Source organism: Dipodomys spectabilis, unplaced genomic scaffold (assembly GCF_019054845.1).
Source record: "Dipodomys spectabilis isolate Male_0828 unplaced genomic scaffold, ASM1905484v1 ptg000127l, whole genome shotgun sequence".
NCBI lineage: Eukaryota > Metazoa > Chordata > Mammalia > Rodentia > Heteromyidae > Dipodomys > Dipodomys spectabilis.
In genome coordinates, this window is record NW_024870804.1 from 3047936 (window position 1) to 3165505 (window position 117570).

The 117570-nt window shown below is 45.7% G+C and overlaps 2 protein-coding genes across 3 annotated transcripts; one reads left to right on the top strand and one right to left on the bottom strand.

The window, feature by feature from the left end:
- Window positions 1–37954: 37954 nt before the first annotated feature.
- Window positions 37955–103175, bottom strand: Usp31 (ubiquitin specific peptidase 31). 2 transcript variants are annotated; one of them, XR_006148906.1, is made up of 17 exons: window positions 102534–103175; window positions 70828–70965; window positions 69374–69462; window positions 69196–69288; window positions 68626–68761; window positions 65157–65301; window positions 63299–63479; window positions 60623–60734; window positions 60037–60131; window positions 58649–58726; window positions 57919–58048; window positions 54436–54555; window positions 52062–52287; window positions 47607–47765; window positions 46363–46515; window positions 42784–44456; window positions 37955–37995 (listed from the first exon to the last, which is right to left on the bottom strand). XR_006148906.1 is itself a non-coding variant. In XM_042689834.1 (16 exons), the coding sequence occupies exons 1-16, from the start codon at window positions 103173–103175 to the stop codon at window positions 42883–42885; spliced, it is 4071 nt and encodes a 1356-aa protein (XP_042545768.1). In that variant the 3' UTR covers window positions 42754–42882. The 2 variants fall into 2 exon arrangements, 1 of the variants encoding a protein (XP_042545768.1); XM_042689834.1 differs by lacking the exon at window positions 37955–37995 and having other exon boundaries at window positions 42754–44456.
- LOC122116182 (10 kDa heat shock protein, mitochondrial-like) lies at window positions 72862–73295 on the top strand. Its single transcript, XM_042689835.1, has one exon. It carries the CDS (start codon window positions 72914–72916, stop codon window positions 73220–73222), a length of 309 nt encoding a protein of 102 aa, XP_042545769.1. The 5' UTR covers window positions 72862–72913; the 3' UTR covers window positions 73223–73295.
- Window positions 103176–117570: the final 14395 nt, after the last annotated feature.

Sequence of the window (117570 nt, forward strand, 5' to 3'; positions counted from 1 at the left end):
CTGAGGGCTCCAAGGCAGGGCTCAGGAAAGTAGAAAGACAGGCACCTCTTCCAAGCAGAAGAATCTGGAAGCTGGTAGTTGGAAGAATCACAGAGGCTGCTATTTATGGCCTGCACCATCTGTGTAGATTGGGGAAATGGAGGCAGGCGCTCTCTCAGGCCACAGAGCTTGAAAGTAGCCGAGGCAGAAATTCAAACAAACCTGTTCAGATCCCTCCAGCATCAAGCATGATTTTTTTAAAGACAGACACGAGAGCATGCTGGACAAGTGTCACAGCCTGGGATAGGGAGGGAGGGAGGCAGCGTCGGGGCTCTGAGGTCAGCAAAAGATCTCAATGGTGCTCATCACTGAGTGCCTTCTGGAGACTAGGAGCAAATGAGAGAAACTGCTCCTAATAGCACCGTGCCAAGAGAGCAATGATGGAGTTTCCGTTCCTTCCTCCCAGGCCGTGCCTCTTCGCTGAACCCTCTATTTAGCAAGATCTGATTTTCTGGGCCAAGTTTGCAGATCAAGCTCTGAGATTCCAATCCCCAGCCCAGAACTGATGCTTACTGACACTGACTGCAAAGATCCAACCTGACCCTCAGAGAACACGCTGGCAGAGTTGGGGTAACAGCCACTGTGTCCATCCCACGGTGAGGACCAAGTCCACTGAGCAGGGTCTATCACAGTGCCCATCTGCAGCTGGGAGATCTGGGGCTCCTGAGAGTCAGAGGGGGCCCCCAAGGACACCCCAGACTTAGGCTCAGCTCTGCCCCTCTACCTGGGAGCTCCTTCTTCCAAGGCCCCGGGGCTCTCACAAGACCTCTCAAGCCTCTCTGGAGCGTACCCCCAATCCCTCCCCTCACCCCCAGCCCAGGAAATTGTAACTCCTTGTTCTGCTTTATTTTCTCCAGAACTTTCACCACTTCACACTATGTCTGACCCTTTACATGTCTGTTGATTGTCTTTTCAATGCTAGATAACAAACTCTACAGAGGCAGAGACAGCTGCCATTTTTGTTGTTGTTCTATTGTTCATTTGTTTGCCCCAGTACTGGGACTTGAACTAGGAGCCTCTGCATTCTTGCTTGGCTTTTTCACTCAGTGCTAGCACTCTACTATTTGAGACACCTCCACTTCTGGCTTTTTGCTGGTTCCTTGGAGATAATGAGTCTCACGGACTTTCCTGCCCAGGCTGGCTTTAAACCACTCTCCTGAGATCTCAGGCTCAGGATGGCAGGTGTGAGCCACAGAGCTCAGCTCAATGACTTTTCTTGTGAAGTGCTATTCTGAGCTCAACATTTGCTGCTTGGTTGAATGAATGAATGAGTGAATGAATGAATTAAACTACCAATGAATGAATGAGCCACCTAACTGACTGATTAGGAGAACAAGTACCATGAGACAGCAGCCAACTACTGACTTAGCCCCTCATTAAGACCAATTCTGTTTCAACAAGCAGATGCAACATTTCCCAATTAGCACTTGCAGAAGAAAGCCATCCTCTCATGCACACTTGGGTTTTATGCTCTATTATTTTTACTTTGAATTTATATTAACAGGTTCAAGAATACCCTAAACTTCCAATGCTCACGGCCTTAAATCCTACAGCCTTCTGTATCACCAGGTCTTATATGGGTAGCAGACAGGGAGAGTGGCCATTTCCATCTGCTGTAGAGATTCAACAGTCTCAGAATCTAAATCAGTTATCTCCCTGTGACCATGGCTGGTGAACGGCCTGGTAAAATGCAGGTTCCTGAGTCCAACAGATCTGAAATTTCCAGGCCACAGTCCTGCTGTAAATCTCAATCTGGACATGAGGCCTTTGTAGAGAGCCCACCTACAATGTTATTAGCAAAAAGCCCACAGCTATCCAAACCCCAAAGCAGGTGTTTAAAATGCTAACATGGAGCCAGGCACCAGCAGCTCATGCCTATGATCCTAGCTACTCAGGAGGCTGAGAGTTGAGGATTGTAGTTCAAAGTCAGCTTGGGCAGGAAAGTCTGTGAGACTCTTATCTCCAATAAGCCACTGCAAAGCTGGAAGTGGAGCTGTGGCTCATGTGGTAAAGAACTAGCCTGGAGCACAAAAGCTCAGGGACAGTACCTGGTACCAAATCCCAGGACTGGCATACACACATACACAAAGAAATAAAACAGTAAGCTGCATGTTTTGTGACAGCCAGCTGCATATTTAACATCTCTGAAACTCAGAACCAAAGTGATCTCAGAAAAATTCAAGGCAGTAGCCAAGTCACCAGCCATGCCATGCATGTAAGCACTTTTGGTTTTCCAGATGCTCCCATCTTCAGCTCACTGACTCTTCCCCACAAGCACCTGGGGCCCAGAGCTTTGGGGACCTGCACGAGGCCGTCTCACCCAGTGTGGCAGAACGCCGCCATGACTGTGGTGATCCCAGCTCAGAGGGAGCAGGATGGGTTTCCATGTATAACCTAAGCTCCAAGTGAGAAGTCTGGCAGAGAAAGGCAGGCCCAGGACTGGGTGGGCTGAGGGTCTTTTCCAACCCGCAGGAGGCACTGACGGACATGGGCTGGCTCCCCGGGATGAAGCTGAACAACATGTTGGCACCTGCTAAGTGAGGTGTGGCTTTTGTCTCACATCCAAGACAATCTGCTAGTCTTTTATTTGTGTGTGTGTGCACACGCGTGAGCGCGCGTGCACGCACGCACACACACACACACACACACACACACGCTGGTATTGGGGCTTGAACTTAGGGCTTCACGATCTCCCTTGACTTTTTCCCCTCAAGGCTGGAGCTCTATCACTTGAGCCATACTTCCACTTTTTTCTTGGATATAAGAGCCCCATAGGCTTTCCTGCCCAGGCTGATTTTGAACCACAATCCTTAGATCTTAGCCTCCTAGAATAACTAGGATTACAGGTGTGAGAAAACAGCGTCCAGCAACTCTCAATTTTGAAATGAAACACCCCTAACTTTTCAGTGATGACAATGAATTCTATTTTATTTAATTATGTGAAGTGGAGAAAACATATCCCCGGGCACCCGTTTGCTATTCCCACTGTGGAGGAAAGGCAGTAGGTGGCTGCAGGATGCTCAGGAGAGGGGCGGGAAGTGGGGAGAAGGCAGAACACAGCCCTGGTCCCATACCTGGGAGAGCCCAGAGAGCTCAGATCTCAGTGCAGGAACCCCTTAATTTGGTAGAAGCACCTCTGCTTCTCTTCCCTAAATTAGACTTGCCTCCTCTATCCTCGCTTGGTTTGTCTTGGGAGAGGGCTGGAGTGGCAAAGGAGAGCTCAGCCCAGCCTCAGTGAAGTGGGAGCACAGGAGTTCCATTATTCCAGCATCCTCCTCCTCTTCTTCTGCTCTGCAGGCACACCACCTTCCTGGGGGCCCCACTCCTCTGTCTATGAACTCTGAATGCTCCATTCAGAAAATGGATGAATCCATTTTCTTATGTCTTTCTTTTCTCTACCTTGATTGGCTCAGAGCTGAGCACAGCTCTGGCCAATCAGCAAACAGTTACTCTCCGACAATTAGGAGCCATGGGAATCAAATCTCAGTTCCACCCCAGTGGCTCATATTTGTAATCCTCCTTACTCAGGAGGCTGAAATTTGAGAATTTCAGTTTGAAGCCAGCCAGGAAAGGAAAGTTCATGAGACTCATCTCCAATTAACCACCAAAAATCCTGAAAGTGGAACTGTGGCTCAAGCCATAGAGTACGAGCTTTGAGCAAAGCTCAGGGACAGCTACCAGGCCCTGAGTTCAAGCTCTAGGACCAGAAAAAAAGGAAAGGAGGGAAGAAGGAAAGGAAGGAAGGGAAGAAGGAAAGAGTAAGAAAGGAGAGAGCGAAAGAGAGAGACAAAGAAGGAAAGAAAGCCCACATGTGGACAATGTAGATAGAAAGGTGGAAGGATGAAATACAACACTCAACAGCCACAGAGACCGATGCCCCTCTTGTGATTCTGTTCCACCTCCCACCTTGGCCTCTTGAGTTCCCTGGTTTACTTTATTCTCAGGTACAGTACCTTGACACTGGGGGGAAAGGACCATCTAAAATCTCACAACCCAAGGGTACAATTAGGATTTTTTTATTTTTTCCCATTCCCAGGGTTTGAACCTTGCACTCTCACTTGACTTGCTTCCTTGGGCTGGTGCTCTACCACTTGAGCCACACCTCCAGTCCTGCTTCTCATTGGTTCTTTTGGAGATGGAAGTCTCAACAGACTTTTTCAGCCTGAGCTGCCTTCTAACCTCAATCCTCCAGAAGTCAGCCTCCTAAGTAGTTGAGATTATAGGCGTGGGCTACTGTTGCCCAGGTAAGAGTCTTTCTTAATTAATGTCTGTGTCCATTCCTCTTTAATCTAAAAGGATTCTGTGTCCTGCTGGGCACCCCTCCAGCTTGTGGGACTGGTGGGCATGACACTCGGGCACTCACCCTGAGCGGGGTTGGGAGAGGCTGTGATCTTGGCTTCACGGTGTCCTAAAGACCACAGAACAAGAGTCGGGGAGTGGGGGATGAAAGGGGTAACTTCAAGAGAGCCGGATCTAAACTTCCATCAGGTGGGTGGAAGCAAGGACAGGAGTTTGAACCTGAGGCTCTGGAGTCCAGCTGGCCAGCATGAGGACCTGGACAAGGGCTACAACCTCCCCTTCTGCCCTCTCACAGATATTAAACACACACACACACACACACACACACACACACACACACCCCTTTGTAGTTTCACATTCAGCTTTAAGCAATGACAGTGACTAGCCAGGGGCTCACACTAGAATCGGCTTCTCAGGAGGCTGAGATCTCAGAATCAAGATTTCAAAGACAGCCTGGGTAGACAAATCCAAGAGACTTCATCTCCAGTGAACCAACAAAAAGCTGAAAGTGGAGCTGTGGCTCATGTGGTAAAGTACCATCCTTAAGCTAAAAGCCAAGCAAGAGTACCAAGTCCTGAGTTCCTCTGCTCTCCAACCTGCCTTCCGTCTTCTGTCTTCTAGCTCCTCAGTTTTTGTCATTTCAAGAATGTTGGATAAGTAGGATTACACAGCATGAAGCTTCTAGTGACTGACTCGGTTTCCCCAAGTCCATTAGACAGGCTGTATCTATACCTTATTCCGTTCCCTTGCTGCTAGAAATTAATCTTCTGATGTTATCCCATTGTTTACCACTCACCTGCTAAAGGATACTGGACCAGTTCCAGTTACTGGCTCTTATGAATAAAGCTGTTAGGAGCATTCATGCACAGGCTTCTGTATGAGCATTTCTATTTCTCAGCTGGGCGCTGGTGGCTCACACCTGTAATCCTAGCTACTCAGGAGTTCTGAGGATCACCGTTCAAAGTCAGCCCTGGCAGTCAAGTCCATGAAACTTTTATCTCCAATTAACCACCAGGAAACTGGAAATGGTATGGTGGCTCAAAGTGGTAGAGCACCAGCCTTGAACAGAAACAGTAAAAAGAACTCATCGCCCAGGCCCTGACTTCAAGACCCACAACCGACAAAAAAAGTTTTGTATATCTCTCTGGGCCACATGCCCAAGAGTACCACTGGCTTGTACAAAGTGAGTTTGATTTAGTAAGTAGCCAGCCAGAGATGACGGCCAGCCCAGCCCCACACCCCTCACCAGCACTGGCCTCAGGATTCGTTTTTAATTTAACCATGCCAATGGGTGCATAATAACATCTCACTGTGGTGTAATATGCATTTCCCCCATGGCTACTGAAAATCCACTTTCTCGCTGTGTATATGTGTATGTGTATTGGTACTGTGATGAACTCAGGGTCTGGGTGCTGTCCCTGAGTTCTTTTTGCAATTTCAGATCAAGGATGGCACTCTACCACTCTGAGCCACCACACCACTTCTAGCTTTTTGGTGATGAATTGGAGATAAGAGTTTCACAGCCTTTCCCGTCCAAACTGACTTGATGCTCAGATCTCAGCCTCCTGTGTAGCTGGGATTACAGATGTTAGCCACCAGTGCTAGGCTCTTCTTGATTTTTTTCTAAGGAGATTGATCTTGAGATTGATTTCTTACCTAAAAGTCTAGTATTTACCATGCAGACATGTGTAAACAGTATGTGTGTGTGTGTGTGTGTATGTGTTTTATGCTGGTAGTGGGACTTGAACTCAGAGCCTTGCATTCAAACTTGACTCATTTGCTCAAGGCTTGTGCTCTACCACTTGAGCCACACCTCCCCTTCCAGCTTTTTGATGGTTACTTTAGAGATAAGAGCCTCACACTTTGTTTTCCCAGGCTGGCTTCAAACCTCTATCTTCAGCCAGGTGCTGGTGGCTCATGCCTGTAATCTTAGCTACTCAGAAGGCTGAGATCTGAGGATCTCAGTTCAAAGCCAGCCTGGGCAGGAAAAGTCTTTGAGACTCTTACTCCATTGAATCACCAGAAAAAAGTGGTAATGTGGCTCAAGTGGTAGAGCACTCACTTTGAGCTGAAGAGCTCAGGGATAGTGCCCAAGCCCAGAGTTCAAGCCCCATGACCAACAAACAAAACAAAAAAAACATCAATCTTCAGATCTCAGCTTCCTGAGTAGCTAGGATTATAGGTGTGAGCCACTGGTGCCAGGCATCTGCCCAACTCTTGAGAGGAACCTACAGTAAAAGTGTTTAAGAAGCAGAAACTGCTCACTTCCCTACTCCTGTAAGAGACATTGCGGATATAATTCCTGCAAGATGGAAGTTGGACAGGAAGTCTGCCGAGTCTAACAGGGGCCCACATGACTATTGTTAAGAATTCTCTCCTTAAACCTCTATAAAATGGCGGGGGGGGGGAGGGGAAATAACATTACTGAATTACAGGCATGTCACGCAACTGAAATACGTAAGACACTCAGCGGTCTTACTCCAAAGCCCAGCAAGGATTTCGTTCTCTTTATCGGTCCACCATCGTACATTGCTGAAGCTGCTAATTAAGCCTGTCCGCTCTCCCTGCACTTGACCATTTCTGCCTCTCCACCACCATCTCCTAGCCATGAGGGTCACCCACTGGGACCCAAGTAGAAAATGCCAGCTACTGTTTCTCCATCTGGGTCCTTCACCGGTCCCCAGAGAAACAACAAAGGATTTGGCTGGGGAGTTGGGTGAGATCATATTTATGAAAACCAGATTTGTACTTACTGCATTTCACCTCTAAATTTGATTACATTTCTCTCCTGCTGTAAATCTGCCTTCCTTTCTGCCAACTTCTTATTAAAGCTGAGATGGAATTGGTGGTATGATATGTAAAATTTCCATCTGGGCTTTTGACATTCCAGGAAGTTACAAACCAATTACAGCTGCTGAGCCTGGGGCCCTGATAAATCCCAGAGCTCAGCGAGGGATGGGAAGCCCAGCCGGGGACTGCAGAGGGACAGCAAGGTGAGAATCAAAGGGTAATTTAAAGAAAACAGTCCATTTTCATCTGAATTCACATCCTTTTTCTACAAGTAAAAAGGTAAAGGATGTTATTCACTTGTATGGGTGTGCAGCATTGTTTTTTATTTTTGTTTTTTGGGGAGGGACAATGAAGGCTTTGCAAATGGCTGCAGATCCATAGATTTGCCATTTGAAATGTCCCAGAGAGAAATCATGCCATCTGCTGACCTGCCCAGGCATCAGCAGCCCCTGTGCCAGCCAGCCCTGGGCCCCCTGGGTTGGAGGCCAGCATTTCAGCTGTGTGAACAGCTACCTCTGTGTTTGATGCCTGATTGTATGAGCCACGATTCCCTCATCTGTCAGATGAGCAAAATAAATCTACCCCGGGGGCTGGGAAAGTGGCTCAGTGGTAGAGCGCTTGCCTTGCATGCATGAGGCCCTGAATTCGATTCCTCAGCACCATATAAGCAAAAAGAAAAAAGCCGGAAGTGGCGCTGTGGCTCAAGTGGTAGAGCACTAGCCTTGAGCTGAAGAGCCGAGGGACAGCGCCCAGGCCCAGAGTTCAGGCCCTACGACTGGACCCAAAATAAATAAATAAAAATTTTAAAAAATCTACCCATTTATTTATTTATTTATTTATTTTTGCCAGTCATGGTGCCTGAACTCTGGGCCTGGGCGCTGTCCCTCAGCTCTTCAGCTCAAGGCTAGTGCTCTACCACTTGAGCCACAGCACCACTTCCAGCTTTTTCTGCTTATGAGGTGCTGAGGAATCGAACCCAGGGCCTCATGCATGCAATACAAGCACTCTACCACTGAGCCACCTTTCCCATGCTGGTTATTTTAAAGAGTAAGAATGTAAGCTGGGCACTGGTGCCTCGTGTCTATAATTTCAGCTACTCAGGAGACTGAGATCAAAGCCAGCCTGGGCAGGAAACTGCAGGAGATCCTTATCTCCAGTGAACCAGCAAACAAAGCCAGAAGTGCAGCTGTGGCCCAAGTGCTGAGTGCTAGCCTTGAGTGAAAAAGCTAAGTGAGAATGTGAGGCCGAGTTCAAGCCCCAGTGCCAGCATTAGAAAAGAAGGAAAACAAAAAAAGTAGAGGAGGAGGAAAAGGAAGAGATGGAGGAAGAGGGGCAGGAGGAGAAAGAGGAGGAAGAGAAAGATGATGAAGAAGAAGAAGAAGAGGAGGAGGAGGAACAGAAGGAAGAGGAGGAGAAGGAAGAAGAGGAGGAGGAAGAGGAGAAAGAGGAAGAAGGGGAGGAAGAAGAGGAAGTGGAGAAGGAAGAGAAGAGGAAGGAGAAGAGGAGGCAGATGGAGGAAAAGGAGGAAGAGGAGGAGGAGGAAGGAGGAGGAAAGGGGAGGAAGAGGAGAAGGAGAAGCAAGAGGAGAAGAAGGAGGAGGAGAAGGAGGAAGAGAAGAAGAAGGAAAAGGAAGAAGGAAAGGAGAGGAGAAGAGGAGGGAGAGGAGAGGGAGAAGAAAATAGGAGGGTGTAATGATGGGGTCAAGCCCAGTGCCTTTCTCCTTGGCCAGGACTCCAATATCCAGATGTCTATCATACCTAGTTTGTTTAATAACTTCTTGACAGGGACTTAGGTTTCTTTGGTTGTGTGGTTACCATCCCAGGGTCAGTGGATTTAGCACCATGGACAGCAGAGCCACTGCTGGCCCAGGGCTGGCTGTGTTCTGACCCCTGACCTGCAGTGGCATCTGCTAGTCAGTTCATGGCTTCCAGATGTCCTGTGGCTATTCAGCACTGACCTTCCAAGTTCCTAGTTCTCTGCTCTAGCTCCAGTCAGGAATTCCTGAAGAAAAAAAAAAAAAATCACAGCCCTTTTCCTCTCCATTTACTCTGTCTGTGCAAGGCTGGAAGAGGAGGTTACTAGGGCAAAAGTAAGGGGAGAAACTCCTCATAGTAACCCGGGAAAGGACTTTGGGATGGAGAACTAATTTCCAAGGACAACAAGTTGGTATAAACTTGAAGGTGAGACAAGACAAATGGATTTTGACTAGCAAACTCAACAGCCAGAGACATCCAGAATGAAGCAAGATGAACTGAATCAATCAGTGAGGGCCAAGAGTAAAACTATGACTAGTCATCATGGCTCATTCCTGTAATCTTAGCTATTCAGGAGGCTGAGATCTGAGGATCGAGGTTCAAATCCAACCCAGGAAGGAGAGTCCGTGAGACTCTTATCTGCAATTAACCACCAGAAAACTGGCAGTAGCACCGTGGCTCAAGTGGTAGAGCACTAGCCTTGAGCAACAAAGCTCAGGGACAGTGCCCAGCCCTTGAGTTTAAGCCCCAGGCCTGGCGTGCGCTCATGCATACACACATACACACACACACACCATGAATAATGTGTGGATCCCAGAATGTCCTTCCCAGATGACACAGAGAACATGTAAGACAAGCTCTGTCATTTAAAAAGAGACGAAATGAGACCTCCTGAACAGGTGGCAAGACACAAAAATTGGCTTATCTAGGAAACAGCATCCAAAAACAGGGCAAGGTTCAGACTGGAAGCTGATCAACAGGGTGGCAAGAATAGCTTCTTTAACAACTTTTTGTTGTAATTTAGTTTGGTTTTGTGTTGCTACTGGGGCTTCTGAACTCAGGGCCTTGGGCACTGTCCCTTAGCTTTTTTTGCCCAAGGCTGGCAAAAATGATTTAAGTTGAACCACTTTCAGATTGAGAGGATGGGAGGGGTGAGGGGAGACCGAGGAGAACTATGAAAGAGGCGACACTGATCACGCATTGGACTGACACGTTCAATTGAAACCTCTTTGTACAAGTATTTAAAGATAACTAAGAAAGAATGGCTTCTTTTCTTTTCCCCTCCCCTCATCAATCTTATGTGAGAGAGGAAATTGAGAGGGGGAATTCTGGAAAAGGTGGTAGTGATGATGGAGACATGGAGGTTTCCAAGAGGGAGAAAAGAATAGGGTATTACTAGGCACCAAAGGCTCCCACTTGTAATCTTAGCTATTCAGGAGGCTGAGATCTGAGGATTGTGGTTCAAAGCCAGCCCAGGCAGGAAAGTCTGTGAGACTCTAATCTCCAATGAACCATCAGAAAACCAGAAGTGGAGCTGTGGCCTTGCACAAAAGAGCTTAGGGACAGAGTCCAGGCTCAGAGTTCAAGTCCCATGACCAACAAAATAAAAATAAAGTGTCTCCTTACTCCAGCCTCAGATTTCTCCTCTTACAGCCAGGGTTGTAGTGGGTAAAGATAGGACAAAACCATGTGCCAGGGGAAAACCCTAAAATGTAGCCACAGGATGCAGCTGGGCATGCAGATGCACTAGCTGAGGAGAGGAGGCTGGAGGAGAAATGGGTGGATAACAGAAGCCTCTGCCTGGCAACAAGCCACACCTGTGAAATCATTTGTAAGGCTTGTGGCTCCTCAAAACACCTGCTCCTGCAGGCCCCAAGCATCTGCTGTTGCCCTTGACGCCAGAACATCAGCCTCCAAGGAAGGGCAGGGATGGCCACAGACACAGCTGGTAGAGTCCCCAGCCGCCCCCCCCTCTGCCCAGCCCCGTGCCTTGCTGGAGAGGCCAATGCACCAGCTGCCTTTTCCCACCCACATCTGAGCCCCAGGGGAAGGGAGGTGCTTGCTGGGGAACACAGGCCTTATTTATTATTGTTGTTGTTGTTATAAAGTGATAGAGGGGTTACAGTTGCATAAGTCAGGTAAAGAGTACATTTCTTTTTGGACAGTGCTACCCCTTCTCTCACTCTCTCCCAGTTTTTCCTTCCCATCCCCACCCACGAGTTGCATAGTTCATTTTCCACAGTGTCTAGTGAGTACCACTGCTGCATTTGTTCACCCTCTGTCCATTTCTGTGCCCCCCTTATGCTTCCAAAGACAGATAAACAAACTAGACAAAAAGAAAATAAACACTGCAACAAAGGAGAAAAACCCTCGTTTCCATTTCCTGGGATTCATTTTGATAAATACTGTATTATATGATCAGATGCACATAAGTGTTCTGCCTTTGTGTTCCTCTCCTAAGAGTATCCTCCTTTGGTATGTGTGTGAATGCCTAGAGACCTGTATAATTTATCATGTTCCAGTGTATATTAGATTTCTCTTTATATAGAGATTTATTATATATCTCTACATATAAAGATAAATCATATATGGTGGTGGGGGGGGGGCTTGAAATGTCTGGGCCCAGACATTGTCCCTGAGCTCTTCAGCTCAAGGTGAGTGCTGTACCACTTAAGCCACAGTGCCACTTCTGGTTTTCTGGTGCTTAATTGGAGATAAGAGTCTCACAGACTTTCCTGCCCAGCTGGCTTTGAACAATGATCCTCTGATCTCAGCCTCCTGAGTAGCTAGGATTATAGGCATGAGACACTAGTGCTTGGCTCTTTTTTTTTTTTTTTTTTAAGTTGGTCCATGCTCTAAGTGATCAGAAGGGCACTCCAGGCCTGGATAAGAAAAATTATGAGTCATTCTTGTCCCTCTTCAGTCTTTTAACCTGTGTTGCTCCCAGATCTGAACCAGGTTACACTAGAAGGAAATAAAAAACAAAAAACAAGTCTTGGGCTGGGAAGGTGGCTCAGTGGTAGAGCGCTTGCCTTGCATGCATGAGGCCCTGGGTTCGATTCCTCAGCACCACATAAGCACAAAGAAAAAAGCCGGAAGTGGCGCTGTGGCTCAAGTGGTAGAGCGCTAGCCTTGAACTGAAGAGCTGAGGGACAGCGCCCAGGCCCAGAGTTCAGGCCCCACAACTGGACCCCCCCAAAAAAAGTCTTCTCCTACTCTCCATCAGTGTACATCAGAAGGTGGCCAGGAACCAGCAGCACACCCCTTGCCTCTTGGCTTATTGGAAGTGTTAATTCATCTTTTATAGCATCAGGACTGGAATCCAGGGCCTTGCAGTTGCTCGGCTTGCTTGCTTATTTTTGTGCTCCATCACTTGAGCCAGACCTTCAGCCTTGCTTTTGGCTGACTATTTTGGAGGTTGAATTTTCTGCCTGGGCTGCCTTCAACAGCAATGCTCCAGCTGTCAGCCTCCTGGAAAGCTAGAATGACAGGTGTGAGCCACCACACCCAGCCTAGAAGTGCAAATTCTTAGGCTCCATCCCAGACTTGCTATAATAGACACTGGAAATGAGGACTGGCCTCTGTACAAGGCCTCCAGGGATGTGGGTGTACATGAACCTCTGAGTCCCTCTTCTATTTACAGGAATAGCAGGAAGAAGATACATAAGTAACTGTTCTAGCTTCATCCAAGGAGTGGAGTCCTATATTACTTCCTTTTTAAAATTTATTTTTTATTTTTGTCAGCCCTGGGGCTTGAACTCAGGGCCTGGGCACTGTCCCTGAGCTTCTTTCGCTCAAGGCTAGTGCTCTACTATTTAAGCCACAAGCCACTTCTGGCTTTCTCTGTGTATATGGTATGGAGGAATCGAACCCAGGGCTTCATACATGCTAGGCAAGCACTCTACCACTGAGCCACATTCCCAGTCCACTTCCTTTTATAAAAAAATAATAATAATACAAAGTCTGTATTGAACATGCTGTCCTACATTTCCTCACAACCCACACAGCAATCTCCACAGGCTGTGTTCTCAGGAACCTGAGTGATTCACCCACACAGATAGTTAACAGACACACCACATGGACTCGTTCCTGTCCCAAAATAAAAGGTATAGGCTGGGGTTGAGAAGGTGGCTCAGTGGTAGCATGCTTGCCTTGCATGCATGAGGCCCTGGGTTTGATTCCTCAGCACCATATAAGCAGAAAAAGTAGGAAATGGTGCTATGGCTCAAGTGGTTCAGCCTTGAGCTGAAGAGCTGAGGGACAGCGCCCAGGCCCAGAGTTCAGGCCCCACGACTGACCAAAAAAAGAAAGGTATAGGCCTTCATCCACCATCCTTTCCCATCTAACCTAAGCTTCTTCTTCAACCTGAAAGGTGAAATCTGATCCTGTGTTTTGCTTTGCACTTGTTTTTTTGTTTGGGGGGGGAGGGTCTTTGTTTTTGGTGCCTCTCCTGGGGCTTGAATTCAGGACCTGGGCGCTGTCCCTAAGTTTTTGAATTTATCTGCTCAAGGCTAGTGCTCTACCACATGAGCCACAGCTCCACTCTGGCTTTTTTTTTTTTGTATTATAGGAAAGAGTCTCACAAACTTTCTTACTTTGAACTGTGATCCTCTGATCTCAGCCTCCTGAGTAGCAAGGATTACAGGCGTGAGCCACCAGTGCCTGGTTGCTTTGCACTTCTTGAAGAGTGAAATGGAGCACTGTGTCACATACTGAGGCTATTTCAATACGAGACTTTTAGATTAGTTCTAATTTCAGTAGCCAACAAGCTTCACTTGTATAATTTAGAAAAGACAGAGAAAGAATGAGAACTACTTGCTGTGGTCTTCTAGCCAGGTACTGCATAGCAAGTCAGCCATCAGCCTGTGTAGGGGTGGGGGGAGGCTTTGGGGTCCTGGACCCCAGTACAGAACTCTTTCTCCACCCTCCCACCACCTCCAGCTCTCAACAATGCACAGACAGTTGAGCAACATGGCTGGCCAATCTCTCCCAACAGACAAGACGTAATCCTAGTTCATCCCCTTGTCATACTGTCACTTGTCACAGAGTCTGGCCAGAAGTTACCTGGCACCAGTGGCTCACCTGTAATCCTAGCTACTCAGGAGGCTGAGATCTGAAGATCATTGTTCAAAGCCAGCCCAGGCAAGAAAGTCTGTAAGACTCTTATCTCCAATGAACCACCAGAAAACCAGAAGTGGAACTGTGGCTCAAAGTAGTTTAGCACTAGCCTTGAGCAAAAGAACTCAGGGACAGTGCCCAGGCCCTGAGTTCAAGCTCCATGACCAATAACTTTTCTTTCTCATCATCAAGTTTGCTATCTCAAAAATGGAAGCAATGCCACAGCAGACCGGCTGGCACATGAAGGGAGCATGAACAAGGGACAATGAAGACAGGTCGTTCTTTTTCTCAACGGCCACAAGAAGATGTGTCAACTGCTTTGGGACTCATGCACAGTGCTTACCAGGGGGTCTACAATCCAGTCTATTCTCCTCACCAAGCCATAGTCCTTGGTACAAGGCTGAACAGGAGGGGACATTTGTGACCCATACCAGAAGAAGCCATCCCCTTGCCAATGGGGAGCTCACATGGGCAGATTTCACAAACTCGCATAAAGGCACTGCAGTGACTTGTCTGCCCTGCCCTTGGGCTGTGCTGGCCTTTCTGGCCTCTCCCATGGGGTGCAGAGTGGGGTCCATAGGGATATCAGCTTGGGCCAGGCTGACCCTGACAGGTCATCTGACAACAGATCTTTCACTCATTATGCATCATAGACTTCAAAGCTGCTGCATGCTGGAGAGAGGCCTCTTCCGGCCTCTGTAAGCCATGGCGTAGGGCAGATAAAGTGCCCATGAAGACATTGGACCAGATGAATTCAGGAGAGCCCCCAAAATGCTGAGATTCTAAAGCCAGGTGCACAGTGGCCCATCCTTGTAATCCTAGCTACTCAACAGACTGAGATGTAAGTAAGGACCATGGTTTGAAACCAGCTCAGGCAGGTAAGTCCATGAGACTCTTATCTCCAATTAACCACCTGAAAACCAGAAGTGGAGCTGTGGCTCAAAGTGGTAGAGCACTAGCCTTGAGCAAAAGAGCTCAGAGACAGTGCTCAGGCCCTGAGTTCAAGCCCCAGGATCAGCACCAAAAAGGAAGTAAAGAAAAGAAAAAAAAAAACAAGCTCAGTTTCTGGCACTACAAGGGACTCTTGCCTGGTTCTTGACCAGTTCTAGCCTCGTGTGTTTAGACTGGCAGAATCCCAGATCTCCTGGCACCCAGCCCGATCACTTAGGGAAAGAATAAAAGATGTCTGCTAAATGGTTAATTTACTTCCATCCCTGCAAATACTCATCCTGAGAGGGTGATCGATACATTCTGCATGATTTAAATTCATTTAAAGTTATGTATGTATTTAGCATGATTTAAATTCATTTAAAGTTATGTATGTGTTTGTTTCATGCCCATGCTGGGGCTTGAACTCAGGGCCTCATGCTCTCCCTTAGCTCTTTCACTGAAGAACTGTGCTCTACCACTTGAGGCACAGCTCCACTTCCAACTCATTTAAGAGGAAAGAGAAAATCTGAAGGAATAAATTGAGCCACAAAGAGATTGGGGGGAGGGGGACAAAGGAGGATTAAAGATTCCACAGCTGGGTGCCAGTGGCTCATGCCTATAATCCTAGCTACCCAGGAGACTGAAATCTGAGAATCATGGTTTGAATCCATCCCAGCTAGAAAAGTCTGTGAGACTCATACCCCCAACTAACCATAAAAAGTCAGAAGTGGAGCTGTGGCTCAAGTGGTAGAGTGCTAGTCGTGGGCAAAAGAGCTCAGAGACAGTGCCCAGGCCTGAAGTTCAAGTCCTAGTATTAGGAGAAAAAAAGAAAAAAGATTCCACAGAACAAGCAAAAAATTGTGGCTCAGAAGAAAGAGGAAATAAGAAAAATAAAACTTGAAATCTGGCAACTCTACCAGTGTAGTTAAGCAACTCAACTGAGAGGCAAACCTTCTAACTTGGTACAAAAACGTAAGAGATTGTTAAATGACTGATCTCAGAGGAGGGGGGTGACTAAACATGCTGACAGAGACCTAGAAGGTTATACAAATCAAGTGCATTATTCTAACACTGCCCATACCTGTTCCTTACCCCAAATCCAAGGCCCACGCTCCTTGTTTCTCACATTCACAAACATGAATATTTCCTCTACTGTCCAACAACTGTTCTGATTTGAATCCAGAACTGTTCCCCAAAGCCTGGTTGCCAGTTGATGTACTTTTGAGAGTTGACTGTATCATGAGAACCCTTGCTCATCAATGGATTAACCAATGATGAAGTAACTCACGGCTGAGCGTGAGAGCAGAAAAAGAGTCTAGCTAGGCAATTGGGGAAAAGACTCCCCCCTACAAAGGTTCTGCATCCCTCACCATGGCCTTAAGCAATGTTGGGTGCAGATGCCAGGACATCACCTCACCATGGCTGTGGGCAGTGACACAAGCAACCCCTGGGCATCCCATCATAGTCCCTTGTCCCTGGAAGATTTGCAGGTGAACAGCAGATTGATTGGAGTCCAGAGGTGGCTGGAATAGACATCCAGTCATGGGGTTAAAGGATGCATAGGGTGCTCCTGCAGGATGCCGGAAAGGGAGCCTCTGATTGGAACTGGGAGGTCATACGGCCTGCAGGCTGTCAATATCTTAAGAGTCAGTAGCTCTCTCCTAGAGACATCTTATTCACCCCTGCACAATGCACACCAGATGGTGCCCTCCCTTGGGAACCCCTCCTGTCTAGCAGGAGCTGTTATCTCTTTCTTCCATAAATCTTTGCTATTTAACTTCTCCCTCTTATGTCCATGACTCATTCTCTGAGACCACAGAGCCAAAAGACCCAGTCTAGGTATTGCAGTTTTTCAGTATCAAATGGGATATTTATGAGGTAGGACCTAACAAAAAAAAATTACTCAGTAGGAGCATGCCTTTGAAGGTATATCTTCCCCCTAGACTCTCTCTCTCTCTCTGCTTCCTGGCCTCCATGGGGTGGGCAGATCTGCTCCTTGCAATGATGTTCTACCTTACCACAGGCTCAAAACACTGGGCCAGGCAACCATAGGCTGAAATCTTTGAAATCAGGGACCCAAATAAATGTCTCCTCTTTCTAAGTTGCCTATGTCAGATATTTTGTCACAGGAATGTAAAGTGACTAACATAAACACCCTCTACTCACCACGTAGGGTACTCCTCTAAAACAGTAAATTCCAAAGCAGGAGGAAGCAAGAGGCCACTGATGTCACAAGCAAGGGAAGCTGGCTAGAACTGCAAGCGAAGACTCGTCTCCTTCCAAATAGAGATGCTTCTGGGTGCCATTGTAATCCTAGCCACTGAGGTGGCTGAGATATGAGGATTGCAATCTGATGCCAGACCAGACAGGAAAGTCCTATGAAACTCTTATCCCCAATTAACCATCAAAAAGCCAGAAGTGGAGCTGTGGCTCAAGTGGTAGAGCACTAGCCTTGAGCACAAATGCTCAGGGACAAAGCTCAGACCCAGAGTTCAAGCCCCAGGGCCAGCAATGAGGAAGAAGGAAGAAGGAAGGAAGGAGAAAGAGAGAGAGGAAGGAGAGAAAGAAAGATGCTGCCAAAGATGAACATAATAAGAAAATTTAGAAATGGAATTTTTCAAGAGCACACCCATTATTAAAATATCATCATGAGCTGGGAAGGTGGCACAGTGGTAGAGTGCTTGCCTTGCGTATATACATGAGGCCCTGGTCGATTCCTCAGTACCATGCAATAAAAAAGAAAAAAGCTGGAAGTGGTGCTGTGGCTCATGTGGTAGAGAGCTGAGGGACAGCACCCAGGTCCAGAGTTCAGGCCCCACAACCAACAAAAACAAAACAAAACAAAACGTAAAAACACTATCATGCCGGGCACCCGTGGCTCATGCTTATAAGCCTAGCTACTTAGGAGGCTGAGATCTGAGGATTACGGTTCAAAGCCAGCCCGGGTAAGAAAGTCCGTGAAACTCTTATCTCCAATTAACCACCAGGAAACTGGGAGTGGAGCTGTGGCTCAAGGGGTAGAATGCTCACCTTGAGCTGAAGAGCTGAGGGACAGCGCTCAGGCCCAGAGTTCAGAATGCCCCCAGCTGACAAAAACAAACAAACAAAACCCATCACATGCATAAGCCTTTTCACATTTTATAGGATTTGAGCATCCAACAGATGAGTGGACAAAGGAAATGAGGTTGAAATACAGAGTGGAATGCTATTTTGCCATATGCTATCATTTGGACCCATATCCTCCCAAGGTCCAATCTCTGGCACTGCTGGGATGTGGTAGAACCTTTAGGGAGCAGGATCAAATAAAAGGGGGAAGTTAGATCATTGGAAGAAGACCCTAAAAGAGATATTGGGATCCTAGCCCCTTCCTGGCTTCCTTTCACTTCCTGGCTGCCATGAGGAGGTGAGCAATTGACTTCCTCACATGCTCCCACTATGATGTCCTGCCTCACTACAGTCCCCAGAGCAACAGGCCAACCAGCCAGAACCCAGAACTCTGAAACCGTGAGGCAATATAAACCTTTCTTCTTTATAAGTTGCCTCAGGTATTTTGTCACAGGGATGGAACGCTCACTAACATCCCTGCTTCTCTAGTAGCACAAATGGGAACTGGAGATCACTATATGACATGAAATAGTAACTCAGGTGAAGGAAGACAAATAACACATCCTCTCACTCAAGTAGAACCTGAACAAGTTAATCTCATAGAAGTTGCAAGCAGGATGGTTATTAGAAGCTGGGAAGAGTGAAGAGGAAGAGAAGGGCTGGATGATTGGCACTGAGTTACAAGTAGATGGCAGGAAAAAACTCTGGAATGACATTGCACAGGAAGACAAATAGAAATCATGAGACTGTACTATTTTAAAAGCCAGAAGGTACTTTGCGTGTGTGTGTGTGTGTGTGTGTGTGCGCGCGCGCGCGTGCGTGCGTTTGTGTGCACACGTGCACACAGGTCCTGGGGCTTGCACTCAGGACCCGGACACTGTCCCTGAGCTTCTTTTCCTCAATGCTAGTGCTCTACCACTGGAGCCATACCTCCTATTTCTGGCTTCCTAGTATTTCATTGAAGAGTCTCATACCTTTCCTGCCCTGACTGGCTTCACATCTTGATTCTCAGATCTCAGCCTCTTGAATAGCTAGGATTAAAGGCATGAACTAGGGGCACCTGGCTGCCAGAAGGTATTTTGAATGTAATCATGACAAAGAAATGACACATGTTTGAGGAGATAGGCTTACCCTGACTTGAGTATTACATTTCTGTCAAAACATCACAGAGCACTCCATAAATATGTATCATAATTATGTATTAATTTAACGAGATAACTAACATTTTTTAATGTGGTTGTAATGCAGAAAGGCTTTGCTTGACAAGGCCAGAAAGGTGCTATACAGGGAAGCTTCCTGAATTCCAGAAAGCCTACTAGGGTGGCCATGGCCTTGGTGAGTCCATGGGGGTTGAGCAGGATGCCGTGTGGCCCTGACTGCAACCATGGACTGATTTCTCACCTGAGCTGGTAATTAAAGCTCGAACTCCAGGGATCACTTACAGTGTGAGGTGGTAGTTTACTCAGCACTTTCTCAGCTATAGGGTAAACCACGTGGAAAGTCTGATTATAATCAGAAGTTTGCTGATTAAAAAATAAAACTGTAAATAGTTGGACTGGCTTCAAATATGGCAGCCATGATGAGGGGGGGTGGGCCAGGACTCAGGGCCTCTGTGTTGTTTTTTTGTTTTTTTGAGGTTTAATTTTTCATCAGTACTGGGGCCTGGGTACTGTCCCTGAGCTCTTCAGCTCAAGGCTAGCGCTCTACCACTTGAGCCACAGCTTCACTTCCAGCTTTTGATGTTTATGTGGTGCTGAAGAATCGAACCCAGGTCTTCATGCATGCTCAGCAAGCACTCTACCACTGAGCTACCTTCCCAGCCCGACCTCAGTGTTTTTATTTAACTACTGCATGTTACTATCAACTCAGGAGTTGAAAGAATGCTCTGGACAAAAATCCCACTATCTTGTTTGTTTCATTGAAAGGTTTAGTCCCAAATCTATACTTTTGGACCCATATGGGGTAAGGCAAGCTCTACTGCAAAGCAAATGAGACTTCCTCCCGGCCTTTCCTCTGTGTTTGCTCCTTGTTCCCCAAGTCTACAGTAAGGAGTGAATGAACACACTGCCAGGTAGCAAGGTCTGATAACAGCCTGCCTCTGGCAGCAACTCCACGGACCTCGGCTACTGGATAAAAGTCACTGTCCCTTTGGACTTTGGGTGACCTACAGTGGCCATGTCTGTCCCATGTATGATTTCTCCAGAGTCCCAATGAACTGGCAGAGACCCTGTGAGATACACAATACAGTCTCACGACTCGGCCAGCCCTAGCCTGTCAGCTCCCATTTTTCTTTTCAAGGATATTATTCTTTCCTAAAACATTTGTAATGCCTAGTCTGCCACAGAGGCCATCATTTTGGGATTCATCCTGGCCAGAAGGGAGAGCTTGAGATGATCCTGACACTGAGGTAGGCAGAACGGAGGGCCTGGGGCCATCACTTGAACACCTGGGTCTAGTTGTCCCTAGTCAATGAAGGCCTGGACTCTGCAGTTACATGAACCAAGGGATTTTCTATTCTGCTTCAGCTGAGCTTTCTGTCACGTGCAACCCCCAAAGTCCTGCCTTGCACTGGGACCTCAGCCAGCTCTAGCCCCAAGACCCCTTGGCTGCTCCAGACAGGAAATAGGGTTGTGGATGTGGAGGGCCGGGTAAGGTGCTGATGGGGGCAAGGAAGAGCAGACTCAGGTGTGCAGCTGTGTGTCCCCAGGGGCAAGAGGAAAGTCCCAGATGCAGAGTCAGTGATAGGAGAAATCTGCATTCTGGAACTCTGCATAGCTGGGGCTCAAGTGGGTGCTTTTCCAGGTGCAATGAAGCAGCGCCTTCCCCCAAACAGTAGGATTTCTAAATCCTCCAAATCCTCTCTCTCTCTCTCTCTCTCTCTCTATCTATCTATCTATCTATCTATCATCTGTAAATCAATTATTACTGAGGTTTGAATTCGGCTTAGTGGTAGAGTGCTTGCCTAGCATGCATGAAGCCCTAGGTTCAATTCCTCAGTATCACATCAACAGAAAAAGCCAGAAGTGGCACTGTGGCTCAAGTGGTTCAGTGCTAGCCTTGAGCAAAAGCAGCTCAGGAACAGTGCCCAGGCCCTGAGTTCAAGCTACAGAACTGGCAAAAAAAAAAAAAAAAAAGATAATCCACATACCATGTAACTCTACTTAAAATTTACTAGTGAGCTGGGTGCCACGCCCAGGTAAGAGAGTCTGTGTCACTCTTATCTCCAATTAACCATGCCCTCAAAAAGAAAATCAAAGGCCCAAAGTAGAGCTACGGCTCAAATGATAAAATGCTAGCTTTGAGCAAAGCTCAGGGAGAGAGCACAAGCTCTAACTTGGTACCCAAAGACCAGCACTAAAAATCGTTACAATTGGATAGTTTTTCTTACAGTGTATTTATACAGCTGGGCTACCATTATTGCAATCTACTTTAGAATATTTTCATCACCCCCCCCAACCAGAAACCCTGTGCTCATTAGAAGTATGCCCCACCCCTGCCCACACTCATCTATGTTGTCTTTTTCTTCTGTTGCTTATGTTTTTGGTGTTATTAACTTTTAAAAAAATGTGCTAAAGTCACAAAGACATATAACTATTTTGTTGAATATTGACCTCTCATGTATTAATTCAAATAGTGGATTCATTAGGCCTTTCTATGTATAAGGTATCTAAGCCAGGCACCAGTGGCTCATGCCTGTAATCCTAGCTACTCAGGAGGTTGAGCTCTAAGCATTATGGTTCAAAGCCAGCCTGGACAGAGACATCCATGAAATTCTTACCTTCAATTAATCAGTTAAAAAAACAAGTGGAGGCATAACACAAATGGTAGAGCACCAGCCTTCAGTGAAAAAGCCAAATGTGAGAAGCCCTGAGTTCAAGCCCTGGTACACACACACACACACGCACGCACGCACGCACGCACGCACGCACGCACGCACGCACGCACGATATCCTCTGCCAATCTGGATGCCCTTTATTTCATTTTCTAGTCACATTGCTCTGAGTAAACCCTTCAGCAGTGTTAAATCAAATCTCAGACATCTATCTTCTTCCTGGTCTTAATGAAAATCAGTCTTTCACTGTTATATATAATGTTAGCTATAACTTTTTAACTGTTATCTTCTCAGACTGAGGATATCCACTTCTTTTCTTAGATATATCATGACGGGGTACTGAACATTTTCAAACATCTATAAAATGATCATGTGTTTTGTTTTTTGTCTTCCATTTATATGTGACATTTTATGTTAAGTGAAACTTGCTTGCCTGGGGTAAGTCCCAGAAATCCATTCATAAGTGATGTTGGTCTGTCACTTCCTTCCTTGGGATGCCTCTACCTTGTTTTGGTACAGAGAATGAGATAGTGTCTCATTGAAGAGTTTGCAAAGTGTGTTATAATGTCTGGCAGAATTCACTAATGAAACCGTCTAGACCTGAGTTTTTCTTTGTATTTCTCCTTTGTGTGCAAATTAATCTTGACTTGTCTATTCAATATTCTACTTCTGTCAGTTTTGGTAATGTGTGTCTTTGTGGTTATTTGCCCAATTATACAATTTATTACTATATTCTTTTATGATCCTTTTTCCTTCTGTAAGATCAATAGTAATATCTTTTCTTTGACTTCTGGCCAGTAATTTGAGTCTTCTTTCTTTCTTGTAGTTGAAGATTTGGGTTTTGGTGAACTTTCAGCAAATTTTATTCTGGGGGTTTTTCCTTTATTGTCTTCCTGTTCTTTGTTTCAGTGATCCACGCTGTCCACACTGGAGCTAGAACTCAGGAACCTCAGCCTTATTTGGCTTGCTTGCTAATGGCTGGCACTTGACTACTTAAGCTATGCCTCATTGCTGGCCAATTAGAAAGAGTCTAACAGACTTTTCTGCTCCAGCTGGCTTCAAATTTTGATCCTCCATTTCAGACTTGTGAGCAGGGAAGACAACTGTGAGCCACTGGTGTCTAGCCTATTTTACTGATTTTTTAAAAAATTTTAATTTTTTTTGCCAGTCATGGGGCCAGAATCTGGGCCTGGGAGCTGTCCCTCAGGTCTTCAAGGCTAGTGCTCTACCACTTGAGCCACACTGCCACTTCCGGCTTTTTCTGCTACGTGGTGCTGAGGAATTGAACCTAGGGTCCCACGCGTGCAAGGCAAGCACTCTACCTTCCCAGCCCCTAGCCTATTTTACTGATTGCAAATCTAGTCTCTATTATTTCCTCTCACTTGCTTTGGACGTTTTTTTTCCTATGTTTTAAGGTGGAAGATTGTTTTTTATGTAAGATTTTATGTAGGTGGTTATAAGCTATAAATTTTCAGCTGTTATAGCAGCATTTCCTCTTTTGGTGTGTGGCATCTACCTTTTCATTTATCTCAAGTTATTCTGTAACTTTCCTCTGACTTCTTTTACTTGCTCATTATTTGGGAGTGTGCTTTTCCACTTCCTCGTAGGTGTAAATTCTCCAAATTCTGGGGGAGGAATTATTCCATCTTCACAATCCTCCTGCTCCAATCTTTGAGTGTTGGGATTACAAGTGTACACATCTGGTTAGTAATGACTTCTAATTTACCTCATTGTGATAATATATTATTTAAATCCCTTTAAGTGTATTAAGATTTATGTCATATGGTCAACCTTGAAGGAAGTCCCATATATGAACTCAAGAAGCATGTGTATCTGGTGTTTGGAATATTTTATAGAAGTATACTAGTAGATTAGAGCTAAATGTAATAGACTGCATCTATAGAGCTATTCAGTATTGTGTCTCCTTGTCAATCATGATGTAGTGATTACCCTGATTTAGGCAGTGCACATTTCTCAAAATATCACAATAGAGTACACAAAAATGAACAATTACATTGAGGACCAATCAAAAAGGAACTTCTTAAAGGTGGAGTATTGAAATCATGAACTATTTTTGTTCAATTACCTACTCTATCCTTAATGTTAGGCATTTTTTCTTGAACTCTGCATCTCTGATGTGAGGCAAACATATTTATATTTGGTGTATCTCTCTGATTCATCAATCTTTAACATTAAACAACATTCCTCCAAGATCTGTTTTTGTCTGAAAATCTATTTCATCAGCTGTTGGTCTAGTTACTACAACTTTCCTATTGCTGTTATTTGTCCATTCCTTCTTTCTTTCTGTTTGGTTTTTTTTTGGGTCCAGTCATGGGGCCTGAACTCTGGGCCTGGGCGCTGTCCCTCAGCTCAAGGCTAGCGCTCTACCACTTGAGCCACAGTGCCACTTCCGGCTTTTTTCTTATGTGGTGCTGAGGAATCGAACCCAGGGCCTTGAGCATGCAAGGCAAGCGCTCTAACACTGAGCCACCTTCCCAGCCCTCCATTCCCTCTTTCTACCCCTTACTTCCAACCTATTTCTCTCTGTGGGGATCAAAGTCTACCTCTAGACACAGGACATAATAGCTTTCACTACAGTCTGACAATCTGGATTACATCGTTTTTTACTGTTTAATCTATTTATGTTTACAGTCATTATGGACATGAAGGGTAGACCTGATCCTCAAAGTTCCTCTTGTCTCAAAGCTTATTTTGGTTGGAGTTGCCTCAAGTAAATCATACTGTATCTCAAGTAAATATGTGGGTGCTATCTCTTAGGAGTTCTTAAATATTGAGAAAAAAGCCAACTTTCATCCTTATGCAAAAACACCACCTGGGAGGTACAGAACTCCAAGATCATAGCCCTTCTTCCAGAGAAGCCTTCCAGCCTTTCCTCTGCTGGTGGCACAGTACTGAAGGGGTAATAAAGCACATGCCTACCTGTTACCCACTATAAGATCTAATGGCTGCACTAACATTACCTAGCCAGCTACCTACTGTGAGACCTAAGTCTGCACTAGCATTACCTAGCCAGCTACCCACTATGAGACCTAGCCAGCTTGAATGTTCTGTACGGTTTACTGCCGTTCACCCGCTTTGAATAGCTTCCCTTTGTGTTTAGAATATACATGAATCTATAAAGTATGTCCACACAGACCTCCTTTCCAGGACTCCTGAACACAAATCAGAGAGCACTTCTAAATGTATACAGATTTGTGGATTCCCATTAGGAAATTTTACTTCTTTTCCTTGATGACTTCCCCTCCTCCCTCGTTCTGAAACTTCCATAACATAAAAGTTGAATCATTCAATCTAGTCTCCTGTCTTGCTTTAGGTTCCCTGGGGAAGTCTTTGAATTCAGTAAGTTTGTGGTGCTTTGCATTTCTGTCCAATCGCATTCTGCACCCCTAGAACTTCTCATTTCTCTGCAACACCTTCCGCAGCACCCCACCCCACCCCACCCCACTCATGCTGTCCCCTCACCCTCTCAGACGTCACTGCAGTACCTGGTGTCACAAATGTGTTCCTTGTTCTCCATCCTCACAAGACGTCCCCTGCTTCGTGTTTCTTTTCTTTCTGGGGATTTGTACAGAAATAAGGTCCAGAAAGTTCAATGTCAGTAACTGAGGGAGCTTGGTAAACAATCCCTCATGTTGGCAGAGTGTGAGACTAAGAGGGAAGGGAATCCTTTGTTTAGGATTGTTAGACTGTTTATCTCCCTGACCTCGGTAGTAGAAAGCAGAAGTAAACATACCATTTGGAACACAGCATATTCACCCCTTCAGTGAAAAAACCACTTTCTTTGTTGTTTGTCTTTCCTTCCCCCTAATTAACCACCTCTTCTTCAGCGGGGTATCTGGAAGGACTTCTCAGAAGGTGCCCACTCACTACCCTTCCAGCAGCTTAGGAGTGGAGACATTTGAGAAGCCTCCATGCTGGAACTCAAGATGTGATTGTAACTGCCCTGCACTCAGCGTGCTCATCCCCAAGGCTTCACAGACTAACCGGTGCAATAGGGTCTAGAGACAATGGAATTAAGAGAACGTTTTCTTCACATTTGGGGGGATCATCTCTTGAAGCAATAAGTTGCCTCCCCAACTCAGCTTTCTTTCCCAATGGGATATGAGGTCTTGGGTGTGGAAGGGCTCCACCTCTGCTGCTAGTGGTTGCTTAGCACCTCGCTTCTCAAGCTATGGGATATGGGAAGAGAGAAAGAACCAGACATGAGGCTTTAAAACTGGCATCTGGCCTGTAAACTCCTTTCCTCTGGCTTATTTCCTTGCTGTCCTACAGTGGGGAAAGTCTAAACCCTAAAAGTCAAAAAGACACAAGAGTTCTTCCCCATGTCAAAACAGGAGTTACTGAAGGTGACAGTCTCTCATTTTCCTAGCAGGTCTAAACAGAGAAAAATGAATACTACTTCTGTAAGGAACATGAACTCAATGAATGACTCAGTTTCTTTCTCTCCACTTGACTACCAGCTACAAAGGCATTGAGTGTGTTAGCTTTTATTCCTGGCGACTAGCACAAGATCAGTGACACAAAGTGGGTCTTCAGTCCATGCCTGCTGAGTGAATGAGAACACATAGGGCGGGCAAGTGGCACCCACAGCACAATGCTGGACCCCAGCGGTGGGCACTGCACTTCTGAATTCCGAGTGGGGAGAAGACATGACACCACTGCAGATCACCTTCCCTAACAGAACAGAGTAATGTCCTACTCTTCACACTCCTAGTGGCCTTCAACACTCGTCACGCCTGAGCCAGTTCAAAGTGCACAAAAGTGAATGGTGTGCATAAATACAGCTGGGATAAATGTTCCAAGTCGTGTAGCATGGAGTTCAGGAGGCTGCCATGTGGCTGGGAAGGAGGGTCAAACTGGTCACAGAATCAAGAAGACTTTTATAAGACTTGACATGAATCCTGATCATATCTAGTAGGTGACAGACATCCTCCTCCGCACCCCCTGTCCGCTCTCTTTCCTCCTCTCTACCCCTATCTGCCCTCTTCCTGGGATTCCAGAAGAGACCAAAATGGATGCCAAATGAGGCCCTAATCCACAAGGTACAGGCTGTGCTACTGAAACAGAGCCCAATAATATGGTAACTTAAGTAAAAGACTTGGCTTTCACTTTCCCTCACATATCCAGAGATGAGCAATTCCCAAGGCTGCACAATAGCTTTGCCTGTCCTGACATATACCTCGCATCTCTAGGTCCAGGGAAGACGCTCCAGGCATTGCCAATTTCCAGCTGGTAAAAAGAAGGGAGAGGCAGTGATGGGCAAGCTGCTTCCATTGGAAAGGTGTGATCTGGAAGTTGAATATGGTTCTTCCTCTTATACCCTGCTGGGCAGAATTTACTCACGTGATCATACCAACCTACAGGGAGTCTACATAAGAGAAAGATGGGTTGTGGAGGACAAAGAAGAGGAAGTCCATTCGTCTCGCAATGTGTCCCAACACTTGCTATGAACTGATGGAAGTTCCTATTTCATGGAGCCGAGCAGGAAACCGGATGACCCATCCAGCCCCAAACTCCCACCATTCTGAACCATCTGTCCCATATTTATCATCCAAGTCCCATGCAAAATCATGCATGATCCTACTAGCAGGGTTGTTTAGGCTCTTCCTGATCCTAAGACCCCTATGTCTTCTGCAGATCCTTCTGACTCGCTCACACATCCTTCCTTAACAGAGAAATGTATTCCAAAATGAAATAGTGTGGTTGTCAGGGTAAACCAGATTCCCAGCCCTGGTGGGGCATCCAGACCACCTAGGTGACCACTGATTTTCCAGGCTTCACCTGAGAATACGTGCCTCAGAATCTCCAGGAGAGGATTCTGTAATCTTTTATATTCCACGATGAATTTGTAAGGTGTATAATTTACAGGGAAAAGAGATCCTGTGCCTTCACATTAAAACTGACAACTAAATTTCCACAAAGGCCAGGAAGGACCATTTCTTTCGACTTCATGAGAGCTCCTAGCCTGACTCAGTAGGACTGGGGAGGGGGGGCGGGCAAGAGGAAAGGGAAGGTCGCCTCACAAATGTAACATCATTTTTATGTCCATCCTTGCTTATGGAGACAAGTGATTTTGTTTTCTTCAGTGGGTCAATAAGTCAGAAGGGAATGTCAATTTTTCCCAAGGCCACACAGCATATCAACAAGCCCCTAACTCATCCAAAGCTCCCACATGACTTTTTCAATATGGTGCAGATCTAGCTCACTGTGTTCCATGCCTTTCTTCATTCACTCTACTAGGTTGAAAACCAGGGAAATAATAATCACTAACTTTATTAATACTAAGTGCCAAACATCCAAGTGCTCTAACCTATATGAAATACAGACACTGATTTGATCAGTAACTTGCTCCAGGTCACAAAGTGGTACGACTGGATTTGAATCCAGTCAGTCTGGCTCCAGCACCCATGCCTTTAACCACTACACCAAAGCATTGCTGCTACAGTAGGAAGAAGATGGCTCTCCCCACTTCTGTCACTCTAGATCAGCAAGAAGACAGTATTAGACGAGATGGGAGAAGGATTTGTGGGACAACAAATGTCCTGGGAAACTTTGATTCTGCCTCCTAAGGTCTAAAGTCACAGTGTTCAAATCCTCCTGGGCCTCATGCACCTGTCCTCCTGGCCCCCAATAATCTCTGGAGGCCCTAGAACATCTCTGCCCTGCCCTAGCTGCCTGACTTCCTTCTGGTCTCTGCCCAGGATGGCTCAGTAATCACAGGTCATCCAACTCTGATCACAAGGACTTCTGCCCTCACTGGGGAGGGGTAAGCAAGCAAGCGCCTGAGTCACAGCCTGAGCTGCTACTCAAGAGACAAGCTGTGCCCTCAGCCAGGGAGAGGCTCAGGAGACACAAGGGAAGCTGTTAAGGAGACAGCACCACGCATGGTCAATCTTTGTTATCCCTCCCTGTCCTCTGACAAGCTCAGCCTGACACCGGGGCATTCATTTTTCATGCCACCTTGCTGCAGACACACAGATTGGTTTGCAGCAGAGCTAGACGAAATGCAAATGTGGCTTGGGGCCCAGTCTAGAGACAACAGCGGTCAAATCAGTGCTCCTGTCTCATCCTCCTGCCCCTGCCACGTGGCCAGCCACCACTTTTACAGCAGCCTCCGCGGCTCTAGGAAGCAAGAGGTGACTGCCGAGAAAAGGGGATAAGTGTTCTCAGCTGCTAGCAGGAAAATTGATTAAGAAAAATTCACTCCCTCCACTTGCTTTCTGACCCCTTGTTTGTCTTCATTTGAGCCATCCTGGGTAGATGGGTTTTAATTGTCAGCCTCTTCCATTCTTTTTCTCGAAGCAGACAGGGCATATATTATAAAATAAATAAATGATTAAGAAACATCTAATTATTGTTATTAGTTTTTTACTTGAAGGTACTTCCAAGCTGGCTCTTATTAAAGCCATTCATCAAGGAGCTACCATGCCCTTTCCAGAAGCACTGCTCCCAGGACCGACGCGGGAATCTAGTCTCCCCACAGCACGCGGTACTTAATAAACATGGGCAATATTGATGGCTGCGAATTCTTCCCTCAGCCTAAACTCCAGCATGATGGATTGATACTTCCTAAACATGGAGAATATTTCTCCGGCCATTCATCAGCCCTACCACAAATACAGGTGTCAGCCCGAGCCAACTTCAGACTCTAACTGCCTCCTCTGGAGCAGACGTGGGGAGAAGCCTGCATTTCCCATGCAGGGACCTCATCAAGTTTTTATATGCTGCAGTCCCTTGACTGATTAAATATTTACAGCAATGTCATTATTTACCAAACAAGCTGCCAGGCTGTGCCAGAGCCCCTGAGCAGGATGCATGAGGGCAGAACCTTGTCTCTCCAGCCTCCTCCTTTGGTGAGCCATTGGGCCCAACCACGCAGCTCCAAGGCTTCCATTTCAGGCACCAGAAGTCAAGGGTGTGGCTGAGTTGGGGACTGTCCCACCTGGGACCCAGCCTGGCCACCTGGGTGGTCACCATCCCCCCCTCTTCTTGCCAGGAGGTCTGGTGCTCCCAGGATATGGAAGATGTTAAAGGCTTTAGGCAACTAGAAACCTCATTCTCTCCACAAAAGATCTGCTAAGAGTCCGGCACTAGTGGTTCATGCCTATAATCCTGGCTGCTCAGGAATCTGAGATCTGAGGCTCAGAGTTTAAAGCCAGCTGAGGCAGAAAAGTCTGTTAAGACTCTTATCTCCAATTGAGCACCCAAAGAAAAGTCAGAATGGAGCTGTGGCTCAAGTGATAGAGAGCTAGCCTTGAGCAAAAAAGCACAGGCCCTGAATTCAAGTTCCAAGACCAGCACATTCTCTCTCTCTCTCTCTCTCTCACACACACACACACACACACACACATTCTGAACCCTTGCAGTACAAGACAGGGCACTAAGCTGAGACAATGGGATGAGACAAACAGTGCGTTGCCTGCCTTCTCAGCACCCACTCTCCCAAGCCAGGCCAGGGCAGGCACACTCTACCCCAGCCAAGAATGTCAAGACTTCCTTACAATTTGGCAATGGGATCAAGACTTGGGCCCTGCTCAGTGAGACTGGAGGACTGGTGTTTTTAGAGAACAGAGATTTGCTCTCAGGAATATTCTGCTTCCTAGATTGAAGACCCAGGTAGAGAAACATCCCCATCTTCTCCAGCCATGTGTGGTCCCACTGACAGAACGGTGGCAGGCACAGAAGGGCAAATCCAAGGACAAAGGCTAGCCATGTACTGAGGACAGCGGAGAGAAGGATGCAGGCTTGCGTCCTTGATGAAATACTGCCATGGTGCAGCCAAGCCTGCATCTGCCCTGCTCTGGACTTCTCCTAAGTGAGGTTTTTGTGTCTGCCCTTCACCATTAGAATGCCATAATAATAAGTACTATAAGCAAGACTTACACTGATGGATGCTAAATTTAGGGGCCCAGCGTCTGAGGAGAAAGAGGATATTTGCATGGCCTAAGCAAAGTACCTCCGCCAAGATCCACAATAATAAAAGGGTACGGTAATTTTGCAGTGGTGAAATCCACCTCAACCAAGCAATCAAGGTTAATATCAGTGGCAAGAAGACTTTATCGATGTTCTCTGTAACCCCTAGGAAGCATGGAGAAGGGCACATTGCTTTTGTGGTGTTTCCTGCCCCCCAAATGCAAAACCTCAATCGATACACTAAAGTACATGAGACAAACCCCAAGCTGAAGGGCATCCAATGGAACAGCATCAAGGTTAGAAAGGACCGACAAGCAGACATGAGAAATAAATGAAATGGGAATGAGACGCTGAGCTAGAAAGAAGACAGAAGTAGAAAAACAAATGGGTGGAATCCAGATAAACGCTGTGATGCTCCCCATGTTAATTTTTGGTTGTGATCACTGTGCCTTTTGCAAGCAGTTATTAGAGGAAGCTGCGGGAAGGACATATGGGGATTTACTGAACTACTCTTGCAACTTTTCCGTCTCAAATTTTAAGGTAAAATAAATGTTTAAAAAATAAAACAAGGAATCCCTCTAAACTTTCTTACCAAAAAAAAAAAAAAAGGAATTTCATCACTTGCTGAAGGATCCTATCTAATTCCCTCTAGTAACTATGTTGTTAGTAATTCTATAAAAGGGAATTCTAGCAACGATAGTACTAAATGCAGTTGTAACTGTTCCTTATCAAGCTAGCCTACTGCATATAGTGCAGGGTGATTACAGTAACAAGAAAAAAAAAAGAGCGTGTGTGTGTGTGTACTGGGGCTTACTCAGGGTATGAGTGCTATCCCTGAGCTTTTTCACTCAAGGCTGGTGCTCTACTACTTGAGCCACAGCTCTACTTCTGGCCTTTTGCTGGTTCATTGGAGTTAAGTGTCTCATGGACTTTCCTGCCTGGGCTGAATTCAAACCACAGTCCTCAGATCTCAACCTCCTGAGTAGCTGGATTAAAGAGTAAATATAATGTGATGTAACTACATCATTTTTCCCACTGGAAAAGACAGGAGGTGACTTTCAACAATTGAGAAATACTATTCAATAGGTAATGAGTTAAAGAGGGAGTACAGTGAGAAGCCAAGTTAGATCAGCGCTCTAAGCCTATCTGGACATCTCTTGACATCAGATGGAACTCATACTATGCATCTGAGACCAGCATTCCTGGTGGAAAAAAACACCAAGGCCATTGCAGGTGGATCCTGTGCCTCAAGTGGACAAGGAATGACTGAAGGTGGTGCTATGGTCTGAATGTTCCTGCAGTTGTAGTGCAAGTGACAGAGAGCCAGTCTTGAGCAAGAAAGCTAAGGGATAGTGGCCAGGTCCTGGAGTTCAAGCCCCCACCCCCCCAAAAAAAAAGAAAGGCAAGGAGAAAAGTTTAAAGCCAAAAGATGAATGTCAAAGCAGAGAGGCCGCAGAAAAACTAAACACACTGGCAGTTTCACTAAGTGCCAATTAAACCCCAATGAAGCCATGCAATTGCAGGTGGGGTAACCAGCCAGCAAATGGCCACTGTAGGGTTCCCGTGGGCAGCCTTTGCAGGCCTCTCCCTCTGTCCATCCTTAGGAGCCTGCAACACGCTCCAACTCTCCAGCACAGCCACACTGTTGTCATAGTGACCGCATGAAGGCACAAACTGGATGCCATCTCTCCTCTAAATTAAAATGTTTCTGCCTAGGTTGTCATTTATTTCAGAACAAAAGCAGCAGGTCAAAAAAAAAAAGATCTCCTTTGACGGCCTCCTCTCCTTCTGCCAGGAGTTCCTGCCCTGTACCCCGGGAAGACAGGATCCCTAGGGTTTCCAGAAAAAAATACAAGGAACAGTGAGCAGTCCCATTTCCCTTCTGCTGACCCAGGGAGGGTTAGCTCCTCCCCCCCCCGTTGCCATGGAAACCATACAAGGTTGATGGAGCCCTTTCTCTGTGCCCAGCCCCGTGCTGAAGCATGGTTTCCAAGCAGGCTTTACAACTCTGCCTACTCTCCAATTTCTAGACGGGAGAGTTGACACAGCAGATTACCAGGTGAATCAGTCGTTCAGTGAGGAAACAAAGTCCTCACCAAAGGCCTGGCACTCTCAGAGGTGCCTAGAAAGGAACAACCTCCCTGCTCTCGCGAGAGCTCGCCCAAGAACTCACAAATACACTGTGCAGGCTGGTCACCAGTGATGTGCAGAGAACAGGGTGGGGGTAGGATGACTCTTGCAGGCTTCTGTGGTTGCAAGAGGGTCAGGGAAAGTCTCCATGAGAAGGCGAGAGTTGAGTGAAGACACAAGAGAAGAGAGACTGAGCCATCTGGGCATTTCAGGGGGCAGCATGCTAGGCAGAATGCCTGGAGGAGAGAGCCAGAGTGAACCATTATGTTAAGCCCAGGGACCCTGCTGGAGCCCACAGGCTCCTGAAGTGAGCTTCCACCCCTGGCCCTGGGTCCACAGGAGGCTCTATACAAAGGACCAGGATTCACTGTGACAATAAACTGGCACTTTTTCCCAGGGTCTTGTAGACCTGGAACCCTGAAGTTGGCTCAGTGCATTCTCAGGCTCCCCCACATCTTCCATCATACCCCCCGCCCCGCCTCTGCCCCACCTACTACTCTTGTCCAAGTCCCTGGAACTGGATGCTTACCACTGGAAGGGGACGTCACATGCCCAAGAACTTGCCAATAGAAAGGAGGACCAACGTCCACTTCATGCTATGTACTCATATCACCGTGCTGCTACAAACGCAAAGCTTGAGCCCAAGGAGTGCCATGCTCAAGAGCTCTGAGAAGCAGGGGACAAGGCCGCTGAATTACAGATGCGGAAATGTATCGCTATGTGAGAAGTACCTGGTCCTCTGTGGAGCACATGCTAGCAGGGAAAGAAAACATAAAAGGCCGAAGCCAGAGCAAATGAAGACTAAATGTCAAAGCACTTACTGTGAGGCAAAGCTAACCCACCCGAAGAGGTGAAGCACCAGATGCCCCACTCAGAGATGCTGGAAGACAGGCACGAAAGGAAGCTAAGACATCCACTTGGAGAACTCAGGAGGCCGACTGTCAAGTTCAGGCTTCTAGTCATTTCCTGCTAAGTCGATGGCTTGCCACATTAGCACACGGGCATTCTAGTCCAGGAAAACCAACAGGATTTCCCTTCAGAAAGACTTAAAGATCATGCAAATATTTGAAAACAGTCCTCCAAATTCTAAGGAGACAGATCCTGCAATATTTGCGGAACTATTAAACCTATGTTATTTTATGACAGGAACTTTCCGACACAAAAGGAAGCCTCTTTAACAGTCCATGTATCCTATATATAGTTAAACTCTCCAGGAGAAGCTACAACAGAATTTTGCCACTTAAAACTAGGGTGGTTACAACTGCAGTACCATGGGTTATGGCATTTGGTCCATACCGATCCTTGGATAGGAATACGGCTCCTCTGTCTCAACCGTAACCCTGCTGCTATGCATTAGGCTCGCCAGACTCCGGGAACAAATGCTGGCTAGGGGCATTAACATGCATGGAAAGTCCCACTTACTGACCCTGTCCTCAGATCAAACTAAATAAGCATTTAACATGACAGAGAACCTAAGGACCTGAAGACTGGACTTTTAGCAATAGCGATCTCTACTGCCCCCAAGTGGTCATGAGTGGTGTGACACCCTCCACAAGGAGTGTCCTGAAGCATGAAAATAGCCTATCAGTAAGGTTTAAAAGTCAAGGGATCAAGAAAATGTGGTATATATACAATGGAATTCTATGCCTCCATCAGAAAGAATGACATTGCCCCATTTGTTAGGAAATAGAAAGACTTGGAAAAAATTCTATTAAGTGAAGTAAGCCAGGCCCAAAGAAACATAAATCCCATTGTTTCCCTTATTTGCAATAACTAGTATATGTCTGAGACAAGTAGAAACAGTCAGACAAGTCGATGTTAGTGAAATGAACCCCAAGATAAGGACTCAAATATTTTTTCTTACTGTTTCTAACATATTTATAAGATGATTTCTTTGTGGCTTTGTATGTCCCTCTCCCACAGTATAAACCCTGTTTTCACTGTATTTGATGTTGGTATAATTGTGGAGAGGAAGGGGAAAAACAAGTTGTTTAAATAGGGATACAGGTGGACCCATTGCAACAATGAGATGTACAAGACTTTATGTCGAAAAACGAACTTTACAACTTTGGGGGGGAGGGGTAAGGGACAGTAAGGGGAAACAAAAAAAGAGGCAACAATGCTTGATAAGAAATGTACTCATTACCTTGCCCATGTAATTGTAATCCCTCTGTACAGTATTTTCACAATAAAAAATAAATTAAAAAAAAGTCAAGGGATCTGGGCTGGGATGTAGCTCAGTGGCAAAGCACTTGTCTAGCAAGTACAATGTCCTAGATTCAATCCTCGGTCCCAAAAAGAGAAGACAAAAAAATACAGTTAAAACCAAAAAAAGTCAAGGAATATGAGAGAAGGAGGCTAAGGAGAGAATGAACTGTTTCACATCAGCTCCTTCCCATCATAAAAGTTTGGTGGGGAAGGAAAAACAGAGTTGAAAGTCTGCATGCAAAGTAAATGTTTCTGTAGACCACTCCATGGCCCAGGACAAATCACCTCTGAATAGACACATAATCACAGACAGTAAAAACCGTAAGCATACATGTAATCTTCATTTTAACTTTTTACATGAAGATCTTCTGTTGGTACCCTGTAACTTGCTTTCATATTTAACACTGCCATTATAAAGCACTGTATACAGAGATAGTACAAAAATTAGTCAACACCAAAAAGATACCAGATGGGGCAAGGGAGACAAAGGAGGAAATAATTTGAAGAGGGCATCATGTAATAAATTTATTATATTTTGTTACATTTTCCACTTTTCTCTTAATTCCAACTGTATACTATATCATCAACTGCTGTTCTGGAAATAAAACATTTTAAACATAAAAATATAAATTCTGCTTCTTAAAAGTGCATACAACCTTGAATAATAAAACATACAAATAAATAATAGAAGTCAGTGACACACCCCATGCGCCTGTTGGAGAAGAAACTGAAAATGAGAAATATATACTTGGCATCTGGCCTCTAGGAAAGAGATTGGGCCTTCCATCTTTCCGTGTAACTGAAGAGGAAAATCGCATGAGCTAGCAGCCCGCGGAGGAGGGGCTGAAGCAAGGTGTTCAAAAGACAGGACATGCAGCCTTAAGGAACACTAGAGAAAAGCTAGCACAAATATGGAAGGGTTTGATCACAAGGTGATTTTTGTAATGGGGCTTGAATTCAATTTTAACCAGTGGTGAGAGGCACAGTTGGTGTGCAAAATCTCGAACTTTGTTGTCCGACAGGGTGGCTGCCTTTCCACTCAGTAAATAGCACCTAGGAAGGTCATACTGCATTGATCACCATTCAGTGGGCTTCACTACCTTGGGAGGCCTTGGTAAGGAAGCATTCCCAACTTGGATTGTTTTCCTTCTAGCTCTTATCCCTTAATATCTAGAAAGTATTAGATAAATTGTGTTTTATTTTCTTTTTGTAGGCAGCAAAATGCTCAACAGAATGAAACCAATTGAATACAACAGATTATTTTTTAAGATGTTACGTGTACCCAGATCACCACAGATTAAAACTAAATTACATTTGCCTCCTGGGGTAACATATACTGCCAAATGTTTGGATAAATTACTTTTTAAAAAATTACATGAAAAACAGTATTGAGGGTTACCACACACACACACACACACACACACACACACACACACACACACACACACTCCCAAGTAAAATGTTTCCCATTCATTTCTCAAATTAAAAAGATTTCTTGAAACTACATTTGGGAATGAACTACAGTAGAGAATGAACTAAGAAGGTCCCTCAGCTAGGGTTAGCTATTTTAATTACTCCAAAATGGCAATATGATAGTATGAAAAGCAGGGTCAGCTTGTTTGTTCAGGGCTGCGATTTTCTGGTTTCATCTTCCCTCCTCCCCGTCAGTGCCACCGTGGAATCTGGAAGAAAACCTCTGGGGCAGGACCCACACCCTTCAGACTCTCAGTCTGCATCAGCAATTAAGACTACCAATTCCTACCTGACTAGCAGATGCAACACTCCAAAGTCAAGCTTGCGATCACAAGGCCCCTTAGTTGAAGAAGGAGGCAGACACCAGTACTTCTCTTAAATCTTCCTAACCCAACTGAGCAACTAGAGCTGCTCCTGACTTGTGGCAGTAACTCTCTACAAAGGGGGTCTGACTGCAAATCTGAAACAGCTAGGTAGTTCCTGGGACCTGCCCCTCTACTAATTAGATCAACAGCTGGGAGGGGGATGGGAATTCTAGGTACTGCTGAGGATCACTCAGTCATTCACTAAAAGAAGCCTGGGGAGAGCCACGTGTGGGATTTGAAAAGTTCCTCAAGTCTGCTAGGAGCCCTGGGAAACACTGGCTGTAAATGCATGCGACCCGAATGTAGCCTAAGACCACCACACAATAGCAGCTCTGAGTGGAAAGCACCAACTCTTTCTTATACTGCCCAATATACTAAATTTCTGCACTATTTGAAGCCACATTCTTTCCTTAGGACAGCGGTAGAACCCTAGAAGTTATAAAAAATGAAAATCTATTAAAAAATGGCAGGTTATTTTTAGAATACTTCAGCAAAGTCTCCAGGCTATATACACCAGTCCAGGTTCACCATATCCAACTCCATTCTCACCTGCCAAACGCTGAGTATTTTACAAGCACTCTCACCAATGATCCACAAACACCCCAGACACACATGCAAGGCAAATGGAAAACTCACATTCATGCTTATGCTTGCTCATCTTTACTGATTAAGCCATACTGTAAAAAATTACAAATTCAAAAATAGAGAGCTCCAGCCTGCCACCAGTGGCTCACACCTGTAATCCTAGCTACTCAAGGAGGCTGAGATCTGAGGATCACAGTTCAAAGCCAGCCCAGGCAGGAAAGTCTGTAAGACTTTTATCTCCAATTAACTAGCAGAAAGCCAGAAGTGGAGCTGTGGCTCAAGTGGTAAAGCACCAGCCCTGAGCAAAAATGCTAAGGGACAGTGCCAAGGCCCTGAGTTCAAGCCCCAGTACACACACACACACACACACACACACACACACACACACACACACACACACACACACACACACACACACACACACACACACACACTCCAAAATCTGAGTTGCTTTATTACTTTTTGGTCGCATGTGGCCTTGATTTATTGGTTGCTTGCATAGGTAGTAAGAGCATGCTTTCTGGGCGAGATGGAAGTCATGCAAAAGTGTCACCACTTGGGGGGATGGTCACACTCACAGTGCACTGCACACACACACTACAATGGTGTTCGCGTGCCCCATGGGCAGCTAATGGCAAGGAGGACAGCTTCACATTCAGGGAAGTCTTGTGTTTATGACAGGTACTAGGTTTGTCAGCAAAATGTGCCCCTTCTCAACTCCCAAGAAATGAACGCTTCAACATCCCCCCAAGGTATGTTTTCTTGAAACGGTGCCAATGATTCTCTCACTAGCTCAAAAACCCGGGCCAGATATACTAATTCACTTCGTGTCCAATAATGGCAACTACTCAGGAAAGAAACACTGGAGCTGTTCAGGAAATTTGTCAGGATGAATGTCCATCCATTTCAAACAACACTTATTTGGCCTAAGTGAGCTTTCCTCATACCTCTTCTTCATCTTTCCCACAGCTGCTACTCCTGTTCCCTTTACATGGTGTCCCTGTGACTTTGATGAGTTCCTGTAGAATAATGACAATTCTTACTCCACCCCACACAAAAGAACCCCACATGCACCTTGTACAAACACAGACCAACAAAATCCAACGCGAAGGATGCTCAAGCCCTAAGCAGCAGAGGCTAGAAGAGGGCGATGTCTGCAGAGAGGAGAAAGGGCTCATTGGCATGCTCAAGAAGAACACTTCACTTCTCTGTGGCAAGGACTGTCACTCACCTAGGACATCATGAGCATTCCCTGGTGCCCAGCTGTGCTCCTAGGGCTCTGGCAGCTTTCAGCTTCCTTGCTATACAAAGCAGACCCTGAATGAGCAGGAGGTGGCAGAGAATCTAAAATGACAAGAAGCTGGGCTGGGTAGTTCACATCTAGAATCCTAGCTCCCTGGGAGACTAAGCTCAGGGCAAGGGAGATAAATGTTTGAGGCCAGTCCAGGTAAAAAGGTGTGACACCTCCATCTCAACAACAACTGGGTACAGTGGGGTTTTCCTCTGATCCCAACTATGCAGATAATATAAAAACAGAAAGATCACCATCTAGGCCAGCCCAAGAAACAGCAAGTTACTCAAAAAAAAAAAAAATTTTTTAAAGCAAAAAGGCTGAAGGCATGGCTCAAAGGGTAGAGTGCTTACTTAGCAAGCATGAGGCCCTGAGTTCAAACCCCGCAAGAATAAATAAAGGTAAGAAAATGTAACAACAGGAGTATAAATTTCTCTGGGCTTCCATGTTACCAAAGGCAAGATGGGGGATGACTTAAGGAATGCTGGAGTGTCAGTGTACTAGTATTTTACAGAAAAAGAAATCAAGAAGAAAAAAGTTCATTTTAAAGCAGACAAACATTATAAATGCAATACTAGTGTTGGTGAGTGTGTGGTGCTCTGATAAGCCCATCTCAGGGCCAACAAGAAACCAGGTCTACTACCCTCGGACATGATTTCAGCGAAAGCACACACGTGCTTTCTGTGCCAAATACTACTAGAAAAAATATTAAAAAAATAAATAAATCCCACCAAGTCTTTAGCCTACCACGAACTGAATAAAACCAAGAAACAATGGTCCTATAAGATGTCATATGCTTCAAAGAGCACTTCAAACTTCTGGGGAAAATATCTCTTCTATGTCTTAAAGCCATATCAAATAATCAGGAATAATATCATTTCCACTGTTTACCAAGCACAGAAATAGCTTAATGCCGAGACAATGCCATAATACTTCCTTGTGCTTTCTATTTAATTAAATGTGAAATGAGGACTACTAAACTCTAAAGGCATACAGCTTATGGATTTTTATTATTAAAATTTTATTTCTTATATTCCCATGAAAAATTCAAAGACACAGAGTGTTAAAAAAAAAAAACTATACATAATGGAAAATCCATACTCATAGGACTCAAGAATAAAACCACCTACCATTCATTTCTACAAATTTATTTTTATAAATGCTTAAGTGATTATGTCGAAAAAAAGGACATGTTATTAAAACCCTCTGTCCAAGCAAACTATGATTCTATGGCCTGTTTCAGCACTTCAGACAGATTCTGAATGGGGTTTACCTACTGCACAAAGACAGGAAGTTTAAAATCAGATCCTATCCGATTCCTGATACTGATGACCTCGGGTTCAGTACACCTTCCTCAGGAAGCAAAAGCGAGATGGGAATGTGAGAGTGGGGTACACACTACCTGGATGTTCCTCAACTGTTACAACGACAGAAACAAGGGCAGCCAGGCATCTGAGTCACAGCAAGGCAGAGGGCAGGGCTGCTTTGCGAAGTCATGAGATCTACACAGTAAAACGAGGATACCTATGGTAGTGGGCAGTGAGCACACATGCAATGAACTGCATGCAGCTCTATGGTACCATGCCCCAGGCTGCATATGTAAGCCTTAAATGTTGCCAGGGCAAGCCGGGCGCTGGTGGCTCATGCCTGTAAGCCTAGCTACTCAGGAGGCTGAGATCTGAGGATCGTGGTTCAAAGCCAGCCAGGGCAGGAAAGTGTCCGTGAGACTCTAATCTCCAAATAACCACCAAAAAAACCGGAAGTGACGCTGTGGCTCAAGTGGGAGAGTGCTCGCCTTGAGCAGAAGAGCTGAGCAGAGCCCAGGCCCAGAGTTCAAGCCCAGAGTTTCAAGGGCGAAACATTCTAGCTACCTCAACTAAGAGGGCCTCCAGCCCTGTGAATTACCAGCTAATGATCGAATTAGCAGCAAATTTAAGTAACCTGGTAGAGATATTTCCCAAGAGGTATTCATGGGGAGGAAAAAAAGGAAAAATAAAAGGCAGTGCAGAATTGCCAGTTATGCATGTGTATGTGCTAAAGTTACTTTATACACAGCAAGACTGAAAAGAGGGATTATGTATGGACCCACATGTGCACCAAAAGCCCACAGAGAACTCCAATAGAGAACTACAACCAAGAAAAAGTTAGCATTAAAAAGCACATGAACGTATGCCAGGTGCCGGTGGCTCATTCCTAGCTATTCAGGAGGTTGAGATCTGAGGATCATGGTTCAAAGCCAGACAGGGGTAGGAAAGTCCATGAGACTTTTGTCTCCAATTAACCACCCCCAAAAAGCAAGAAATACAGGTGTGGCTCACATGGTAGAGTGCCAGCCTTGAGCAAAAAAAGCTTAAGAACAGCACCTAGGCCCTGAGTTCAAGCCCCAGTACCAGCACGTGCACACACACATACATATACATACATACACATACACACACACACACAAAAGCACATAACAGCAAATAACAGCATGCTCTAGTTTATGGCAAAGTGACAAATGCTATTCAAGGGAGACTCAGGACCACAATTCCCTTAATATTTTTAAAAACTAGAAAAAGTGAAAAGTTAAAAACTGAGCTGCAAGGTATTGCCAGGAGAATTATAAAACTGAAAAAAGTAAACACTCTGTTTGTCTGTGAGATTTCTGTGGTTTCCCTTCTATGATCTGTGCCAACATACTCCAAATTCCACTCCAAAATTCATCTTTAGCACAAAGACGATAAGGCTGGGCCTGAAGTACATCCATAACATTGTGCCACACATAGCAGGAGCCACTTCCTTCCTTTGCAGCTGGACAGGACACGAGTTTACACATGAGGACAGCAGGGAGCAACCCTCTCTAACAGAACAAAGCACCCCCACAGGAGGAAATGGTTGCAATCCATGCCACCATCGTTAAAGCTGGGCTTTGCTAGGGAATCTTTCAGAAGGGCTAATTACTCTCTAGTATAGTTCAAAATCCCAGTGGGGGCTGGGAATGTGGCTTAGTGGTAGAGTGCTTGCCTAGCATGCATGAAGTCCCAGGTTCAATTCCTCAGCACCACATAAACAGAAAAAGCCCGAAGTGGCACTGTGGCTCAAGTGGTAGAGCGCTAGCCTTGAGCAAAAGAAGCTCAGGGACAGAGCCAGGCCCTGACTTCAAGCCCCAGGACTGGCAAAACAAAAAACAAAAAACAAAACAAAACAACAACAACAACAAAAAAACAGTGGCCATATTTAGAAAACTGGTACCTGGATCTCTGGCCAAGCAATCTGGTATCCCAAGAGCCACCTCTGCAGCTCTGAAAGCAGCAAAAGACTTCTGTCTCCCTCTAAAACATCTGGGTGTGGCAGCAGAAGTGACAGTCACTCACGCCACCTTCCTCTTGAATGCTATTCACCGATGTCCATCATCCTAGTCTAGCCGAGTCACATACCTGAGAACATTAGTGAGGAAAGCTCGACCTTCACAAAGACAAAAGATGGGCTCAGAGCGCGGAGAGCAACGGCTGCCCTCCACTCATTTCCCTGCTGGTATCACAGGTTCAGAGCTCCTGGTGCCACTGGCAACTCACGAGGACAGGTCCTGCTCAGATTAAAGACAAGTCAGATAACTTCCTCTCCTATACACTCACCATGGCTCAACTAGCTCGCATGTTTCAAAACAAACCCGAGTATCCAACAAGTCATCCACGTTCTCTAGAAAGACGTAGCACAGTTTTTGAAGGGACTGTCAGGGTGCAGTCTACAATGACACCAGTCAGCTTGCTAACAATGCTTTGCCTATGGCTGTTATTTGGTTCAGTGACATAATAAGGTGACATTTCAGCAATCTGATTGAATTCTACACACACACAGAGGCGAGCGCACACACGCGCGCGCACACACACACACGCACACACGCACACTCGCACGCACGCACGCACGCACGCATACACAGAGGCACATGACCCAAAAAATACAAAACAAAAGCAGAGAGGGCTTTAGTGGGAGAGAGGGTTCTAAATAAATAAACATCTTTACAGATAAAACACTTGGGGTGCAGAAACGTCACTGAGGTTTCTGAGAAGGCCGTGCAGAGCTTTGCATGCTGGAAGCTAACTTTTTGGAGGCTTTCTCTGAGGCCTGCCTGCCACTGGGAGACGAGGGGACTCCAGAATCCAGCTGGGAAGACTTGGGTTTGCGGGAGGACAGCAGGGAACGCTTAGCAGAAGCAGCGTCCTTAGAGGTGAGGTCTTTACCGACCACATTCCCGCTTGGCTGCTGGGAGCCTGGAGGCTGGTCTTTCTCAGCCTTGTCATCTGGGGTATTCTTACCCACTGACTTGACAGAGCCCCCAGCAGCCTTTTTGGCGAGCAGTGTGGTCTTGCCCAGATCAGTGGACCGCCGAGTCTCCTTCTGTCTCAAGGCCGACTTGAAGAAGGACAGTCCCTTGTCCTCAGACTTGCTGTCCCTCTTCAGGCCGGAGCGCACGCTGGCACTGGGCGAGCGCAGGCTGGCCATGGAGGAGCTTCGCACGTGCTTGCCATCACTTCTGCCCTCGCCTGCTCTGGCCTGGCTCACCCGAGGGGAGGTGGGTTTGGAGGTGGAGATGACACTGGCTCTGTCGGAGCCCAGGCTGTGGCGGGAGCCCTCTCTGCTTAAGCTCCGATCTGAAGTCCTGCTCTTTCCAGGAGGGACGGTGCCCCTGGGGGCAGGGCCCGAAGTTTTTTTGGCAGCTGTGGAAGCTGCAGAGTGAGCGAGGGCAGAGGAAGGCTTCTGCTTCTGCGCGCAAGGGGAAGACACGGAGTCCTGGGACTTGGAGGATGACTCCTTTCTGGGCTGGGCCGGCGCAGGGGCTGAGTGCCTTCCACTGGCCCTAGCAGCAGAGTCTGCTTTGCTGCGAGAACGGGAGGGCTTCAGAGAAGCCTTCACAGGGACGGGCGAGGAGGGGGACGTACTTGAGAGAGATGAGTCCTGGCTCGCCAGGGCCGGCCGCCCCTTGCGCACACCCCTCTCTGGCTCAGGGGCACCTCTGCCACTCGAGGGCCTCCTAGCTGTGCTCTCAGGCTTCTTTGTGAAGGAGCTTGGGGGGCCTGGGGGCTTCACCTCTTTGACGGGAGAGCTGTCCACGGAATCACTCTGGTCTACATAGGCAATCTGGTTGTTGTTGTCAAATGGATCAGATGGGGGGCAGATGGGGGACAGGCGATCCCCTTGTGCTAAGTTTTTGTTCTGTGCATCTAAAACACTAGAGTTCAATTTGCGGGCATCTGACTCGTCTTTGAACACACCTTCCATGACAGCCAGCGGGGCCCGGCCTGCAACCTTGTGCTCACGGCGACCATGACTGTCACTTGGCTCCTGGTAGCTGCTGGACAGGTTCCGTAAGCTACCGAAGCAAGAGATGGAGACCTTGTCGTCCCCGGCTTCCCCAATCCTTTCCAGGGTAGAGGCAGAGCCGTGAATCGGGGAGTCCCCTGAGAACCGGGAAGGAGAACTGGAGCGCATCTGTAGCTTGGCAGACAGGGACCACGAGGGTCTCATGCAGTTTTCGTTGACAGCCAAGGGGCTGGTGACGGAAGATCTGGATGACAAGCTCTGACGCTGGACGCTTCTCACGAATGGTCTAGTTGAAAAGCCTCCTGAACACAGCACAGAGAATTCTGTTACAACAACAACAGCATTCCAGTAAGGTCTTAAGACAATGAGAGAGAATGCAGGCAAGCCACACAGAATAAAGGAGGATGACCTTCAGAGCCAGCCTGTCTGGGACCAAAGACAGCCACATGGCTTCCACCTCTTGGAGTCCAGTTCCCTCATCAACACAACAGGTCATTCTAACTCAGGAACCAGCAAGCCACTCTGTGCCACCTGGCCCACTTCTCCCGGAGAGGCCCTGGTAACCAAGGAACCACTCAACTCTGCCACCACAGCACACAAACAAGCACCACTGGGTGCTAAAGTGTTCTTGTGGTAAAAGCAGCAGGCCACATGTGGCCTGTGGCTTGTAGGTGGCTGGCTGACAGTATGTCTCATGTGAGAATTCAAGAAAATCTGACAAATATGTGGACAACAGGGAACCTGGAGTTGCAAGATGCTCACTAAACATGAGCTGTTAATCCAGCCACTAACTAGGTCCTCTGGAAGGGTATCTGGGCCCCAGAGAATGAATTTCTGGCCAAGATGACACAAAAAAAAAAAAAATGAAAGGCAGAGCTAACACCCAAACCTATCACAGCAGGTAACTTAGTTATTACTGAAGTGCATCAGTGGAAAGAACCAGAGTGTTGGGTGTAATTAATAAACACTTTCCTGAGTGGTCCAAAGCCTCAAAGGGGAAAAAACCTGACTACAACAATATACTTGTACTTGCAATGACTTTAAATTTCTGAAGAAAATCCTTTAAGTTGAATTCTATCTAACACATTTGCTACTGAGACTGTGGCATTGAAAGAAACAGTCTAAAATCCTAAGATATGCTCTGGCCTGTGTACCACCCAGCATCATTAAATGATGGTAAAGTGTAAGAGGACATTGATTTCCCCAGCTACACTAGCTTAAAAAATGGGTCAGAGGGTAGGAAGGTGGCCCAGTGGTAGAGTGCTTGCCTTGCATGCATGAGGCCCTGGGTTCAATTCCTCAGCACCACATAAGCAGAAAAAGCCGGAAGTGGAGCTGTGGCTCAAGTAGTAGGGTGCTAGCTCTTCAGCTACACTTGAGCTGAAGAGCTGAGGGACAGCGCCCAGGCCCAGAGTTCAGGCCCCAAAACTGACCAAAAAAAAAAAGAGGTAAAAACTGGGTCAGGGCAAACCATCCTGGACTTACTGTTTAAACAACAGTAAACTCAAGCTTTATAGGCAGGATACAAATAACCTCTTCCTATGCAGACCTGAGTTCACTAGTTGGCCTCGTGAGATATCAGGAGCTAGATGCAGCTTAGCAATGCAGTCTTGTGCTCTCATTTTACAAATAAAGTAACAAGCCAGAAGAGGAGGCAGACCGGTCTGTCTTCTTCCCCTGACCTCCCACCCCATGTGGTGGTCATTTCATTTCCTCAGCATCATGCATTACACCAGGAGCAAATCAGAGCGATCGAAACACTGGCCACAGAGTGAGCATCCCTGGACAATGACTCGTTGTGCTCCTTCTGCAAGCTGAGCTCACCTGTCTTCCTCCTAGCTCTTGAGACCAGGGATGCCCAATCCCCACCGCTGCTTCTGGTACTCTCTGTCAGAACTACTATCCTGCTGTTACTCAAGTTATAACCAAGTAAAAGTTACAATCAATTAAATTCCATTTTCTCAATTTCTACTGTGACTGAAGCTAAACTGAGCAACTCCACACCAGGTGGCCCTGGGCAAGGCCCAGCCGGAGTCTGTACAGCCACTCTGAGGACTGAGTACTCTCCAGAATCCAAGCTCCAGCCTGCATGTTAGAATGTGTAAGTGGAGATAATGAGTAGAAAGAGAAAGGGTCCTGTCGTTAAACATTAGTTCTTATGGTCCCAGCCCACAGCTCCATCAAATCTCACACAGACCCCTCACCCACCGTCATCTTCGCTCCTCTCCCCGGTCATCTCCACAGACTCAGAGAGCGAGGCTAGGGAAGTGCGTCTGGAGGAGGCCGCAGAGGTCACGCTGGCTGGCTTGCTCCCCGGAAGTCGGCTCACCCAGTGCTCGCACAGGGAGGAACTTGTGGAACCTGTGGGAAAGGGGGTGGGACTGAGGTGGGCCTGGCCAGTGTCCAGCCAGCGCTGCCCACCCTCATGCAGGCGCTGCCAGCTGCGCTGAGCAACTACCATCCTCGTGTTGAGGTGAGACAAAACTCCAGAGCAAACTACTGAGAAAGGATGAAGAACAAATGGCCTGGCGGCTCCTGCTGCCAGATTTATGGTAAGCAACTGACTAATGAAGCAGCATAGCTACCTCAGGTAGACCTCCAAAATGTGTCCTACCTGCGCCCCACTCAGACCTTGAAAAGCTCTGAGGAAAGGCTATACTGAGTGGACTTCACACTGCCTGCAGTCAGCAGGCAGCTGTGCAGGGTGGGGCGTGGCTCTGTTGCATGACGCTCCCTTTCTCCTCACAAGCTGTGAGAGGGATATGGGGTACCATTCCCCACCCTGGCCTGTTGACACACTACCATGTTCCTCCTCTGCCATGCTTCCTTCAAGTTCACACTCTGTGGTGGGTGGTACGCATCCCTTGTTCAGATCATGTGTGAATGCATAACAAGTCGTGTGCAGACACATGTTCCTCCACTCCTAAGACAACAGGCTAGGTCCCATCCCGTAAACCAAACCGCCTAATACTACCACAGCTATCTCCTTCCCCTGACAGAAGGGGGAAAGAACTCTTTCAAATGGCCCCTGACCCTTTTATAAAGCACTTTCCCACACTGTTACCTCATTTTAGCAACTCCCACGAGGTAGGTGCCATGATCATGGCTATATTAAATACGTGTGTGGTTCTGCTGGGACAATGCTCCAAGACAGCACCAGGAGGAGGCTCAGAGCAACATGACAGGGCTGCTATCCAGCTCGACCTCAGACACGGTGCGTGGGGTGAGCCTGGCTCTGCATGCCACTGCATGAATTCTGCTGCCCTGCAGCAGCTCTCCGAAGCTATCCTCACTTCCTTGACTGAAACCACAGTTCCCAGACTAAATAAGAATGTGAGACCGTATCTGATCCAAGTGGTCATTATGAAGACTTCTAGATATTCTGTCCTCTGGACCATCGATTACCACCTCTAGCTCTAGAAGCAACTATCAGAAACCAGAGGCAATCTTACCTGCCACCGAGCTGTTGGCTGACCATGAGGGGATGGCAGTCCGCCTCTGGTAAAAGAGGATATAGGCCGTCTGCGTGCACACTTCATCTTCTGACAGCTGTTGCACTTCGCTATCGTCAAAGCAGTACCAGAGGCCATCCACAGAGTTCTTACAGTACGCTGCCAAAAAAAAGCCCACCGTCAGCACCCACAAGGCTGCGTCAGCCACTGCATTCTGCCCTCACACCATCCTTCTCACGTAAATCATCAAGAACTTTTTTTTTTTTTGGGGGGGGGGGGGGTCGGGTCAGTCGTGGAGGCTTGAACTCTGGGCCTGGGCACTGTCCCTGAGCTCTTAGCTCAAGGCAAGCACTCTACCACTTAAGCCACAGTGCCACTTCTGGTTTTCTGGTGGTTTATTTGAGATAAGAGTCTTACAGACTTTTCCTGCCCAGGCTGGCTCTGAACCACGATCCTCAGATCTCAGCCTCCTGGGTAGCTAGGATTATAGGCGTGAGCTACTGGTGCCTGGCTACTTCAAGAACTTTTTTTTGGGGGGGGGGGGGGGGAGGGGGGGGGCGCGGTCCGGTCGTGGGGCCTGAACTCTGGGCCTGGGCGCTGTCCCTCAGCTCTTCAGGTCAAGGCTAGCACTCTACCACTTGAGCCACAGCACCACTTCCGGCTTTTTTCTTTTTGCTTATGTGGGGCTGAAGAATCGAACCCAGGGCCTCAGGCATGCAAGGCAAGCGCTCTACCACTGAGCCACCTTCCCAGCCCCACTTCAAGAACTTTTTAAGGCTACACATAGGAATGAAGGGATATTAAGGGAAAAAATCCAAATTCCATATCACATTCAAAAACAAAAAAAGTGCCAAGAAATTTCAAACTATTATAAGAACCTAAGAGTTCTAGTTCATCTTAGAAAACACAATATACTTCCACTGGGTCTCAACCAGAGACAATTTTTCCCTACAAGAGACACTTAGCAGTGAGTAGAAACATACTGATTGTCACTACTGGGGAAGGGCCTGTCCCAGCATCTAGGAGATAATAGAGGCCAGCTATGTCCACAAACACAAGCTAGTATCAGAGAATGATGTGGGAGGGGGACAAGGAGATAGAAAGTGAGAGAAGGGACCCAGATAAGGAGGCGAGACCAGACAGGTTCCCCAACAAGCAGAGATACTAAGAAAAACAACAGTGGGGAGAGTAGTCACTCTCAGCTGAGGACTTGCCAGACCAGGGAAAGGAGGGGGGAAGGAAAGAGAGAGGCCACACCTGCTTGGCCAGGGGGATCAGGCCACGCAGATACATGAAGGAGCCAGTGGGTGAAGTGACTGCTGCTCTGGAGTGCTGATGGGGGAGGAGCTATAAGGGACACACCCAAGAGAAGGGGACAGAATAACCGTGCTCTATTTGTCTGTTTCCCTTCAGTCACCATGCGCAAACAAGCCACAGAATAACTCACTAATATGCACTTCAGCTCAACTTGCTCTTCTTCCCCACCACTGTCTTTTAAAGCTTTTTCTAAGCCAGAGTCACTCAAACTGCGGTTTGGAGACCAGTGCCTTTCTACAACAGAAGCACCAAAATAGAGGTAGGCACTGGAAAATGCTCAGCGCCATCTGATCTGCTGTGGTGTCTTTATTGTATTTATACTGAAGTGTAAACTCTTGGAGAGCTGGGTGTTTGAAAACACAGATGAGTTCTTCATCCTAGAAGGCGTGAATAGCAGCTAAAATCTTCCCAACCCTGTGGTTCACCATGCATAAACCATGTTATACACAAACTAGCGCAAAATGGAGAACATGCCCAGGTAGCCCAAAGGAAAACTTAACTGCATCTTTCATCCAATAGTGCTTGACGCTTTTAAAATGGCCCGTAAACTAAGACTAACCACTTTACATAATACCAGACAAGCAGCACCATGGCTTAAGCATGGGAAAGAGGAAAATAATACCAGTGAAGCAGGCATGCTCCCTTCCAGATCACCTGTGTGGTTCCTGAGCAAAGTAAAGTTACCTGGCCAAGACCACTGAGCTGGGACGACAGGCCTGGGTTCTCACCCAAGCCCGTTTCGCTAAATTATACTAAACTCTGGGGGTGCCAAGCCTTGTCCAAAGTCTGTTCTATATAGAAAGCAGCAGGATTCCAGCACTGCCCTAGCTCCCCTGACTTCTTGCTAGAAAGCACGTAACAAACCAGTCCACACTTTCCTGATGGCTTGTCCACCAAAGCTGAGGCTGGATGAGTACTAATGAGCAACACGGGCAAAAGTGCTACTGCACAAGTTGCTGGTGAAACTAAATAAGCACTAAGTCCATTTCCAGTCTAAGAGTCCATGACTTACTATCCAACAACACAGCAATGGCTTTCAGAAAATATAAACAAAGTATGTCAAGTGCCAAATACTATATCGTAACTTCGACCATAACACCAACTGGGTACACAAGGTAGAAAGTATATTCAAGCACTCAATTTAACTTTCATCTCCTATGAAGTGAGAACATGTGAGGGAGCCTCTCTCTCTCCTATAAGTGCTTCCCCAGGCAAGCTGAGGCAATCCAAACCACTCCATTATGAGACACTCAGAGGCTGAGACAATTCCTTTCTCCAACAATCGCTGATAGCAACATTTAAATATTTAAAAGAACTGGTACTAAAAAGATTTCAAGAATATAAGATTGCATCTAGTCATCCTCCTGACCTCTCGCCCCCAAAACCCAGGAGGAAAAAAAAAAAATAGCAAGTTGAAAAAGGGTACTGGCAAAGCTGAGCAGGCTGGCAGTACTCCTTGACCTTGCTAAGGGGCAGGGAGGCTCGCAGCTCACTGCTAAGGATGTTTACCAAAAGTGGCAAAGCCCAGCCCTCCTTCATGTCTACCTCCACCTTTATGAAGCACTAATGTTAAGGAAACCACTACGCTGAGGAAGAAAAGGAAGTCCCTGAGAAGTACAAACATGAAGTATATCGAATACAAAGGACGAAGAAATCTGAGTCCTCATCACCTGCACAGATAAACCAACTTAACACACCCACCCTTACGTGAAACACATGCCCAAGCAAGAAACCCTACAACCTGCCATGTCTCCCGAGAGTCCATATGCATACCCAACAATTCCATCTCCAATGCCATTTCATCTCAATGGAAGGTAGGATTAAAACACAGAAAAGTGAATATGAACAAAGAAGCTCATTCGTACTTTGAGTTAAAACCAGAAACAATAAAGGTGTTCGGCAATGTACAGCCTGTCTAAGACAAGCAATGTCAGGCCACTTCATCACCCAAACACAGGAATGACTCCAGCATCACCAGGCAGCTAGCACCTCACCAGTTCAATGAGTGGAGCCACTACCTCTGCCAGCCCCTGAGGGAGCAAGGTGCAAGCAGCAGATTACTAATCTCAGTGGGTTCTCCTAGCCCTCAGCACACCCAGCCACATACTCCTCTGGTACCTACCTCCCCTACCTCACTACTACTTTCCTACATTTTATTTGTATCTATGTCTCCCCCTTATTTGATTACATCCTGGAAACTAGAGGCTAGATCTATTTGCCTCTGATGTGGCAGAGTCCACGGCAAGCTAACTATAAGGTGCCTAATAAATGTTCACTTGGAACAGAATACACTAGAATCATCATAATAGTAGAAAATAACAGCCAAGAAGTTAGGGGAAAACACTGGACATTTATCAAACTTTTACAAACATATGACAAGACCTTGTCTGGCCTTCAAAAGGAAATTCTGATGCATGCTATAACACAGACAGCCCTTAACACATTACACTGAACAGAATAAGCCAGCCACAAAAGAATAAACATGGTGGGATTCCAGTGATCAGAGGTACCTAGAAGCGTCAAATCCACAGAGACAGAAAATGGCACAGAGTTACTGCTTGGGAAGATGAGAGAAATTCTGGAGATGAATTGTGGTGGTGACTGACAATGTCACCAAATTATAAACTTCAATGTGACCAAAATGGTAACAATTTTGGTGGCATGTGTCCTATCACAAGGGTTTAGGATATGAGCTGTGGTTATTTTGAGTAACAAGCCCACTCTGGCATTCATCATTCTCTTTTCCCTCACTCCCTATAGTCTATAAGCTTCTTAAGAAACTAGAGTTGCTTTTACAAGTGGAAAACTAAATGAAGTGAAACAAGTGAAAACAAAACCAAATCAGCACTATAAAAGTGGTTCACAATCATCTGGATTAAAGAGATGCCAAAACCCTCAAGCAACCAGAGAGCAAAGCCTCAAGTGAGCAGCCTGCTGGGAAACACAGAGCATCCTCAGGGAGCAGAACACGCTGTCTGTGCACACGTTCTCATATGGGGAGAAGCAGGAAGACTTGCCAGCACAGGCACTGGAGAGAAAGAAGCTTCAAAGCCAGGTGCCCCCCGCCCCCCCCACCACCACAAAGCAGACAGCCTGAAGGGAGCAGCGCATAAACACGCAGCCTCTTGAATTGCAGACCTGTGTAGTGCCCCCCTTGCATGGTGCCATGGTGGTTGCACACAGCATACAGGTCATAGATGGAGTCCTCAGGGTCCCTCCCGAGTCCATAGGGCCGTCTCCACGGGGACCAATGGGATGGCAAGCTCCAGCTGCTCTGGCTTCTCTTAACCACATGAGGTGTCATGTCCAGGCCAGTCAAGGGGAACTTGACCATGTTCTGAAGTTTCATACGCCTGTCTCCTTCCTGTTGCAAGAAGAAAAACAAGTTCTGATGACATTTTAATGTAAGCAGATGGCAGATGAGTTTACGTGTGGAATGTGGACGCTATCAGCTAAAGCAGTTTGAGACACTTATCTGATGTTTCCCAAGACAAATCAAACAGGGAAAGAAACGAAGTTTCAACTGGCCGAAGGAACAAGTTTCAGCACAAAACTTTAGGAACCAGAAAGGATCTACAAATAGGGGATAAATAAGCCCATCTGCATTTTCCATTTCCTTATCATTAAAGGTTTTTGGGATTAAAGATAATTCCAGGTGGCTCATCGTGACACCTCTGTCAACAAGGCAGGAGAACGACAGAGTGACAGCTGCATCAAAGGCAAACCCCAGCACCCAGCACACAAGAGTCAGGCAGCTCCTCCCTGCACAAGTTCATTAGAAGTTCTCACGGACAGGCTGGGCAGCGGTGCTGGCTCATACCTGGAACTCTAGGCACTCAGGAGGCTGAGATCCAGAAGATCCTGGTTTGAAGCCAGCTGGGCAGAAAAGTCCACAAGATCCCACCACCAAAATAACCAGCAAAAAGCCAGGATGTGTGGCTCAAGTGTTAAAGTGCCAGCTGAGCAAACCAAGCCACACAAACACAAGACCCTGAGTTCAAATCCCCAATAACAGTGCAAAAACAAAGGTTCACAATGATTCAGCTGATACAGTCACTGAGCTAGCAACCTGGGCAATCTGTAATTTCCATGAAGCCCAGAGGAGAATCTCTTGAAAGCCAAACATTAGTTGAATAGATATGACTGCATATTCCTGTGTTCACAGGACATTTACAACAATAAATCAGAGATGTGCCACCCAAAAGAGTATTCAGGAGAGGAAGGCACAACTGGCCCTCAACAGGCTCACTCAGGAGCCAAGGGGTACACTGAGGCTTTCAGCCGACTCATGGCTGCAGTGCATAAAATATGTTAGGGGAGGACTCAGTCACAGAGGCTAAGAAATCCAGCAGAAGATGTCAAGTAAGAAGGAGGAAGAGGGGCTGGGAAGGTGGCTCAGTGGTAGAGTGCTTGCCTTGCATGCATGAGGCCCTGGGTTCGATTGCTCAGCACCACATAAGCAGAAAAAGCCAGAAGTGGTGCTGTGGCTCAAGTAGTAGAGTGCTAGCCTTGAGCTGAAGAGCTGAGGGACAGCACCCAGGCCCAGAGTTCAGGCCCCACAACTGGACCCAAAAAAAAAAAAAGGAGGAAGAGAGACAGAAGGAAAAGAGACACACAGGAGTCAACAGAAAGGCTCAGCCAGGCTGCAGAAGGGCCTGCCCCCAGAACAGCAATGGAGAGAAGTCACAGACGCACTGCAGCTTTGAGTTTGGGGCTCTGGAAGGAGATGACGGATCATCAGAAGAAACAGCAAGTATAAGGAACCGGTCTGTGTAAGAGGAAAGAAACCCAAATGGCTGGCATTTGAACCCTCAGCCGGCTGTCCACCTGCAAAGCCCAGCAGAGCAAATGCCCAAGTGTCACTCTGTGGGCCACCTCTGCTGCCTCCTCCCAAGCCATTCCCATCCATCTATCCATCGCCACGACAGAGATATGGCCCAAGCCATCAGCAGTCCTCTCCAGATGCACGAAGGCTCCTCCAACTCTCCCTCTAGCTTCTTCTGCTCTGTATGTAGCCATCAGAAATATCTTTCTAAGATCCCGACATGGCAGTGCTGTGTCACTGCTAAAGTGCCCCCACAGAATCCTACACACCCAGAGTCTGCCTGGACCACCACCCTCCACCACCCCTCTCTCTCCAATGTGCCACCTGAGTGCAGTCCCGCTGGCTTGTTTGTAGTCCAGGCAAGGCCCTTATCTACACTGTCCACTCCACGACTGTGTGTGCACCTGGCTTCCATCTTCCCTAGAAACACTTGTATCTTTCACACACAAACCTTCTTACACAGCCAGGCCACAGGAACTCCATGAATGCCTAACACAAACCCTCAAGCATGAAGTAATAAAACATCTGCAGTATGAACTGCAACATTCAGGATGTAAAGGGTGAGAACACAACATGGCCCCAGGTGGAGACACCTGTGTCTGCACATATCTAGCCGGGTCCAACAGTGATGGGAAGGAAGCCAAGGGAAGCGGGGATGGCGGGAGCCAGGACAGCACATGTTCTTACCTGGCGAAACCTCTTGAGGTGGATGATGAGGACGTCGGGCAGCGTCCACAGGCTCAGCGTGATGCTCCCCTGCTGCAGCTGTTTACAGTGCGGACAGCGCCAGGCATCGTCCGGGGCAAGCTGGAAGCAAGCAATGAAGCTGGGGTTAGGTTCCACTTAACAGACGGGAGACTGTCACAGCAACAATGTCCTCCACTCAGTCCCTCTGGGCTGCACAAGGAGAGCAATGCAACATCACCACAACAGGCCCTGGCCAGCATCAGCACCTGATACCTGCTGACCAGACGTCCCACAAAGAGAACAACTACCAAGGAGAATGTTAGATGTCACACAAGTACCCCCAAGCCTAGCACACCCCCACACCCGACTCAGCATCTTCCAACCAACATGAACCCTTCTTTTAAACACCTGTATGTCCTCTTGCAGCAAACCCAACCGCTGCCCTCTAAAGGTGAAAACATGGGGTTACCCAAACCCTCAAATCCTTCTAGCTTCGTCTCACTCCACATCCACCCAAATTCTCTCCCTGCCAATTCTCAGCCTGTCTGCTCTCCTCCATACCATCCCCACTGCACATCTGTCACCTCATGACGACCTCTCCCTCCTGCTGTCAGATCCATTTGTCATCTCTTCAAGATGGTGGTACACTACTTCAAGGTATGAACCTGTGAGATTCGTACATTCCTCCATGTTCAGAAGCTACATCAGATGTAAGGAGGAAAGGAAAGCCCTGTGATAGAAGACATTCCCATCGGGAAAGAAGAGAAAGGAGCCAAGGACAGAATCTTGGACAAAGTTTATGGTCATTTCACTAAAAGGGACCAAGGAGTGTTTTCCTGATAAGGGGACCCAGTGTGTAGGGGGAGAGGGAAGCACGAAATCAGACTAGAAGGGGATCAAACTATCACTGGCAAGCTCATGTCTCTGTGTGATGTATTAATGTTTCCCAACCACCCTGGTGCTTGTAGTAAAGGCATGTTTCTGTTTGTTTAAACACCAATGTATTTTAAAGACACAGTAGGAGTGTTGCAAGTGTCTCTTTGCTTTGCTTTCTATTCTGACCTGTACAGTTACTGAAAATGCCTAGGCTGAAAAGCAGTCCACACTCCAAGCCTCCCTTGGTCTGGTTGCCCCTACCTGGCAATAAAGGGCCCAGAGATCAGCAGTCTGCTATGGAGGTGTTCCTCATATGAATACAAGATCACTCATTCCCAGTCTTTATCCTGTGCTTTTCATATAAAGTAAAGGCCAACCCCTTATCCACACAAATCTTCCATGAGCCTGAAAGACATCAGATTCTTTACAGGCTTCCTCAGTCACAATACACTTGCCAAGGTCATGACTCCCAGGCACAATCCATTTCCTCTGCTCTATCTGGCTCTGTCCCCGTTTGCCATCCTAACCTGACCACAGAAAGCCATGAAAACAGGGTGTGTTTCTAAAGCTTCCATCAGCCAGCATGACAGTGTCTCATGCCTTTGTGGCCCTGCTGACCAAAACACTGAGCTTGCAGATAGCTAGACCCAGAGCCCAACCGCACAGCTCATTGCTAAAGCCACACGCACCTCTTGGAACTCCTACTGCTGTTTTTGGCCCAATGCTCATGAACTTCCCACAGACTGCTCACATAGTCCAGCACACAGTTACTGCACACTTTCCAGGGTGCCAAGTACTGTTCAAGAACCTACGATATCTACTGAGATAGTGAATGAGCCAGCCACACTGGTCTTATTTCTGTTTTTCAGCTATGCCAGGCTTCATCCTACCCCAAGACCTTCTTCTCCTCTTCATTAACCTTTCATGGTCTGTGAGCCATTCATGGACAGAAGTATTGTCTTATCATTACTCCTGTGTATTCTAGTGTACCAGGGACTACCTGGCACACAGTAGGTACTCTGTGTTGACTCCTGTGTATCCCAATACATCATTCATTACCCAGCACACAATAAGTACATTTGTCTGTCTTGACTCTAAGTCTAACACAGAGTAGGCATGGTGTCTGTCTTGATCCCTGTGTATCCCAGTGCACTGGCTACTCAGGTAGTAGCACATAGTAGGTATTTGTTAAACATCTAAATGTTTAAGCCACCATTGAAATCCATCTTTCTAGCATGAACTAATTACTGTAGGCTGTGAGAGATCTTCCATGGATACCAATGGTGTCCAGTAGATCTGCTCCCTCTTGAGCTCGATGGCATTCTCAAACATCTATCAGGTCAATTTTTTTATAAGAGCTAAAAGGGACAGGATATATGCATGCCACAGTCTGCAATCAGCCAGTTTCAAAGCCAACTATTTTAGCCCAGAACTGAACAGGAATTAAAAAAATAAAATTAAGAAAAAGTATTGTTAAGCCGGGGGCTAGTGGCTCACACCAATAATCCTAGCTACTCAGGAGGCTGATTTCTGAGGATTGCTGTTCAAAGCCAGCCTGGGCAAGAAAGTCTGTGAGAGGGGCTGGGAAGTTGGCTCAGTGGTAGAGCGCTCGCCTTGCATGCATGAGGCCCTGGGTTCAATTCCTCAGCACCACAAAAGCAAAAAGAAAAAACCCGGAAGTAGCACTGTGACTCAAATGGTAGAGCGCTAGCCTTGAGCTGAAGAGCTGAGGGACAGTGCCCAGGCCCAGAGTTCAGGCCCCACGACCGAACCCAAAAGAAAAAAAAAAAGAAAGTCTGTGAGACGTTTATCTCCACTAAACCACCAGAAAACCAGAAGTGGCACTGTGGCTCAAATGGTAGAGCACTTGCCTTGAGCTGAAGAGCTGAGCGACAGCGCCCAGGCCCAGAGTTCAAGCCCTATGTCTAACATAAAGAGAGAAAGAGAAAGAGAAAAAGGGAGGGAGGGAGGGAGGGAGGGAGGGAGGGAGGGAGGGAGGGAGGGAGGGAGGGAGGGAGGAAGGAAGGAAGGAAGGAAGGAAGGAAGGAAGGAAGGAAGGAAGGAAGGAAGGAAGGAAGGAAGGTAGGAAGGAAGGAAGGGTATTGTTAAAGGAACTAGCTGGCAACAGCTTTAGGGAGAAAACTCAGTGAGAATACAGAAACCCTTTACAAGTATTGCAAGATGTGTGCTTTTGTTAGAGTACTAGATCCAAGTTCAAGTTATAGGGGCAGAGTGAGGAAGGTGGGGAAGCAAGGGGGAATGATAGCTGACACCTGTATTCTTAGTACAAAAGTGCTAGGTTCAGAAGCATTGTTTTCATTACTAAAGAAAATAAAATTTCTAACCTTAAGCAAATTAACAAAAACAAATACTACTCATGACTAGCTAATAGAAAAATGCAGAATTTACAAGTTTAGCTTCTAGAGTACTATACTTCATCAGAAGTTTGAAGTACTTCTGGTTGAAGTCCTAAAAGGAACCACATTGGCTATAGCATATGCAAAGATGCCACTCCTGCGCACTGTCTGGGGCAGAATCGCTGGCTCTGGTCATCATCCAGCCTCGCACGGTGTGGGTGGGGTGTTTGCCCGTACTCTCGCCTCTCACCCGCTCCTCTTTGGTGTAGAGCTGGAAACACTGGGATAAAGTGCAGGTCTGAGGCTGCTGGTGGTGCTCCCTCTGCAGACGGACGCTCTCCGCGTCAGGGATATACTCATCTTCTGTGTTTATGAACAAGCTGCAAACAGCGGGAGCAGTTAACAGAGAGCATCTTGCAAAACAGACAAAAAAAAATATAACTGTAGCTATACAAAGTGGCTATGACCTCATAACAAAAAAGGTCAATGTGGAAGACAGCCATCCAGCTTCCATGTACCATAATATTCTGGAAAAGCTCTCCATTTGCAATGCTATTTTATAAACTTGGTAGTTGGTTTTTCTGGCAATGTCTATGAACTGTACTGGATTAAATCATATGTTTCTTGTCCTTTGTATCTTAGAGCATATGTTCGACATAGCTTACTAAAATTGATGGGCCTGTAACAAAACTGAAGTAATACTTAATGAATTCAGCTTCCCTCTCAGCAGAAAATAAGTGTTGTAAGGTTCTAGGACTAGGAAGAATGTGTAGGAAAAGCAATAATAAACCTCTTAATGAATTAACAACAGATTTAGATACTTAGCTAAAAATAAGACAGACTTGTTAAAGAAAAAAAGAGCTATGTTTCAGCAAATTTGACAGCTCAAAGGTGCATAGCCAAAATGATCATAAAACAATGAATCTGAATACTAAGTATTCATATACATATATATATAATATAAATATAGATATACTCACAAATCTTTTGTCTCCTTGTCCCATTCTACTACTAACTTCACATGAGCTGTGCCGCCTGGTCCACAAGACTTTAATGCCCTACAGAAACAGGAGGAAAAGTCACATATTATTTTCTAAAAGCAAGTTTTTACTGAAATGTGAATATGTTCTCTAACTGGAATCAGGTGATTGTGGAAAATCTTCTATTCCTCATCAGAACAAGTTCATAGATGATAACTTCAGATTTAATACCTAGTTAACAAGTAAACTGAAAAAATACATAAATTAAAAGGTACAGTATGCAAATGAAGAGACAAAAGAAAATTCAGTATGGTAGTGTAAGGCATCTAGTCACTGGCATATTCTCTATCACCTTTCCAACTTTTCTCAGTTTCTCCCCAACCTAAAGACAGAGTCAAGATTCTGGTCAATCATCTGCCCTCACATCCCTCCCCTGACACATGCCTAGTTGCTTGTGCCCATGCCAAACACTCCATGCCCTCCTCCTCCTGCATGCTTCACAAGGCTACGCCATCTGATGACTAGTCCTCACCATTTGCTGGAAAACTAAGCACGCACACAGCTCATTTTTATCATCTCATCATTTTTTTATGCCATGCAGTATTTTGGATTATTTCCTCATCTATTAACTTTCATGTCTAAACCCAAATAGGGAGCTTTGAAACAAAACTATGTCAGTCCTGAAATGTAGGCAGGCACCAATGTCTGTTGGGGAAAACCTCTGTAAGAAGACCAATGTGAGTTTTCATACTTCCCCATGCACCTACGTGTACACGAATCACATGCATACACCCTCTATCACCTTATATCAGACTAGTGTGAACATCATGGAAGTGTATAGGAGGCACAGATGCAGCAGAGTGTGGGGAAGAGGGGTTCCTGGCAGAGGTAGGTGCACAGGTACATGGTTAAAGCTGTCACATACGCAAACAACCATGAGTTCTGATGTGAGGCAGGCTTAGGGCAGGGGGGAGAGGAAAGCAAGGTTGGCCAGAGAGAAGCATGGAGTTACAGAGGACACTTTCCTCTGCTGTGGAACTTGTGCTTTGCCTTTGAGGCCACCAGACACCAAGTAAGGGTTTCAAGGAGGATGGAGGCCTGATAGAATGCTACTCCGCAAACTTTCCATCATGGTGACTATGACAGCATAATTTATCTGTAGATCTATTACATACATGATTTTCCTAATGTGAGTAAACTGTGGCTTTTCTGATTTCAAGAAAAATCATTAAACACTTCCCACTCAATATGAACCAAAACTGAAGTATTTAATGTGCAAATGAACTTACAGAAACAAATACCATTACATAGGAAAAACAGCAGATATCACTCTTGATTAAATACATGTGCAAAGTCCATAAGTAGTTCTGGTTTGCCTCACTGCTTACCTTTCAACTGTTGGGTGGCACAGGGGCTGCTCTTCCTGGGGCAGCAAGTACGTTATGCCCACAACACTGACCACACGCAAACTGAATGGACACACCTGCAACAAGCATCCAATGAGAATTAGGCTGGGTTCCTCACCAAGGGCATTTCCAAACAGACCAAAAGTGGCAAATGGCTCATGCTCAAAATGTTCCTCTTCAATGTTCTGCTATATGGCTGAGTCACTCTGTAATAACCACATATGATCGCTCAAATTCAATTACATATCAAATGTTATGTAGATCTAAAAATATATTGCTTTACTGAATATTCACATGATATAGTCTTCTGTGGACACCTAAACCCAGTAATAATATGTATAAAACACCAACATAGAGATTCGAAAACTTCTCCAAGTTGATTCTGTACCAAACACTATTAAATAAACACTATAAAAGATTATATAGCCCTTAAGGAAACCTTATGGTGGTCAGCTCCTTCCATAAAAGGAGGGATATTTGAGAATTTGAACCAAATAGATTTCTCACAGTGAGTATTTCTTCACTGGGGTGCTTGCATGCTCTATTGGAATATCAGCACACTACAAACCTGAATGCAAACTGAGGGCCTCAAGAAATACTTCATCTTCTCCAGGATTTCCTTCTGCAAAAGGTCCCATGCCACTGTCTTCTCCAAGTGCAGGACGAAAGGCAGTCCAAACCTACCACACACCAACACACAGTCATTACCTTCCAAGAATTCAAGCCCTTCAAGGCTGTCATGTCACATTCAATGGAATCACACTATGACTGGTTTTAGGGCAGTCTCTAAACAGGAAGACCACAACAGCTAGACTTCTAAACAAAACCATGTAGCTCCTACCCCCAGGGCCTGGAGAGGAGCAGGTGCTAGACAGCAAGCGCAGGGTCAGCAGAGCCAGCAAGAGGGTGGCATGTGCAGGGGGCTGACACAGAAGATACCAGGTAAGGCTGGACGTGGTTGGAGGCCCCACAGGCTGGTAGACATACAAGGGAGGCACTAGCAAACAAGTGACTGAGAGCTGCTCTAGAACTAAAGCTCTCTCTGGGGTTCCCATGTCCCAGAGCCTCAGAGGCAGTTGTGAGGTGTTCAGCTTCTGTTGCACATTATCATTTACACAGGAGCACTGAAAACTGATGCCCAAATCCAGCCTCAAAGGTTCTGATGAAATCAGTGTGGAATGTAGCCCAGCACCGAGACCTCTCAGGAGCTAGCCAGTGATCTAACCTACAGATGAAGGCAAGGACCACTGGCCTGGCCTCCACTTCCATCCATGCTTGCATTACTGAAACCAGCATGCTGATCCTCAATGTCTTCCTCCCCCACCCAGGTTCCAGGCAGGCTGATGCCACCTGCCTTCCTCCTGGCTCTGTATTGCAGTGATGGTCCCTTCTCCATTGGAGAAGGGATCATCAGTCATCCTGTGAACTACAGTACCAATGACCCCAGGTGGATAATCTGCCTTACCACTCACATGCTACATGAGAATAAAACTGCCATCTGTTTACCCTGGTAGCCCAGTCAGCCCTTGTGTAGAAAACAGCAGATGCTCAATGAATGCATGCATGATCTAGCAGACGAGCTGACTCAGGCCCAGGCTGAAACAGAGGCATGAGAACACCAAGAAACCTGCTCCTAAAAGCACCTAGCTCTTCACTCAGAAGAACTTTACCTCCTGAAAACCTGGGTGATATGAAGTGAATTCCATGTACCCGACCATACATTCATAAGACATTAACTCTAAAGAGACTTGTGCCATAACAGCAATTCCACAGGTCTCCTTCACTTCATGTGGGACAGCAAGCTGCCTGCCATGTGCCTTAACCATGCCAAGCTCCTTCGGCCTCAGTGTCTAAGCTGTGTTTCCCAGATGTTCATGTGGCTCACTCCTTTTCACAGGACTGCCTGCGTTGGCTGTAGCCTCCAGCCTCCCTCTGGGAGGAAGCCTTTCCAACCTCCTCCATTGCAACCTCCTCCAGTACAGACCCACAGCCTCTCCTCATTCACACCCTACCTGTCTGGTCTGTGTTGATACTGTCAACACAGTAAGTGAGGTATGCTCACTTGTCCAAGGTCAGCCTGTCCTGACTAGGAGGCTGGCCATCTAGAGCAAGGCCCTAGCTATCTTCCTCGCTGCTCTATCACCTGTGCTCAGAACAGTGCCTGGTAACAATTTTGTTCATAAATACCATAAATAATCACATCAACAATTTTACAATTACATTACTGACCACCCAAGGGACTTATCTCGAAAATTTAGAAAGCTCACTTTTATACAGACTATCCTTCCTGACAAATATTAGAAAATGATATCCTTTCTCCCTGAAATAACACAGGTGACACTACTGTGATAAAAATTACTTTGCAAAATAGTCTGAGCTCCATGCTGGTGGCTCACACCTAGCTGCTTAAGAGGCCCAGATCTGAGGATTGTGGTTCGAAGCTAGCCCAAACAGGAAAGGTCCTGAGACTCTTTATCTCTAATTAATCACAGAAAAGGCCAGAGCGGCACTCCAGCTCAAGTGGTATACCACTAACCTTGAACAAAAGGAGCTCAGGGATGGCGCCCAGGCTAAGTTCAAGCCCCAGAACAGGCAAAAAAAAAAAAACAAAACGGTAAGTCTGAAATGCCAATAAATTCTCAGGGAAGGCAACTGGGAGACTGGAGAGATTTCTGAATAGTGGTGTCAAGGGCCAAGACAGGAAACCTAGAGGGCCCGTTTCACAGGAGAAGAAAGAGAGTCCAGCCTGGGGCATGACACTGAGAAGTGTACCATCCAAGTAGATATGTTAAGAACTGGAGAGGGGTGAGAAGATAGTGGGGTTTGAACTTGGGGCCTTATGGCTGCTAGCCTGGCACTCTACCACTCTAGCTACAGCTACAGCCCAAGAATTGTTTTTTGAGCTGTTAAGAAAGTAACTCATTCAAGTTTAAATAGTTAAGGCCTCAAGAGTGCTTTAACTAAATCAGACATGAGATTAGCCTTCAAAAGTACAAAAGCTTTAATAGCCACTTCTGACTCAGATTCTCAGTCCACTTATGTGGAGGACTCATTCATAGGTTCCTCTAAGTCTCAGAATCAAAAATTAACTATTACTAGGCAGTAGGTGAAGGCAAGAGGATCAGAAGTTCAAGGTCAGCCTCAGCTATATGAGACCCTGCCTTCAATACATAAATTCAGCTAGGAAAAGTACGTATTTTCACCCCTGTGTCTTGGAGCAACTGGGAAACAGGCTAGTTCTCACCTCTTCCCTTGCTGTCCCGTGCACACTCGGTTGCACACCAGCAGGACAATCTTGTCACCTCCTGTTCGGGAGCTGGGCAAGTCCATCCTCCCCTGCTTGGCTGCTGCTTGTAGTGGGGAAGATAATCTATGATGATCCAGGCCAAATTTCAAGTGGTTTAGATTATTGTTTAAGTGAATGCCTGGAAAAGATTAAAAACAACTCACATTATCTCCTTGAAATTCCTTTCATTCATTCATTACAAAGAAACTGACCTAATGGAAAAAATAAGAAATTGTCATTATATAAACTACAATCAAAAATAGGCACAAATACTCCAGCATGAGACTGATTACTCATCAAGCTAGTAAGACAGGTTACAGCATCCATTATTTCCTTCAAATTAGTCTCACCTATCTCACACCTGAAAACCAAAAATCTCTACTTCAATAAACATTAGGCAAGTTTTAGAAGGGTAAGTTATGGAGTTGATCTGCAATAGAGTTTAAAGTAAGACCCAGTAGTAGCCCATGAAATGGATTTTAAAAAGAAACAATAAAAACAAGAATATCTGGAATGATCTACAGTGTTCCAAGAGCAGGTTTTTGTCCCTGAAACAAAAGATAAAACTCCCCTTCCTAGACAAAGCCATTATGAGAACATGACTAGCCAAATGGACCAACCCACATTGAAGTGAACAAGACCCAAGTTTCATAGGCAGAGACTGGACTTCAGAGTCTCCTATAGTCAATCACATTACTCAATCAGCACACAGCACAGGGCAGGCAACTAGTCAATGCCTGACTGAATATCCATTTACGTTTTTTATCTTCTGGAAGGAGGCAGCTAATGAAATAATACTCCAGCTGAAGGACAAAAGAAGCCCCTTTCTATCAATATCATAATAACTCCAAAAAAGAGACTAAAGTAAAAATGGCTTCCAAAAAAGTATACATTAGCAGAGTTCTATGAATAAATAAGTAACATAAAAATCAAGCAACATATGATTTGTTATTAATATATATCAACACAACCCAGCACTGGTGGCTCACAACCATAATCCTACCTACTAGAAAGCTAAGATCTAAGAATTGTGGTTTGAAGTCAGCCCAGACAGAAAAGTCCCTGAGACTCTTTTTTTTCCTTTTTTTTTTGGTTGGTCCTGGGGCTTGAACTTTAGGCTTGGGCGCTGACCCTCAGCTCTTTAGCTCAAGGTGAGTGCTCTACCGCTTAAGCTACAGTGCCACTTCCAGTTTTCTAGTGGTTTATTGGAGGCTGGCTTTGAACCATGATCCTCAGAGCTCAGCCTCCTGAGTAGCTAGGATTACAGGTGTGAGCTACCAGCGCCCGGCTTCCCTGAACCTCTTCTCTCAAGTAACCACCAAAAAGCCCAAAGTGTAGCTGTGGGTCAACTGGTAGAATGCTAGCCTGGAGCAAAACACAAAAAAAGCTCAAGGCATAGCACTCAGGCCCTGAGTTCAAGCCCCAGGACCAGCACATGCACATACAGGCACACACACATATGCACACACATGCACATGTAGCTACAAAAAAGCGCAGATAAGGAGAGACAGATAGCACCTTTATGCAATATCAAAATGTGTGAAAATTATACAATGAACAGTTGAAGGGTCAGATGTTCAATACAGAGGAGTCAGGTTTGGAGTCCAAAAAGATCACCACTGGCTACAAGAGAAATAGGGATTTGACTGGACACAAGAAAACTGACAGACATAAGGAAATGAAAATGGAAAAGACAGCAGTATGTACCTTTACTATAATCCTGAAAAAGAACTGCACTGTCACAGAATACTTGAAGGGATAAACAGTGGTCAGCTCTGCACACTCGGGTGCATTATGGAAACAAGTGTGCCTTTACCTCTTTGACTGAGAATTCCTTCAGGCCTAAATATTTCTGGAGTCTCAAAGGCAAAAATGCAGTCACTTTCATGGACAGTCTCCAGGTCGTCTGTATCACAAAAGGAACGATGGAACCCATCATAGTACATTTCTGTTAACACAATCTAGAAAAACGGGGAAAATGTCAACAGTTGCATAAAACTGGAGCTTCGACATGCAATGATCTCCCAATTGTACCATGAAACTTCTCAGGAGTTGGTAGTGCTCTCAGAGTGCTATGAAATGATTATACTTGCCTTTAGTGAGAGAATCTTAGGACAATATCTGGCCTAATTCTGTAACTTACTACACTCTGATTTCAGAACTCCACAGCACTAAATGCATAACTGCTTTAAGCTGGAATAAAAAACAGAGCAAGAAGCAGCACCTAACCCCCTTGCCTTTACAGCAGGGAGAGAAAGAAAGTCTCAAGACTCACACTATTCAGGCCCCATGGAGAGAGGAGAATCCACATCTGACGTTCTTTATATATCATTACATTTTCCTCTTCTCAAGTTAAAAATGCCAAACAAATATGGACATCCATATTAGAGAAAAAAATGAAATCAAGTCATATGACCAGCAATAAGAATAATTAGTACACTAAAGACCTACTAATACTATGAAACTCTTAAAGAGAATGAGCTAGATATATTTGCACTAGCAAGAGGCAATCGAAGTAAACACCCATGAAGGTAAAGAACAATCTAAACAAGTAATTCCACCTTTAGAAACTAATGGTAGTTACTACTAAGCTAACTAGTATTTTCACAGAGGAAAATCTGAATGAACACTAGTGTTAAAGCTTGCAGTCCTGAGTACTGAGTGCCTTTCCCTTTCCTGGCTGTACATGTGAAATGGGAACAATGACTTCTAGGCACTTTACAGATTGCAGAGAAAGCGGAGCTGGGGCAGAACACTGCAGACATCTAGAGCCTCATTTCCCACCCAGCAGCAGTGACCAGGGGAAAAGCACTGTGATAGATAAGGAGGTTCCCAGTCGTGGTCAGCCACCAACCAGCCCTGCAGCCCTGAACCAGGCACATGGCTTCTATGGGCCTCCTTCAACAATAAGGAGGGGAAGACTGTCCTGCACTTCTAAGGTTCCCCACCAGTACTAGCATTCTGGAAGACTATGAGCTGAAAAGGGCTGGTGACATAGACGAGGAAAAATGTTCCAGGAAAATGTTCCCTTCTAATTAATTTAATGGCTATGATCTTTTTCTGCTGGTAAACTTGCAAGTACAATTCATTGTCCAGCAAACTGAGGTCAAAAGCAAAGCTATACTTATTCCACCCATTTAAAGCCAGCAGCAAAACTTTAGACATATATCTTATCTGTCTTGGACATTACCACAGCCTGCCTCCTCTATCTTGCCTCATCCTGGAGGGAAGAGGAGTCAAGGGGCTCTTCAGAGCAGGAAGAATGTGAACACTATCAATGTGCCAGTACCTGGCCTGTGAAAACATGACAGATTTGCTGTATTAGGGTAACACTGCTGACCGTATTTGTTTTACCTTCCCAAATTGAGGTCATAGGAGGCCAAAGTACAAAACACCTTTATCATGCAATCATGCAAGTGTACATAGTAGCTTCCAGAAGCTATATAGGGAAAAACTATTTAGGCTCTAAGTTATCTTTTACTTGGTAAATCCAAAATAAGAAATGTCTTTCCCCAAGTGGCTCATGCCTATAATCCTAGCTATTCAGAAGGCTGAAATCTTAAGGATCATGGTTCAAATCTAGCCTGTAGAGGAAAGTCCATGAGATTCTTATCTCCAAATAATTACCAAAAAAGCTGAAGTGGAGCTATGGCTCAAATGGTAGAGCATTAACCTTGAGCACAAAAGCTCAAGGAAAGTGCCCAGACCCTGTATCAGGCCCTGAGTTCAAGCCTCAGGACTGGACTGGAAAAAAAGAAAAAGAAAAAGGAAAAGGAAAAGGAAAAGGAAAAGGGAAGGAAGGAAGGAAGGAAGGAAGGAAGGAAGGAAGGAAGGAAGGAAGGAAGGAAGGAAGGAAGGAAGGAAGGAAGGAAGGAAGGAAGGAAGGAAAAAGAAAGAAAGGAAGGAAGGAAGGAAGGAAGGAAGGAAGGAAGGAAGGAAGGAAGGAAGGAAGGAAGGAAGGAAGGAAGGAAGGAAGGAAGGTCTTTCAGATAAAAATCATAATAGTGTGGGAGCTGGGAAGGTGGCTCAGTGGTAGAGCGCTTGCCTTGCATGCATGAGGCCCTGGGTTCGATTCCTCAGCACCACATAAGCAAAAAGAAAAAAGCCGGAAGTGGCACTATGGCTCAAGTGGTAGAGCGCTAGCCTTGAGCTGAAGAGCTGAGGGACGGCGCCCAGGCCCAGAGTTCAGGCCCCATGCAGACCAAAAAAATAATAATAATAATAAAAATCATAATAGTGTATTGAGTAAGAACTGTATATAATAATGTCGTCATAAACATGACAAAAGTATTTTGAATTTAAATATAAACCACTTACCAAAAGTGCCCCATCTCTAACAAAGAAGGGAGATACAACTTTCCCTTATTTAAACAAGATCAGAGACGCTGGTCTAGTTCCTCTAAGACATGGAACAGGGTATAGCCCAGTGGTAGAGCACTTACACAACATGCAGCAGGTCCTGGGTTCAACCCAAGCACCACAGATGGACATGCACTGCACACAGAACTGGCAAGATGTCCACTGCCAATACTGCAATGGAAAAGAGGCTTTACAGTCACTGCTTCCTAAGCCTCTCTATCAATCACCACAGGATGCTCCTTCCATTGGCCATAGACTCATCCTCAGAAGTGACTTGCAAAGGGTTCAGTCATCATACACTGAGAAAAGCTCCAAGGTCTCCATGTAAGGCCACAGCTTTTCCTTCCTCAAACATATCTCCATGTCTTGAGATGACAGCTGGCCCACTCTACAGTAACTGCTCACCCTGAAAACTCAGACCAGAGTTTAAAGGTTGTTTAAAAAAACTTGTGCTAGGGCTGGGAAGGTGGTTCAGTGGTAGAGCACTTGCCTTGCATGCCTGAGGCCCAGGGTTCAATTCCTCAGAACCACATAAGCAAAAAGAAAAAAGCCGGAAGTGGTGCTGTGGCTCAAGTGGTAGAGTGCTAGCCTTGAGCTCAAGAGCTGAGGGACAGTGCCCAGGCCCAGAGTTCAGGCCCCATGACCGGACCCAAAGCAAAACCAAACAACAACAATAACAAAAAAAACCTGTGCTCAAGTTACTGGGTATGTTTGTGTCTGTGTGTATAGACAATGAAAGGAAACATAAAAAATCTTTTCTACATATTTTACTCTCTTGGGTCTTGATTTTTTTTTTTTACCCTCAACACTAAATGCAAATGGTTTTCAATCTCAAATATATTTGGCAGAGATTTGTAAGAAATCCCAGAAAATCAGAAAGTAGCACTTCTGAAGCTTGAGTGAAGCTGTCTCAGCAGGGTAATTACCTGATCAGTGGGGATCTTTGTCTCCACAGATACTGCTTCCCGAAGTCTAGCGACAGTCCCAGACAGAGGTACAGCCACACCAATCCTCATGCAGTGGGAGCATTTCCCTTGATACACTACGGTGACATAGAGAGGCCTGTACAGATCAAATCAGATCTTCTCATTAGTCACTAAAATATACAAGAAGTGAAACAAATCTGACCTGAAACCCACACAAACACCTAAGCTAACCAATACCTTTATTTGGAAGACATGGAAACATTCACTTGGATTTGAGAACTATCCAACAGTAATCAAGAGATCTTTAGAAAAGGAAATCTTCATAAAACAAAAATCTAACATAGTCATAGTTCTGTCCTGTAAATGTTCCTTAAAACAGCCTAATTCATGGAAATTTTGAGAAACAATAGAAATAAATCAACTAGAAGTACCACGTAAAGTCTCTATCCCCTAGATGTGTGAACTTTAACAATGTCTGTGTTCAAATTAGCATCAAACCTATTAGATATCTAAATAAGCCAGCCAATCTACAGGAGCCTACCGAGGAAACTTTACTAAGTCTGTTCTTACCTTGTGTGGGGCAGAGGAATTGGCAAAGAAATGCAGAGGAAAGGGTCAAAAGTGTTGCTCTGCTTCTGACAGTGAGGACATGTCAAAGAAGATCTTTGAAAATAAAAATTTAATAAGACACATTAAAATCATATGTGAAACAGAAAAAAAAACAAGAAAACATTTTATTTGCTCATACCTGTACTGGGCTTGAAAAAGTTCTTGTACAAAAGTGCTACACACAGGAAAAGATGGTCCCTCGGGCATCATATCTGTCTCTGATGGAGGCTATAAAAAAGAAGTAGCAATTCTTGTTGAAGATGAGCCTAAAGAGACTTCCCTAGCAAGCTGTATTTGGAGGAGGTGCTTCGGTGCAGACACCTGCTGCTACAGGAACTAGAGAACAGCAACAGCCTGTGGGCTACCTCCAGAGACTCTGCCGCTAACCCTGTTCATCCACCTCTAATCCAGGCAGCTCTCCTGCCCCAGCAGGCCCCTCAAAGCCCCACTGTAACCTTGCCACGACATAATTCCAACCACTCTGGAAGTCCCAACCTGTCCCCATGTCTAAATTCTCCAGCACCTATTAGCTGTGCTGTTCATTCTGACACCTAATCATACTCTGCCTCACATGAGATTCAACTTTTCATGTCCTTTTACTTCACGAGTTATGAGCACCTGCTGCCACATGCAGAGGGCAGTGTACAAGACATCCGGATACAAGAGAAGCGATGCTTGGGGCCTGGCGTTGAGGATGTCTCACCGTGGCTGGCATCAGCCGCAGACATATAATCATGACAGTGTGGTACTCAGCACAAAAGGATCTTGAACCAGAATAATTTAGCAACTTAGCAAAACTAGAAATTTAAAGTGTGAAGCACAGAGGAGAATCAAAACCTTTATAACCTAAGTAACTTTTTTTTGTTTTGTTTTGGGGTTTTTTTGTTGTTTTTGTTTTTGTGGTCGTGGGTCTTGAACTCTGGGCCTGGGCACTGTCCCTCAGCTCTTCAGCTCAAGGCGAGCGCTCTACCACTTGAGCCACAGCGCCACTTCCTGTTTTCTGGTGGTTAATTGGAGATATAGAATCTCATGGACTTTCTTGCCCAGGCTGGCTTTGAACCACAATCCTCAGAAATCGGCCTCCTGACTAGCTAGGGTTATAGGTATAAGCCACCGGCACCTGGCTAAGTAACTCTTTAGTCTCAATTTTTTTCCCACTATATAAACCACTTTGGCCATCACAGTAAGGGCTACATGAACAGAATCTGAGTATGAATCATTATAGTTCTAGTAAGGACATTAGGAGGTTTAAGTTTCTATGCTCAAAGCCAATTCTACCAGCAGAGACAACCATAATTCCCCTTTTGATTGTGTATGTGTATGTGTTTCAATGTATCTTACTAGAATACAAAGCAAATGGTTCCCCCTCAGCCAACTCTGTCTGAGTTCCTCAAGGACAGTATCTTAATGTACCTTAATGGAAGTACATGGTACACAAGGTGGAATGTCCCTGTACGTATCACCAAGAGCTTAGTGTATGTCACCCTATTAACTAAGTGCAGCAAGTAGGGCTTGGGAGGGGACTTTCCACTCCTCTTCCTGGGTTCCCAGCTGCTCCCTGCTCTGCGTGCCCTAGGCAGCACGCATCCTCACCTTCAGAGGAGGCTGGCCACTCTCCTTTATGGCATGATTGAGGTCTTCGTGAACTCGGTCCAAAAGCCACAGCAGAAACTCCTGGGCGTCATGCTGGGAATTTCCACGATACTGCAGTGCATTCTTTGACACAATACTCTATGCAAATAAATAAGTCTGCATGAGTTCCTGGCTGTGAGAGAAAACTACTTCTCATAATCCCTATAAAGACATACACGATCTCCAAGGTATTGGAGAGTACGTCCCAGAATAATAGCAGTGTAAAAACAGATGTTTAATGTAGACACATGTACTGAAAACCTTCAAGTGCTCTCAACTGGTCACCCTACTTTCTAGAGTATATTTGAAGGAAACCATTAGAACAGAATGCCAAGGCTCCTAAGAAAACAGTCACCAGGTTTGTAACAGCAACACATCAAGAATAAGATAGCATCTGAGATTACAGCACAACTATAGGACATAATCATAATCTAAACAATACACCTGTATTGTGAAAAAAGCTGGAAACAGTTAAGGTATGGGTGTTTAAAACTATGAACACAGACCCATACATACAGAGAAAAAGTTTTAAAAATGAAACATACTAGGATATCCAGTTTCATCTCTGGGAGAGAATTACAAGTGCTCGTCTTACTTTTCATATTTTCTATGATGATATATATTACATAATAAAGTAGTTAACTTTTTCGTGTGCCGGTACTGAGGCTTGAACTCAAAACTTCACTCTTAATTGGCTTTTTCTCTCAAGGTTGATGCTCTACCACTTGAGCCATACTTCCACTTCTGGCTATTTGCTACTTAATTGGAGTTAAGAGTCTCACAGACTTTTCTACTTTTCTACCTTTGTCCAGGCTAGCTTTGAATTGAAATCTCAAATCACAGCCTCTTGAGTAGCTATGATTACAGGTATGAGCCACTAGCCCCCAGCAAATAGTTAACAATTTTGTCTCAAACTTTACAGTACGGTTTACACTAATTTTCTTTATATATCTTGTTTTGGGAGACAGGCTCTTACTATGCATCCCAGGTAAGACTCAAACTCTCAATCCTTCTACTTGAACCTCATGAGGGCTGGTATTACAAATGTGTGCCATTAGAGCCAACTTTATTTTTCTGGGTTTAAACTAATTTTGTTAAAATGCTAAATTTTTATGTAAGCTGCAAGACATCTTCTGGATTCATTATCTGTTTAAGAAAGAGGTAATAGAAGCCCTGATGAGAGAGATAGGGTAGAGTTGAAAATTCAAGAATAGCAGGATGGACATAATGTGGTAGGAGGCACATTTCTCACAGTGAGTGCAAAGCTATCCACAAACAGGAAGAGAAGGCTCTAGTATGAACTCATGTTTAGTTTATATGCATAAAGACAGGTTAAGTAACTACCTTTACACACTTGGGTTTGTACTTGTGCATCTTTCTCAGTTGTTTATGGAAAGGCACAGAAGCACGGATACCATCCATCCTATCAAGCAGCAGACACAGCCCATGGTTCTTGTTCTCCAGGACCACAACCATTACCCAGAAACAGCATTTCCTAAGGAAATGGCTGATTCTAGGACAAGGAGTCTGCCTGTGAAGAGAGCCAGGAACCAACTAAAGGCTCCCAATAACCAAAGCTAGAACACTTGTAGCAATGAAAGAAATAACATGGATTAGAATCCACCATGTAAAATCAATGCATCTATCGTGACATTAACTAAATGTCTGAATGACCAAAACAGGTAACAGAAAAATCTTCCCTACAGCAGAATCCAAACTATGGTATACTGCTAATCACCCGCTCCAGAAGGTGCCATTTATTGCCCCATAGTGACGATGGACTATAATTGACTTGCTTCCAAAGAGCAAATACAGAAAGCCAGCAAGATACTCCAAGAAAATCAGGAGAATGAAGTCCCAAGAGTTAAGTGAAGAGTTTCACAGAATAGAGAAAGATCACTGGCATTAGAAGCAAAGAAAGATAAAGCAAGCCAAAAACTAAAAGCTGTCTATGGTGTTTCCCAGTAAGATGATAATAACAGAGATGAAGGTCTCTCCTTGCAGCGTCGGCGTGAGAGCAGAGTCCGAGTGGCGACCGCGGAGAGTCATGGCCGGACAAGCATTTAGGAAGTTCATTCCTCTGTTTGACCGAGTGCTGGTCGAAAGGAGTGCAGCTGAAACTGTGACCAAAGGAGGCATTATGCTTCCAGAAAAGTCTCAAGGAAAAGTATTGCAAGCCACCGTAGTGGCTGTGGGATCGGGCTCTAAAGGAAAGGGTGGAGAGATTCAGCCAGTTAGTGTGAAAGTGGGTGATAAAGTTCTTCTCCCAGAAAATGGAGGCACCAAAGTAGTTCTAGATGACAAGGATTATTTCTTATTTAGGGATGGTGACATTCTTGGGAAGTATGTAGAGTGAATACATCACTAAAATGGCATCCTGTGAAGCTGCCCATTCCATGGAAGTTCTGAGGTCTTTCATCATGCAAATAATTTCCATATCTCCCTTTTATAATAAACTGATGGTAACTAAGCTAATGGAAAAAAAAAATAACAGAGATGAAAAAGGCACAGATTTTCAACTTAATTTGAACTATCATACTTGATCGGTTAGATCTTGAATCACAAGAAGTTGATATAAAAGCCATCTGGATATGTTTTCTAAGACTTGAGACTCAGACTGAGGTGGAATCAAAGAATGTCAGTGGACACAGTGAAGGAGGGAAGGGTTATCAGTGACTAGGAAGAAGGCACAGGCGCCACCTCACGAACAGGCCCACAGAGGAGGCAGCAAGGTGCAGGGAAAGCCTTCACCATATACACTTCCACCACACAGAGGCCACCAGTCACCCACATCGCCAAATCCAGCTTCTTCCGTGCCCCCAACTCAGTCTCTCAGAAGCACTTGGACACCTTTCTCCATTGTGAATGGGTGGCTTGTGGCCTGATATCCCCTCATTTAGCAGACTCAAAACCAAAGCCAATAAAAGAATGTGAGCTAGACAAAAAGAGAAGATGACCTCATTTTTTTTAACTAGACCACTTTTTTTTAAGACATCATTAACACTAGTAGTTACACCTGTGGCTGACTCAGGCTGGGAGAGAAATGGGTGTCTGGTAACCCCAGACTGAGAGCACTAGACAGAAAGCCAGGGATCAAACCAGGTTTTCAGTGTCTAGCTTAGGAGGCTAATAAAATAAGGAACAGAGGAAGAAATTGGGGGCTACAGAGTTTTGAATAGGGCTGAGTCTACGACACCCATTCCCATCATCCCACACAAGGCTAAGGTTAGGTCTGGTGTTCAGGAAAGCAATCCAAGTGGGCAACTTAAATGAGGAGAGCACAGAACCATCATTTGAGAATAGCGGGCACCATCTAGTAAGAAAGGGCATGCCATAGGAAAGGAGCATCCCATTACCAGGCAGCAGGGGCTCACACCTGTTATCTCTTCTAGTCAAGAGGCTGAAATCTGGAGTACTGCAGTTCAAATCCAGCCCAGGCAGGAAAAAAAAAATCTGTAAGACTCCATTTGCATGTAACCAATAAAATTCAGACTGGAGGGTTGGGTCAAGTGGTAGGGCACCAGCCAGGAGTAACAAAGCTGAGAACACAAGGCACCAAGTTCAAGCCTTGAAATGTCCTCCCCCATGAAAACAGAGGCATGTGTAGCATCTACAAGTAAGAGGGGAGACCTCCAAGAAGATGGAAGCCATGTGCAAACCACTGTGGGAAAGCAATGGGACATGTCCTTTGGGGCAAATGAGAGGGCTTGCTTTGTGTCATCTTGAGCAAGCTGAGTTGGAATCAAAAGGGCTACAAGAGAAGGGACAACTAACAGGGACGACTGTCCACTACACAAAGCTGAGTTAAAAGGAGAAAAAAAAAAAAAGATGCTACCGGGATCTGACAATGAAAGCCACAGCTGATGGAAAGAAGAAACCTCGGAATTCTTCCATTCAGGGAAGGGGGGCTTCAAAAACAGGCAGAGGAATTTGCCTTCAAGAGAAAATAGGGAGACAGGAGACAAGCAGGCAAGGACCTATCTTAGTCCTAGTCTTAATAGAGAGATAATGACAGGCCTCAGAGGATAGAGTTGGGTCATACTAACCACCAGAAGCACAACAAACCTCTCTTCTAAAAGCTCTAATTTTTTTTTGAAATAGGAAAAAAAAAATGAGAGCAAACAGTTAACAGCCTATGCATCTACCCCCCCACAAAAAAACAAATTAGCTGAAATCAAACTCCTCATTGTGCATCAAAGTCAATGTTTTATACGCAGTGTCCATTCCAGGAGGGACCTGGCATTCTTCATCAGGTCTGAACTAAATTTAGTTATGCCTCTTGCCACTGCCCCCTCCACTCCTGTGGAATCCTCACCAATCTCTGGGACTAAGGCACTGCACTAGTTGCTGTGCTAGGCTGCTGAATAAGACTTCTACTGGGCAAGACTAAACAGGCCCCTGGACTTCCTCAACCCTCCTAAGTAGGCACAACGCTGCCAGCCCAAATCTTCACCCAAACTCTATCTAGTGGGCAGTTTGGTTTATGTCTGAGTCACATCTGATGTGGCTTTGATTTGCTGTCTATGATTTTTTTTTTTTTACTTACTAAAGCTTCTTACTGCAGCTTTTCTAAAGTTGATCATCACTGCCATCTATAAAAAGCAGCTTTGCTACTCTAATATTGAAATTATTCAAGTATGTGGTTTCCATGAAAAATGAAATGTAGGCCTTCTTCAAATTAGTCCTATATATTTGAGTCTGCTTTACAAAATTTGGGTATAGTGTTTCCATTTGGAAAAATATTAAACTGTCTATTGGCTTAAATCTTGTATGTATTACTATGTATAAATGTAACCACTGCTCCAATCTTCTTCTCAGTAATGGCTCTAAATACCAAAATACTTGCAGGGTTTTATAATTTCAAAACGTTTTTTTCAATCCTTCAAAGAGATAACATTTTTATCTTAAATACAAACAGTGGGTTAGAATCACAGCTCAGGAAAGATGGCGGTTGTAAAATCTACACAGCTGGAGCTATGTAACTGGACCTGAGGTCCTTTCTTCCCACAGAGCCCCAGGCAAGAGAAAGCAGCACTCAGGGTTCTAGAGAAGGCACTGGCTGCTCCCAGACACCCCTCACTATCACCCGACCTGGGGGAAGACAACTCAACAGTGCTTTGGTGATTTCCTCTCACAGGAATCTGTTACGACTGACTGGGAGCTGGACTACACTTTGGGGGAGAAGGCAGCTTTTAAGACTCACCAAGCTACATTTAACAACTGGTTATTAGATTATTCTGTGTCTGTTTAGTATCCCCAGACAAAACAATTGTCCACTGGGTGTTGAAGTGAAAAGAAATCACCATTGTGAGGGTAAGAGAGTCAGTAAAGAAGAGCTTTGGGTATATGTGTGCATTGAGATTTCTCTTCCTTACATTCCTTCAGCTGGTGATGTGCTTCCCAAACGGTTGACACAGAAAGGGTTGTGCCTACTTAGGAGGGTTGAGGAAGTCCAGGGGCCTAGTTAGTCTTGCCCAGTAGAAGTCTTATTCAGCAGCTTAGCACAGCAACTAGTGCAGTGCCTTAGTCCCAGAGATTGGGGGGGATTCCACAGGAGTGGAGGGGGCAGTGGCAAGAGACATAACTGAATTTAGTTCAGCTCTGATGAAGAATGCCAGGTCCCTCCTGGAATGGACACTGCGTATAAAACATTTGCTTTGATGCACAATAAGAAGGTTTGATTTCAGTTAATTTGTTGTCTGTTTTTTGGGGGGTGGATGCATATGCTGTTAGCTGTTTTCTCTCATGTTTTTCCCATTAGAAATAAACAAGAAAGGCTTCAGAAAAGAGGTTTGTTGTGCTTCTGGTGGTTAGTATGACTCAACTATATTCTCTGAGAAAACTATAAAAACCACACTTTTCTCAATCTTTACCTTTTCAGTCTTATAAAATGCATTTATATGATGGCATTGCTTCATATTTTAATGATTTGTCTGATTCATCATCACTAATCATGTATATTAAAAATACATGGAAGCCAGGTGCAGGTGGCTCATGCCTGTAAGTCTAGCTACTCGGGAGGCTGAGACCTAAGGATCACAGTTCAAAGCCAGCCCAGACAGGAAAGTCCATGAGACTGTGATCTTCAATTAACCACCAGAAAACTGGAAGTGGCTCTGTGGCTCAAGTGGTAGAGCGCTTGCCTTGAGCTGATGAGCCCAGGGACAGCACCCAGGCCCACAGAGTTCAAGCCCCACAACCAACAACAACAACCAAAAAACAAACAAACAAACAAAAACATGGAAGTGGACAGCCAATGGCTGACACCTACAAAGAAGGTTGAAATCTAGGATCACAATTCAAAGCCAGCCGGGGCAGGAGAGTCATTGAGACTCTTACCTTCTATGAACCACCAAAAAGCCAGAAGTAGAGCTGTGGCTCGAGGGGTAAAGCACTATCCTTGAGCAAAAGATGTTCAAAGGACAGCACTGGGTCCCTGAGTTCAAGTCCCAGGCCCAGCCAAAAATAAAAAATTACAATATAAAGGATGGGATTTGGAGAATGGGTGACTATGGCACAAGACTTGCCACATGAAAAGCAGCACCAGAGGTGAAGTGGCCATGTGAACGGCACATGTGCTTCCTCCCAGTCTTCAGCTCGGAGGGGAGGCTGTTGGCTTCTAAGCACAAAGTCTAATGAGAAGTCACCAGACAGCGCACCCACTAGAGGAGGGGAAAGATGCACTAGGGACACTAAGCCTGGAATAGCCTCCACCCCACCCAACCCATCCTCTGCAGAGGAATGGTACTGGAGGAAAAGGAAAGATGAGAAAAGGGAGTAAGCTCCCATCTAGGATGAAAAGACAGCTCATGACAGCCACGCAACACTGCACTGGTATGTGGTCACAGGGAAAAGCATGCCACTCTAGATTCAGAGCCCCTTTACCCAGGCCTAACACAGGGCAGATCAAGTCTAAAGGTCCCTCATTCTCAAGTTCTGAGGAATGGCCTAGATTCAGATGACAGTGCTCTAAGGTAACTTCAGATTGCCAGTGAACCCATGTACTACAAGCACTTGGTGACAGGGACTGATTCTGAATAAAGATAAGAAAGGAAGGGGCCACTCCTAACCTAAAAGAAGTAGCTATAAGAAAGGGTTTACTACATTGCAACAAGTTATAACCAGTGTGTCAAAGCACAAAACTAAGGGTGGCAATATGGTCACGAGCCAGGACAAATAGAGGATACCCCTCCAGCCACAGCTCAGAAAGCTACATGGGTAGAGCCTCCCAAGTATTTAAAGGTGGTTGAACCTTTCCATGGAAAGGTGGCAGAAAGCAAATGGCTTGAGAGGCGGAGCCTTGGTCCACATCCCCTGGATGCATTTCATTGAGCTTCAACTACCTTTTCTGCAAGATAGGGATGATTTTTTTTTAGAAGGATGACTGTGAGACTTTAGTAAGGTCACAGATGCACTTTATAAACTCTAACTCTCTGTACAGATGTTATTAGTTAAGTTTGTAAAGCCAAGAAAAGAGAAAGGAAGGGGTTGGGAAGGTGGCTCAGTGGTAGAGCGCTTGCCTTGCATGCCTGAGGCCCTGGGTTCAATTCCTCAGCACCACATAAGCAGAAAAAGCCAGAAGTGGTGCTGTGGCTCAAGTGGTAGAGCGCTAGCCTTGAGCTGAAGAGCTGAGGACAGCGCCCAGGCCCAGAGTTCAGGCCCCAAAACCGGACCCAAAAAAAAAAAAAACAAGAGAAAGGAATCACCCTATGCTATCACATAATCCTAAAAACATCAAAGAGAACGACAAAAGGAGACAATCTCTAATCCACCATTCTCAATCCTGGCTGCCCCTCCAAATCACCTGGGAAACTTAAGAGAAATAAACAAAGAAAATCACCATGTCCTCACAGCAGTCCAAAGTACTGACTTAGCTGTGGTGCTGCTTGAGCATTGCTAGTTTATTCTCCAAGGATGACTGGGTTTTTTTTTCTTTAATTTACTGTGAAGGTGATGAATGGAGGGGTTGGGGGAAGGGTTACAATTACATAAGGTAATGAGCACATTCATTTTTAAACACTGTTACCCCCTCCTTCATTTTCTCCTGCTTACCCCTCCCCACTCAATGACTGTTTTCAAGATGCTATTCTCCTCAGGTGACAAGACAGACTGAGAACAATATGGCACACTGAGAAAGTTCTGGTGTTTCTCCTCCCAGAGCACCAGAACACCGAATGGCTCCCCAGACACAACTACATTCTACCACTTACCTCAAAGCAACAATAGTAAGTTATATCCACTGAGCACTGTCACTGTAGCAAACATGATACTGTTTACAGGTATGATTTCCTATCAAAATTCATCCCTAGGCAACTCATCATGCTACATGATTGCTTACAGATGAAAAAACTTGGCTTCAGACAAGTAACATGTCCAACGTCACCTCCACTCTTTGACTATTCACTCTTCAGTGTCATCTGACTTGATGTTCTTGAGCATAGTCCTTCTTCCATAAATAAAGGGGCTTTCCATGACTTGTTCCCCATTACCGTTCTGGGGCCATGCAAGGCTTAGGGGCTGTCATTCAGAATTCAAGTCTCTGCAGACAGGAAATCATGTGTTGGAGACTAAACTACAGCTGCATCCATCCTGAGGCTTCTGGGAGTTCGTTTTTAAATAAATCTCTGTTAATTAGTTTTATTAATTTGTTTTGTTTTTTTTTTTCCTATGACAGAAATGTGGTCCAGATAGCAGGGCACTGGAATTTCATGCCTGTAAATCTTAGCTACACAGGAGGTTGAGATCTAAGGTTCATGGTTCGGAGCCAGCCCAGGCAGGGAAGTCGATGAGACTCTCCAATTAACCACCAAAAAGCCAGAAGTGGAGCTGTGGCTCAGGTGGTAGAGTGCTAGCCTTTAGCAAAAATGCTAAGGCACTACACCCTGGTCCTGAGTTCAAGCCCTAACTCCAACAAAAGAAGGGAGAAACGGGAAGGAAGGGAGAAAGGAGGGGGTGGGTGGGGAGGGGAGAGGAATTTAACCCAGAAACAGAAATGTAGTTGGTCTACTAGAGATGTCATTACTTGATGAACAGGCAGAATGCACACTATGTGAGAAGATCAAGTCATAGCTTGTAAAAGCTCTCTCCTACCCCCACCCACCCCAGGAGCACAAGAGAGAGGAACTCAGGCCTTCCACAGTACCATCTGGCTTCCAGCAAATGCAAAGCAACCTCCTCACCTCACAACGCCCACAATTCTGCCAGTTCTTGCAACATACTCTGAGGGGCCAAGATTAGAGGGCTCCCAAGTGAAAGTGTGTTTATGTAACCAACTAAGCAGCCTAAGAAACTCAAAAGTGTCTTCTTGTTGGTCTCCTTCTTGTTTCTAATATAATATACAATTCTTCCCATAAAGAAAGCGCTCGCTCAGTCTTTTGAAAGAGACAGAGAAAGAGAGAGAGAGAGAAGCCAGGCACTGATATCTCACATCTATAATCTTAGCTACTCAAGAGGCTGAGAGATCTGAAGATCAGGGTTCAAAGCCAGCCAGGGCAGAAAAGTCCCCATGAAACTCTTAGCTCCAATTAACCATTCCAAAGCCAGAAATGTCACTGTGGCTCAAGTGGTAGAGAGAGCAGTAGCCTAGAGCACAAAGAGGCTCAGAGAACAGTGTCCAGGCCCTGAATTCAAGCTCCACAACCAACAACAACGCCCCCCCCCAAAAAAAAAAAACCCACCAAGGTGGGAAATTTTGGCTTACAATCAAAAAGCAAACAGCCAAGCCTTAGACAAGAGAAGGGAAGTATAATAATCTGAAACAGAAGTTGAAACATAAAAATGGAAAAATCCATCTAAATAGCTAGGAAATCATTATATACTTCTACCATGGAACATTACAAATGTTTTTAAAGTATCAAATCATATACCTTAAAAAATATACCATTTTAAAACTTCAATGTTGATAAAGCAAAAACCTGACAGATCTATCTACACAGTCCTAAACCAAAGTGTTCTGCCTTATAGTAATACTAAAGTAATGCTAAACTCAAAGCCCAAACCAACCTCTGGGAAAAACTGACAGCTGCCAACATCACAGAAACATGTGTTAAGGAGAAAGAAGAGCCACCCTTCCTTCCTTCCTTCCTTCTCCCAGGGATCTCTGCAGGCCATTCTGGCTGGCCAGGGGCTGGGAGGTGAAGAAAGGCTTTGCCCTAGGAAGAATGACACTAGCACTGGATTGTCCATTTCCTGAAAGTGGAAATAAAGGAAGATGGCTTGGACCAGGAACTCAGCACAGAGTCCAGTGGTACGCCTGGCAGTGGCATTTCTCTCTGTGGTAAAGTGGCTGTTAATCTTGGGAGTGGAAGAAGGGGGAAGGGGGAGGAGACAAGGAAGGGGAGGAGTAAGGGGGAGGAGGACAGAGGGAGAGGGAAGAGAGGAACATACACAGAGAACACCCTCTGGAGACTGTTTCCACAACCCTGCAGATACCACAATCTCAGATGCTCAGATCACTTATATAAGACAGCAATTTGCATATAACCATAAATTATCTCTAGGTTACTTACGATAATACAACACACTGTCAATAGCTAATATACTACTGTGTTTAGAGAATAGTTAACGGGAAACAAGGTCACACATGCTCAGTACAGATGTAACTGTTTCCCTAGGCAGAACCCAGATTAATAGACGATGTACTAGATTACTTTGTGTGCACACACACACACACACAGTGTATACCCTCTTGACTTTGAATATGATACCTTACAGCAGACCTACAATGTTTTTGACTAGATTTTATGAGGGGATCCAAACTATTCTAGAAATACTCTTTCTTTTGAAGCATTATTCCACTGTTGCATTTTTGTAACTGAAACCTGTATCAGTAGTAACCCAGAGCTATTCAAAAGCAGCTGCAGCGAGTTCCACTAGACAACATGCTGATCATTACCCATAAACAGGGTGCTCCTAGGGAATCTTAATTCACAGAAGATGCTCTCAGACCTGAGCTGCTGCTCCCTCCCTTCCACACCAAACACAGCACACCTGTTCTTTCAACTACACCACAAGTATCTGATGGCACAAAAAGCCCAAATGAAGACCTCTAGCTTACTAGCTCATCTTTTTCTAGTACGGTACAATTTAGAATTTTCCCAGCCCTGGCTTGGTCTGGCTTGGCATGACCTGACCCAATCTTGACCCTCTAGTCAGTTCAGGCCGTGGTCTTCTGCCTCAAAATGAGGTGCTAAATGAAAGGGCGTGTCTTGTGAAATGGGAACACAGTAATACCCTAGTGTGAAAACCTTACTATCTTATAGGTAAGTCCACTCTAAAAGAAGACAAAAGATTAACTTGAGCTGAGGAGGAACTCACACATAGCTGGTAGAAAAGAAAAAAGTGCCGCCATGTTGGAAAGGAGTCTTCTGAGAACACCTCGACTGAACAGTCGCCACAGGACACAGCAATTCAGTTCTATTCTGCTCTAGCAGATACTCAAGGGAAGTGAAAACATACCAGCATACCTACAAAAATTTGTTTGCAAATACACAGAGCAGAGCATCATTATTCCAAACAGCATTTAACTCATAATAGAGTTCAAGAACAGATTAATTTGACCAATAGTGTTAGAGGCCATGAAAGCAGCTGCTTTTGGGGAGGAGGGAGAAGATGGAACAGAGCAGTGATGACTTCTACTTTTTGCCTGGGTGACAAATGATCACTTCAAGAAAATTCATCAAGCTATATACTAGATTTGTGTACTCTGGATGTACACCAGCCTTTAAAGGTTTAAAAGAAGTATGTTGGTTTAGAGCCAATGCTGTCTGTCTCTATCCAGCTACTTAGGGGAAAAGTGCAGAGGTGAGCAAGTGGGAGGGAGACTCCAGAGGCGGGATAAGCATGAGCACACTAAGCAAGGCAGCCCAGGGAGGTTGGGAGGAGATGGGGAACGAGGAATGGGGAGCAAGAGGCAGGAGAGTCCACAACCATCTCCTGCCTCCACAGTCCACTGGCCCTAGAGGGAAACTCCTTATGGCAGGCGGGGAGCTCTGCAGAGGGCGCGCACATTGGAGACCTTAACCAAGGACAGAGCAAAGTACATCTAGGACCTTTTCCCTGGGAAAGTCGTATGTACTGCATGAGATACAGCCATCTATTCCATTTAAAAAGAAAAAGAAAAGGCTGAAATGTTAAATAAAGATAGTCCATGTTCAAATAAATAATTAGCTGGAAAGCTGCCATGTAAAAAGTTACTGCTGGGTTTTTTAAAAAAAAAAGATCCCAGACAATACAGTAAGCAGTAAGTGGTATTCATATCACACTAAGAACCACGGTACTGGGGGACAGTCACCTCAGCAAGTCACCCAGCATTTTACACTGGAGAAAAAGATACCATCCCTTCAAAAGAAAAATCACCAGTTCCAAACCCAAAACACATGATGTGCCTGATCAAAGAGAAGCCACCAACCAATGATGACTACAAGGCTGGACCAGGAGAAAATATATGAAGTACTTTTCTCTTCAGTATCTAACTGTAATGGCCTTTTGCAGGATCTTCCATAGCTTTGTACAACTAGGGTCATTTTCCTGCTAAAATGTTTCCATCACTCAGGTGCAAAGGGACCACTAAATGTCACCCTCTGAAAGGCTGGAACCTCCAAACAGCAATGGAAAGGAAAATAAAGAAACAGGTTCAGTGCCTTGGTCAAGATCTCAGTGCACCAGCATTCTGACCAAATTCAAAATGCATGGGGCTCACAGATGAACCCAAGGGGAGAAGACCACCCCCACCCCTGCACCCACTCCCTAGCCATTCTCCTGTGCCAATGACCAAAGCTGAGAATCCTGAATCCAGGAAGGGGTAGGAATAACAAGAGCCTAAACAGATGCCTGCACCACAATAAGAGCCTGAAGAGGACCTAACCCCTCTTTCCGTGAGCTAGAAAGCTGCCAAGTCTTCTCTTTTCTCTCTTCCTGTCAAATTCAAAATTCTGAAATTATTAACTAGTGACTATTTTCCATGAGTGGTAGCTTTTAGTCTGTCTTGGTACCCTACTTTATTATAACGTTAAGGAGAGTTACTATGTTAAAAGGAGACTATACTTCAGGGTAAGACTGAAGAGTATTCTGACCTCCTAAGAAAGAACTGGAAGCCAATGTTGCCTGCCTTTATTCTTCCCTCACTCTCACATGCGCGCACGCGCGTGCACACACACATACACACACACACAAATACATATGTGTGCATGGAAGGAAAGGAGAGAGGGAGGAGGGAGAGAGAGCGAGAGGAACACAGGAGATCTGACAAAACATTGATGTAAGTTTTCCTTAGGTGCGTTATAGCATTATGATTTATGAAGCATCTTTAGAGAAATAGACTGAAATTCTTATCAAACACATTTGGAATGTGCTCCAAAGTCTGTGGGATGCTACAGTTATGCAGACGAAGTAAGATTATTGACAAATGTTAACTGAGGAGGCTAGGAAGCAGGCACATGGGCTCATTATACTAGCCTCCCTCTGAAGTGCACATTGATTTATTGTCAGTCATGGGGCTTGAACTCTGGGCTTAGGTGCTGTCCCTGAGCTCTTCAGCTTAAAGTGAGCACTCTACCGCTTGAGCCACAGCGCCACTTCCTATGAGGAAGTTTTCTGAATGCTGACTACTGCTACTGCTGTTATTGTTATTATTTTACTATTTAAACACAACTAAAAGAGGAGTAGTATACAAGTACAAGAGAGTTAAGTTACATTCAAAGGAGGGATCTTCCAACCACAAGAGCTACAGAAAAGAATTCAGGGGGTGAGAAGGCAGTACTAGAGTTGAAACTCAGGGCTGTCCAGGAGCTTAGGAACTCTACCACTTCAATCACTCCTCCAAACCTTTTAGTTATTTTGGGGGATAGAATCTTGAATTTTTGTCCAGGACAGCTTGAACTGTGATCCTGTTATGCCTCCTGCATAGCTGGGATGACAAGCATGAACCACATCCCCCAGCTAAGGACATTTTTTTTGTTTTTTTTTTTGTCAGTAATGGTCCGTGAACTCTGGGCCTGGGTGCTGTCCCTCGGCTCTTTAGCTCAAGGCAAGCACTCTACCACTAGAGCCACAGCACCACTTCTGGTTTACTGAGTGGTTTATTGGAGATAGGGGTCTCACAGACTTTCCTGCCTGGGCTGACTTTGAACCGTGATCCTCAGATCTCAGCCTCCTGAATAGCTAGGATTACAGGCATGAGCCACTGGTGCCCGGCCCAGCTAAGGAAATTTTTTAAGTGGGCCTTGAAGAATATGTGTGCCCTTGGGCTGGGAAGGTGGCTCAGTGGTAGAGTGCTTGACTTACATGCTCGAGGCCCTGGGTTTGATTCCTCAGCACCACATAAGCAAAAAATAAAAAACCGGAAGTGGTGCTGTGGCTCAAGTGGTAGAGCACTAGCTGAAGAGCTGAGGGACAGTTCCCAGGCCCAGAGTTCAGGCCCCATGACGGGACCCCCCCCCCCAAAAAAAAAGAATATGTGTGCCCCTGAACGTAGGGAAAAGAAATAGCCAGACAGTTGGTAAAGTGCAGAGGCAGCAAGGTGGTCAGGTGACTGAAAAAAAAACAAAAACGCAAATACATGGGTTAGGCACTGTACGGGGGGCACTGTAATGCATTCCTTACCTATTATCAATACTATTAAAAAAAAAAAAAAAGGAAAACATTATTACCCAAGTATCATAAAAGGGGAAACATAGCTAAGAGACAAGTCACTTGCCATCAATCTGAAGGTAAGAAGCAAAGTCAACTCTTTCCCTGTGTCTGTCCCACAGCCTCCCCAGGGTAGGGTAGGCTGAGAATGGGGCCAGGTCATGGGAAGCTTAAAGACATAACTAAGAATTATGCACCATTCTTTGTATATAAAAAGAAAAGCAATGGCAATGTTTCAAAAGAAATAATGTAATTACAGATGAACTTTAGGAACATTAATCAACTAGAAGAGGCAGAGTTGAACTAGAGAGAGGGGCTAGAAGGCTCTATTATTTTTTAACAGACACACTGAGAACCAGAACAGGAACTGGGATTATGTGCACAGAGCCATCAAATGCTGACCCTCAGTGTAAATGTTCTCACCTCTACAGAAAGACAGTCCTTCCAGGGGACCCCTCCTCTCCTATTCCCTACCATACCACCACCAACTCTAGAGAGGATAAAGTTAGTCCCTAGTACCCTAGGGTCCCACAGTGAGACACAGCCTCCAGGGTATAGTCTAAGCAGGCCAGCACGGTCCCCTCTCCAGACTGTAGTACACACTGCTGGTGGCTGTGTCAGCTCAAGTCAGACCCAGGCCCTTTTTCACATGGAAACTAGGGGACAGGTATCATGTGAACTGAAGAGCTCCATGTATCCTATACCATGAGTACATGCTATGTTTTGAGGCATTCACAAACTCAACATACCTCCTTTCAAAGTGTCGGAGAAGCTGGGCACTGCTGGCTGACATCTACAATCCTAGCTACTCAGGAAGCTGACATCTAAGGATCATGGCTCCACACCAGTAAGCAGGGGGGAAAAAAAAAAAATCAATGAGACTATTATCTCCAATTAACTACCAAAAAGCCAGAAAAGCTGTGGCTCAAGGAGTAGAGCATCAGCCTTGAGCAAAAAAAACAAAAAAATAGGTCAGGAACAGCACCCAGGGCCTGAGTTCAAGCCCCAGAATAGGCACATACACACACAAGAAAGTGTTGGAGACAGGCTCAAACAGGGAAATGTGCAGTTCACTGGGGAGCCTAGTGAGCAGCACCATGCTATAATAGATAGCAGGGCGTTTGATGCCGAAAGCTAGCCATAGAGCCACAGGTAGAAGCTGCAGCTGCCATCTATCACTGTCCTTCTCTGGGTCTTGTATCTTTGCCAGGGGGAGGGGGTACTCCAGTGAGGACACAAGCGTGACGAGCATGATTATGCACAATGCCCACGCTTCCCAGGCTCTAGTTCTACACTAAACCTTTACCTCCACCTTCTCACTCACTAAAACCTGCAGGATGGCGGTCCTAGCTCTGCCACCCACCTAACACGGAGTCCCACTACCCAAATGGGATAAACGGAGCAGACAGTGCCTCCCACTGGACCGTTGTAAAGATTAAACTTAACTGCACACGAGTCCCCTCTGTAAAACAATCTGACTCCATCCAAATAAACAGAATTGTCATGATTCTGAGGACTGCTATTTCTTAAATTCCCTGCAAATCAGATGGCTCTGCCTTGCTCTTAAACATCAGAAGAAAGCCAAGAGTTAAAGTCAAGAACTGCAGTGATTGCTTTGAGAAGCCTCAAAGTTCCTTTGAGAAGCCAACCTCCACAAAGGCATTTTCTGACCAGGGCTGAGAAGTCTTCTATAGCCAGCTCAAGCTGTTTGTTTGTGGGTGCTGTTTGTTATCACTCAAGGGAAGCAGCAGCAGATGTTGGGTAAGTGGCCAATTCCTCTAGGAACTGGCATGCAACAATGGTTTCCAAATAGCCCCCATCACCATCTAGTGAAAGACAAGATAGTCCAATGTGCTGCAAAAATGTTGTTTGTTAACAGATTCAAAGTCATCTGACAAGCAGCCAGTGAGGCATTAATTAGCAGAGCAAACAAGAATAGTTGTGAAGGAAGAGACAACAGAGGACAGAAGTTTACTCAATTTGGAATGATTTCTTTGCCCTACTGTATATAAAAGGGTTTTTCTCTGTGGAAACTCTGAGGTCATTGTTTTCCAGTCTTTACTATAGGAAACAGCTGTGGGGAACTACACAAACAGAGAACACTGCCCCATTGAGGATCCTTCACTGTGACAATTGTACAGACCCGGACAGGAAAAATCCATCAAGCCTCACAACAATAACAAAGTGCAGTTAAACTGAAGCTGTAAAACTGAAGCCCAGCATCTTCAGCACAACTGTGCCTAAGACCTAGCCGTTAGCTCCCCTCTGCAGTAAGTCACCTAGCACAGCACCAAAAATGGAGCACTCAATTACCACAGCTTTAACAAAAGTTTGCCTAAGACTCTTATGCGCACATAATATATGGCATGTCCAAAACTGAACTCCTACATTCACCTCCAAACCATTTTCCATTTTGTTTTCCCTATCTTGAAGCATGCCACCCCAAGACACATTGCATCAAGAAATAATGTTAGGGTGGGGCATGGGGGTACACACCTATAATCCCCAGCTACTGGGGAGTGAAGATACACAAATGGCAGTTCAAGGTCAGTCCAGGGAAAAAGTGACCCATTTTCTGAATGAACAAGCCAGGTGTGGTAGTTCATGCCTGCCATCTCAGTGAAGCAGCAGGCACAGACAGAAGGATCACTAGCAAGAGACCCTGTCTGAAAAATGGCTTAGAGATAGAACACCTGCCTATGTAGTGTGAGGTCCTGAATTCAAATCCCATTACTGGGGAGGGAAAAAAAAATGTTACGCTCATCTCTTCCCTATTCATTTTTACACATCCAGAAACTGTCAATCACGGTCAATTCTGCTTCCAGTGTACAGTTCCCCTATGTTCAGAAATCAGAACAAGGAGCAAGGAATGGGAGAGGAAAAGGAACTGAATCCCACTTGATCCTTGCTGGGACATGCCACTCCCCTTCACAACATCATGTAACTGTTTAAATGGTCCTGAGACAGTGACAATAAATACCATGGGGGGTGGGGGGGCTCATCCCACCTGATTTGATTTGTTCACAAAATCCTATACAGAGGCCCCTACTCTATGAAAGCTTAAAGCCCAGGAGTGACCCAAGTCCTCAAGTGAGGGGTAACCTACACAAAGCAGGTCCACATCCACATTTATCACAGGCTGCTCCACAACCCGTCCTTGCTGTGGCCTCTGGTGTAGATCCAACACCAGCGGGCACCTCCTTCACACCAACTGGGAAGGCAAACAGTGGGTTCAGGAAACTGAATCCGCCTGCCTCTGAGAGGGAGGTTTTCTGCTTTCAACCCATTCCTTCAACGTGGGGATTATCTGATCTGTGGAAGAATGTATGAATAACTGCGCCCAACCCTGTTATCCTCTGCGAGGACAGGGAGTTCTTTAATAACTTTCCATTTCTTCCTTGGCTCTCAGTAGGTCTGTGCTTTCTCACTGTAACTTTGCTACTTTATGTTCTTGCGTGCCACTGATTCTATCACAGGCATTCAGGAGACATGGTGACTGTCCCAATTTAAGGTAGACACTTAACATTCAAGTTCACACAGGATTACTTTGGGTTCTTTCAAACCTAACAAAAGTTTTGAGAACTTTTCAAGACTAGCAAGAGAAAAAAGAAGAAGAAGAAAAAACCAGTATGTGGAACCAATGGAAGAGCTAAGAAGACAGAATACAAAACCTAGAGACACATCATCAGGTTGGAAACACAGAGGCCAGGGAGCAGAAGCAACACCAGCTGACACTCACTGAGCACTAACTGTGCCAGAGCTCTGCATTCTTTCACACAGCCTCAGGAAGCAGATACCCAGAGGCCCCAGAAAAATGGTGCAGCAGGGGTAGGGCACAGGCAGCCTGGCTCCCCACCCACGCTCCAATCCATTGGCCACACTGCTCTGGACAGAAACCAGCAAGCCTCTAATAAACAGCCCTGTATACAGCACCACAGTCAACGCCAAGTAACTAGGGAGGTTAAAGTGTTTTAGAACACAATAGAAGACACCTAAGGGAGAAGAAAAAAAAAATAGAAACTTTATCCTATATGCAGGGGTCTCTTTTTCATCTATGTGATAAAAGCAGGAAAAGAAAGGAGCAGGCTAAAAATATAAAACATTCTATAATATTAAAAGGTACCAATCTAAAATCAAGAAGAAGCAAAGGAAAGTAATTACCATGTGTACTAAAGAAACTGTTACCTTACACACATATAAACTGCATGAAGAGCTACTGCGAAAGAGGAAGAAAAGGAGGCCCGGTAGGGAAAAGTTGGAAGAGAGGGATGGGTAGGCTTGTAATAGATAGCATATAAAACGGGATCTATTCCTGGAATGAAAGGAGGCTCGGCATATAAAAATCAAACAGTGAGGCCAGGGAGGCTTATACCTGTGGTCCTAGCTACTCAGGAGGCTGAGAGCTGAGGATCAGGATTCAAAGCCAGACGGGGCAAGAAAAGCCAGGAGACTCTTATCTCCAATGAACTACCCAAAAAACTACAAGTGATGCTGTGGCTCAAGTGTGACAGAGCACTATCACTGAAGCTCAGGGACAGCTTCCATGCCTGAGTTCAAGCCCCAGAACCACCACACACACACACACACACACACACACACACACACACACACACACACACACACACACACACACACACACACACACACACACACACACACACACACACACACACACACACACACACACACACACACACACACACACAGTGAGTAACGTAATATACTCCACAGTATGAATGAAGTAGGGGGCATGATCATCTTAAATGACACAGAAAAAAAAGCCTTAGACAAAACTCCATCATAACACACTCTCTCCCTCCCTCTCCCTCTCCCCTTCTCTCTCTCCCTCCCCCAAACTAGAAATAAAGGGAAGCTTCCCTAAAATATACAGCCATATATATATAGAAAGATCACTTCTAACATCATACTCAAAGGTAAAAATCTGAAGGCTTCTCTTCTAAGATCAAGAAACAAGGAAGTGGAGGTGTGGCTCAAGAGGTAGACCACCAGTTTTGAGCAGAAAAGCCAAGCAAGAGAGCAAGGCCCTGTGTTCAAGTCCCTGTATGAACACAAGAAAAAAAAATCAAAAGATAAAACCTTGTGAGGCACAGCGGCTCATGCCTCTAGTCCTAGCTACTTGGAAAGCTGAAATTCAAAGGATAGAATCCAACCAGGCAAAAAGTTTACAAGACCTCATCTCACCTAATAAAACTGGTGCAGAGGTACACTTCTATCATCCCCACTATGCAGAAAGGGTAAATAGGGGTATTACAGTTCAAAGCAGTCCAGTAAAAAAAAAAAAAGCAGAAATATTCAAAATAGTAATAAAAACAAAAAGTCAAGGGTACTCCTCAAATGATAAGAGCACCAGCCTAGTAAGTGAAAAGTCCCTCACTTCAATCCACAGTAGAGAAGGAGGGAGAGGCAACTAGCCTGGCACGCTGGTACAGGCCTGTAATCACAATTACTAGAGAGGCAGAAGCAGAAGGACCAAGAGTTCCTGGCCATCTTGGACAAAATTAGCAAGACTATCTCAAAAATAAAATACAGGAAGTGGACCTGTGACTCAACTGGTAGAGCACCAGGCTTGAGCAAAATAGTCAAGTAAAGATGGGCGCCAGTAGCTCATACTTGTAATCCTAGCTATGGAGGAGGCTGAGATCTGAGGATCAAGGTTCGAAACTACTCCTGGTAGACAAATCCAAGACTCTTATCTCCAAATAATAGGCAAAAGGCTGAAAGTGGAGCTGTAGCTCAAACTGAAAGCAAGTGTCAGCCATGAGCAAAAGAAACTGAGCAAGAACACATACAGGCCTGGAGTTCCAGCCCAGGATGGGCAAAAAAAAAATCCTAAAGGTACTTTTTTTAGCTAGAAAATTCTTTAAATACAGGCAAGGATAGAGCTCCTTCCTCCTGCCAAGGATCATTTGAATATTTACAACATTATTACAGGCATACAAAATTATTAACACAGGCAAATGCATCTCTGGCAGCCAACAAAAAGCATCACGCTGTCCTGTCTTGTTCCAAATGATTTCTCAGGCCTCATGTGGCCCTCGGGCTGGACATTCCTCACCCATTAGAGTATCAAGAGACTCTGAAGCCAAAATGATCTTGAAAAGATAAAAGTTGGAGGAGTCATATCTTGGTTTTCAAGTTCACTACACAACTACAACGTGGTACTGGCATTAGGGAAGACACAAACCTGCACAACAGACCGGAGCTCAAGCGGGAACCCTGCCATAATTTCAGAAGAACACCAACATCACTCTACAGGGGAGCCAAACATCTAGTAGAAGATGAAAAAATAAACAAAATCTGTTGTATACCCATGCAACAGAATATTATTCATCCAAAACAAGAAATGAAATTCTGACACATGCTACAATGTAACTGAACCTTGCAAACAGTAGATTATATGAAAAAAGCCAGAATCAAAAGAATTCTGTAGGCAAGTTCAGAGACAGAAAGTAGAAGAGTTACTAAGGAGGGGATCATCTGGTTGGGATCATGAAAAAGCCCTTGAAGCTAGGCTTGGTGGTTCATATCTGTAATTCCTAGCTACTCAAGAGTCAGAGACTGGGAGGATCAGGTTCAAGGCCCAATCACACAAAAAGTTTGAGACCTCCCCCCGCCCCCATCACAACCAATAAATGCCAATGTAGCAATATGCACCTGTCATCCCAGCTATGCAAGATATGTAGAGGATCACAGTCCAGGTCTACTCAAGCAAAAAAGCAAGACTATTTGAAAAATAATTAAAACATGGGGGGGGGGGGGGGTTACAGTGGAGGGGATGGCCTAAAGGCATGACTCAAGCAGTAGAAAGCCTGCCTAACAAGCTCAAGGGCTGGAGTTCTAACCCAGTACCACCAAAAAAAGAAGGCCTTGAAATGCACAATGGAGATGGTTGTGCAACACTTGAATGTACTGAATGCCACTGGCTTGTACACTAAAAAAAATGTTAACATGGTGACCATTGTAAATATTTTAATACATAAAAGATATATTAAATGCTAATAGATAAGAATGGATATAAACAAATTTAAATTTAAACAAAGTTGAGTTATAAACTCCAATTCATTCTATAATGGATTGATAACCCAACATGTACCATTTAAAACTAACAGCACAATAAATTTTAGAATTTCTTATTTTTGAAAGGAAAAGGAAAACACTAAGTAGCAAAGATGTCTGTGGGGGCTGGGAAGGTGGCTCAGTGGTAGAGCGCTTGCCTTGCATGCATGAGGCCCTGGGTTTGATTCCTCAGCACCGCATAAGCAAAAAGAAAAAAGCCGGAAGTGGTGCTGTGGCTCAAGTGGTAGAACGCTAGCCTTGAGCTGAAGAGCTGAGGGACAGCGCCCAGACCCAGAGTTCAGGCCCCACAACTGGACCCAAAAAAAATAGAAAAGAAAAGATGTCTGTGAGCTTTTGCTGCTCTGAAGCTATATCTAGACATCTGTCCTAAAAACAACACAACAAAGCCAGGTATGGTGGTAATCCCATCAGGTAACCTTAGGCAGGAGAATGATGAGTTCGAGGCCAGTCTGGTTACAAAGCCACATCTTGTCTCAAAACAAAATGAAAAACAGCAGCAAAACAAAAAAGCAGCAGACATGACTAAACAGTATTGTGAGTACTACTTAGAAACATAGAAAAATGTCTTCTAAGCTGCCGTGAAAACCATAATCCAAGGGACTAGGAATGTGGCTTAGTGGTAGAGTTCTTGCCTAGCATGCATGAAGCCCTGGGTCTGATTCCTCAGTAACAACTACAGAGAAAAAGCCGGAAGTGAGCTGGGGCTCAAGTAGCAGAGTGCTAGCCTTGAGCAAAAGAAGCTCAGGGACAGTGCCCAGGGCCCTGCATTCAAGCCCCAGGCCTGGCAAACAAACAATAACAACAACAAACACCAGTATCCAGAGTGGGCAGGACCACAGGAACCGTGGGTAGGAAGTACAAACAGATACACCTGGGGGGTTCCTTGAGTGCAACATGAGCAGGAGACCCAGAGCAGGTCCTACACCAGGCTGCCTGAGCTCAAGCTGAAGCTCCTCTGCACATGTGCAAACTAGGTCAAGTCCCAATAGCAGATTTACTCCTAATATATGTTGCTGTGTGGAATGAAAGTCAGCCCAGGCTGACCCTAAACTTACGATCCTCCTACCTGGACCTCGCATGTGCTAAACAGGTGAATGCCACCATGCCCAGCTCTGGAAAGATATTTTTTTTAAACCTTAGATTTGGGAATTTAGAATAAACATATCTCTAGTAAAAATTCTACCCTAAGGAAGAGCTCACACTTGCAATCCTAGCTACTCAGGAGGCTGAGATCTGATGCTCACAGTCTGAAGCCAGCCTCCATAGGAAAGCCCATGAGACTCTTATCTCCAATTAACTACCAAAAAGGCAATAGAGGTGTGGTTCAAGTGGTAGAATGCTGACCTTGAGCACAAAACTCAGAGACAACATCCAGGTACTGAGTTGAAGCTTAAAAAAAAAAAAGTATCAGGTACTGACTTCAGCATTAAAAAAAAAAAATCTACCCTAAGCTTCCAAATATATCCCACGCCCACTCACCCACCACTGAACTAACATGAGAGGATTAACATATATACTGAGCTGGACACTGGTGCTCACACCTGTAATCCTAGCTACTCCGGAGACTGAGATCTGAGGATCAAGCTTCAAAGCCAACCTGAGCAGGAAGTCTGTGAGACGCTATCTCCAATTAACCACCAGAAAACCAGAAGTGGCACTGTGGCTCAATGTGGTAGAGCACAAGTCTTGAAAAAGCTCAGGGACAGCGTACCTGGGCCCTGAGTTCTAGCCCCACAATCAACAAAACAAACAAAAAACACCATATACTGATCTTCCTGAGCCTGGCTTTATTCCTGCTGCTCTCAACATCACTCTTTTTGAGTGAAACTTTTGTTGTTTTTGGGGGGGTGCTGCTCATGGGGCTTGAACTCAGGGCCTGGGTGGTATCTCTTAGCTTTTTCACTCAAGGCTTGAGCTCTACCACTTTGAGCCACAGCTCCACTTCGTTTTCTGGTGGTTCACTGGAGATAGAGTCTCACGAACTCACCTGTCTGGGCTGGATTTGAACCACAATCCTCACATCTCAGCCTCCTAAGTAGTTATGATTACAGGCGTGAGCCACCAGCACCCGGCTCATTTGTGTTAGCAGCACACCTTGTAACAGGTGTGGGACCAGCACAGATGTGCTCAGTGAGTCTGGGAGGTTACATCCTTGTGCCCTGAGTAAACACCAACCTTGGCTGCACAAACTGACAATTCTGCAGCTCTGTGTTCAGGGCTAAGAGCACAAAGTCCAGCATAAAGAAATTTAGATGTCCAATGTAGTCTACCTTCCTGGTTCGTTTTCCTCCTGCCTCCCTACCTGCCCCTTTGTAGTTCTCTGCTTCTTGTCTTCCCCATTTTCCTTCCCCAGGAACTTCCTCCGGCTTCTAACAACCAACCAGACATGTCTAACTATGAAAGATTCCCATGCATAGGTGTATGGTTGCATGCATGTTTCAGTGCTGAGGACTGAACCTAGGACCATATACATACTAAGCAAGTGTTCTACTGATGAGCTACAACCCCAGCTTCGAAAGTCCCTTTTATGGAGTGAGGGCTCACTCCCACCACCTAGCTGCCTCACGGTCAGATTCTATGTGTGGCTTCCTCCCTTCGTGCTCCACAGAGGCTTCCCTTCCCCTGCCCATCTCCCTCAAGCAACCCCTTCTCCCCCACCTGATGGAGGCTGTTTCTTACCACACAACCCTTCTCCCCTTCCCCTCCTACCTGGCAATGCTCCCCTTGCATTTACCTCATCCTCCATGTGATTTACAGTGCTAACCACTAGACCACTTTCCTAACCCAGTGGTTTCATCAAATCAGCCTCGGCACAACTGAAGTGAATGGGTACTGTGACTGGGACTTCCAGGCTGTGGTGACAGACCCCTTGCATTCCTCTCCCCAGCATCCCCCCTGGTTTCCTCTTCTCCCCTCAGCAGTGGCAATTCTGTGCCCTGGGAGCCATTCTGGCTATCAGGATGCAGGGAGGAACAAAATAATAGCACATCTAGTGGATAAAGGCCAAGGTTTCTGCTAAACATCCGAAATACTGCCAAGGCCAAGACTCCCTGCTGCAAGTCAAGGCTCCCTGGCCCCACGCCATGCCACGCCAGGTCTGTGTGTTTGCTCTGTGTGCTCAGCATCGTGGGATGCTCTCAGCCATCTGAGCCTTATTTATCTTCAAATCCCACTCCAAGTCTGAATCTCCTGGCTTTCAGTGCATCAGCAGGCTGACACTCCCCGTTTCTTTATGGCCAGGATCAAACATCTGAGCTCAGGACCCCCTTACCCTACTTACCACAATTGGACCTACACTCCTCATCCCCCAAATCCTTTGCTTCTCCTCGAGGAAGCGGCAGCACTACAATCGCTGGACTGTTGAGACCATTTAACAGACTGCCTGAACTGCCTTTAAAAGCCGGACCTCTGCTCTCAGAACAAGCCCCGAGGTCCTTAGCCTGTCCTACCAAGCCAACACAACCGGGTACTTCCGGCCTGGCCACTCCCCTTCAAGCTCCATCTGGCCCACTCTCCTGGCTCCTCAAGACCTATCAAACTTAAACCCAGCCCTCCCGCTCCTTCCAGCCCAGAACTTTCTGCACTCACTTACCTCCCCATCACAGCTGTTATTTTCCCATGTGCTTCTTTTCCTTCCTAGCTCTTGTAATTTTTAATTTCCTATTTGTCAGTGTTTATTGGTTATTCCTCCGGGGCAGCATAAGCCACATAGCCTTTCCTCATTTCTACAATTACCATGCCATTGTCTCCTGGGGAGAGCCAACAACCAGCATGATATAAAGGGAGGATGGAGTTTGGCGAAGCTTAACAGCTAGTGGTGAACGAAACAACAGTGGAGTAAATGTTAGAACCTACTCACACCTTGCCCTCCTCAACTGGCACTGAACTTGGCATCAGAGCCCAAAACAGCCTCCTCCCAAACAGAGTGCTCTGCGGCTACGAACCATGTCCTGTCATCTAACTCATACTAATCTTCCACTCCCAACTGGTGTCTAACCCAGCTCCTTTCCCCACATTCCCTGAGCAGTAAACGTGCTACAAGTGTCGTGATCATCACATCTCCCAAAGTTCACTTGCTGGAAACCTAGCCCTGCAAGGGATGAGATCTGGAAGAGCTGGCAGGTCAAAAGGGCAGGTGCAGATTGGGGCAGTTCTCACCTGAATGGGTTCCCAGTCAGGGTCTGAGTCCAGCCCCCTCTGTCTTACACCCCTCCCTTCCAGCCCCCTCTGTGACCACCACCACCCTCCTGTCTTTCCATCTTCTACTATGGGATAAGGAAGCAAGGAGGCCCTCCCCAGATGTGAGTTCCCTTGAACTTCCTAGCACCAGAACTGTGACAAACAAGTTTCTCTTCTTTGTAAATGAGCCAGTGTGTGATATTCTGTTACAGCAGCACAAATCAATGACAGCCTGAGTGATCCTGGAGCCCTTGTAACCACCCTGTTGTTTTATCCTCAAGTAGTACTTTCACACACCTCCTTCGTTTTACCATCCCATTACTAAGCTGGTTACGAGATTGCATTCACATGGTGGGAAAGGACTGCTTTTAAGGCAGGCCTCAGAGTGCCTGAGCCTGAGGACATGGGCAGCCGTGGACATGCATGTGCGGCTGGCAGCAGACGACCTTACTTCCACTACAACTCGGCACCAGTCTTAGGGAAAATGCTGCAAGTCTCAGCATGTCCACTCTGCTGAGAAAGTGTTCTGCTGAGACCTGTCCTTCCAGTGCTCGTGCCTGTGCTGGTAGGGCCACCCCAGGCTTAATGGTGTGGTGCCTTGCAGGAGTCTGGCTGTGCACCCTCAGCCTCCACAGGCCTCATCTCTAACCTGGGAGCCTCGGCTGGTCATCTGGAAGGGCAGGGGTCTAAAGGAACAACTCCAGGTCTCCATCTAAATCTCCTTCCTCCTTCAGAGATCTAGAATTCTACTAAAATGCAAGTTAGCATTTCACCGACAGGGACTAATAAGAGGAAAACCTTCTATGCTATGAGCCATCACAAACTTAGATGTTTCATTTTGTTCTCTATGTCCCAAGTGAATTCAGGGGAAAGCATGAAGTCACAAACTTTGTAGGGAACAGTAGGAAATGACAATCTGCAAAAGGCTGTCAGGCAAATCAGGAGAATTCAGTTTCCCAGACTGACAGTGTAGATCTGCAGTCCCCAAGCACAAGCGGGTGTGAGACTGAACGAGCAGAATCTTCCATCATGAGCTACTCTTCACAACTAATATTTGTTATTCTTCTGCACTTGAAGCCATCACAGAAATAAAGTAACAATACCGGGGGGAAAAAATATATGGGAGACAAAATTCTATTCATCTGTTACTTTTTTTTTTTTTGGGGGGGGGGAGGTGTGATCATAGGGCTTGAACTCTTGGATGGATAGTTATCCCTCAGCTCTTCAGCTCAAGGCGAGTGCTCTACCACTTCAGCCACAGAGCCTCTTCTGGTTTTCTGGTGGTTTACTGGAGATAGAGTCTCACAGACTTTCCTGCCCAGGCTGGCTTGAACTGTGATCCTCAGATCTCAGCCTCCTGAGTAGCTAGGATGACAGGCATGAGCCACCTGTGCCTGGCTCGTCCGTTAATTTTCATTTCCCTGCAAACTTGGATGGAGCCACCACAGTTCTTTTGTCTGTAGACCACTCCAATCTAGCTGTTTGGGGGGAGCATGATGTACAAACAATGGCTATAAAACTTGCCTTTCTTGCTTGAAAGATGCCTGCCCATTCTTTTACTTTCTGCAAAGGGGCAACTAACTGAGTTCTAAAAATCAAAGGGTATTTGTAAGAACCTTGAGCGCCCACACTCCCATGCAAGTTAAAGCAATAAGTGGATGTCCCCTTAAACAAGCATGATGACTCTCAAATACCGAAATGATTTGATTTTCACTGTTTTACCAAAAAAGTGGCTGATACAAGGGTCAAGTCCAAGTTTTACCTGAGTGCTGCTGAGAATACCCAAAGAGGTCAAATGACAAGGTAATGACAGCTAGCAGCTGGGCCAGCAGGCCTGCCCTGTGGAGGACTCCAACATTCGACCAGCACCTTCTCAGCCTGAGTCCTTTCCTGTCCTGCACGTGGAGTGACATGAAGGTGCACCCCAGAACCTACGTACTAGATGCCAGGAGCATCCCCCACCTCAGCTGTGACAGCATCTGCCTCCAGACAGACAAACGTCCTAGGGGTCAGGGGGGAGTGGGTGGAGAGGTACAAAAGTACCCTGGCTGAGAATCCAGGCTCTAAGACAACAGGAAATGGCTGCATAAAAGAGAAAGGATATGGGTGGCCACTCACAATTGGGGCACTCATCTCATTGCATTTCTGGGAAGTGAAAACCCAACTTTAACAGCCAACTAGCTGGTCCATATCACCGTGATCAGACATCAAGAAGGAACTTAATTGCAAAGCTTCTGTGGAGAAGTACTGGTAGCTAAGTCTTAAAATGATCAAACCAGAGAGAGTCAATCGACTTTCTATCCTCTGTCAACGCCAGCAACAAGGGTAGCTGCCTGGAGCTGTGAACTGAGCAGGACTCTGAGGCTGAATGTGAGGGGTACGGGTATAAATTATGAATACAGATCTGCCACCAGAAGGCATGGTAGGCTTCAGGTCCACCATTAACTCCTTTGTGCTCAATATAACATCCATCCAATTTAAAACACTTTTGTAAATTAAATACACATGCACGCACACACAGAGTCCTTTGCAATGCCATTAGGCTTATCTAATGGGCTGAAAAAAAGAAAAGCAAAAAAATCCTACCACTCTTCCTACTTAGAAATCAGCTCTAGATTTTTAAGTTCCAGAGGACAAAGTCCAAGCAGCCTCCAAAGCTTTCCCTTCCCCCAGGTGCTCGGTACCCCACAGCTCTCCACGCATAGCCAGCCACTCCGTGTCTCACTGTCTCCCCAAAATATCTTTCACACATCACCCCATCACTCCTCGGCCTAGCAGACTCCTATTCATCCCTCAGAGTGCTACTCAAGCATTTCCTCTCTCTGATGTTCAAAGTATAGTTCTTGGACCAGCAGCATATCACCCAGGGAACTTGCTAGAAATGCAGACATGGAGGCCCCACTCCAGCTCTTCTAAATCCAAATCTGCTTTGTAACAAGATCCCCATGTGAATTATGAATGTGAGTTGTGTGCACATAGAGTTCAATATGCACTGTCTACGGGAACGTGCCAAGTCCTAGATACCACTGTTCACAGCGGTTACAGTGTCTTCCCCAAGTCCCAGTGCCTGGCACAAGGCAAGGGAGGCACTTCAGTGGTATGCATAACAGGCCAGACCCTCCTTTACTTATGCCCTCTACTAAGGTAGGAACCTGAAACACCCCCTTCCTATCTCGGTGGCAGCCAGTTGTCATGGATGGAAGCAGGGCCTGCTCAGAGCCTCTGGGAGTACTTTATGTCCCTAATGACATCTGCCCTCCTGGGTAGAATGCAAGGTACCTCAGATGCCATCAGCAGGCAACCATGAGGTGACAAGCAGGAGAACAAGAGAGCAGAAACTGCAAGGGACATTAGGGTAGAAACACAGAATTGTACAGGACCACCCATCTCTCACTCACTGTTCAAGCTAACTCCACACTCCTAGCGGTCAGTCTCAGAGTCTTTCTCTTGTGTGACTACATTCCTAACCCACAGAGTAGGATGGATGGATGGATGGATGGATGGATGTTGGTGACAACTACTAAAAGCTCAGAAGATTCTATGAAGAAACAAGGCCTCTAAGAATTGTTCCAACTTTGCCAAAGTATAACTATAAAGTATCTGCACTTCTAAAACACATTGACCCATTTTTGTTCATGACTTAATGGACAAAAATGTGGACCCGTCATAAAAAGCAATGCAACTGACCTCTAAGAATCTATTCAACTTTGCCAAACATGTCTATCAATCAGCCCTGCCCTGTAGAATTATAAACCCATTTCTGCCCACAGTTTAATGGCTTGAAACATGAACACCATCTTGTGACTATATTAAGATGCTGTAGAAACTGCCTTTCACATTGTGAAAGAGTAGAAAACTGAACTTAACAGAGCTTTGGCCTTGAAAAGTTTGCAACTGCTGTGGCTTCTCTCAACCATAGTAAAGAAGGCGGAGAGGAGAGGGGGGGGGGGGGGGAAGGGGGAACAGAAGAAGACTTTCATAACCAGCAAGTTGCCACTCTTCTATTTTCTTACTTTGTGATCTCTGACCTGAGTCTCCTTTTCTCCAGTCCTTACTTCAGTCAGGAATTTTAGTCCAGCTGAGCACTTGTGGCTCATATCTGTAATCCTAATTACTCAGGAGGCTGAGATTTGAGGATCGAGGTTCAAAGCCAGCCCAACCAGGAAAGTCAGTGAGATTCTAATCGCCAATTAACCACAGAAAAAAACCAAAAGTGAAGCCATGGCTCAAGTGGTAGAGCACCAGCCTTAAGCAAAAAAGCTAAGGCACATTGTCCAGACCCTGAGTACAAACACACACACACACACATATACACACACACACATACATACATTGATACACACACACACACACACACACACACACACACACAGAATTTCCATTCAACTTTCAGGATGAAGCAGCTGCCATTTGCTTTCTTCTTGAGTACACAAAATACAAGTAAAAAACTATTCCAAGGAGGGGGTACTGTTCACTGGCAGTATCCCTCAGAGCTAAGAGGAACTAGAGCACTTGCATTTCTCTGCTAGACCACTGATCCTGCAATCCAATCATCTGTTCAATAAACGTATTCTACAAAGAAACTTGAGAACACCAATGGAAAGCCAGTTCCACTTGCTATAAATAGAAGACAAATGAAGAAACAAACTCAATAAGCACAGAGCTTATTAAATTTAGTTACTGTTGCTTACCCAAGCCTCTCTACCCAGGAAGCCTGCTTTCCCTTTGTTTATAAATGGGGGTGTAGGGATGAGCAAGAGGTGTTAGGAGGAGAATATCAGGCTGAGATTCTACTGGGCATGATCAGGATGGAAAAGGAACAGAAAGGAAGTGATTTCTCACCATGTGACTTTATTCTAATACCACATCCACATCTCACCTGTGCAGTCTCCAACTGCTTTTTGTTTCTGGCCTAATTCCGTGGTGCAGCCAAAAGGCTCTTCATCCATCTAGGTCCCACCTCCCAACCTCACCCTCTCAAACCCTTGCAGCTACACCAATGCAGCCATTCTTCAATTTAAAGAGGCCAGCCAGCAGCACATGAGTGCCATCAGCAGGTTTTGCTTGCTTTAAAGTACTGCGGATATACCTGCTCCCTTTCCTCAAGTGCTAAATAGAGAAAAAAGTAAAATGGCAATAAATGCTCATTGTACCAGGAGCTATTAGAGAGGTGCTTTGCCTATCAGATTGGACCCTAAAAAAAGTGTCCATCAGCAAAGCAGAAAAGAGTCAAAACCAGGCAACTTTTAACATATCCACTTGTTTGCTATGAAGCAGACAGCAGATGGAGTAAAGGACACTGGGAGGCTGAGTAAACTTGCCCTGGGTTCCACCGCTACTAAGTAACAGAACCCAGGATTTGAACCCAGATCCCGACGGCAAGTTCCACGCAGGCAGGGTCTTGCTCTCTGCCACACCCCTCCCAGATGCTTATCCGAGGACTGGGGAAAGGATGCAAACAGACGCTCAATAATTGAGGGGGAGGGAGGGAAAGGAAGAGGGAGGAAGGGAGGGAGGAATGGCTGCGTGGATGGAGCCACGCGTGCATGCACAGATGCACGGAACCACGCATGCATGCGTGCATGCATGGATGCACGGATGGGCACGGGAACGGAGAGAAGGCGCCTCCTCCAATGGTCAGGGCTAGCCAGCATCCCCACACCCAAGGCCCGGGCGTCTCGGCGCATCCGAGGCAACTGGCGAGATCCAGGACGGACGGCAAGCTCGGGCGGGGCAGATCGGGGGGGGGGGGGGGGGCTCACCTTGAAGTCGCGGCTGTGCTGCGGGGTGTACTCTAGGGTCCAAAGAGCCCGCACCAGGTGCGCCAGCTGCTCGGTGACCTCGCCTTGGCCCTGACCCTGGCCGCCGCGGCCGGCGGCGGGAGGCTGGGGCTCGGGCTGGGGCTGGGCTTCGGGCTCCGGGCGGCCCGCGCGGTACTGGCCGAGCGCCAGGTACTCGGCGAAGAGCTCGGTGTTGCTGAGGCACTGCAGCGTGGCGTTCATGAAGCACGTGTTGCCGTGGTTGCGGAGCCCCGCCACGCCGGGCACGGGCTCCGAGGCGCAAGCGGGCGGCGCGGCGGGCGCGGCGGGCGGCGGCGGGCAGGGCGGCGGCGCGGGCGCGGCGGCGGGCGGGAAGCAGCTGCGGAGGCCGCCGCGCTCGGGGCCGGCGCCCTCGGAGCTCAGGTGCGACAGCGTCGACAGCGTCTTGAGGACGCGGCTCATGAAGCTGCCGACCGAGCGCGCCGAGGAGGGCGCGGCCGGCCCGGGGCCCCCCGCCCCGCCGCCGCCGCCGCCGCCGCCGCCGCCCGCGCGGCCGCTCCGGAACAGCCGCTTGCTGAACGAGCGCTTCTCCTTCCCGCCCGCCGCCGCCGGCGGCCCGGGCCCCGGCGCCGTTACCTTGGACATGGCGGCGGCTACCGACGCTCATCACCGTGCTCGGCCGCCCGGCCCGCGGCCCCGCCACGGCCGCCGCCACATCCCGCCGCCCCGCGCGCTCACCCGGGCCCGGGGAAGTGGGGAGGGGAAGGCTCGCCGCTCCTCCTCCTCCACACACCTCGGAACGCCGCCCGCCGAGCCGGCCCGCGAGCGAACAGGCGGAGCGGCGGCCGCGCGCGCCCGCGCGCGTTCGGCCCAGCTGGGCCGCTCACGTGACCGCCTCCCAGCGCCGCCCGCCCCGCGCTGAAGCCGTTCCGGACGCCATCTTGACTGTGGGAATGGAGCCGGGTCTCCAGCCGGCTGCGATGACGCACGGCTCCGGGCGCGGTGCCGCGACGTGAAGCCACGCAGCGGCCATGTCAACTTTGGGCATGGTCCAGGCGTGGAAGCAGAGTTGACTGCTGCTGGGCTTGTGGTAGTCGGATGGAGGAGATCTAGGAAAAGTACTGAAGTCAGACTGCTGCCCTCACTGGACTTCGAAAGAGAGGTGGACAGAGCCGTGGCCGAGCCAGCCCTTCCTGGCACTTGAGGGGTGTTGCAAGATCCCGACTGCCTGGCTACCATCCCAGTGCCACACAGAGCCTGCTACCTTCTGCCAGCCCTGCCTTCCAGGCTGTGACTTGGGGTCCGGGGAAAACAGTGTTATCGGAATGACTTTTCTGGAAAAAAACTAGTCCACTGACCTCTCCATCATTCATTCATTCGTTCACTCTCAGTTATTCAACAAAGGGACTACTATGAGCCAGCCACTGGGAACACTACAAAGAAAGAAACTAACATGGTTTCTGCCTTTAATTCACACTCTTACTTTCAACCACCTCTAGGTTCCATGCGCAATGCCCAGCATGAACTAACGAAGATTCTTTACTCTTTAATTCGATGCCTTTGAAAAGTACCCGTATGCAAACCCAAGCTTGATTTAAAGATTTAAATCAAGGGTCACAGACACAACTGTGGGTCACGGCAGTGAACGGAGCCTCGTGGGGAGGAATGATCTGTTGACTTATTCATACTTCAAGAGACTGTCAGCGTTCCTGAAACAATAAAGAAGGTTAAGGACAGTGACAAACTGTAAATTCTCAGCTTCAGTTTTTTGTTCCCAAGTGAGAAGGAGGATCTGGTGTTGCCAGATCATCTGATCTGAAGGTGGGAATCGTATTTTTAAACATTGGCTCAATTTAAAAAAAGAAAGGGAAAGGAAGAGGAAGAAGTAGTGCAAAAGAAAAAAACACTATGTGTTGAAGGTGCTTCAGCCCCTATCCCACTGTATGTTTTGTTTGCTAGCAGAGCTAGCCTGGGTCCTGGTTACTACAGAAGACAGAAATTCAGGAAGAGAGAGCCCTTACCTTTTCAAAACACGAAGACTGGTGCCAGGTGCCAGTGGCTCATGCCTGTAATCCTACGTAATCCTAGCTACTCCTGAGGCTGAGATTTTAGGATTGATTAAAGTTGAAGTCAACAGGGACAGGAAAGTCCATGAGATTCTTATCTACAATTAACTACCTGGTTCACGTGATAGAGCACCAGCCTTGAGCAAAAATGCTAAGGAATAGTTAAGTATCCAATCCCTGAATTCAAGCTCCAGTATGGGGGGGGGGGGGGCGGGGGGAGGGGGGGGGGAGGGCAGGGGGAAGAGGAGAAGAAGGAAGGGAAGGAGGGACCAGCAGACACTGGTGGCTCATTCCTGTAATCCTAGCTTACTCAGGGGGCTTCAGAGCCCCCTTGCAGTTCAAAGCCAGCACAGGCAGGAAAGTCCATGGGATCCTTATCTCCCAGGAAACACCTAAAAACCAGAAGTGGAGCTGTGGCTCAAAGTAGTAGAGTGCTAGTCTTCAGCAAAAAAAAAAAAAAAAAAGCTCAGGAACAATGCCCAGGCCCTAAGTTTAAGTCCTACAAACCAACAACAACAAAAAAAAATAAATTAAGGGAGAAATCAGGGAAGAGAACATCCTTCACCTTTTAAAAACATGAAAAACACTTTGCACTCATTTCAGAGTAAATCACCTTTACTTCCTATCCCATAATAGTGTCCTAAGGTAATAGTGCTGGTGTGTTCTACATTGACCCAAACGACCTCCACTTTGTCCTGAGTGTCCAGTAGCTCACTGTATGGTGAAACTCCTCCCCTGGACCACAGGAAGAAAGCTATCAGGTCACTGAAGGAAAACACAGTGAATCTCAAACTACACATTCCAGGTCTTTGCCCAGTCCCAACACTCGGCAGTGAATACCTATCCCTGAATGCCTGCATCCGGCTAGTTGATCCTCTTCTGAAAAAGCTTCCCCTTGCTATTAGTATCACGGCTCCAGAAGGCAGCACTTGGGCAGGCTTTCTTGGTACTTCTCAGTGGTAACACTTGATCATATTTGTATTCAGTTTGCAATCTATCACCTTCACTTAAATGTAGGCTTGGGTCCAGAAGAACCCATTGGCTCATCATTGGATATGGACATCCTATCGGTGTTGTATTAAAGTGCCTTCTACTCTGCCCACAAGTAGCAGGCTGACAGTCATATTTTGATTGATATTTGATACTTGAAACATGAGAAAGAAATCTGCTGGTCGTAGATGACATATTGATGCGCTTTTCTTTGCAGGAGTGAAGGTGCATATGCACAGTTCTTTTGGCTATCCAACAGCTAAACCAGCTTCCTAGAGGAAGAGATGACGAGATTAAGGAAGAAAACTCACAGTCCCTTATGGAAACAGGGCAGGGGGTGGGGAGAAGTAGTCTCCTTCACAACCCTCTTAGCTACCATCCAGGAAAGGGAACTAAAAAAGGCCAAACTAGGTGTGCCCACCTGGACTTTGCCTCTGGAAGTACATGGGAGATAATGCAGCAAATTAGAGAATCTATTACTGGATCGATATGACTGGGTCCAGGACCTAGAAAGTTCTTGGTCTTATTAGAGGAAAATTTCAAAGATGAACACAGAGACAACTTAAAAAGGAACAGATTTACTAATGCAAAACAAAGTAGAAGTGCACCCTTCCAGAAGGGGAAGTGGATAAACTGGAGAAAGAGCCAAGTGCCTGTAGCTCTTACTTGTAATCCTAGCTACTTGGGAGGCTGAGATCTGAGGATGGCTGTCCAAAGGTAGCCTGGGCAGAAAAGTCTGTGAGACTCATATCTCCAACAAACTACTCAGAAAACAAACAAACAAACAGAAGTGTCATGTGGCTCAAATGGTAGAGAGTTAGCCTTAAGCTTAAAGAGGCTTGGGGACAGCATCTAGGTACTGAGTTCAAGCCCCAGGACTGGCGAAAGAGAAAGAAAAAAGAAGAAAGATCTTCCTCTTGGGCTTTTTTTTTTTTTTTTTGCCAGTCCTGGGACTTGAACAGTGTCCCTGAGCTTCTTTTGCTCATAGATGGCACTCTACCACTTGTACCCCTTCCAGCTTTTTCTATGTATGTGGTACTGAGGAACTGAACCAGGGCTTCATGCATGCGAGGCAAGCACTCTACCACTAAGCCACCTTCCCAGCCCATCTTGGGCTTCTTTTCTGCATGGCTCCCTTGTCTTCTGAGCTGAAGCTTCAGAAACATGAACCCAAATAATCTTTCCTTTATGAATTACCCAGTCTAGGTATTCCCTTACAGTAACAGGGAACAGTCTAAGATAGAATCTTGCCTTTTCCCACCCTTCACGACCAGCCAATGGTCTCAGCAACACTTCTAGGAATGCCTACCTTTCCCACTGATTTAAAAGTCTGTTTTATATAGATCCAGGGTTCAAAAAATTGTCCCTTGCCCATCAACCGACGAATTGGTAAAGGAACTATTGCACATATGCACACACCATGAAACAGTACTCAGCCATAAGGAAAAGTGAAATTATGTCCTTCATATTAAATTGGATGGAACTAGAAACTATCAAATAGAGCCAAGCTCCAACAGCTAAAAATATCACATGTTCTCACCCATCTAAAAGACATGCATATGCATAGATACATACATACACATATACACACACATAGTTGTAACTGTGGGACTGTTCGGGGAGATAATGAGAGGAAGGAAAGGGAAAGAGAATGATGAAGGAAATACATGTGTCTACATATGAAGATGGCATAAGGAAATTCACTAAAAGCTTTTGAAAAATAGGGCATGGGGAAATGGGAGAGAGAGCCAAGGAGGTTAATCAGACAAAAATATGACATATGCACATGTGAAATGCCATTGTGAAGCCCCTTTGTACAATTAATATACACTAAGAAATGACCGGAAGTGAAAAAGGCCCTGTTAGGAGGCAGGTATGCGGGGAGGGGGGAGGCGGGAGGAATGGAGAACTGTGATTGACAGTGGAGCGGGTGATAGATATGTATAAAAATCGACCAATAAAGCCTGTTGGGATTGTGGGAGTGGTATGGAAGGAGTGAGTTTGACCGGGATACATTATATGCAAGTATGGAAATGTCACAATGAAACCCATTCACTCCAATACTACCTTGAAACAAATACATGCCAATAAAAAGTTGCTAATATAAAAGACACCAAAAAATGTTCTATCTTACCATATGTCTCCATTTTCCAGAGTATTATTAGTTTAGATTATATTGAAATATTTGCTAGGTCAATATTTCCTAGTGCATTATTAGCTGTTGGTTTATTCTTTCAAATCTTTTCATCCTCTACCATTTAATTAGTATAGATCAGGGAAAATTGACACTGTCACAATATTTATCCTGTTATCTGAGACTAAAGGATGTCTTAAAAAATCATACAAAGGGTCAGGTGCTGGTGGCTCACACACATAATCTTAGCAAATCAGGAGGCTGAAATCTAAAGATTATGGTCCAAAGCCAGACTAGGCAGGAAAGTCCGTGAGACTCTTACCTTCAATTAACTACCGAGAAGACAGAGTAGAGCTGTGGACCAAGTGGTAGAATGCTAACCTTAAGCAAAATAGCTCAAGACAGTACCCAGACCCTAAGTTCAAGCCCCAGCATGGGCACACACACATTAAAAAATATATACAATATATATATATATATATATATATATATACACAAAGGGCAAGTTGCTGCTGGCTCATGTCTACAATCGTAGTTACTCAAGAGACTGAGATCAAGCCGGGCGCTGGTGGCTCACACCTGTAATCCTAGCTACTCAGGAGGCTGAGATCTGAAGATCAAGGTTCAAAGCCAGCCTGGGCACGAAAGACCATGAGACTCTTATCTCCAATAAACCACTAGAAAACTGGAAGTGACACTGTAGAGCGTGGTAGAGCGCTTGCCTTGAGCTGAAGAGCTGAGGGACAGCACCCAGGCCCAGAGTTCAAGCCCCACAACCAACAATAAAAAAAAAAGAGAGAGAGAGAGAGAGGGAGACTGAGATCCCCAGGTGCTGATGGCTCACACTTATAATCCTAGCTACTCAGAAGGCTAAGATCTGAGGATCATGGTTCAAAGCCAGCCCAGGAAGAAAGTCTCTGAGACTCTTATCTCCAATGAACCACTCAGAAAACCAGAAGTGTCGCTGTGGCTCAAGTGGTAGGGTGCTAGCCTTGAGCAGAAGAGCTGAGGGACAGCGCCCAGGCCCAGAGTTCAAGCCCCACGACTGACAAAAAGAGAGGTGTGGGGGGGGGAGAGAGAGAGAGACTGAGATCTGGACAGTGGCAGTTCAATGCCAGCCCAAGAAAAATTCCTAAACCCGCATCTCCAAAAATGACCAACAAAATAAAAAAACCTAGGCTGGAAGCATGACTCAAGTGGTAGAACATCTGCTGTGAACAAGCAAGCCAAGCAAGCATGAGGCCTTGGGTTAAAATTCTGATACCAGGGGCTGGGAAGGTGGCTCAGTGGAAGAGCGCTTGCCTTGCATGCCTGAGGCCCTGGGTTCCATTCCTCAGCACCACGTAAGCAGAAAAAGCCAGAAGTGGCACTGTGGCTCAAGTGGTAGAGCAATAGCCTTGAGCTGAAGAGCTGAGGGACAGCGCCCAGGCCCTGAGTTCAGGCCCACGACTGACAAAAAATAAAAATAAATCAAACATTCTGGTACCAGAGAATGGAGTTCTTTCATGGGTCTCACCCAGTGCTGTCATGAATGAGATTTTTTTTTTATGCCATTGTATCTTGTACTGGTTGCTAATGTGACAAACATATTTGAACTAGGCCTCTTAATAATGGTTACTTCTTTCCCCTGATTTCCCATTGATTCTCTTCTTTTTTTTTTTTTTCAAGAATGCATAGCAATGCACAAGACAATAACGTTGCTTCTTCTTTGACCAGAGTTATATCTCATCTCCCTTTTTCTTGCCTGTTTTTTTCCTTGCCAGGAATGAGAGGAGGAGAACTACATTATTTGCTACATGTCCAGTGCTTCACCATTAAGCAGGACATTGGCTTTTGGTTTGAGATATATATTATTCATCGCATTAAAGTGGTATCCATTTAGTCTGCCTTCAGAAAGGGTTGTTATCAGAAATGGATCTTGAGTTTTCTCAAATACCTTTCTGAGCATCCACAAAGAGAAGCACCGCCTCTTTGTCACCTTTGACCCCTGTGAACAGCAGAGGTTCTTACTTGTAAATGGTGCAAGCTACTTTTAGTAAAGGGATATCACGGAATGGACAGCTGAGTTCAGAGGCAAACTTGGAAAACCAAGGGAGAGCCGGGCGCCAGTGTCACACCTATAACCTAGTTACTCAGGAGGCTGCAATCTGAGGATCCTGATTTGAAGCCAACCCAGGCAGAAAAGTCTGTGAGATTCTTATCTCCAATTAATCACCTAAAAACTGGAAGTGGAGCTGTAGCTCAAAGTGGTAGAGTGATAGCCTTGAGCACAGAGAGGCTCAGGGACAACACCTATGCCCTGAGTTCAAACCCCATGACCAACCAAAAATAAAATAAAATAAATCCTTGAGCCAGGTGCTAGTATGGCTCACACCTGTAATCTAGCTACCTAGGAGACTGAGGTTAGGATCAAGGTTTGAAGCCAGCCCAGGCAGAAAATCTGAGGGACTCCAAGTGAGCAGAAAAAGCTAGGAGTATAGCTGTGGCCCAAGTGGTAGAGTGCAAGCCTTGAACTGAAAAAGCAGAGTAAGAGTTCACAGTCCATAGTCTAAAGCCTAGTACAGGCACCAGTCAATCTATAAATACATTAAATAAGTGTGATGCTTCTCTATTTTCTTTATGCTCTGAAATATTCTAAATGATTATTTTTTGCTAGTCCTGAGGCTTGAACTCTGGGCTTGAGCTCCTTTTGCTTAAGGCTAGTACTCTACCACTGGAACCACAATGCAACTTTCAGCTTTTTCTGTGGTTAATTGGAGATGAGTCTCACAGACTTTGCTACCCAGGCTGGCTTTGAACTGTGATCTTCAGATCTCCTGAGTAGCTAGGATTATAGGCTTGAGCCACTGGCCAGCTTAAATGATGTATGTTTAAAGATCATATATAATATATAATGAATATATACTATGTAATATAAAATAAATGTATAATATGTAACATAACAAGAATATAACATATGTCAAATTTAGTCTCTTAATTTGATGAGGTATCAGTTTTTTAAAATATTTTCTCAATTTTCATTTCCCAATTTAGATTGAAGAATCTAAGATTTTCTCTCTCTTAGGTTAATTTTATTTATTTTTTAATTATATTTTTATAGAAACATGACCCAGATTTTCTTCTTCTTCTTCTTCCTTCCTTCCTTCCTTCCTTCCTTCCTTTCTTTCTTTCTTTCTTTCTTTCTTTCTTTCTTTCTTTCTTTCTTTCTTTCTTTCTTTCTTTCTTTCTATCTCTCTTTCTTTCTATCTTTCTTTCTATCTTTCTTCCTTTTTTTGTGCCAGTCCTAGGGCTTGAACTCAGAATGGCCTGGGTGCCATCCCTGAGCTTCTTTTGCTCAAGGTTTGTGCTCTACCCCTTGAACTACAGCTCCACTTCCAGCTTTTTCTGAGTAGTTTATTGGAGATAAGAGTCGCATAGACTTTTCTGCCCCAGCTGGCTTTGAACCTCCTGAGTGGCTAGGATTACTGGCGTGAGCCCCCAAATGTTCTAATTCAATGATGAACTCTTACAAAGAATTACCATGCCATTATTCTATTTGGGGTAAAGGGGGGTCACAGAAATGAGATAAACATGCCCCTCCACTGGAGACCCTCATTGTCTGGTATTGTCTTACCCTGCCCTGTCTCTGTTATTGGACACTGAGCCTTGCCTTGGACTAGCAACCTGTACATCTGTCCTTGCAGCTAATCCAGTCCTCAACTGGGAGCTCTGCTCCTGAGTGGCTCTTAAGGGCTGACTGGTGGGTGCAGAGGTCTGCAGGCCGGCTCCTTACCTTCAGTCACAACAGGGGCAGCATGTACGGCAGAGCTCTCAGCATGGTAGGCTGAAGGCACCATGCTAGGACCTTATCTCCAATTCCATCTCTACTGACTCTGTCTTCTCCCTTGACCTGCTTCCTCTCACCTTGTACTAACTTGGATCTGGAGCATCTCCCCAAAGACTAGTGCATTCAGAGCTGGGTCTTCAGTGTGGCACTGTTGGAGGGTGGTGGAAGCTTTAAGTAAGAGGTGGGGGCCTAACAGCAGGTCTTAGGTCCCTGGAAGGGTCTGCCCTTCAATGGGTTGTGGAATGCCAATCCCAATGCACAAAGCCAACCAACCAGAAATTAACATCAGCAAAACTCGGAGCCAAAGCCAAGCTTTCCTTTTTAAGAAACAAAAACAAAAACCCTTTTTCCTCTATTTAAATTGATTGTCTCAAGTATTTTTGTTACAGTAATGGAAAACAGACCTTAGGAATATCCCTTAACAATCTTCTGAGAATTCTTCCTTAGTAAATGACTTAGAGAAAAAGTCATCTCAGCATCTAGTTCTGGGAAATTCATCCATGAAACAGGCATATTATGAACGAGTGCAGCAGTGGTCCTTACTGGAGTCTATGTTGAAAGTTGAAAATGAACTATCCAACTTGTAGATGGGGATGGGAAGGAAAAACTGGGAGTTAGGGAAGTGATATTGTAAAAAAAAAAAAAAAAAAAATCAGGCATACTAGCTAACAAATCACACCGTAACCATTTAGGCATTGTGATAGAGATACAGGAGAGTAGTAACTAATTTGGATGATGTCATGTTCTGAATGTTTATGTTCCTCCAAAATCCTTATATTAGAAGGAGAGAAAAATTTAAAAAGGCCCAGAGTCAGTTACCAGTCATCACACCAGGAACCCTCGCTACGTGAGAGGCTGAAAACCAGAGGATCATGGTTTGAAACCAGTCTGTGAAGAAGAGTCCACTTGATTCCATCCCCAATTAACCAGCAAAAAGCCAAAGTGGAGGTGTGATCCCAGCGGCAGAGTGCCAGCTGTGAGTGAAAAAGCCCAGCAAAAGTATGAGGCTATGAGTTTAAGCCTCAATAGAAGGAAGGAAGGAGCGAGGGAGTGGGGGAGGTAAGGAAGGCAGGCAGGCAGGCTGAGATGGAGGGAGGGAAGGAAGGAGAGATAAATGAAGGAAAGAAGGAAGAAGGAAAGAAAGAGAAAGGAAAGAAGGACAGAAGGAAGGGAGGGAGGGAGGGAAGAAGGAAGAGAGGAATGAACAAAAGAAAGCTCAAGCCTTAATATTGGGAAGAAGAAAGAAAGAAAGAAAGAAAGAAAGAGAGAGAGAGAGAGAGAGAAAGAAAGAAAGAAAGAAAGAAAGAAAGAAAGAAAGAAAGAAAGAAAGAAAGAAAGAAAGAAAGAAAGAAAGAAAGAAAGAAAGAAAGAAAGAAAGAGGAAAGAGGAAGGAAGGAAGGAGCGAAAGAGAGAGAGGAAACACACATGACCTCTATACTGAAAACTTACACAGAAAGCGCTGAACGTTCAGATAGTCTGCTTGTGGGAGACGTGCTAGGAAGAAGAGAGCAGAGCAAAGGCTGGAAAGAAGTGAGGTAGGAAGCTGACAAAAATAAGGAGAAAGGGAGTTGTAGGAAGATGGAGCCCAAATGGAAAGGCATTAAAACAAGACTGCCTGGCTGTGTCAGACAAACAGTAAGGACACCAGTGTGGCAGCACAGGGGAGAGAATTTACTGCTCTACAAAAGTATCATGTGCATGATAACTGTTTCAATGTACTAAGGCATGGAGGGCTTCAGGATGGGTCCTAGAAGGGCCATAAAACAAGCCCATATAATTTTTTTTGGGGGGAGGGGTCCGGTCGTGGGGCCTGAACTCTGGGCCTGGGCGCTGTCCCTCCGCTCTTCAGCTCAAGGCTAGCGCTCTATCACTTGAGCCACAGCGCCACTTCTGGCTTTTTTCTTTGTGCTTATGTGGTGCTGAGGAATCGAACCCAGGGCCTCATGCATGCAAGGCAAGTGCTCTACCACTGAGCCACCTCCCCAGCCCCAAGCCCATATAATTTTTAAAGAATTAAAATTAAGCTAAGCACCAGTGGCTCATGCCTATAATCCTAGCTATTCAGGAAACTGAGATCTGAGGACACTGGTTTGAAGCCAATCCAGGCAGGAAAGTCTGTGAGATTCTTATCTCCAATTAACCACCAGAAAACAAAAAGAGCCAGAAATAGTGTTTTGGCTCCAGTAGTAGAATGCTAGACTTGAGCAAAAAAGCTCAGTGAGAATTAGCTTCATTCATGAGTTTTAGATCTGCAAATTCATCTAATCACTGAAAATTATTTCTGCCCCTATAACCCGATACTTGAGGTTTTATTATGGCTATTCTTATGACCTGATTTTTCCAGTATGCATCTTCAGCAGATCTCAAATAAGGTCAAATAACTAGCTTTATAGATAATATATAAATATATTTATATATTTATTTATATAAACACACATGCATATACATGCATGCATACATATATATGGTGATGGTACATTTATATATGTTATATATATGTAATAATGGAGTTTGAATTCAGTTATTGCTCTACCACTTGAGCCACACATCTCCAGCCATTTTTGCTTTAGTTATTTTTCAGACAACAACATGTACTTTTGCCAAGGACTGGCCACAGATGTTGGTATACCTCAGCCTTCCAAATAGCTGGGATTACAAATGTGTGTCTCCATGTCTGGTATAACTGTGTTTTATTGTAGCCCTCAGCTAGGAATGTGGCTTTGTGGTAGAGTGTTTGCCTAGAATGTATGAAGTCCTGGGTTTGAATCCTCAGAACCACATAAACAGAAAAAACTGGAAGTGGTTCTATGGCTCAAGTGGTAGAGTGCTAGCCTTGAGCAAAAGGGACAGTGCCCAGGCCCTGACTTCAAACCCCAGGATTGGCAGGGGGTGGGGGGGGGGAAGAATAGAGCTGAAATGTTTCTTTTTTTTTGGTCCAGTCGTGGGGCCTGAACTCCGTGTCTGGGCGCTGTCCCTCAGCTCTTCAGCTCAAGGCTAGCACTCTACCACTTGAGCCACAGCGCCACTTCTGGCTTTTTTTCTTTTTGCTTATGTGGTGCTGAGGAATCGAACCCAGGGCCTCATGCATGCAAGGCAAGCGCTCTACCACTGAGCCACCTTCCCAGCCCCTAGAGCTGAAATGTTTCTAGTAGGCAAAGCCATTCCTTACTGAGAAAATAGGTGTCAGCTGAAGTTCACAGACGTGAGTTTTCATGCTATGTATGGGTCATGAATTCTATGTTAGCAAATCAACTTGATGTTAAATAAGGAGACCTTAAACAGAAACACACAAACAACCAAAGTGATTTATGAAGCCAGGTGCCAGTGGCTCACATCTGTAATCCTAGCTGCTCAAATGGCTCACATCTGAGGTTCAAGGCTCAAAGTCAGCCCAGGCAGGAAAGTCCATGAGAATATTATCTCCACCAGTAAAAAAAGCTGGAAATGGAAATGTGGTTCAAGCAGTAGAGCACTAGTGTTGAATGAAAAAGTTAAGAGTGCTCAGGCCCTGAATTCAAGCCCCAGTACCAGCACACAACAAACGTTGTGTATGGATCACTTGATAAAACTATTATAACCTTATGTAATGTAGCCCCTCTATACAATAACCTTTAACCACCAGAAAACAAAAAGAGCCAGAAATAGTGTTTTGGCTCCAGTAGTAGAATGCTAGACTTGAGCAAAAAAGCTCAGTGAGAATTAGCTTCATTCATGAGTTTTAGATCTGCAAATTCATCTAATCACTGAAAATTATTTCTGCCCCTATAACCCGATACTTGAGGTAAATTATTTCTGCCCCTTTATAATAACAATAAAGATTTTTGTGTTTTTTTTCTTTTTGTTGGTCCTGAGACTTGAACTCAGCCTGGGCGCTGTCCCTCAGCAATTCAGCTCAAGGCTAGCACTCTACCACTTGAGCCACAGCGCCACTTCTGGCCTTTTCTGTTTATGTGGTACTGAGGAATCGAACCCAGGGCCTCATGCATGCAAGGCAAGCGCTCTACCACTGAGCCACCTTCCCAGCCCCAACAATAAAGATTTTTAAAGTAAAAAAAATATAACAAGAGGCTCAGTACTGGTTAAGTCAGTGTCTGTAGCATCCGTCTAGACCCTAACTACCATGGGTAACAGGAATTGACTCCATTTCCAGATCTTTCGTCCTCGCTGGCTGCCCAGGCTAGTCCGAACATGGGTCTTCTAACTCCCTCATCCTTCTCAGTGAACTCACCCTCAAAACCCACAGGGTGTTTTCTGGAACATGAGCATTCACATGGGTCGTGGTTGCTGTCCACGGTGCTGATCGCTCACTGCGAGAGAGGCGGTTCAGGAGAAGGGACGGGAATGTGGCCCAAATGAATCTAAAGTCCTGGGCTTCCTACTCCCCAGTGAGCGAGGATGGGATGTTTCCAAAAGAGACTGAGTCAAAGCCAGGGATTGGTGGTTCGCACCTGCAATCTTAGCTACTGAGAACTGCTGTTCAAAGCCAGCCTGGGTAGGAAAGTCCCTTGAGAATCTCCAAGGAAGTACCAAAAAAGCCAGAAGTGGAGGTGTGGCTCAAGGGGTAGAGCACCAGCCTTGAGTGTAAAAGCTAAAAGATAGCACCCAGGCCCTGAGTTCAAGCCCTAGTACTGTCAAAAAGAGAGAGAGAGAGAGAGAGAGAGAGAGAGAGAATATCCATGAGCATATGATGCAAGAATCAAGACAGTATTCTAGAGCCTCAGGGATTCTCAGAAGAGGCCCAACTTGGGAAAACGCTTGTGTATCTGTATTGACATCTTAACTTATACTTAAGTCCTTATTTTAGATGCATCAAATCCTCAAACAACGTTAAACATCTTTCCATCTCCTTAAACTATCTAGAACATTGAAGATCTGCTCTTCCTTCCTGCCTGCCTTTTCTTCCTTCCTTCCTTCCTTCTTTCCTTCCTTCCTTTCTTCCTCCCTCCTTCTCTCCCTCCCTTCTTCCTTCCTTCCTTCTTTCCTCCCCCCCACCCCCCCAGTTCTGGAGCTGGAACTTAGGGCCTGGGCACTGTCCCTGAGCTTTTTCACTCAAAGCTATAACTCTGCCACTTTGGATCTTAGCACCACTTCTGATTTCCTAGTGGTTAATTGGAGATAAGAGTCCCATGGACTTTACTGCCTGGGCTGACTTTGAACCATGATCCTGAGATCTCTGCCTCCTGAGTTGCTAGGATTACAGGTGTGAGCCACCAGTGCCTGGCTGATTATCATTTTTTTTTAAAGAAAACATTTCCATTATATATATACATATATACATGCTGTGCAATATGTACACATACAACACATAAAATTCAATAAAACCAAACAACAACATAGATTAGTAAAAAGAAAATCATTTTTAAACTGAGTGGTAGCTCACACCTGCAATTCTAGCTTGTAAGAAAGTTGAAGTATGGAGGTTCATAGATTTAACTTAGCCCAGGCAGAAAAGTTCATTTTCAATGAACCAGCAAAATGCTGACTGGAAGCATGTTTCATATGGTAGGATACTAGCTCCAAGCAAGAAAACTGCGTGAAAGCAGAAGACCTTGAACTCATATCATGATAGTGACCAAAACAAACAAAACAAATCATTTGCAAACTTAAGAAAGAACTAACCTCAGCCTTTTTGCTCAAGGCTTAGCACTCTACCACTTGAGCCACAGCTCCATTTCCAGGCTTTTTGCTGGTTAATTGGAAATAAGAGTCCCACAGACTTTCCTGCCCCAGGCTGGCTTTGAACCGTGATCCTCACAGCTAGGATGACAGGGGTGAGCCACCAGCTCATAGCCCCGTTGAGTTCCCGTTGCAGATCGGGAGGGAGTAGGGGAGTTAGGGAGACGGTGTGTGCGTGTGCGGGCAGGTGTGCCTGTGCGTGCACACACGCGCAGGCTAGGGCATCAGGTCTTCTGTCTGGATCAGCAACCCGACGGCAGGAGGCGCTGCGAGCTGCCTTGGGACAGGACGGCGATGCAGGGCGCAGGGCGGCCTCGGGGCGGCAGCAGAACCACGCCGCACCACGCC

Coding starts and splice junctions, on each gene's coding strand:
- LOC122116182 (XM_042689835.1), top strand. CDS start 72,914: ATGGCCGGACAAGCATTTAGGAAGTTCATTCCTCTGTTTGACCGAGTG.
- Usp31 (XM_042689834.1), bottom strand. CDS start 103,175: ATGTCCAAGGTAACGGCGCCGGGGCCCGGGCCGCCGGCGGCGGCGGGC. Junction 69,463..70,827: donor GTGGCCAGCCTCCTCTGAAG/GTGAGGATGCGT, acceptor TCTTTTTTATAG/CCTCCATCAGAGACAGATAT. Junction 54,556..57,918: donor TCTACACCAAAGAGGAGCGG/GTGAGAGGCGAG, acceptor GCTTGCTTCCAG/CTTGCCCCGGACGATGCCTG.